The 144179-nt window shown below is 39.6% G+C and overlaps 2 protein-coding genes across 3 annotated transcripts; one reads left to right on the plus strand and one right to left on the minus strand.

The window, feature by feature from the left end:
- Positions 1–23919: 23919 nt before the first annotated feature.
- On the minus strand, positions 23920–100773 carry GALC (galactosylceramidase). Its single transcript, XM_049898011.1, has 17 exons — positions 100579–100773; positions 81003–81071; positions 80680–80743; positions 77045–77158; positions 73056–73195; positions 71201–71239; positions 70571–70701; positions 61479–61634; positions 57873–57997; positions 55448–55575; positions 50199–50288; positions 49290–49376; positions 47101–47251; positions 44789–44969; positions 35799–35962; positions 33750–33826; positions 23920–24707 (listed from the first exon to the last, which is right to left on the minus strand). The coding sequence occupies exons 1-17, from the start codon at positions 100771–100773 to the stop codon at positions 24561–24563; spliced, it is 2058 nt and encodes a 685-aa protein (XP_049753968.1). The 3' UTR covers positions 23920–24560.
- Positions 100774–118738: 17965 nt separating this feature from the next.
- Positions 118739–129012, plus strand: GPR65 (G protein-coupled receptor 65). Of its 2 annotated transcripts, none has more exons than XM_049898381.1 (2): positions 118739–118822; positions 127289–129012. In XM_049898381.1, the coding sequence occupies exon 2, from the start codon at positions 127755–127757 to the stop codon at positions 128775–128777; it is 1023 nt and encodes a 340-aa protein (XP_049754338.1). In that variant the 5' UTR covers positions 118739–118822; positions 127289–127754; the 3' UTR covers positions 128778–129012. The 2 variants fall into 2 exon arrangements, with proteins under 2 accessions (XP_049754338.1, XP_049754339.1); XM_049898382.1 differs by lacking the exon at positions 118739–118822 and adding an exon at positions 125994–126107.
- Positions 129013–144179: the final 15167 nt, after the last annotated feature.

Here is a 144179-nt window from a genome sequence, read left to right on the forward strand (position 1 = left end):
AAGTGGGTGGCTTTAAAGAACAGAAATTTATTTTCTTATGTTTTGGAGACTAGAAGTTCAAACCAGGATATCAGCTTTAGGGGAAGGTCTTTCCTTGTCTCTTTCAGCTTCTAGTGTTGTTGTTAGGTGCCATCGAGTCAGTTCTGACCCTTCTAGTAGGTGCTAGCAATCCTTGGTGTTCCTGAGCTTGTGGATGCCTCTGCCTCCATTTTCATACGGTGTCTCCCACTGTGTGTGTGTGTGTCTGAGTCTATTCTGCTCTTTTTATAAGTGATTTTTAAATCTCTTAGAAGTGATTAGGTTTAGGACCCACTTTACTCAAGCATAGCTTAATTAACAAAAGAAATCTCCTATTTCCAAACGTGGTCATATTTCCAGGTACAGGGGTTAGAACTTCAATACATATTTGGGGGGGGTGGGGAGACACAATTCAATCCATAATAGGCACCTTCAGTGGGCTTGGGATCTCCTTATTTTAGAGAGAAAACAAAAGGAATAGTCTCACCAACAGTGCATCATCCTCCCTCCCTCAAAAGTGACTACTTCTCTCCTTGCCCCTAGCCCTCTTGGATCAGGAGAGAGTTGGGATGAGGAAGGTCAGGTTAGTTCTTGAACAGGTATGTTTCAGAAATTCCTGCAGAGAGGGACTGAGCCCCAACTGATGACAGATCTCTAAACTTGGGGTGTGGGGTCCTTAGCACCTTTGGGTCTCAGCTACGGGGCTTTGCAGGCAATTCTGGAGACAGGTGATCCCACTCCATAACCAGCACCATCCTGGTACACTCTTTTTAACAGATCAAGACCAGGCTGAATGCAAGCATCAAGACCCAAGAATCTCATGCTGAAAGGCCATGTAAAGCCCACGAGAGGACCCCTCTATGGTCCTTGCTGCAGCTTTCAATGTTGTGACATCTCACTTGGTAAAAGAGGGTGACTCGTCTGCCAACAGCTGAGCCACACACTTACTAACAACTAGCAGACCAAAAGGAACCCATCTCAGGCTGCCCTAGCAGGGGTCCCAGATAAAGGGGGCTTGTCTCCTGTCCTCTGTAACAGCCACACTGTACATCCAATATTTATTGAGTCCCAGGCTAGGACAGGCACTTGGGAATCAGTGATAAAGAGCTCCCCCTCACTCCTACCCCTAGAGTGACTGTCACTCTAATGGGAGAGACAGATCTGAAAACAAGCCATCACATTACAGGGGGAAAGAAGCAGCAACAGAGAAAGGCAGCTCTCCAGAGAACTCTCTCAGTGGCATAACATTGGTCCTGATTTTTGAAGAATAACTACATCAAAAGGAAAATTCAGGGAGGGGGAGGAGAAACTACGTCAGCTTTCCAAACAAGACTATAAAGTGTGGTGTGTCTAATTCAAAACAAATCAAATCCATTGCCGCTGAGTCGATTCTGACTCATAGCAACCCTATGGTACAAAGTAGAACTGCTTCATAAAGTTTCCAAGGAGCATCTGGCGGATTCCAACTGCCAACTTCTTGGTTAGCAGCCATAGCACTTAACCACTATGCCACCGGGGTTTCCCTTTGTATCCCTAGTACCTAAGAACTCCTAAAGTACCCTACCATAGGCAATAAATGTCACTTCCCAAAATGGTCCATGCCAGTGACCTTTATCTATTTGAAGGCGTCTAAAGTGGGACAAGGGTTAAACTTTCTCAGGGTTGGTTCTGATCTAAAATTAGAATAAATTGGTAGAAGTTCTAGGAAGTTAGATTTTGTAATCAAAACAAATATTTCTAATGATTTTAATTCTCCTACAATGAAGATGTCTCTCTGGATGAGTAGTGGCACCAGTCACTGGAGAGGTCAGAGAGAAGCTAAACCATCTCTGGTTGGAGCAGCAGGAGTGGGAGTTCCCCAATATTTCTGACTCTGAAACACCTTCCAAATTACCCAGAAGTTTACTAATTCCATTTTGAAGATGGTAGCATTATTTTTGTTGTGATCCACAGAGTTCCCTCAATACAACCAAATGCTCCTTAGAAGTAAGAATGGAGAAACTTCAACTTTCTTACTTGGGACACATCATCATTCAAGACCAATTGCTAGAGAAAGACATCATGTTTGGTAAAGTAGAGGGGCAATGGAAATAAGGAACACCATCAATGAAAAGAACTGACACATTAGCCACAATGGACTCAAACGTACCAACAATAACGAGAATGGCACAGGACGGGACAACATTTTGTTCTGTTATACATAAGGTCGTCATGAGTCAGAGCACCAAACAGCAACAACAATAGCGGCATTCATTTGGATGCCTCATTTCTAACATGTTTATTAAAACTCTTCATAGAGCCCACAGGTCATTGGAACAGGGAAAATCTGCCTAAGAGGACTGTTTACAAAGAGTTTATATACCGAATCATTCATTAATTGTTTGGGATTATGGTCAAAGGATTGGAATTTGTGGGCTTCTCACTCGGGGACTTTGGTAGTAAAGGAGAGAGGTTTGTCATCAAAAAACAAAAATAAAAAGCTTCTGATTCTTATGCTCCTGATGATAAAGAAAGGCACTTTCTTCCCTCAAAACTACTTTTTGAACTTTCTATCATGGTTGCCATGGTGATCTAAGAAGGTGCTTAACTCCTGCCAGGAGACCCCAGGCTTCCTGCTGTGGTCTAGTGAGTCTCCAAGCAGGGCTGACACTCGAAGTTTCTCTTCAAGGAATTTGGGTCCTGTCTTTGCTGTCAGTGTGCTCTGTATTATTTTAGTCAAAATAATAAAATGAAGGAATTTAAGGTCTGGCCTTTTTTCTAACAGCTTTTTTTAAACAATACATGACACATTGTAAACACATATTCATATATACACGCAAACACAGCACAGTGAAAACAGTACCATCACCTGAAATTCCATTCAGAGTGGACCTCTGTTAATGTCTTGAACACACTCTGGAAAATTCTGTTGCTGTCTCATACTCATATGTATACTTTTTTTTATATAAAATGGGATCTTACTATACTTGACATTTTGAGACCTTAATCCATCACTCTAAATGTCACAGTCTGATCCTTTATTTTATCAGCAAATATAATGACATCTAATATTCATTGAGAGCTAAAAAGGAGGCATTGTATTAACTCAGTTATCAAAACACCCCAACCAAGTAGGCAGTTATTTTCTCCATTTCACAAACAGTAAAACTGAGGCATCAACAGATTAAGCTCCAAGATCCCATAGATAGTAAGTAGTAGAATCAGGATTCAGATCCAAGCAGTCTGAATTCAAAGACTGTGAACTTAACCACCACATGGTTCTGCCTCTGGGAGCAAGGTTATTGTTTTTAAAAGCTGGATGATATTTTGTAGAGTCCCTGGGTGGTACAAACAGTTAAGCACTCAGCTACTAACCAAAAAAAAATAACCAAGAGGTTGGTAATTCAAATCCACCCAGGGGTGTCTTAGGAAAAAGGCCTGGTGATCTACTTCTAAAGTATCACAATTAATCCAGGGGTTGTCAAACTTTCTCTGGTAAGGGCTAGATATCAAATCTTTTTGGCTTTGTGGACCATATAGTCTCTGTTGCAACTACTTAACTCTGCCATTGTAGTGTAAAAGCAGCCATTGATAATACGTAAATGGAGATGGAGTTGGCCATACTTGGCCTGCAAGCCATAGTTTGCTGACCTTGTTCTGGGCCAACCAGTTGCTTCTCTTTTCCTAAGCTATTACCATGTTCACTGAATTACTACAACTTTAAGTCTTTTCTCATTACACTCCTTTACATAATTTTTCCGGCTATTCTTGAGTATCTACTCTTCTAGAAGGCCTTTCAAATCATTTTTTCAAGTTAAGAAAATTTGGTTGGAATAATAATCGGGGTTTAAATTAATTCCTAAATAAATTCAGAGAGAATGTCATTTTTACAATACTGCCTTCTGTTCTCCATTTATTCAAGTTTTCCTTTTATCATTTTCTTCCTGGAGGTTCAGTATGGCACAGATTCAACTCACAAGCATGTGAAAGCTGGACAATGAATAGGGATGACCGAAAAAGAATTGACACCTTTGAACTACGGTGTTGGTGAAGGATATTGAATATAGCATGGACTGCCAGAAAAACAAGTCTGTCTTGGAAGAAGTACAGCCAGAGTGCTCTTTGGAAGGGAAGATGGTGAGACTTTGTCTCACATACTTTGAACATGTTATCAGGAAGGACCAGTCCCTGGAGAAGGACATCATGCTTGGTAAGGGTCAATGAAAAAGGGGAAGACCCTCAGCAAAATGGATTGACACAGTGGCTGCAACGATGGGCTCAAACATAGCAACAATTGCAAGGATGATGCAAGATCAGGCAGTGTTTCGTGTTGTTGTACACTATGGTCACTATGAGTCAGAACTGACTCCATGGCACCTAACAACAACATTGCCATGGGCATCCTTGTCTATTTCTAACTATAAACAAACAAACAAACAAACAAAAGCTCCTAATGTTTTATAACCTCAGGTATAATGGAAATAACTCAAGAAACTTTCCCTAATATGGTCTATTACTATTTTACCGATTTGTTTATCCGGAACATATATTGACTTTTATCAAATGCCTTGGCCACATCTATTGAAATCAACATACTTTTTCCTCTCCTGTACTCATCGATATAGAGAATTACATTAGCAGATTTCCATTATTGACCCATCTTTGATTTGCTAAAATGAATCTCAATTAGCCCTAATGTGTTTTAATGCATTGCTAGATTCTATTTGCTAATACTTTATTTGGAATTTTCCTATCAATATTCTTCATGAAGATTAAGTTTCTTAGCTGCTAATTGTTTAAGTGCTATTCTTAAACATTTTTGATACCAATGGCGTGTTTGCTTCATAACAATAACTGAGCTTTACTTCTCTTTCTCTTTTCCAGAGCACTTTTAAACAGCCTAAGAACCATCTGATCCTCAAAAATTTAAAATTATCCAATCAGAAACTGTTTTGACCTGATGTTTGATGGCAACTGGATCAATTTCTTCCACGATAATTGGTCCTTGTCATTTTTTTCAATTCCTTTCGAGTCGGTTTTATTAAAGTTTTTTTTTTTTTTTCTCAGAAAAGCATTCATTTAGCCTAAGTTTGTCACTTAACAGGAGATAACCTGCATTCAGATTTACTGATTACAGAAAAACTATAAAACTTTTCTAGTTTATTTATTTACTTTTAGTTTTTAGTCTCTTTCCTTAGGGTTAATCATTAATTTTAAATTAACAATAAAAATAGTTGCTATATATACTTAACTCTGTTTTTCATAGAAGTCTTCTCTTCCCTTCTCTCCTCCTCATTCTAATAAAGAACCTTTGACTGTCCTTAGAGATGCTACCAATAGAAGCAGAAGCCTTCATGGTGGATGAGAGCGGACACAGGATGGGGAAAAAGTAAAGACAAGCAAAGGTTGCTGGGACAGGAGCCTTGCTGGGCTATAAGAGTGGTTCTCAGCCCTGACTACAATCAGAGTTACCTGGAGAGCTTTTAAAATAAATACCAACACCTGAGACTTAGCCCCAACCCAATTAAATCAGAGTCTTCGACATAGAAACCGTGAGTCAGAATTGACTTGACAGCAATCGGTTTGGTTTTTTTTGGTCAGACAATTCTAATGTGAACACAGGGTAGGAAAATCAGTAGAAATATGTAGGGGGAATAAACAAAACTTTTAAATGAATATAGCTGTACAGTCAATACCCCACATTCACCACTCAAAAGACTTTTGAGCTCTATTCTTGTTGTTAGTTGTCATCAAGTCCATTTCGACTCATGGGGACCCCATGTGTGCAGAGTATAACTGCCCCAGAGGGTTTTCAAGGCTGTGACCTTTCAGAAGCAGATCACCAGGCCTATCTTCCAAGGAGCCTCTAGGTGGGTTTGAGCCACCAACCTTTCGTCTAATAGATCACTTAACTGTTCGTACCACCCAGGGACTACATTGAGCCCAAGACCAAAGCAAGACCACTAGTCTGCTTTAGAGGTTCTGTCCCAGACAGAACAGCTTAGGATCTGTCCTTACGGGTCTGAGAAACAGGATCACATCATCATCACCTAATACCTCAGGCTAAAGAGAAAAACAAAACAAAACAAAAAAGCCCATGTACACAAAAACACACAAATTCTTTCCAACACAAGTCAGATGAACAGTCCCTGAGGCACAGAAGACACGGAGGCAGTTCCTGCAGCTCACTGCTCTCTTCTGCTCCTGCACAAATTCACCATTTCCTTTGGAAAAGATGTAGAATCGTGGAATTAAATCCTGGGAGTAAGAACTCAATGTCTGTCACGTTGCTGTTGTTGTTAGGTGCCATCTAGTAGATTCTGACTCATAGTAACCCTAGGTACAACAAAACAAAACAGTGCCTGGTCCTGTACCATCTTCACAATCCTTGCTATACTTGAGCCCACTGTTGCAGCCACTGTGTCAATCCACTCACTGAGGGTCTTCCTCTTCTTCTCTGACCCTTTCTCTACCCTACCAGGCATGATATCCTTCTCCAGGGACTGATCCTTCCTGATAACATGTCCAAAGTCTTGCCATCTTTACCTCTAAGGAGCACCCTAGTTATACTTCTTCCAAGACAAATTTGTTCATTCTTTAGCAGTCCATGGTATATTCAATATTCTTTGCCAACACCACAATTCAAAGGTGCCAACTCTTCTTGGGTCTTCTTTATTCATCCTCCACCTTTCACACGCATATAAGGTGATTGAAAAGGCCATGGCTTGGGTCAGGCACATCTTAGACTTCAAGGTGACATCTTTGCTTTTGAACACTTCAAAGAGATCTTTTGCAAGAGATTTGCCCAGTGCAAGGCATCTTTTCATTTCTTGACTGATGCTTTCATGCGTGTTGATTGTGGATCCAAGTAAAATGAAATCCTTGACAACTTCAATCTTTTCTTCATTTATCATGGTGTTGCTTATTGGTCCAGTTGTGAGGATTTTTGTTTTCTTTATGTTGAGATGTAATTCATACTGAAGACTGTGATCTTTGATCTTCAGCAGTAAGTGCTTCAAGCCCTCTTCACTTTCAGCAAGCAATGTTGTGTCATCTGCATGACACAGGTTGTTAATGAGTCTTCCTCCAATCCTGATGCCCATTCTTCTTCATACAGTTCAGTTTCACAGATTATTTGCTCAGCATGTAGATTGAATAGGTATGGTGAAAGAATACAACCCTGATGCACACCTTTCCTGACTTTAAACCACTCAGTATCCCCCTGTTCTGTTCAAAGGACTGTTTCTTGATCTATGTACACATTCCTCAAGAGCACAATTAAGTGTTCGGGAATTCCCATTCTTCAAAATGTTATCCATAATTTGTCACAATCCACACAGTCGAATGCCTTCGCATAGTCAACAAAACACAGGTAAACATCTTTCTGATAGTCTCTGCTTTCAGCCAGGATCCATCTGACATCAGCAATGATATCCTTGGTTCCATGTCCTCTTCTGAATCCCACTTGATTTCGGGTAGTTCTCTGTCGATGTACTGTTGCAACCACTTTTGAATGATCTCCAGCAAAATCTTACTTGCATGTGATATTAATGATATTGTTCAATAATTTCTGCATTCAATTGGATCACCTTTCTTGGGAATAGGCATAAATATGGATCTCTTCCAGTCAGTTGGCCAGGCGGCTGTCTTCCAAATCTCTTGGCATAGACAAGTGAGCACCTCTAGTGCTGTATCTGTGTGTTGTAATGCTAAATTGGAATGCAAACGTTGGAAACAAAGTATCCACAGTTGGAAAATATGGCCTTGGTGATAGAAACAATGATGGAGATCTAATGATAGAATTCTGCAAGACCAATGACTTATTCATTGTAAATAACTTTTTACCAACATAAACGGTGACTATACACATGGACCTCACCAGATAGAATATACAGGAATCAAATTGACTAAATCTGTGGAAAGAGACGATGGAAAAGCTCAATATCATCACTCAGAAGAAGGCCAGGGGCCGACTGTGGAACAGACCATCAATTGCTCTATGCAAGTTCAAGTTGAAACTGAAGAAAATCAGACCAAGTCCATGAGAGCCAAACTATGATCTGAATTTAGAAACCATCTCAAGAATAGATTTGACACGCTGAACACTAATGACCAAAGACCAGATGAGTTGTGGAATGACATCAAGGACATCATACATGAAGAAAGTAAGAGCTCGCTGAAAAGACAGGAAAGAAAGAAAAGACCAAAATGGATGTCAGAGGAGACTCTGAAACTTGCTCTTGAATGTCAAGTAGCTAAAGCAAAAGGAAGAATTGATGAAGTAAAAGAACTGAATAGAAGATTTCAAAGGGTGGCTCAAGAAGTATTATAGTATTATAATGACACATGCAAATAGCTGGAGATGGAAAACCAAAAGGGAAGAACACACTCGGCATTTCTTAAGCTGAAAGAACTGAAGAAAAAATTCAAGCCTTGAGTTGCAATAGTGAAGGATTCTATGGGGAAAATACTAAATGACAAAAAAAATGACATAGCAGGCATCAAAAGAAGATGGAAGGAGTACAAAGAGTCAATATACCAAAAAGGATTAGTTGAAGTTCAACCATTTCAAGAGGTAGCATATTTTCAGGAACCGATGGTACTGAAGGAAGAAGTCCAAGCTGCTCTGAAGGCATTGGTGAAAAACAAGGCTCCAGGAATTGATGGAATATCAGTTGAGGTGTTTCAACAAATGGATGCAGCACTGGAGGTGCTCACTCGTCTATGCCAAGAAATACGGAAGACAGCTTCCTGGCCAACTGACTGGAAGAGATCCATATTTATGCCTATTCCCAAGAAAGGTGATCCAACTAAATGCGGAAATTATTGAACAATAGCATTAATATCACACACAAGCAAAATTTTGCTGAAGATCATTCAAAAGCAGTTGTAGCAGTATATTGACAGGGAACTGCCAGAAATGCAGGCCAGATTGAGAAGAGGACATAGAACCAGGGATATCATTGCTGATGTCAGATAGATCCTGGCTGAAAGCAGAGAATATCAAAAAGATATTTACCTGTGTTTTATTGACTATACAAAGACAGTCAACTGTGTGGATCGTAACAAATTATGGATAACACTGTGAAGCATGGGAATTCCACAACACTTACCTGTGCTCATGAGGAACCTGTACATAGATCAAGAGGCAGCTGTTCAGACAGAACAAGGGAATACTGAGTGGTTTAAAGTCAGGATAGGTGTGTGTCAGGGTTGTATCTTTTCACCATACCTATTCAATCTGTATGCTGAGCAAATAAGCCAAGGAACTGAACTATATGAAGAACGGGGCATCGGGATTGGAGGAAGACTCATTAACAACCTGCAATATGCAGATGACACGACATTGCTCGCTGAAAGTAAAGAGGACTTGAACTGCAGGAGACAGAGGAGTGGGCTTTCCAGCCTACGGAGCAATAAAGCTGAGTGCCTTTGGGCAGAGACTGAGGGCCAAGGAAATGTCCACGCCTGATCCACAAATTTGGGACTTGCCAGCCTCCAAAACCAGGTAAGACATTTCTTTTATGTGGTTGGTGAGTTCTGTTAGACGTTGCAAGGAATTAGGGAACCCATAGACAGGACGAAGAGTACTGAGGCAAGAGGGAGTAGTTGATGTTAGGGATGATGAAGTGGTACAGCAGCTTGGAAAAGTTAGACACTTGAGACATCTTTAACCTCCACCTCATAGCAACCAGCTTTGTGCTGATCCTTATGAAAAAAAATTATTCGTTTAATATTATAACACGTGTGTAAATAAAATGAAAGCTAGTGATAACCAAAGGATGAGAAGAGAGCAAATGGAAGTATACGAAGGTTTTTTCATTATACATAAAAAGGTATAGTAATATTTGAAGGCATACTGTGATGATTTAAACATGCATATTGTAAATCCTAAAGAACACAGAAAAGAAAGATGTGCAGCTGCTAAGCCAATAGAAGAAGAGATTAAATGGAATACTAATATAATTAATCCAAATGAAGATAGAAAAAGGAACAAAGAATCAATGGGATAAGCAGGAAACAAATAGCAAGATGGTAGATTTAATCCCAAACAAATCAATAAGAATATTAAATAAAGTGTAAATGAACTAAACATACAAAATAAAAGGTAGAGAATGTCAGTCTTAACTTTAAAACAGCAAAATCCAACCAAAACATATGCTGTCTATAAGAAACCTACTTTAAATATGAATTGAAAAAAAAAAAAAAAAAGCCAAACCCATTGCCATCAAGTGGATTCCGACTCAAAGCAACCCTACAGGACAGAGTAGAATGCCCCATAGCGTTTCCAAGGAACGTCTGGTGGATTTGAACTGCTGACCTTTTGGTTAGCAGCTGTAGCTCTTAACCACTATGCCAGCAGGGTTTCCAAAATATGAGTTAGGTTAAGTTAAAACAAAAGGTTAGAAAAAGTTACACAATGAAAACACTAGTCATAAAAGAGCTGAAGCACCTGGTTTAACATAAAAAATGCATACATCAGAGCAAGAAATAGTACCAGAAATAAAGGACTTTTTGTAATGACATAGGGAATAATTCATCAAGGAGACAAAACAGTCCTAAATGTTTACGTACTTTATAAAACAGCTTCAAAACACATGAAGCAAAAATTGTCAGAACCGAAAGGACAAACAGAAAACCAGGGCTTCAAACCAGTTCTTCCGGTTCAGTCACGGCTGAGGAAACAAAACAGGAACAAACCTAAATTTCTAAAATTTGGCTGAATCAAAACAATAACTGAAATGCAAAAAACTACAGGCTGAAGCCCTGCTAGAAACTTAATTTCCCTCTTAGAAAACAAGGGCAGTGTACCTGTTGCAGACAATCAAATCTCTTACCAAGTGGATTTTGTACAGTCGGAAACTGCAGTGCCCCATTCAAATAAAGGCGGCCTACCTTGACGCTTGGAATGTGTCGCTCTCCTGAGTTCTACCAATAATCCAATCTCACACATTAGGTTTACACAAGGGCTCACGACGCCTCTTCTGAGTCTTCTATTCCAGGGCTTTGACCCCTAATTTTTCCCATTCTGGCTATAGTTCCAGATCAACCAAATTTTAAAAATCTGGGTCTGTTCCAATTTCGCTTCGTTGGCCATGATCAAACAGGTTAGAACTGACTCGAAGTCCTGCAGAAAATACACGCTTTTATTTGGAGATCTCAACACACCTCTCTAAATAATTAATAGAACAAGTAGGCAAAAAATCAGCAAGGACAAAGAAGTCTAAAATAACACTATCAGCTAACGCGACCTAGTTGATATTTGTAAAACACTATAGCCAATCACAGCAGAACGCATATTATTTTCAAGGTTACACAAACCAAGATAAGCCATCTACTGGGTCATAAAACAAGTCAAAATACATTTAAAATAACTGAAATCAAACAATGTATATTCTCCAACCACAACAGAATGCTAGATTAGACTTCAATAAAAACATATATCTGGAAATCCTAAAATATTTGAAAATCAAATGACACATTTCTAATTAACATAAAGGTGAAAAAGTTACATAGGAAATTAGAGAACATTCTGAATGAATGAAATTAAAAACATCAGATAACAAAATATGAGGGATGCAGCTATAGCAGCGCTCAGAAGAAGATTTTATAGCATTAAAAAGCTTATATTTAAAAACAGAATGATCCAAAATCGAAGATCTAAGCTTACACCTTAAGACGCTAGAAAAAGCAGAGCAAGTTAAATCCAAACTGCCAACCTTTAGGTTAGTAGTTGAGTGCAAACCGTTTTCAGCAGCCAGGAAGCTCCAAAGTAAGTAGAAATAATGAAGAGAAGCTATCGATAAAATAGAAAACAAACAAGTAATACAAAAAAATAAAGAAACCAAAGCTGTTGTTGTTGTTGTTAGGTACCATCGAATTGGACTCTAGCTACGCTACGTACAACAGAACAAAACACTGCCCAGTCCTGCACCATTCTCACAATCATTGTTATGTCTGAGCCTGTTGCTGTAGCCACTGTGTCAGTCCATCTGGTTGAGGGTCTTTCTCTCCTTCACTGACCCCTCTACCAAGAATAATGTCATTCTGCAAGGAATGGTCCCTCCTGAGAACATGTCCAAAGTATGTGAGATGAAGTCTCACCATCCTCTCTTCTAAGGAGTACTCTGGCTGTACTTCTTCCTCCAAGACAGGTTTTCTCCTTCCTCTGGTAGTCTGTGGTGTATTCAATATTCTTCACCAACGTAATTCAAAGGCATCAATTCTTCAGCCTTCCTTAGTCATTGCCCATCTTTTACATGCATATGAGGTGATCGAAAACACCATGGCTCAAAGTGACATCTTTGCTTTTTAATACTTCAAAGAGACCTTTTGCAGCAGATTTGCCCAGTGCAATGTGTCATTTGATTTTTTGATTGCTGCTTTCATGGGCATTGATTGTAGATCCAAGTAAAATGAAATCCTTTACAATCTCAATATTTTCTCCATTTATCACATTGTTTATTGGTCCAATTGAGAGAATTTTTGTTTTCTTTATGTTGAGGTGTAATCCATACTGAAGCTAGATTTTTGAAAAGATGAATAAACTTGAATCCAACTAATGAAGACAAAATGAGAGAAAATGCAAATTGGTCATATCAGCAATGTACTAAATAAGGGAATATTGTAAACAGTTTTATGCTAATCAACACAATAACCTGAAAAAAAAAAAAAAAAAAACCTGAGGAAGTGGACAAATTCCTTTGAAAGACACAAATTGCCAAAATTGACCAAATTTGTAAAGCCCTATAGCTGTTAAAGCTTCTCATTCTCCATCCACTCTTCTTTACCCTGCTTATGCTGCCAGGCTGGGTGCTGTAGTTTCTTTTGCCAGATGACACTCTGTTAAGCTTTGTCAGTAGAGAGTAGGAGGTGCATGGCAGGAGGGAGGGGCTTCTAGTCCTTGTTTCAATCTGCTTTTTCTTCTTGCCCCTGTAGGTTGCAGCTATTGGCAGCACTTGGGACATCCAGTGATGCTCACCTTCCAGTGAGTTTTGCTAGCATTACCATAGGGGCTGGAGCACCCCATGGAACTTACACCTCCAGCGATTTCACTGACACCCCTAAAGGTGATTTCCCAGCACGCTTTGCCAGCACGACAAAAGGTAGCTTCCTAGTGAGTTTCAGCAGCACCCCAGGAGTCTTATCACATCCCCAGAAGCTGGTTTCCTGCTAACCAGCTGCAGCACACAACATCTCAGCAACTTTCTATGCCACCCACAAGTCCATAGCTGCAGTCTCTAATGAGATCTGAATCTCAGCCTTGTAAAGAAGCCCTCTTCCATTTTTTTTCCTTCCTTAGGTGCTCTACGCTAGTCAAGAAATGGCTAGTCCCTATATTTGCTGGAAACCCTGGTGACATAGTGGTTAAGTGCTATGGCTGCTAACCAAAAGGTCAGCAGTCCAAATCCACCAGCTGCTCATTGGAAACTCTATGGGGCAGTTCTACTCTGTCCTACAGGTCCCTATGAGTTGAAATCGACTCGTGGCAACAAATTTGGTTTTTCGTTTTGGTATATCTGCTATTCCTGCCTTCTTTAGAGTAGTTAATCCCTAGTTAATAATTCTTTATATTAAAATTTTCCTGTTCAGATTACCAGTGTAGTTTCTTTCTCTTGAATGGGTACTGATGGATTCAACTCATGATTCTATCTAAAACTTAAGAACTTCACAAACTCAGAAAATAAAGAAGTAGGGGGAGGCGGGGCCAAGACGGCAGAATGGACAGACTCTTCCAGCAAGCCATCTTACAACAAAGACCTGAAAAAGCAAGTGAAATGAGTATATTTATGACAAGCTAGGAGCCCTAAATATCAAAGGCAAGTTTAGAAAATGAACTGAAGGGTAGAGGGAGGAAGAGACAGTTCAGAAGCAGAGAGGAGTTACCAGACCTGAGTCATCGGGAGCCCTCAGGCACCATTCCCGGGAGCAGCTGCACTGGGCTGGTACTAGCATTCAGCCACAGTTTCCTCAGGGAGAAGCAGCCAGCCACACAGCCTATTCACACCTCCGGAACCAGAGAAGAACGGTGCTGTCACCAACAGCTAAGTTCTTGCATATATTTTACCATGTCCCCTGCCCCCAAGTCGGTTTCAGCAGCTGTTCATTTCCCTGGGCCTCAGACAGGCCCTGTTGAGCACCTAGAGCCATCCTCCCGACCTTGGAGAAGGAATAAATTTGCAATTGGGGGAAAAGATAATTTGCCAGCTCCACTAACCAGGGGAGCTCAGGACAGAACTGGCTCCTGTCCAGGCATAAACCGTCCATGAACCTTGAGCACCTTTCCCTTCTGCATGGACCTGTGTGGGCCTATTTCGGGAAAATAGGCCCTTGCTGGCAGGCTCCAACTGTTTCAGCTGTGCGGTGGAGAGGTGCATGTTTGATGTTTGACATTGCTTTGTCTATTAAACAGGGTCTTCACCTACCCACATCAGGGGCCTAAAGACTAGTGCATCCACTCAGGTCACCCAGCCACCCATGACAGGGGTCCAAGGATAACTGGTACCTCCTGCTCCTTACAACCAAAAGCGGGTGCCTATGGTCAGTCTGCAGAACCCACCCACCTGTACACTCTAGGGAACAGGGACACACTTTCCTCAGAAACACTTGGGGGACGATTCTCAGCCCCCTGCCTTGTTCAGAGCGTGACACCCTGCTGCAACCAGATACCAGTACCTACACCAATCACCTCTGCCCCTCTAAGACTGTAGGACACAGCCTGTATCACACACTTGATGATCAGCTACCTGGGCACCTGAGCTGAATTCATACAAGAAAAGTGAATCGACTCCTCTACTGGTAAACCTGATAACAGCTCTAGCCATCTGGGCACAGGACTTCAGAGCTCCAAAGGATAAAATAATCAAGTTAGCCCACTCAAGCAACCCATTTGGGCATAGCAAGAACCTACGACACAGTAAGCAAACATAAAATAAACTAATAACTTATAGATGGCTCAGAGACAACAGTCAATATCAAGTCACATAAACAGAGCATGATCATCTCAACAAGCTCTCAAAACAAAGAACTGAGGGATCTTCTAGATGAAAGCGCCTTCCTGGAATTACCAGAGGCAGAATACAAAATATTAAAATACAGAGCCCTTCAAGGCATCAGGAAGGAAGTCAGGTGATAATGCAGAACAAGCCAAGGAACACACAAATAAAGCAGTTGAAGAAATTAAAAAGATTATTCAGGAACATAATGAAAAATTTAATAAGCTGGAAAAATCCCTAGACAGACAGCAATCAGAAATTCAGAAGATTAACAATAAAATTACAGAAGTAGACAATTCAATAGAAAGTCAGAGACGCAGAACTGAGCAAGTGGAAGGCAGAATTTCTGAACTTAAAGATAAAGCACGTGGCACCCATATATTAGAAAAATCAGATAAAAGAATTTTTAAAAAAATGAAGAAAACTTAAGATCATGTGGGATTCTATCAAGAGAAATAACCTACAAGTGGTTGGAGTACCAGAACAAGGAGGGATAACAGAAAATACAGAAAGAAAGATGAGGAGATATCTATCCAAGATGCTCATTGAACTCCACATAAGGTAGATTTTAAAAGAAAGTCACCAAGACACATTATAATCAAACTTACCAAAACTAAAGAGAGAATTTTAAGAGCAGCTAGGATAAACGAAAAGTCACCTACAAAGGAGAGTCAATAAGAATAAGCTCGGACTACTCAGCAGGCAAGAAGGCAATGCGATGACTTATATAAAAAATGGAAGGAAAAAATTGCCAGCCAAGTATCATATACCCAGCAAAACCGTCTCTCAAATATGAAGGTGAAATCACGACATTTCCAGATAAACAGAAGTTTAGGGAATTTGTAAAAACCAAACCAAACTACAAGAAATACTAAAGGGAGTTCTTTGGTTAGAAAATCAATAGTACCAGGTATCAATGCGAGACTAGAACACTGAACAGAGCAATCAGAAGTCAACCCAGACAGGGAAATCATAAAAATAAATCAAGATAAAAAAAAGCTCAAAACAGGGAAATAGCAAGGTTATTATGTAAAAGAAGACAACATTAAAACAATAAACAGGGACTAAGAAATGTAATCATAGATCTTCCATATGGAGAGGAAGACAAGGCGATACAAAGAAGTAAAAGTTATGTTTAAATTTAGAAAAATAGGGGTAAATAATAAGATAACCACAAAGGAGACAAACTATCCTACTCAACAAAATAAAATACAAGACAAAAATAGACTCAGCAGAAACAAAATCAACAACGAATATGAGGAAAAGACAGCATACAAAGATAATCTACTGAGCACATAAAATTAACTGGGAAAGAGAAACTGTCAACAACACACAAAAAAAGACATCAAAATAATAGAACTAAATTCATACCTATCCATAATTATACTGAATGTAAGTGGACTGAATGCACCAATAAAGAGACAGAGAGTGGCAGAATGGATTAAAAAACAAGATCTGTCTATATGCTGCCTACAAGAGACACACCTTAGACTTAGAGACACAAACTAAAACTCAAAGGATGGAAAAAAATATATCAAGCAAACAACAATCAAAAAAGAGCAGAAGATGCCATATTAATTTCTGACAAAATAGACTTTAAAGTTAAATCCACCACAAAGGATAAGGAAGGATGCTATATAGTGATTAAGGGGGCAATATACCAGGAGGATATAACCATATTAAATATTTATGCACCCAATGACAGGGCTGCAAGATAAATAAAACAAACTCTATTGGCATTGAAAAGCGAGATAGGCAGCTCCACAATAATAGTAGGAGACCTCAACACACCACTTTCAGTGAAGGACAGGACATCCAGAAAGAAGCACAATAAAGACACGGAAGATCTAAATGCCACAATCAAACAACTTGACCTTATAGGCATATACAGAACACTCCACCCAACAGCAGCCAAGTATACTTTCTTTTCTAGTACACATGGGACATTTTCTAGAATAGACCACATATTAGGTCATGAAGCAAGCCTTAGCAGAATCCAAAACATTGAAATATTACAAAGCATCTTCTCTGACTATAAGGTCATAAAAGTAGGAATCAATAACAGAAAAAAGCAGGGAAAAGAAATCAAACTCTTGGAAACTAAACAATACCGTGCTCAAAAAAGACTGGGTTATAGAAGACATTAAGGATGGAATAAAGAAATTCACAGAATCCAATGAGAATGAAAACACTTCCTATCAGAACCTTTGGGATGCAGTGAAAGCAGTGCTCAGAGGTCAATTTATATCAATAAATGCACACATCCAAAAAGAAGAAAGGGCCAAAATCAAAGAATTATCCCTACAACTTGAACAAATAGAAAGAGAGCAACAAAAGAAACCCACAGGCACCAGGAGAAAACAAATAATAAAAATTAGAGCAGAACTAAATGAAATAGAAAACAGAAAAACATTTGAAAGAATTAACAAGACCAAAAGTTAGTTCTTTGAAAACATTAACAAAATCGATAAACCATTGGCCAAACTGACAAAACAAAACAGGAGAGGAAGCAAATAACCCAAATAAGAAATGAGATGGGTGATATTACAACAGACCCAACTGAAACTATAAGAATCATATCAGACTACTATGAAAAATTGTACTCTAACAAATTTGAAAACATAGAAGAAATGGATGAATTCCTAGAAACACACTACCTACCTAAACTAACACAAACAGAGATAGAACAACTAAATACACCCATAATGAAAGAAGAGATTGAAAAGGTAATCAAAAACTCCCAACAAAAAAAGTCCTGGCCCGGATGCCTTCACTGCAGAGTTCTACCAAACTTTCAGAGAAGAGTTAACACCCCTACTATTAAAGGTATTTCCGAGCATAGAAAAGAACGGAATACTCCCAAACTCATTCTATGAAGCCAGCATATCCCTGATAACAAAACCAGGTAAAGACACCACAAAAAAAAGATTACAGACCTATATCCCTCATGAATGCAGATGCAAAAATCCTAAACAAAATTCTAGACAATAGAATTCAACAACATATCAAAAAAAATAATTCACCATGACCAAGTGGGATTCATAGCAGGTATACAGGGATGGTTCAACATTAGAAAAACAATTAATGTAATCCACCATATAAATAAAAGACGAGAATTACATGATTTTATCAATTGATGCAAAAAAGCCATTTGACAAAGTTCAACACCCATTCATGATAAAAACTCTCAGCAAAATAGGAATAGAAGGAAACTTCCTCTATATAAAAAAGGGCATTTATACAAAGCCGACAGCCAACATCATCCTAAATGGAGACAGCCTGAAAGCATTCCCCCTGAGATCAGGAACCAGACAAGGATACCCTTTATCACCACTCTTATTCAACATTGTGCTGGAAGTCCTAGCCAGACCAATTAGGCTAGATAAAGAAATAAAGAGCATCCAGACTGGCAAGGAAGAGTATCTCTACTTGCAGATGACATGATCTTATACACAGAATACCCTAAAGAATCCTCAAGAAAACTATTGAAACTAAGGGAAGAGTTCAGCAGAGTATCAGGATAGAAGATAAACATACAAAAATCAGTTGGATTCCTCCACACCAACAAAAAGAACATCGGAGAGGAAATCACCAAATCAATACCATTTATAGTAGGCCCCCAAAAGATAAAATACTTAGGAATAAATCTTACCAAAGATGTAAAGGACTTATATAAAAACTTCCGCAAGAAACCAAAAGAGAGCTACATAAGTGGAAAAACATACCTTGCTCATGGATAGGAAGACTCAACATTGTAAAAATGTCTATTCTACCAAAAGCTATCTGTAGATTTAATGCAATTCTGATCCAAATTCCAATGACATTTTTTAATGAGGTGGAGAAACAAATCACCAACTTCATATGGAAGGGAAAGAGGCCTGGGTAAGTTAAGCATTACTGAAAAAGAACAAAGTGGGAGGCCTGATTTTAGAACCTATTACACCGCCACAGTAGTCAAAACAGCCTGGTACTGGTACAACAACAGATACACAGACCAATGGAACAGAATTGAGAATCCAGACATAAATCCATCCACATATGACCAGTTGATATTTGACAAAGGCCCCAAAGCAATTAAATGGGGAAAAGACAGTCTTTTTAACAAATGGTGCTGGCATAACTGGATACCCACCTGCAAAAAAAAATGAAACAAGACCCATACCTCACACCATGCACAAAAAAGAACTCAAAATGGATCAAAGACCTAATATAAAATCTAAAACTATAAAGATCATGGAAGAAAAAATAGGGACGTTAGGAGCCCTAATACATGGCATAAACAGTATACACTACTAATAATGCAGAAGAAAAACTAGATAACTGGGGGAAAAACACCTATGCTCATCCAAAGACTTCACCAAATGAGTAAAAAGACTACCTACAGACTGGGAAAAAGTTTTTAGCGATGACATTTCTGATCAGCTCCTGATCTCTAGAATCTACATGATACTGCAAAAACTCAACTACAAAAAGACAAATAACCCAATTAAAAAATGGGCAAAAGATATGAACAGACACTTCACTAAAGAAGGCATTCAGGTAGCTAACAGATACATGAGGAAATGCTCATGATTAGCCATGAGAGAAATGCAAATCAAAACTGCAATGAGATTCCATCTCACTCCAACAAGGCTGGCATAATCCAAAAAATACAAAATAATAAATGTTGGAGAGGTCGTGGAGAGACTGGAACACTTACACACTGCTGGCGGGAATGTAAAATGGTACAACCACTTCGGAAATCGATTTGGCGCTTCCTTAAAAAGCTAGAAATAGAACTACCATACAATCCAGCAATTCCACTCCTTGGAATATACCCTAGAGAAATAAGACCCTTTACACAAACAGATATATGCACACCCATGTTCACTGCAGTACTGTTTGCAATAGCAAAAAGATGGAAGCAACCAAGGTGCCCATCAATGGATGAATGGATAAATAACGGTATATTCACACACTGAAATTAGTCAGTTGCAAAAGGACAAATATTGTATAAGATCACTATTATAAGAACTCAAGAAATAGTTTAAACAGAGAAGAAAATATTCTTTGATGGTTATGAGAGGGGCAGGGAGGGAGAGTGGAAGAGGGGTATTTACTAATTAGATAGTAGATAAGAACTACTTTAGGTGAAGGGAAAAACAACACAATACAGGAGAGGTCAGCATAACTGGACTAAAACAAAAGCAAATAAGTTTCCTGAATAAACTGAATGCTTCAAAGGCCAGCATAGCAGGGGTGGGGGTTCAGGGACCATGGTTTCAGGGGCCAACTAAGTCAAATGGCAAAATAAAATCTATTAAGAAAACATGCTGCAACCCACTTTGGACAGTGGCATCCGAGGTCTTAAATGCTAGCAAGCAGCCACCTAAGATACATCGATTGGTCTCAATCCGCCTGGATCAAAGGAGAATGAAGAACGCAAGGCCACAAGGTAATCAGGAGCCCAAGAGACAGAAAGAGCCACATAAACCAGGCACTCCATTAGCCTGAGACCAGAAGAACTAGGTGGTGCCCGGCTAGAACCAATGACTTTCCTGACAGGGAACACAACAGAGAACCCATGAGGGAGCAGGAAAACAGTGGGATGCAGGCCCCAAATTCTCGTAAAAAGACCGGACTTTATGGTCTGACTGAGACTAGAAGGATCCCGGTGGTCATGGCCCCGAGACCTTCTCTCTGCCCAGGACAGGAACCATTCCCAAAGGTAACTCTTCAGACAGGTATTAGACTGGACAATGGGATGGAGAGAGATGCTGGTGAGGAATGAGCACTTGGATCAGGTGGACACTTGAGACTATGTTGGCATCTCTTGTCTGGAGGGGCAATGAGAGGGTAGAGGGGGTTAGAAGCTGGTGGAATGGACACAAAAAGAGAGAGTGGAGGAAGTGAGCAGGCCGTCTCGTTAAGGGGAGAGCAATTGGGAGTACGCAGCAAGGTGTATATAAGTTTTTGTGTGAGAGGCTGACTTGATTTGTAAACTTTCACTTAAAGCAGAATAAAAATTTTTTAAAGAGCAGTAGGAGTATGTCCTTTATCAAAGTTTTGTTAATCATTGTTTAATTTTCAAATATTAAACCAACTTTCCATCTTCGGAATACAGGATACATCATGACCAAGTGGGGTTTATTACCCTGCTCATATATTGGTGGATTTGATTTGTGAGTGTTTGGTTAAGGGTTTTTGTTTTTTTCTGTTCACACAGAATGTTGGACTGTAGTTTTCTTGTACTGTCTTCGGCTTTGGCAGCAGAGTGGTGAGTCATAAAATCAGTTAGGAAGTGTGATGAATCTCTGTCAATATACAGAAACAAACAGATATACATACACATACATACATACACATCAGGGTTCCACTAGAGCAACAGAACCGGCAGAATATGTATGTGTATATACACACATCCTGTGATGGTCCTATCCTGTGAACATCACTCTGATACCCGAAACAAAGACAGTACAAGAAAACTACAGTCCAACATTCTGTAGGAATAAAAAAATGAAAACCTTTAATCAAACATTGGCAAATCGAATCCACCAATATATAAGCTCAGTAATAAATTCCACTTGGTCATGATATATTTCAAGGATGGAAAGTTGGTTCAATATCTGAAAACAATGTGACTCGCCACATTAACAGAACAGAGAAAAATTTTATAATCGTCTCATTAAATATGTCTTAGTTATCTAGTGCTACCGTAACAGAAATGCCACAAATGAAAGGCTTTAACAAAGAGAAATTTATTTTCTAGTACACACCAATAAGAATGGTTAAAATTAGAAAGAATGATAATATGATGTATTAATAAGAATGTGGAACAACTGGAACTCTCAAACATTCCTAGTGGGAATGTAAATTAAATTTATAAAATCATTTGTAAAAGAGTTTGGCAGCTTCTTACATATAAAGGTACACTTACCATAAGACCCAGAAATTTTCCTCTTCCGTATTTACATTGAAGAAATAAAAATATATGCCCACACAAAGACTTGCATACAAATGTTCATAGCAGCATTATTTTTAATACGGAAGGCTGGGAAGGGAGAGGAGACAAACTGTGGTACAGTCATACAATGGAATACTCTTTAGCAATAAGGAGTCATCTACTGACAGACGCCACAACATGGACAAATCTCAGAAGCATTGTGCCAAATGACAGAAACTATTCACAAAAGAGTACATAATGTATGATACCACTTTTAATGATGTTTGAAACAAAGCAATCTAAACTATCGTGATAAAAATCTGATTGACAGCACCTAAGATAGGGAGTGTGGGAGGGAGGGAGGACTGACTGCACAGGTTTATGAGAGAAATTTCTGGGGTGATGGAACTGCCCCATATCTTGGCTGGAGGGTTGGTTACACGGGTACACCCATTTATCAAAACTCACTGAACTGCACATTTCAAGTGAAGCGCTTTATTGTATGTTAATTATACCACAGTAAAGTTAATATTTTAAAAAATATGCAGAGACCCAAGTTTTAACTTAGTTTGTTCTCCATAATTTGATTTATTCTTATAATTAGCTTCTGATCTTCAACAGCAATTCAAAATTTCGTGTCAGCTTCACCTACATTGTTGTTGTTAGGTGCTGTCGAGTCAGTTTCAACTCACAGTAACCCTCTGTTGTTGTTAGGTGCTGTTGAGTCGGTTCCGACTCATAGCAACCCTATGCACAACAGAACGAAACACTGCCCGGTCCTGCACCATCCTTACAATCGTTGTTATGCCTGACCCCATTGTTGCAGTCACTGTGTCAATCCACCTCATGGAGGATCTTCCTCTTTTCCACTGACCCTGTACTTTGCCAAGCATAATGTCCTTCTTCAGAGACTGATCCCTCCTGACAACATGCCCAAAGTATGTAAGATGCAGTCTCGCCATCCTTGCTTCCAAGGAGCATTCTGGTTGTACTTCTTCCAAGACAGATTTATTTGTTCTTCTGGCAGTCCACGGTATATTCAATATTCTTCGCCAACACCACAATTCAAAGGCATCAATTCTTCTTCGGTCTTCCTTATTCATTGTCCAGCTTTCACATGCAAGTGACCCTCTAGGACGGAGAACTGCCCCATAGAGTTTTCCGAGGAGTGGCTAGTGGCCTTTAACTGCCGACTTTTTAGTTAGCAGCCAAGGTCCAACCACTACACCACCAGGGTGGGTGGGTGGGTAGGGGTATGTGTGTGTGTGTGTGTGTGTGGTGTATAGCCTACATGCAAAATAGTAGAATTAGTTCACTGAAGTTTTTAAACATTCCGGAATTTCCTTTATCCACATGAATGAGTTGTTTATAAGAGGTGCACCAATGCTAATGTAAATTCTACTGCAATGAGAAACACACGGCATGAAAAACCTGTATTTAAGTATAAACAGATTTGTACTTAAGGGGAAAAAAAAAATTGCACTGGATTTGGTTTTTTTTTTTTTAACCACACAAAGGAAACCTTGGTGGCGTAGTGGTTAAGTGCTACGTCTGTAAACCAAAGGGTCAGCAGTTCGAATCCACCAGGAGCTCCTTGGAAACTCTATGGGGCGGTTCTACTCTGTCCTATAGGGTCGCTATGAGTCGGAATCGACTTGACAGCACTGGTTTGGTTTTGTTTTTAACCACACAAAACATTAGCAGTGACCCAAACTATGAGCTAGCAAAAGGCTAATGTTCTCCTCTTCCACACACAAAGAGATAAAAAGAACTGATTGGTGGTTTTAATCTGCCACCAGTGGCTCATGGGAAGACAGACCACAAAAGGCACAAAGAAATGAGACACACGAAAATTGCTACAACTTTGTCTACAGACTCAGATATAGCATTGGCTATACTGGGTTTTCTTTCTTTTTCTAGCCATCTGGGAAAACATTCACAGATTAGAAGAATTACAAGACTAAAAGTTAGATCCAAAAGAATTACAGAATACAGATGACCAAATTAATCTGCTAATATTTATTACTGCAGAAATAGCTCTAGAGGTATCTGATTAGTGAGGGATTTTTCAAACCATCCCGCTCATCACATCTTGCAATTCAGAAGCATCATCTTAAAACGGAAAAAAAAAATGCTTTTTAGAGTAAAAGGATAATATGTAGCAGTGGTTTTCAGGAAAAACCACATCCAGTGTTCTTCAGCTTCTTATGGTAGCATCAGGACAAGCACGTCAGCTCACTGAGACACGTGGTCAGCACTCGGCATTCATACAAACGTCCTGGTGATGATCAAGTTATCAACATCTGCATGATCACTTGCAAGTAAGATGAAGAGAGCTACCTCAACATTAAGACCAAGGCTTCAAGGTCTGAACCACCTAGACCACTCCACAGGATAGGCCCGACACATCGTCCGAATTTTAGAGGACACATCAGGCAGTGCTCAAGAGTTGCCTAGTCTCCCCTTGGAATTAGTTCTAGCAAAATCTTCCAGAGGTTTAAGAAAAAATACACTTTTCTCCCTATTTACTCTTCATTCTCTTTAGCTTCCAAAAGGCTCACATCTTGGTCCATCAAAACACGAACTGGCTCTGAAAAGCAGGAAAAAAAAGAAAATCCAGAGTGTTCTGTGATGCTGAGTAAGAATTAGTTTTGGGCTTCCACTTGAAAGTTGTCAAATTGTGCAAATTCAAAGGAGTAAGTGCCAATTGCAGCCCAGCCATTCTTTGGGAAATTCACACGGACATCTGTCCAGAGAGGTTTACCATTCAACGTGCCAGAGCAGAAATTACCCTGGAATGGAAAGAGACACATCCCTTGAAAACATATGAAAATGACCTTCTGAAATCTATTTCTTAATAACATATAGCATATCTACTTAATGAAGAAAATGTCTTCTTACTCAAGACAAAATGCAATTCCACAAGTTGTAGCAAAAGCTTGAAATACAGAAAACATTTTCTCAAATGAAATTCTTATGCACCTCTTTAAATAGTTTCCAACGTAAAAGGAGTATTTCAGTATTTCCTTTGCTCCACTAAAATGTCCTAAAATCAACGAATGCAAAACTTTTCATAACATTATTATAAAGTTTTAGACAAAAGCCTACTAAAATAAAAAGCATTTCTTACTGATAAGTAGTCCACTTCCACGTGTTGTAGTTACCTGCCACCAGCTCTTCAGACTCAATTGTGCTGGAGCTAAAAGGTCTGCCTAGACCCCATTGTTTATTTAAGGTCCTCACTAAGGAACGTTAGCTCAGCCAGATGAGAATTAATTAACCACAGTTTCACTGTCCTGTCCCTGTGTACAGATGAGCACTTCGAAGCCTTATTATATGTCAGAAGCACCTAACCTTGAGTTAGAAAAATAGTAACCATCAGTTAAACTGATGACTGGGATAGAAAGGAAGTGTCCACAAGAAAGGGCTTCTTTCACTGAGAGAGAAAGACAAAAATAATAGTTTCTTCAGAGCATTGCCATTCCTACTAAACATAGTGCCTGGCACACAGGGAACAAGAAGTAATAGCTCTTCGTATGATTATTATGGCAATTTATGAGTAGATAGCCACCGCATATCAATTATAGCCAACCATTTTAAACTAGCTAATACGGCTGCTAACCAAAAGGTCAGCAGGTCAAATCTGTCAGGCACTCCTTGGAAACTCTATGGGGGCAGTTCTACTCTGTTCTCTAGTGTCGCTATGAGTCGGAATTGACTCAACGGCACTGGGTTTAATCTAAGAGTAAAGAGCTGAAGATCCAAAGCACTAGGTCAAGAATCAAACTAAAATGTTTTTTCTTAGAATTCTATGCAAAGGCCTTAACTTAGTTGTTTTATTTTGTGGATGGAGACACTAAGGTATACCAATATTAAAACTCAAGTCACGGATTTAACAGCAGAGCTAGGACTTGAATTCAAGTCACCTGTCATGGACTGAATTATGTCCCCCCAAAATATCTCTCAATTTGGCTAGGCCATGATTCCCAGTATTATGAATGTCCACCATTTTGTCATCTGATGTGATTTTCCTACATGTTGTAAATCCTGCCTCTATAATGTTAATGAGGCAGGCCTAGAGGCAGTTATGTTAATGAGGCAGGGCTCAATCTACAAGATCAGGTTGTGTCTTAAATCAATCTCTTGAGATATAAAAGAGAAAAGCAAGCAGAGAAACAGGAAGGTCTCATATCACCAAGAAACAAGGGCCAGGAGAATAGCAAGTCCTTTGAACCCAGGGTTCCTGCACTGAGAAGCTCCTCAGCTGGGGAAGATTGATGAAAAGGGCCTTCCTCCAGAGCTGACAGAAAGAAAGCCTTCCCCTAGTGCCAGCACCCTGAATTCGGACTTCTAGTCTCCTAACTGTAAGAAAATAAATTCCTGTTTGTTACAGTCATCATTTGTGGTATTTCTGTTATAGCAGCTAAGACTGGGATTAAATCACATAATTAAAGATTTTAAAAAAGCTAATTAGTTTTTTTTAATGCAATTTAAAGTATGATATTAGCTCAACCACAAACAGAGCAATATAAAGAACAAAAAGAAGTCCAGAAAAAAAAGCCCTATGCAATGTGATGATTTGTTAGATCAAAAAAAGGGGCCTTTTAAATCATGGACAAAAGGACAGACTATGCAATAAATGGTGATGGCTATCCATTTGTTTAAAAAAAAAAATTATACTGAGTATCTCCTCTTATATTTCACAAATAAATTCCAGGCCAATTAAAGACTTACATATAAAAAAAGAATCCCAAATTTTGTCTAGTTTTAGGAAAAAAAAAGTTTCTAGCTTTGAGAAAGGGAAAGGACTTCTCAAAACACAAAAGCAATAAAAATAAAAGGGGAAAATATTTGACAGTACCAGTTTTAAATTTCTATTCATCAAAAGATACCACAACCAAAATTAAAATACACATGACAGACTGGGAGAAAATATTTGTGACATATATAACAAATAAGAGCCACCACCAGAATATAAATATAATAATTTTATATAAATCTATTGGAAAAGGCCAAACAATACAATGGAAAAATGAGCAAGTTATGTGAATATGCAACATCAGAAAAGAAAAAATACAAATAACCAATACATATAATAAGATGTACAACCTTCCTAATTATCAAGGAAATACAAAGACTATAAATTAGTATAAAAAATACCTTTAAAATTGATAATATCAAATACTCCTATAACAGCTGTAAAAATTGGTACAGTCTAGCTAGCAATAAGGCAGCATTTGTTAAAATTTACAACCCAATTTCACTTCTAAGTATCTGCCTAAACAAACAACAGCACATATTCACCCCATACATGTACAAGTAAAACCAGCCCTTACTGCCTCAGTTCACTATAAATGGGAAAAACTGGTTGGGGACAAAGTAATGTCCATCACACCCAAACCATGGAATGCTATAAAGCAGTTTCAAAGAATGAGGTGAAACCATTCCTACTGACATGGAAAGATCTTCAAGACACATTGTTAATCTCTGAAAAATCAGTTCAGGTAGTCCCCGCCTTACAAGGTATTCTAGTTACAATGAACCACACTTTCGACCAGGGTTTTTTTTTTTGGGGGGGGGGTACATCTTATCATCAGTGATATGTACTACATACAGTGTTGTAGCGCATAATTTGCTGATATTATCATTCTTAGAGGTAATGTTTCCAACCCTCAAAGACGAAGATCGGATTTACAAAGATACTGATAATAAAAAGCAATAATAATGAAAGCTAAAAAGAAAAAAAAAAAAAATGACATATTTGACTTGCAACAGAGTAGTCAGTCATCAGAAAGGAACCCCATCCTAAGTCGAGGACTACCTATATTGTCATTTTGGTGGTTGGCTGGCAGAAGAGAGACCTAAGTTCAAAAAGTTATCTGAATTCCATTTTTAATCTCTACCTCAACCTAAACAAAATCATGGTAGGGCTGTTTTAAGAGAATTATATTTTACAGGAGAATTTCCATATGCTGCATCTACCATAAGCACCATCTATAATGCATGATCAAGCAGCAACTCTAAAAAATATTTTTTAAATTCATGTTATATTACAATCAATTTGGTATCTTCTCTGACAAAAAATATTCCTGGGAACCAAACCCTAAAATTATTTTGCAGTAGTAAAAAAATTTTAAAAACTGCACTAATAGTTGAAAACCAAATTACTTTCAACCATCAAAATTAAATTTATACCAATGAAAAGAACCTAAAAAAGACATCAGGAAAGCAATACCATTTATAATAGCCCCTAAAAAAACAAAATACTTAGGAATAAATCTAAGCAGGGACGTAAAAGACCTATGCAAAGAAAAATACAAAATGCTATTGCAAGAAACCAAAGGAGGCCTACACAAATGGAAAAACATACCATGTTCATGGATAGGTAGACTCAACACTGTAAAAATGTCAATCCTACCCAAAAAAAAAAAAGCAATCTACAAATACAATACAATCCCTATCCAAATAAAAATGGCATCCTTTAACAAGATGGGAAAACTAGTCATTAACTTTATATAGAAAGGAAAGAGACCCTGGATAAATGAAGTATTATTGAAGAAGAAGAACAAAATATGAGGCTTCACACTGTCTAACCTCACTATTCAGCTACAGAAGTCAAAAGAGCCTGGTACTGGCACAAAGACAGACACATTAACCAACGCAACAGAATCGAGAACCCAGATGTAAATCCATCCACCTACAGTCACCTGATCTTTGGACAAAGGCCCAAATTCCATTAAATGGGGAAAACCCACCAAAACCCATTGCCTTCAAGTGGTTTCTGAGGATGCAAATCTCTATGGAAACAGATTGCCACATCCTTCTGCCAGGGAGCCACTAGTGGTTTCAAACCACTGGCCTTTTGGTTAGCAGTTGATTCCTTTAACCACTGTGACACCAGGGCTCCTAAATGGGGAAAAGACAGTCTTTTTAACAAATGGTGCTGGCAAAACTGATGTCCACTTGTAAAACAATGAAACAGGACCCATACCTCACACCATACACAAAAACTAATTCAAAACGGATCAAAGGCCTAAATATAAAACCAAAAGCTATAAAGGTCATGGCAGAAAAAATAGGGTCAATGCTAGGGACCCTGCTACATGGCATAAATAGGGTACAAACCATAACTAACAATACACAAACACCAGAAGATAAACTAGATAACTGAAATCTTCTAAAAACTGAACAATTATGCTCATCAAAAGACTTCACCAAAAAAGTAAAAAGATAACCTACAGATTGCGAAAAAAATTTTGGCTATGACATATCCAACAAAGGTCTAATCCCTAAAATCTATAAGAAAATCCAACACCTCTACAACAAAAAGACAAATAATCCAATTAAAAATGGGCAAAGGAAATGAACAGACATTTCACCAAAGACGACATTCAGGCAGCTAACAGACACACGAGGAAATGTTCATGATCATTAACCATTAGAGAAACAAAACTACAATGAGATACCATCTCACCCTGACATTACTGGCACTAATCAAAAAAACAGAAAATGACAAATGTTAGAGAAGCTGCAAGAGACTGGAACTCTTATGCACTGCTGGTGGGAATGCAGAATGGTACAACCATTTTGGAAAACAATACAGCTATTCCTTTAAAAACTAGAAACAGAACTACCATATGATCCAGCAATCCCACTCCTAGGAAAATATCCCAGAGAAATAAGAGGAGTCACATGAATAAACATATGCACACCCATATACATTGCAGCATTATTCACAATAGCAAAAAGATGGAAACAACCTATGTGCCTATCAACAGATAAACAAACTACAGTACATACACACAATGAAGTACTATGCAATGATAAAGAACAATGAAGAATCTGTGAAACACCTCACACACATGGATGAATCTGAGGGCATTTTGTTGAGAGAAATTAGTCAATCACAAAAGGACAAAGATTGTATGAGACCACTATTATAAAAACTGGAGAAAAGGTTTATACACAGAAAGAAACATGATTACAAGAGAGAGGAGGGGTGGGGAGGGAGGGGAAGGAAAGCACTAACTAAACAATAGATAAATGGTAACTCTGGTGAAGGGTGAGACAGTACACAATGCTGAGGAAGTCAGCACAACTTGACCAAGGCAAAGTCATAGAAGCTTCACAGATACATCCAAACTCCCTGTGGGACCAAGTTACTAGGCTGAGGGCTGGGGACCACAGTCTCATAGGACATCTAGCTCTCATAGGGCATAAAATAGTTTATAAAGAAAGTGTTCTACAGTTGACTGTGGGGAGTAGTACGGTCTTAAAAGCCTCTGAGGGCCATCTAAAATACTGGTCCCCCCGCCATCTGGAGCAAAAGAGGATGAAGAAAACCAAAGACACAAGGGAAAGATTAGTCCAAAGGACTAATGGACCACAACTACCACAGCTTCCACCACACTGAGCCCAGAACAACTAGATGGTGCCTGGCTACCACCACCAACTGCTCCCACAGGGATCACAATAGAGAGTCCTGGTCAGAGGGGAAAAAAAATGTAGACCAAATTCAAATTCACAAAAAAATGACCAGACTTAACTAGTCTGACAGAGACTGGAGAAACCCCTAGAGTATGGCCCCCAGACACCCTTTTAAATCAGTACTGAAGTTTCTCCTTAAGTTCACCCTTCAGCCAAAGATTAGACAGTACCATAAAACAAACAATAACAAATATGAGGAACATGTTTCATAGTTCGATTATGTATACAAGACTAAATAGACATACCAGCAAAAAAAAAAAAAGACAAGAAGGCAAGAAGGGGCAGGAAAACTGGATAAATGGAAATGGGAAACCCAGGGTGGAGAAGCGGAGAGTGTTGGCAACCAATGTCACAAAACAATCTGTGTATTAATTGTTTAAGGAGAAACTAATTTGCTCTGTAAACTTTCACCTAAAGCACAATAAAAATATGTAGCTCAACAATTGTGAGCTATTATTATTGTAAAAAAAAAAAAACATAAGCTAAACAAAAATCTCTGCAATAGTCAACAAAAGAATAGATAAATAAATTTGTTCGTCAAAGGACTTTATCAAAAAAATGTAAAGACTACAAATCGGTAAAAATTTCTGGGAACCAAAATTATCCAAAATATACAAAAAAAAAAAAACTTTCACAACTTAACAATAAAAAGACAAACAACTCAATTAAAAAATAGGCAAAGGATTTGGACATTTTACCAGAGAATATTCAAATGGCCAACAAGCACACGAAAAGATGCTCAAAGTCATTAGCCATTACCAAAAATCCAAACCAAACTTATTGCCTTCAAGTCGATTCCAACTCATAGCGACCCTACAGGACAAAGCAGAACTGCCCCATAGGGTTTCCAAGGAGCAGCTGGTGGACTCAAACTGCTGAGGCCTTGGTTAGCAGCAGAGCAGGAGACACCACCTCACGCTCATTAGAATGGCAATGATCAAAAAAAAATGAAAACAACAGATGTTGGCCAAGTTGTGAAGACACTGGAACCTTTGTCCAGTGCTCGTACGAATGTAAAATCGTACAGCTACCATGGAAAACAGTTTGGCAGTTCCTCAGAAAGTTGAACATACAACTACCACACCACTACCCACTGCCGTCGAGTTGATTCCGACTCATAGCGACCCTATAGGACAGAGTAGAACTGCCCCATAGAGTTTCCAAGGAGCACCTGGCGGACTTGAACTGCCGACCTCTTAGTTAGCAGCCGTAGCACTTCACCACTACGCCACCAGGGTTTCCAGAACTACCATATGATCCAGCAATTCCAATCCCAGGTATATAGCCAGAAGTGAAAGCAGGAACACAAACAGAAATCTGTACATCAATGTTCACTGCTGCACTTTCCACAAAGCCAAAAGGTAGAAAAAAACAAAATGCCCATCAACAAATAAATGGCTAAACAAAATATGGTATACACATACAGTGGAATAGTACTCAAGCCATAAAGAGAAACCAAGTCCTGATGCATGCCACAATATGGACGCACCTTGAAAACATTATGCTGAATGAAAACGGTCAGTCACAAAAAAACAAATACTATATGACCTCACTTACCTGAAATAAGAAAACATATAAAAACAAAAGATCATTAGTGCTTACCAGGGATGGGAGGGAGGGGAAAAGAGAAAGTTTTGCTGAGGGAGCACTGACTTTACGTTAATGGTGGTGGAATAATCTGGAAAAGGATAATGATAATAGTTGTACAACATGAAGAATATAATCAATGTCACTAAATTAAACACGTAGAAACTGCTGAATTGGTGAATGTTTTGTTGTGTGTATTTTCATCACAATAAAAAATAAACAACATTGTCTTCCACTGCAATCTCTGTCAAGATTTTAAATAAATAAATAATTTGTACAAAGCTATAGTCTTATACTTGACCCAGCAATCGTGCTCCTGAGTATTCACCCAAATGAGTTGAAAGACATATTATGTCCATGTAAAAACCTGCACACGAATGTTTATAGTAGTTTTACACATAATTGCCAAAAACTGAAAACAACCAAGATGTTCTTCAAGAAACAAACCATGGTACATGCATACAATGGAACATTATTCAGCAATAAATAAAATGAGCTATCAAGCCACAAAAAGATATGGAGAAACCTTAAATGCATATTGCTAAGTCAAAGAGGAAACCCTGGTGGCTTAGTGGTTAAGAGTTTGGCTACTAACCAAAAGGTCTGCAGTTCAAATCCACCAGGCGCTTCTTGGAAACCCTATGGGGCACTTCTACTCTGTCCTATAGGTTCACTATGAGTCAGAATCGACTTGATGGCAATGGGTTTGGTCTTTTTTTTTTTTTTCTTTTAAGTGAAAGAAGCTGGTTGGAAAAGCTACATACTATCTGATTCCAACAATACGACATTCTAGAAAAGGCAAAACTATAAAAAAATATAGTTGTTTCCAACAATATGACGTTCTAGAAAAGGCAAAACTACAGAGAAGTAATATCAGTGGTTGCCATGGCTGATCAGTGGTTTGGGGGAGGGTGGGAAGAATGAATAGGTAAAGTACAGGGTAATTTAAGGCCAGTGAAGATACTCTGCAGAACACTGTAATGGTGGATACATGGCATTACACATTTGTCAAAACTCACAGAACTGTACGTGACAAAGTGTAAACCCGAATGTAAACTATGCACTTCAAATTATTTTTTAAAATATCGTATCAATATTTGTTCAATTGTAACAAATGCACCAAACTAATGCATGATGTTGATAATAGTAGAAACTGTGTGTGGGAGTGGGGAGAGGGGATATATGGGAGTTCTCAGCACTTTCTGTTTAATTCTTCTGTAATCCTAAAACTGCCCTAATGAGCCTTGGTGGCACAATGGTTAAGCACTCAACTGCTAGCCAAAAGGTCAGCAGTTCAAATTCACCAGCTGTTCCTTGGAAATCCTATAGGATAGTTCTACTGGTAGCCATCCTATAGGGTTGCCATTAGTCGGAATCAATTCAACAGCAATGGTTTTTTGTTTTGTTTTGTTTATGACTTGCTTATACCTCTAAGTTCCAATTATAGTCTCAGTTCAAGCAAGCTTGAAAAAATGGTTCAATTACTGACTTTATCTACCAATTACTCCTCAGTTTAAAAAACTAGAATTTAAAAATAATAGTGCTCTGTCTGGTAAAGCCAACCACCGATGGTTCTCATGTGGGTAACCCTGACAACACTATCATCCTAGGGATGGGTGGCCTGCTGGTGCCATGGTAGGTTCCCTGCCTCTTTCCATTACTTGTTATACTCTCCTCCCTCCCTGCTGATAACAGAAAATGCTAATGAGGCACAAGAAAAGAGCATTTTACCTCCAGGCAAACTGACCAGTGAGACTTACCTGAATAGTTAAACTAAGTGTATACCATTTCTTTGCTGTAACATCAACATGTCCTAAGTGATAAATGATCCATCCAGCTGTAAAACAAAAAGATTATCCTCATTGAGATTTTTTAAAAAGCTAACCACAGAATCACATAACCTAGTGGGAAGCACTCAGGTGGCATCTGTGTGTAGTAAAGTCCATCCTAACAATGAACCATGTCTCTTTATTGCCAGGCATGTTGAACAAGCATGTATTGAGATCCTACTCTGAGCCACATACAATGGGTGAGCTCATAACAGAATGGGTGAGGTAAACTCACAAACCAACCACAGTATGATGCCTTAGAGCCTATAGTTCCGATGTATATTTATACCTGATGGGAACGAACGTAGAGGATAAGAAGGAGTAGGCAAAGTCTACTGTAAGACTTCCAGCGAGTGTAACTGGTTATGCAGAAATGGCACTAACTGAGAATTAGGGGAAGATGGTGACTTCGTTTTTGTATTTACTGCATTTGAATGCTTGTGAGAAAACCGGGATGAGATAAAATACAGTTTAAAATATGGAACAATGGGGACTGGAGATACAGATTTAAATTCCTAGTTCCAGTTTTGCCACTAATTAGTTTCAATAAAATTTTTTTTTTTTTTTTTTTACCTTAGATAAATCAATTAACCCTGGCTGTCTGTTCTGCTTTGGAAAGATCGGGAGGTACCTTTCAGATCAGTTATACTATCATTTTGCAACTCCTATTCTAAAGCCCTTACTACCTGTTCCCTTTTTAATACACTGGAACCGTTACTTACAGAGCCTCTTTACGCTCAGAAAGAGGCAATGAGCAGTAAACGGTAGAAGAGATAAAATTATTAATGCACGAGGAAATTCAAGAAAGTGAGAACCAAGAAAAGTCACCACCAATAAGGTTTATCTTCAAAGCAGCAGTGTGATGGTTAAGACAGTGTGTCAACTTGGCTGGGCCATGACTCTCAGTGTTTATATGTGATCGCCCCCATGATGGAATCCACTGTGTGTAGCCCATCAGTTGAAGGGGAGTTTCCTTGGGGGTGTGGCCTGCATCCAAATGTAAGCAGACATTCTGGCTTTTTGCTTGCTCTGGATCCTGCAGCTGCCTTTTGTTCATCTGACCTGTAGTTCTTGGGACTTGAGCTATCAGCTTATCTGCCTATCTTGGGATTCGTGGATCTTCACAGCCTGTGAGCAGAGCCCTGCTCTCAGACCTGCTGATCTTGGGTTAGCCAGCCCCTGCGTCTACATGAATCAGGAGAAGCCTCTATCCTAATCCATGGACTTTAGAAATCCTAGCCTCTACAATGACATGAACCATTTCTTTGATATAAATCTCTCTCTCTCTCTCTCTCTCTATATATATATATATATTTATACACTTTACTGGTTTTGCTTCTCTAGAGAACCCAGCCTAAGACAAGCAGTGTGGAACAAAATTCAACATGAATATGTATTCTAAGTACCTATTCTGGATAAAACACATCCTACCTGAGACACATGAATTAGAATCAATTGGGTGGCAACTGTTTTAACTAAGACAAGGGCTGTTAAGATGACTAAGACAACTCTATCAGTTTTCAAGTTATTAACTAAGTTAGAAAATAGGATTTCTCCATTTTAAGCAGGTCAGTCATTCTCTCTGTATTTCGATAAACACACTAGAAACATTCTTATAGTCTTACTTTTATTTAAGGTGTTTCCTTAGCATTTTCTCCCCACCACCACCTCCCCAAAGTGTATGCAAATTCCACCCTTATAACCCACCTAGCTCTACAATAACCTAAAAAGTTTTGCTCAGTTATTTTAGCTTTTACTAAGCTGCTCTACTCTGTACTAATTCAGTAACTCTGGAATCTTGAATTGTTTGGTATTTGCTTTGCATGTGTTGAATCCCTTCCTCATTAGATGTCCAAGTGCTCCAAGGTCAAATTCTTTTGTTGCTCCCACAAGCTACAAGCAGATGCTCAAAATAACAGATCAGACAGCAAGCCCCCGGTAAATGTTTTTGGGTCACGTGCTATAAAAGAAGTCACTTACCTATATCACCTGTAACTCTGTAGGTTCCATCTGCAAAAATCCAGAAGAAAACTCCTCTGGCACTTCTAATCAAAATTCCACCTTTATTTACTCTTCCCGCGATGAACACACCTCCCCTGTCAGGGGTCTCTATGTAAACATCACATGTTATAGTCAGATTGCTCCTGCAGAATGAAACTGGTGATTAGTACTCTTTAACTACAGCATTCCTAATCTAGCACGGACATGGCATTTCACAGCCACAAGCTCCCAAACTTCTATTTAGGGTAGAATCAGATTTGCTAAATCTGCGCTTGTAATGGGCATGGGCTTCAAGAATCTTCACGATAACAGTTTTGTAAAGAAAGTCTAACATGATTCAAATCAAGTCATTTCATTATCTCTTTTAAAGGGCTTCTGGAAAATAATATTTATGGTTTAAAGTTTCTTAAGAGGATGTTTCTTGTCTCTTTATAATAAAACAACTTTTCATCCTACGAACATAATACAAAAACAAGCCACTTTTACTATGGACATAAAAGGTAAAAAAACTTCCCACACAATTCTGAATAAAACTTAATCAAATTCCCATCAGCAAAGAGAAGCAATGAAGACAATGCTAGGAGTCTCTGGGAACAAACTGCTTTGGGCTAATTTTTATATTTAAACCTAATAAGACTCAAATTCTAGAAGAAAGATCTAAAAGTGTCTCTCTGCAAAGAAAGAGTCAACTCTATGTTGACTCTTCAGTAGTGTTTCTCAAAGTTGACCAGCATAGAAATCACCTGGAGGGCTCATTAAACTCCGATTGCTGGGCCCCACACCCACAGTTTTTGATCCAGCAGGTGTTTTAGGCTGAATAATGTCCCCTCAAAGAAATCCATATCCTAATTCCTAGAACCTGTGAATATTACCTCATACAGCAAAAAGGGGCTCGCAGATGTGATTAAGATTAGGATCTTGAGATGAGGAGATTATCCTGGATTATCTGAGTAGGCCTTAAATGTAATCATACATATCCTTTAGAGAGAGGCAGAGAGAGATTAGACACAGAAGAGAAGAGGGCAATGTGACCACGGAGGCAGAGACATGCTGCCACAAGCCAAGGAATGCTAGCAGCCACCAGAAGCTGGAAGAGGCAAGGCTCAGTAAAACTGATATTGAACTTCTAGACTCCAGAACTGTAACAACTAAATGTGTGTTGTTTTATGACACCAAGTTTGCGGTCACTTGTTACAGAAGCCACATAACACAGAGGGTCTGGGGTAGACTCTTGAATTTGCATATCTCACAAGTTCTCAAAAAAAAAAAAACTCACAGGGATCAAGTCAATTCCGACTCATAGTGACCCTATAGGACAGAGTAGAACTGCCCCACAGGGTTTCCAAGGAGCGGCTGGTGGACTCAGTCATACCACAGTGGTTAAAAGCTTCGCTGCTAACCAAAAGGTCAGCAGTTGGAATTCACCAGCCACTCCTTGGAAACCCTATGGAGCAGTTCTACTCTGTCCTATAGGGTCACTATGAGTCGGAATCGAATTGATGGCAACAAGTTCCCAGGCGATGCTGATACTGCTAGTCCAGGGATCCCACTTGGAGAAACAACAGCCTGCAGTACATCCTGATTTATACAGAGACAGTAAAACCCCGGTTCTAGGGTCACCAATCTTGAGGAGTACACCAAAGAAGAGAAAAGATTTGGATGCCAGAAACACCTACAGGTTTTACAATAAACTCTCCTCCAAGCTGCCTTTTAAAAATGCTACTAAATACAGCACTTCCCTTTGGTGATTACTCCAACTAACCACAACACGACGTGTCTGTCAGTTTGTCATACCGTGGTGGTTTGCATGTAGCTGTGACACTGGAAGCTTCGCCACTGGTATTTCAAATACCAGCAGGGTCTAGGAAGAAGGACCTGGTCATCTACCTCTGAAAAAACTGGCCACTGAAAACCTTAAAAATAGAAGTGGAACAGTGTCTGATATAGTGCCAGAAGATGAGCCTCTCAGGTTGGAAGGCGCTCAAAAGAGAAGTGAGCAAGAGCTGCCTCCTCAAAGTACAGCTGGCCTTAAAGCTTTCAGAACCTTCATTTGTTGATACAACACGATTCAAAATGAGAAGAAACAGTTGTAAATATCCATTAATAATTGGAAATGGAATGTACAAAATACGAATCTAGAAAACTGGAAATCGTCAAAAATGAAATGAATACATAAACATCAATATCCTAGGCACAAGTGAGCTGAGATGGACATACAGCCATTTTAAATTGAACAATCATATGCTCTACTATGCAAGGAATGACAAAATGACGAGGAATGGTGTCACATTCACTACCGAAAAGAACATTTCAAGATCTATCCTGAAATACAATGCTTTCAGTGATAGGAAAACATTCATATGCCTACAAGGAAGAATGGTTAATAAGACTATTAGTCAAATTTGCCCTCCAACCACTAAAGCCAAAGATGAAGAAACTGAAGATTTTTACAAGCTTATGCAGTCTGAAATTGATCAAACATGGAATCAAGAGGCATTGAAAATTACTTGTGACTGGAATTCGAAAGCTGGAAACAAAGAAGGATCAGTAGTTGGAAAACATGGCCTTGGTGACAGAAACACTGCCAGAGGTCACATGGTAGAATTTTGCAAGACGAACGACGTCTTTATTGCAAATACCTTTTTTCAACAACATAAACAGCAACTATACATGCAGACCTTGCCAGAGGGGATACACAGGAATCAAATTAACTACATCTGTGGAAAAAGATGATGGAGAAGCTCAATATCATCAGTCAGAACGAGGCCAGGGGCCAACTACAGAACAGACCATCAGTTACTCATATGCAAATTCAAGCAGAAGCTAAAGAAAATTAGAGCAAAGCACAACACTGAGTATATCCCACCTGAATTTAGAGACCATCTCAAGAATAGATTTGATGCATTGAACACTAATGACCAAAGACCGGGTGAGTTATGGAATGACATTAAGAACATCATAAATGAAGAAAGCAAGAGGTCATTAAAAAGACAGGAAAGAAAGAAAGAAAAGACCAGAATGAATGCCAGAAGAGACTCTGAAACTTGCTCTTGAAGGTAGATTGCTAAAGCGAAAGGAAGGTGTGTTAGCGATCTAGTGCTGCTATAACAGAAATATCACAAGTGGATGGCTTTAACAAAGATAAGTTTATTCTCTCACAGTCTAGGAGGCTAGAACTCCAAATTAGAGTGCCATCTCCAGGGGGAGGCTTCCTCTCTCTGTTGGTTCTGTGGGAAGGTTCTTGTTACTAATCTTCCCCTGGTCTAGGAGCTTCTCAGCAGGAACCTCAGGTCCAAAGGACACGCTCTGGCCCCAGCATTGCTTTCTTGGTGGTGTGAGGTCCCCATGTCTCTCTGTTCACTTCCCTCTTTAATATTTCAAAAGAGATTCGCTTAAGATACAATCTAATCTTGTAGACTGAGTCCTGCATCATTAACATAACTGCCTCTAATCCCACCTTATTAACATCATAGAGATAGGATTTACAACCCACAGGAAAATCACATCAAATAACAAAATGGTGGACAATCACAGTACTGGGAATCATGGCCTAGCCAAGTTGACACATATTTTGGGGAGACACAATTCAATCCAGGACAGAAGGAATAAGGAAGTAAAAGAGCTGAACAGAAGGTTTCAAAGTGCAGCTCAAGAAGACAAAGCATTATAATGAAATGTGTAAAGACCTGGAGTTAGAAAACCAAAAGTGTAGAACACTCTTGGCATTTCTCAAGCTGGAAGAACTGAAGAAAAAAATTCATGCCTCAAGTTGCAACACTGAGGGATCCTACAGGGAAAATATCCAACGACGCAGTCAGCAACAAAAGAAGAATACACAGAGTCACTGTACCAAAAACAATTGGTCAATGTTCAACTATTTCAGGAGGTAGCATATTATCAAGTACCAATGGTATTGAAGAAAGACGTCCAAGCTGCACTGAAGGCATTGGTAAAAACAAGGCTCCAGCAATTGATGGAATACCAATTAAGATGTTTCTCACTCGTCTGTGCCAAGAAATTTGGAGGACAGCTACCTGGCCAACTTACTGGAAGAGATTCATATATATGCCCATTCCAAAGACAGGTGATCCAAAAGGATACAGAAATTATCGAACAATATCATTATTATCACATGTAAGCAAAATTTTGCTGAAGATCATTCAACACTTATAGCAGTACTTTGACAGAGAACTACCAGAAATCAACCAAGATTCGGAGGAGGACGTGGAACCAGGGATATCACTGCTGATGTCAGATGGATCTTGGCTGAAAGCAGAGAATACCAGAAAGATGTTTACCTGGGTTCTATTGACTATGAAAGGCATTCGACTGTGTGGATCATAACAAATTATGGATAACAGTTCAAAGAACGGGAATTCCGGAACACTTAATTGTGCTCATGACAAACCTGTACATAGACCAAGGGGTAGTCATTTGAACAGAACAAGGGGATACTGCATGGTTTAAAGTTAGGAAAGGCATGTATCAGGGTTGTGCCCTCTCACCATACTTATTCAATCTGTATGCTGAGCAAATTATTTCAAGAAGCTGGACTATACGAAGAAGAATGCTGCATCGGGATTGGAGGAAGACTGATCAACAACCTGTCCTATGCAGATGACACAACCTTCCTTAATGAAAGTGAAGGGGACTTGAAGCACTTACTGATGAAAATCAAACACTACAGCCTTCAGTATGGATTACACCTCAACATAAAGAAAACAAAAATCCTAACAACTGGACCAATAAACAACATCATGATAGAGAAAATACTGAAGCTGTAAATAACTTCATTTTACTTGGATCCACAATCAATACCCATGGAAGCAGCAGTTAAGAAATCAAAAAACGCACTGCACTGGACAACTGTGCTGCAAAAGACCTCTTTAAAGTGCTAAAAAAAAAAAAAAAAGCAAAGATATCACCTTGAGGACTAAGGTGCACCTGACTCAAACCATGGTATTTTCAATCGTCTCATATGCATGTGAGAGTTGGAAAATGAATAAGGAAGACTGAAAAAGAATTGACGACTTTGAAGTATGGTGGTGGCGAAGAACACTGACTATACCATGGACTGCCAGAAGAACAAACAAATCCGTCTTGGAAGCAGTACAGCCAGAATGCTCCTTGGAAGCAAGGATGGCAAGGCTTCGTCTAACATTCTTTGGACATGTTATCAGGAGGGACCGGTCCTTGGAGAAGGACATCATGATCAGCAAAACACAGGGTCAGCAAAAAGAGGAAGACCCTCAACAAGACAGACTGACACACTGGCTGCGACGATGGCTTCGAGCATAACAAGACTGTGAGGATGGCACAGGACTGGGCAGTGTTTCGTTCTGTTGTACAGAGGGTGCCTGTGAGTCAGAACCAACTCAGCGGCATCTAACAACAACAATAACAACCTTAACCAATGTTATCTCTGAAAATAATTCACTTCCTACTCACTGACTACTTGCAACTGAGAAGAAAAAAGAAAGCTTGTATGCAACCAAGTAATAAAGCAAGCAACCTGTCTGAATTGGAAAACTAAAACCGCCAAGAAATATATCTGGAAATGGAGAGGAAATCTGCTCTAGAATTATGTGACTTTTCCATTTCTCAGAGTTTATTCTCCTCAGTGAATTTTTCACATCGGAATTATATTATTTAAAGAGAAATATAAAAAGAAACATCTAAAACAAGTACACAATCGGGAAAATCCACATTTAATCATATAACCTGAGCTGGGCTACCTGCCTTCACAGGAAGATCAAAAGCTAAGCGGCTGAAGTTGAGTCTCTCTGCCGCGTCCCAGTGTTAGAGGGATTCTTTTCCCTTTGCAGAATACCACCAGCATGAAACCAGCTCTGATCCACACTGTTCTCACACTCCTACCTCCTTCCTCGTGTGCACCGAAAGTTAACAGTGTGATAGATGCTGTCAGCACCATCCCACTACTTGATTTAGAGTTGGAGCAAGAGAAAATCAAACTTTATACTTCTTTATACATCACATTTCAGAATAAATGATCCTTGCAAGAGAACTTGTTAGGTAATTTTGTAGATAATGAATGAAATAGAATAAAAGTGCAGTTTATTTGTCCATAACCACAGTCTCTCAGTAGTGCTGAGAGAACAAAAACCAGCCAATGTATTAAGCAAATTTGATAAAAAGGAAGCAGAGTTGAGATATATGCAGTGAAAGCCAATTTTGTGGTTGCCTTACAATCCCAGCCAAAGCTTACTAACAAGATGGAAAGTTTTACATAGCTTGGGTAAGTCTATCCCTTATAGTCAAATTACCGGGCTGGTACTTTACTAAATCTGAGAAAACAGTCCCTGGGTACAAATGGTTAAGTGCTGGACTACTGTCTTAGTCATCTAGTGCTGCTCTAACAGAAATACCACAAGCGGATGGCTTTAACAAAGAGAAATTTATTTTCTCACAATCTAGTAGGCTAGAAGTCCACATTCACAGTGCCAGCTCCCGGGGAAAGCTTTCTCTCTCTAATGGCTATAGAGGAAGGTCCTTGCCATCAATCTTCCTCTGGACTAAGAGCTTCTCAATGCAGGGACCCTGGGTCCAAAGGACGCACTATTCTCCTGGCTCTTGTTTCTTTGTGGTATGAGGTTCCCATCTCTCTCTGCCCACTTCTCTCTTTTATATCTTAAAAGAGATTGACTTAAAACACAATCTAACCTTGTAGATTGAGTCTTGCCTCATTAACATAACTGCCACTAATCGCACCTCATTAACATCATAGAGGTAGGATTTACAACACATAGGAAAACTGTATCAGATGACAAAATGGTGGACAATCACACAATACTGGGAACCATGGCCTTGCCAAATTGATACAGATTCTTGGAGGACACAATTCAATCCACAACAACTACTAACTGAAAGGATGGAGGTTCCAGGCACCCTGGAAGTAAGGCATGGCGATCTGCTTCCAAAAGGTCATAGTCTTGAAAACCCCATGAAGCAGTTCTACCATGCACACAGGGGGACACCGTGAGTCGGGATCAACTTGATAGCAACTAACAACAAGGAAGTTCTACTGCAAAGCACAATTCTAGTACACAATTCTAGTGTACTATCTATAGTAGCACTATGAACCTACTGCTGTTGAGTGGATTCTGACTCACATCAACACTACAGGACAGAGTAGAACTGCCCCAGAGGGAGTCCAAGGCTGTAATCTTTATGGAAGAGACTGCCACCTTTCTCCTGCAGAGCGGCTGGTGGATTCCAACTGCCAACCTTTCAGTTAGCAGTCCTTCCCTCACATGCCTAATGGCTAGTCCCTGGTTCCTTTTCTTTCCAAATGTGTCCTCTTTCTCTTTCTCTCCCCTCACTCTTCCCCATCCCCCTCTTCCCTACCTCCTGACCCACTGCAATAGATCCTGGTTAGGTCTGAATATTTTCATTTAACTACTGCAAATCTTAAAATTTGTGAGGAGTACTGGTTAACCTTAGGAAGGTACTCTATCTATCTCAACTCTACTACAATTAAGAAGGCTCTCAATTTTGCTGGCGTTCCAACCAAAAATAAGAGAGTATAAGTTTAGAGTCCTCTGTAGTATCCAGGGGCATGGGGTCATGGGGGCATGCGGGCATGGGGGCATGGGGGCATGGGGACATGGGGACATGGGGGCATGGGGGCATGGGGGCATGGGGGCATGGGGGCATGGGGGCATGGGGGCATGGGGGCATGGGGGCATGGGGGCATGGAGGCATGGAGGCATGGGGGCATGGGACTGTGACAGAAAAGTTAAAGATGTCCTATAGTGGCTGGCTTTCAAACTTGTGATCAAGATTATGGGGCCCATCCCTTGGATACTTAAACCCAGCCACTTGTCTTACAATAAGACCATTAGTCACAAATGAGAAAGTCACAGACCCCACTGCCACAATCAGAAAATACTGCAAAGTGCTCATTTCAGAGATGATGGCAATAAGCAGCATTTTTATTGTGTAAAAAGACAGCCGACCTAATTATCCTAAATTAGTCAAAAATTCTTCACTTCTGCCCAGTAACTCTCCATGGCACTGTAAGGGTTTAGAGAGCTCTAGATAACTGAAAGCTTCTCAAGATTTCTATCAGAACCTGGGCCTGGAGTCAGGATTCACAAGAAGAGTAAGACAATAAAGAAGAGACAACTATGTCCTTCAGCATTCCACAGATGAGCAAGTCAAGGCTCTTCTCAGAATTATCCTCCCTTCCCTGTCCGACTTCTAAGCTAGAGACATGGCTGTTTGGAGGCTTAGCATTACTAGTTACTATCAGTAAACCTGGAAGGCTTGTGGGTTTTTTCACAGTGGAATTATACTTTTTAAAGGGAAAACTAGAAAAGAAACATCTAAAGCAGGTACAGAAAGTCAGCACACAGGAATTCTATAATAGGCTTAAAAGGGAAGGGGAGATTGTTTTGGTTGTTCAGTTTTAAGTGAAGAAGAAATACAACTTATCGCTATACCAGGTGCCTAAAGAAAAGACAGGAGCTGAATTCACTAGCCAACTCGAAGCTGATTTGCTTTTTACAATTGCCATCTAGACAGCACTGGGTTGGGTCACCTGGTAAAGGGGTTTTCTACGGAGGCTAAGACAGTGTAATTCTAGTACTTCCCAGAAGGTGGCAACATCAGATCAGCAAATGAAGTCTCCAGTAAAACAAAAACAATACAGAAATCACAAGGTCGATTTAGAAATATTAAGTTATAATTGAGTTCCAAAGTCCTAAATTTTCATATTAAAAAAAAAAACCTACTTCTGCAATAATTAACGACTATTAAACTGGGAATATCTGAGGGAAGGATGCTGAGGCAGCAAAAAAAGCAATTTGCTATTTCGCAGTCACCATGATATTCAACAATTATTACACACTATTAGGTCCGTGGACAGGAAGAACTGTGGAAAATGTGTCACTTCAGAATTCCCTGGACACCGTGACAAGGTTATTTCTGCCAGACATCAATTCACATACCACTCATAATCTCCTATAATACTGATGGTGTTGGATGCATCAGCAGCCCAAGTGATGGGTCGTTGATTTAGAACTTGACGGAGTGTGAAGCGATGCTCTCCAGGGTCATCCCTATTTATAAAGTATTCAAATACACCCGTCTGATCAGCAAAATTCGGAGCTTCACTAAAAGGTGGGTAATCTGTTCAGAAGACAATAAATTTTCCACTTAATACCAAGTCTTTAGAGAATCTCTCCTCTCTGATGCTTCATGGCACATTTTGAAACACCTTTGAAAAGTTTTAAAAAGTAACACTTACAACCAGTCAAAATTTAGGATTTACAGCTAATAAAGAGATACATAGTGACTTTTATATCATCATCATTAAATACCCGCATGACGAGTCTGATATATAGGCTTTGCATAATACTTAATCCATGCATTTGTGGTTAAGAAGAAAGAGGATGAGTTTTGAGTAGGGCACACCTGGGTTCAAATTCTAATTCGGTCTTAGAATACTGACTGACTTACTGCCCTAAGTCTCAAGTTTCCTCATTTCTAACTGGGCAAAGGGACAGGAGGATTAAATAGAACAACATATATAAAGTATGTATATACAGTAGCATCTAAACCAAAACCCAAACCCGCTGCCGTCGAGTCAATTCCAACTCAGAATGACCCTATAGGACACAGCAGAGCTGCCCCATAGGGCTTCCAAGGAGCAGCTGCTGGATTCAAACTGCCGACCTTTGGTTAACAGCCGAGCTCTTAACCACTGCGCCACCAGGGCTCCACATCAGCATCTAGCAAGAGCTAAATAAAGGACAGTTTTATTATTTCTATTATCTGTCAAACCACTTTCTAAATCACTGGGCAGAGCCAGCACCCAAGCATTAGAAAAGGCTTACTATATCAAGTGCGAAATTTACATATTTTCTACCTCTAAAATGAAGCAAAAACAAGTTTTGGGCCTAAGCTACCTGTCAATCCCTTTTTAGTTTTATTAAATTTTAGTCTTACAACGATGAAGGTTACAGAATTTTAATCATAATATCTTACGGCTATTTCACACTCCTTGCTTTCCCAAGTGTTCTCACGCTCATTACCTCATTTGAGATATTAAGAATTCAATATTGAGTAACTCAAAGTCTGGCTTTACTTTTGAACTTTCATGGCTAATTCAGCATTACTTTTTAGATTTGAAGATTTAGAATTGCCTTTCAGTCTTCAGTCACAGAACAAACAGTTTTGACGTTGGCAAAAGCTCTTTAACCTCATTAACTAGCCCATACTCTACACGAATTCCCCACCTACTTAAGGTAAAAAACAAAAAAGTTACTTTTGTCAACAGAGAACTGAGCAACAGATGTGCTAAGACATTCACGGCTGGCAAAACTGAAGGACTCGTCTAACAGACGCCTTCAGGGAGTTGCTGGAAAACAAACTACCAAGCTCCCATGAGGGTCGGTCTTGTTTCTATTGTCCAAATAACTGAAGGGACTCAAGGACACAATCCAAAGGGCCTTGTATTCCAACCAACCAAGGAGATCATTTCCTGAGAAAGGGAGCTGAGACCCTGCAGAAGTGACCAGGAGTGGGTGGAAGGAGTCTCCATCATTGGTGGAACAAGCAACTCTACAGCAACCAGAGGTTCAAGTCACTCTTGAGCAACACCGTCTAGTCTTGCTCCCTAATACGCTCCTACAGCTTCAGATTTTAGGAGCAGGTCACAGAGCCACCCGACCCCGTCTGTGAGGCCCATAATCCTATATAACACCATCTACTAGTCAACGGGTTTTGTGGCTTTCTGTTCTCTTGGAATATGACAACAATGGCCACATCTTCTAACTTTTCAAATGGTTCTCCTAAAGTACCTATAATCAAAGCCTTTTCAAATAGTTTTAGGACGCATACTTACAGAACACCAGAAGAGCACAAATGTAAAACTCCTAGGTACAGCTAGAGGGTAGATAATGAGCTGGATTACTCAAGCACAGTGTAACTCATCGTAAGAACTCTGTTCACTAGCACCATGGGAAAACACAGAAAATAAATAACAGGCATTAACTGCCACACAAAAGTAAAGTGTCAATAATGGCTTTCACGAGTCTCAAATCTTAAGTTTCAACCAAAATCAAGTTAGAATTATAGCTTTTATTCTGAAAATAACCCTAAACAAATAAAGGATCCTGAAGTTGAGGTTTACCTTGATGTAACAAGAAAATTAGGTTTCCTTTTACCATAGAGAGAGAGCATGCACACAGTTTGACAGGGAGAAATCTAGCTATCTGGAGATGGAGACCGAGTTAAGTTTTAGTGAAACAACACTCACGGATGTTGAAATCATCCTTATAGACAGGTGGGAAGGGCTGGGACTCTGGAGGCAGTGGGTAGCTGCCCTTCTGGCCCGTAGTGAGGGTGGTGAGTGTGAAGAGCTCATCCGCCTCCAGCTCCAGCGTGAAGCGGCCGTCAAGGTCAAGGATCTGAAAGAGAAGACAACCTTCTATTCAAGGCCAAGTCCTGTGGCTCATCTCACTTGGGCAAAACAATACTGAAAAACAGAAGCTTAAAGAAAAACCGAACTCATTCCTGCTAGAACTACCGAACCACCTATGAAAGACACACCCGTATCAAGGCCCTGGGAATCTTTTTTAAGGATTTTAAGACTATAAATCTATACTTTTTAGACAGGATTTAAAAAGAATTTCACTTCATGGAGGGAAGGATTAGATCATCTCAAAATCTATTTCTATTAGCTCATTCTTTTCCACTAGATTGTAAACTCCTTCAAAGCTTGTGCATATTCATTACATGTAACTCAAAGACCTCCCTGTTTATTTTTTAAAACTTTCTTAAGGTAGAAAAATCCATAAAATCTCACTGTTGACCCAAGAAACCTTTTAAGAAAGGAAAATCTTGCTTATTATAGGTTCAATACATATTTCAATTAGCATGTTAGGTTTATGTCATATTTATGATCTTATGACTTAAAAACTACAACCTCCACATCTACAAAAGGAAGAAAAAAATAGCTCAGAGAGCTGCTGTGAGGATTAAACAAGATAATGTTTACAAAGTGAAATACTCCCTATACCATAGCTGTTATATTGTTTTGAAGGCATCAGAATCTCTGGTGTAATAAACGTAGGCATTAAATGTATACTCTTTGTATGAAACTTTCAGCAGCTTTGTTTTTCTAATTGTAGTTTATATCATTTATCTTTGTTTTAATAGGAAATTTTGGTCAGTTCTTTGAAACATCTGATGCCATACTCTGGCTCAGGAATAATTCCAAACGATACTGTTTTTCCTGTGGGGAAGATCAATTTTATTATGCTATTTGTAACAATGCGTTGTACAAAAAGTAGAGACTATCCCTTCTCAGAACTTAATACATAAGTGGACACTGAATCACTGATAGTGACTAGCTGATCAAAGAACAATAATAATTTCTAAAAGAAGTAGCAGATTTGTGTCAATTAGGTGAAGCAATGCACTTGTGTGGCCCAATTCATTCTCTGAAACATTTCCTGAGAAACCACTAGTGCCAAGCACCAGAGAAGGTACCTAAGATATAAAGCTAACTGAATAAAGCAAGGCCCCAATTCTCAAGGTGTCTAGTCCAGTGGGAAAGTGTTCAACTAGATAAGCACACAGTCCTAGGCAGCCATGGAGCTAAGGCTTGGGGAGGGGAACAAGGGCTCATCGGACAGCTCCAAAGGAAGTGACACTTGGGCCGAGTCTTGAAGGATGACAAAGAAGTAAGAAAACGGCATTCTGAGACAAGGAAAAAGCATGTGTAAATTCAGAGGCAAGTATGGCACCTTGCAATGCTCTGAAAAATATAAGTTTAGTCTGTCAAGAGAGGCCAGCTTAGCAGGGCATGCAGCTAGTGAAGAGGGCAGTCTTTTACCTCAAGAGGAGATAGTGACAGTCACGTACTACGCAAAGGGGTATAAACTTTAAAGAAAAAATCACTGAGGTGCTACGAGCAAGGGACTGACAAAAATCACATTTGCATTTTTCCAGATCATTCTGGCAGCAGTGTGGTGAGTGGACTGGAGAGAGACTAGAGTTAGGAGGTAGATTCAGAAATCCACAAGAGAGATGTTGAGGAACTGAAATAAGCAGTAGCAGTGGGAATGGTTAGAAGAAATGCGTGGATGATAGAATCCTCTATACTGGATCACTGATAAGATGTAGAGGGTGAGAGAGAATTACACAGAGACCAAATGAGATTCAAATTTCTTATGGGCGTTTCACCTGAGCAGACAGGTGTTAATGGCACCATTCACCAAGGCAAACTAAGTACCTAAGGGCAAACACACCTATAAACACATAAACTTCTTTACTGCTTTGAAGATTTCTATAATATAAAAAATTGGAGACAACTTTATCTCTACTATGCTTTGGCTAAAAAAAAAAAAAAAAAAAGATTAAAAATTCTTAATTCAATAATCCAATTTCTGTTCCCTTTTATTGTTGCAAAGCCCAAAATATAGGAATTTATTTTAAAACTACCCATATAGGATCCAGTTGTTTAAAAAGAAATTTCTTAGATGGTTTTCCAAGTTTGGTATACCACACTTGTAGTTCTGGTATTTGGCTCTGGGGAGGAAACACAAAAAAAGCATGGTTGAGTGATTTATCATATCCTCTAAGATTTCCAAAATCAGTAGCAGCAAGAATGGTCCAATGATTCCTTTTCTATTCACAAAAACCCATCTCAAATTTAAACAGTAACATTTCTGAAAGTAAGAAAACATTACTCAAGCAGGTACTTTATTTTCTATGAATACCAAAGAATTTTGGCAAATTTTAAAAACAATTTTAGTGCCTTTTTAGCCCTTGCTTCAAAAATACTCATTATTGTACCTGTATAAAAAGGTTTATAAGAATTCTCTGGTATTAAAACACAATCCTTATACCACTAGTAGTCAGAAAGGGCCTTACATTTTCTATATAGAAGACACCATGACATTTGTACATTCCTATGGAGCCCTGGTGATGCAGTGGTTAAGAGCTCAGCTGCTAACCAAAGGTCGGCAGTTTGAATATACCTGCCACTGCTTGGAAACCGTATGAGGCTGTTCTACTCTGTCCTATAGGGTCGCTATGATTTGGAATCGACTCAGTGGCAATGGGTTTGGGTTTGAGTTTCCTACAAACTGTTAAAGAGCTTATGAGACTTCACTTAAAAACTGCTACACTGTGATAACCAAAAACCAAATCTATCACCATCAAGTTGATTCCAACTCAAAGCAACCCTACAGGACAGAGCAGAACTGTTCCATAGGGTTTCTAAGGAACGGCTGGTGGATTCAAACCACTGACCTTTTGGTTAGCTGTCAAGTTCTTAACCACTTCACCACCAGGGTTCCATAAATTCTCAAATTAAAACGAAAATAAAAATCCTACATATTTACTTACAAAAGATCCCTTAAGGGTGAAGGTAGCAACTTGTCGTGACACGTTGAAATAAGGAAGAAAGGGTCGTACACACATTGAATATTTATGGCTCTAAGGAGGGAAAAAAAAAATCACATAAGTTAAGGTGTCTTAGAAAAAAAAGTCAGTAGTTAATGCCACAATATTAACAGAAATGGTAATAAATATGAGTTTATTTCAAAAAATAAGTTAATTAATTAATTATACAAAGGCTTTCTTCTAACATAACATTTATTAAAATGTTTATCCTGTGTACTTAAAATACCAGCTGCTGTCAAGTCAATTCGGACTCTTTTGGCAACCCCACGTGTGTTAGAGTAGAACTGTGCTCCACAGGGTTTTCAATAGCTGATTTTTCTGAAGTTGACTGCCAGGCCTTCTTGCTTCCAAGGCATATCTGGGTAGACTAGAACCTCTAAGCTTTCAGTTAGCAACCGAGCATGTTAATAACCATTTGCACCACCCAAGGATTCCTCTGAATACCTAGTCAAAGTAAAATCCAATGGTATTTTGACTGAATCAAACTTTAAATTCAAAGCTAATTTTCAGAGATATTTTATGGCACATGGATTAATTTTTAAATTACAACTCTGTTTCAAAGAAAAATACATGAAATTAAAAGCAAAAGTTTGGAATTTTTTTCACTAAAAAAGCACATCATCTAGCTATCACCTTCAAATACAAACTGTGATCACCTAAATACATATTACAAATAGTTTTCACCTTGTCAACATCTTTTTTTTTTTACTAAAAAACCACTAATATAGGTAGGATAAAAAGGTATGAGACATAATCTTTACCTTAGGAGATTCAACAATCACAGAGCACTCAGTACAATGTTCTGTGACACACTTTGTTGGGGAAAGAAAACTGCAATTACAATTAGAGATTTCAATACCCCACTCTCAGTAATTGCTAGTACAACTAGACAGAAAAGCAGCAAAAAGATATAAATCAATCTCTGGAAAATTCCCAATTTCTAAATAATTCATGGTTCACAGAAAAAATCAAAATTAAAAGGGAAATTAGAATTTTGAATTTATGAAAATGAAAACACAACACATCAAAATTTGTGTGATGCCACTAATGCAGTACTGAGGGAGAAATTCACACCACTAAATGCCCAGATCAGAAAAGAAGAAAGGACATGAGACTTTAGCATCCACCTTAAGTTATCAGAAAAAAAAATCAAATTAAAACCTAAGTAAGCAAAGGAAACAATAAAGGTCAAAGCAGAACCCAGTTAAATAGAAACCAAGAAAACAAGAGACAAAGATTAAAAAACTAAAGCTTTGGGAAGATCAAAAAAAATGATAACTTTCTAGCCAGAATGATCAGGGAAAAAAGAGAGAAAACACAAAACACCGTTATCAAGAATAAGAAAGGTGGCATCACTACAGATCCTACAGATATTGAGGGGATAATAAGAGTGTGATTAACTTTATATCTATAAATTCAACAACTTAGATGAAATTGACAAATTTCCTGAAAGATACAAAAACTAAAAGATCACTGAAGAAGAAATGGGTAACCTGAAGAGCACAATCTCTACAAAGAAAATTAAAATTACAGTTAAAAATTTTTTTCCCATAAGGAAAACTGTAGGCCCAGATGGCTTTACCAGGAAATCCTACCAGAAATTTTTAAATAATACCAGTTCTACAAAAACTCTTCAAAAAAATAGAAGAAGGAATACTTCCCAATTTATTCTAAGGCCAACGTTACCTTGATGCTAAAACCAGGCAGGCATTATATCATAAACCAATATCCTTGATGAATATAAATGCTAAAATTCTAAACAAAATTTCAGCAAACTGAATCCAACAATACAGTAAAAGATTAATACATCATTGACAAGTGGTGTATGATAGGAATGCAGGGTTGGTTTAATATTCAAAAATTAATCAGTGGGACACATCAGAAAGAAGGCAAAGTAAGAACCTCTTAATATCTTCTCCATAAAAGCAACAAGAATACTGGCAAAGACTGTCAAAATCAACTTTTTCAGAATACTGGAAATTAACTAAAGGCTTGCAACAATTTGAGGTTATTTATTTTAAAAAAATGGCTAAATATCACTAAGAACAGTGAGCTTTATGATGTTTAAACTTGCACTACTGGCATCTCCCCCTCTCTAGCTCCTCAGTTGTCGTGAAAACCAGGACCCCCACAATCCTGGTGAAAACCAGCAGCCTAGCAACCACTAGAGAGGGCAGAACAGGGGTGGAGCTGCTCCAAAGCCCAATTCCCAGAGAACTACCATTATCTGACCTGTCTGGTAGTTTGGAAGACCCCACTCAGGGGTTTATCTTTATTTGACTTGATGAAGAACTTGCCCCACAAGAACAGCCTTTTCCCTGGAGGCATTTATTAGAAAGAATTAGTGGCAATTTCTTAACATTGCAGCTGCCTGAGGTGGCAATAGCATTTGGAACAAACAACAAGCTGACCAAAAAATTAAAGGGAAAGCTGGGGAATAAGATTCGTAAGGGGCTTTAAAAAGCTCTGACATATTCCTCAGAATCTAGAAGGCCATGCCCATGTATAGGGTTTTGCACATGCCCAGAAAAGACCTGGGAAGGCCCCAAGCTCTTACCTCAAACTCACTTTGACATGTGCACAAGCAGGAAGCAAAGGCTATACCAGAGTTGTAAACTGACTGAGTGTTGAAGGTATGTCCCAACATGCACATAGAGTTCATTGTCAAAGGCTGGGAGACATGCTCGTTTCAAACATTTAAGGAAATCTCTGTACAGTCATGAGCTGCCCACAAAACTAATCAAGGAGAGACATCAGGGGCCACACATAACAAAGCTTACAGACTTTACAGAATTAATTCAGGAAAGACACAACATCAAATAGCAGCAGCAGCAACAACAACAGCAAACACCAACAACAAATGCTGGAGAAATGGGAAAATCTTATTTCCAGAGTTGACATATTACTTAAAATGTCCACTTTTCAACAAAAAATTATGAAACATACAAAGGAATACATTACTTAAAATGTTCACTTTTCAACAAAAAATTATGAACCATACAATGAAACAGGAAAAAATGGCCCATACACAGGGAAAATAAAAAGTCAACAGAAACTCTCTCTGAGGAAAACCAAACATTAGACTTACTAGACAAAAAATGTTCAAAGAACTAACGAAAGCCATGCCTAAGAATTGAGGGAGAGTTCCATCTCCAGGATAGCAACATGATGTGCTCCATGGACCCATATCCAAGAAAAACTGGTGAAAATTTTAAAATATTAAGTCTCTGGAAACAAACATAAGAACATACAGCAAATGAGAACATTCATTCAAGAAAATCTACTAAAATTCAGTAAGAACAGCAAGAGTCTATAGCATATGAACCATGACCCACACTCTCTGTCTCTCAGTCTCTCAGCCCTCCCTCCCAGCACAGTTTGACAGAAACTCTACTCCAAGTCGAGAGAGACAGGGGCACCTGGTAGGGGCAAGATGTCAGCATTTCTTATCCCACCCTACTCCAGGTACCTAACGCAAAGGTTAAGTGCCAGCAAGGGCAGCTGTGAACAGGATTCCCTTTATTGCACAGCACCCACTTGTGAACAGAGGCTCCACCTTGAGCATGGTATACTGAAAATACTGGCACCCTACCCAATCACCCTCACCCTGGCTCGTTTATAGGGCAGCAGTTCCAGACAGGGAGAGGGGAAATGAAAAGACCCGAGGCTACTGCCCCCCACCCACCCAGTCCCTGCTCATCGAGGTGTCACTGAGAGAGAAGTGTGCCCCTGTCCCCATTTCAAGATCCAGAGACTTGGCTCAGAAAGTTAGTCCAGGAGGAGAGGCAGGCCATAAAACCTGTTCATTGCCATCAAGTTGGTTCTGACTCACAGAGACCCTATAGAACAGAGAAGAACTGCCCTATAAGGGCTCCTAGGCTATAATCTTTAAAGAAGCAGACTGCCACATCTTTCTCCCAAGGAACGGCTGATGGGTTCAAACCGCCAGCCTTTAGATTAGCAGTTGAGCTTTTTAACTACTGCACCACCAGAGCAGTAAAACAGAGGGCTCCAAAACTCTCCCCCAAAGGAACTGATTGAACTGCTCATATTCAAAACAGTGTGAAGCTCAAACCAAAAGATGTTCTCAAAAATAATAAAGGTTTTAAGAAAACCAATTAAGAAGAGACTGGTGCCCAGAAGACATGGCCCCCAGACTCTCTGTTAGCCCCAAACTAAAACCATTCCTGAAGCCAACTCTTCAGACAAAGATTAGACTGGTCTATAAGACATAAAATGATACTCGTGAAGAGTAGCTTCTTAGCTCAAGTAGATACATGAGACTAAATGGGCAGCTCCTGTCCAGAGGTGAGATGAAAAGGCAGAAAGGGACAAGAACTAGTTGAATAAAAAGTTGAATGGACACGGGAAATCCAAGGTGGACGGGAGGAGTGTGCTGTCACATTATAAGGAGAGCAACTAGGGTCACATAACAACGTGTGTATAAAGTTTTGCATGAGAAACTAACTTGAACTGTAAAGTTTCACAACAAAAAAAAAGGCACAAAAAAAAAAAAGAAGCACAATAAAAAAAGAAGAAGAAACTAGTGGCTTCATTGAGATATAAACTAAACCTTAGCCTGGCTAGTTTACCAGAGAAAATCAGAGACAGCTAAGACAATTCTTCCTGGGGTCAGAACAAATCTCAGTGACCTCAAAAACATTCCTACAAGTCAGTCAGAATTCACTTTGGAGACTGCGGAGCAATTTGAGCCCCAGGACATTGTTAAAAACTATATAGCAATCAACCAGCAACAAGTAGGTGTGATACAGGAAGAAAGGGAACAGTCCAAGAGAGCCCAGGGAAAACCACTGTTCTCTTTACGGATTGTGCACAATGCCAAGGCTACACCCTCTGAAAAGAAACATCAGAGGCTTCCTAAAGCAATGATCAGTGGTTGCTTGGGAAGCCACAGGTGTGTCGGGAAGAGATGGAACAAGGGATTATAAAGGGATATAAGCATTCTTTGGGGGAGCAAGAAGTAAATTCACTATCTTAATTGTGGTAATGGTCTCTCGAGTGTATACACATATTAAAACTTATGAAATTGTGCACTTCATATCATTTAAAATGTACCATTACACATCAATTATACCTCAGTAAAGCTGGTTAAAAAAAATGTATTCAGTTTTGTGTTATGCCGTATTTCCAATCCTAAAGAAGTAGTTAATCCAATAGCAACAAAACTTTACCATAGTTTCAATGATGATGGTGAGGTTGCCTAAACCATCAGTCAGAGCTACGTAGCTTCCTCCTTTCTCTAAATGTCCAACTGTCTTCAGGTAGTACCAACCTGGTTGCGTAAATTGAGTGGTATGAGCTACAGAAAAGCAGAGAAAGACCCAAATAAGATAAAAAGGGCAATGATAAGGATTCTTTAGGGAAAAAAAGGGGAGGGGGGTGTGAGGGGTGGGGACTGTCTACTGATTCATAACATGGTTTGAGTCTGACAAGCTAAGCACTTTCTGTTTTGGAAGAAAATATCTACTGACCTCATTTTCAACTTTTAAATAATTAATCCACTTAAATGGTAGCATTTCAGGAAGAATCTTAGAAAGACTGGTAAAAATAAATGAACCACACTCTGTGAATCAAGAATCCACCAAGAATTCAAGAATGTTAGTCTTTTTTTCTCCCAACAGTAAAAGTTTTCCATGCCAACCTTTGTTCATTTCTGCTGTACCCACCATAATACAACTACAAGACCTGAAGTTAAAATGTTCATGCATTTCAAAACCGTAAGTCTTATGGTTTCAGACAAGTTTATTTCCATAATATACATTTACTTAGCACCTCCAAAGATGGCCCTGAAAATATACACTGCAATTATCCCATGTCTCCACTCTCCCAAAATGAGACAGTCACAAAATGAGCAGAGTGTATTAGTTCACCTAGATAATATGGGGCCAGCAACTTCAGCATTTAAAGGGTTAACAAACAAGGACGTACAAGTTCATCTTAACTTTCCATATTTTAGAAGAACAATCTACGGAGTTTATTCTAGTAATCAAATTCACTGACATGATTATAAATCTCTTTGAGGAAAATACATCAGCTAAAAAGCACCACAATAGGGGTTGAAGGTTAAAACAAATTCACCTCAAATTCCTAATCGTCCTATGAAAGCATCTTACCTCTGAGGGAACTGATTTTTAAAAAGGAACTGTGGTTATGATGGTAAAACAAAAAGGTCATGTTTAGTCTTTTTTAGAAAAAAACTGTAGAAAATAACTTCAAGGTAATTCAACAAGGAATTTCTGTTTAAATTATATTCATTATCAATATGGCTACCTTTATCCTTTTGGGAAAAAAAAAATTATACCATGCCACCCACTGTCTGCATCACAACTGTTGTGTTTCAGGGGAAAAGCATGCATCATCTATAACCCCATTTAGTATCTCTGAGCTATTCTGCAGCTCTCCATATGTTGTAGGTAACCGACAGATAAGTAAATTACGTACTGTCAGGTAAGGTTTTAATTGACTTCCTCTGCTGTGGGAAAACCAGTATTGTTTCTATTTGCCATTCATCTCAAATTCCTTTATTCCATATAAATTTGTGCTTTTCCTTTGAGCTAGTTATAACACCTGGTTGGTTCTGCCACATCTTTTGAGTAATAGATATTGTTTAACGTGTTCATTTTTACATCTGTATAAGTCATAACTTTTCCTTTTTCTGAAAATGATCTTTTAACAACACACATCTGTAGGTTTAAGGCGCAACCTGAAACCATGATATATCATATAACTTTTACATGTACTTATCCATTTAATAATTCAATAAATACAGTATTTGTTAATCACCTAATGAGTGCTATAGACTCACCTTTGATTTTGTTAGCACGCTAGTCTTATCGATAAAGCTACACTAGTGTGAAAGAGTAAAGTGCCCCCATGATTAATTTTAAATCGCCTTTAGATACTCTCAATTGTAATGAGTTTTTTCAAATACATCATTTTATTAACACTTATCATAATCTGTAAGTACATATTTAGATTATTTGCTTCTCCCTCAGAGAGTTCAGTGAGGAGACCATGTCTGTTTCCACTCACCACTGGAAGTCCAGGACCTAGCACAGTGTCAGTATGCAGTGGACACCCAAAAACACTTACACAAAAACTAAACGTTATTGAAACATTAACTGCTGATGGACATTAGCCAGGTAATAAAATATACGTTCCTCCTTTGCTATTTTTTTCTAAGAGCCAGGTCTTAGCCTAAAAATCAATAATGGAATACAAAAGGTAGTCTGACTACCCAAAAAGAACTGAAACCCATTGCCAATGATTCCGACTCATAGCGACCATACAGGGCAGAGCATAACTGCCCCACAGGGTTTCCAAGGAGCGCCTGGTGGATTCGAACTGCCAACCTTTTGGTTAGCAGCCAAGATCTTAACTACTATGCCACCAGGGCTCCAATTACCCAAACGATTCTTATAAAACACTATGACTCAACTTACTTAAAACAGAGAAATACACACACATATGCACACGTAAGCACACATATATGCGTGCACACACACATACACTAAGTTTGGGTGACTCCCCTCTTAGTGTTTCTTGCTGTCTCTTAGAAAGGAATTTAGGGAACTAGAGGAGGAATCTGAACGATACCTGATATCCAGATAGGAGGTTCTACTTCATAGTGCCCACTCCACGGCTCCTGAGCAGTCATCAATCCACATCCCCCATAAGGTAACTGTTCATAGTAACTAGCCACCAAATTCCAAGCAATTGTGCTAAAAGATTTGTTTGATAAAAGAGAAACACCAACTTGTGATAAAAAAGTAAGTCTAAAAGCCTGTAGTAAAAAGACCTTATGATAGCTATGTAAACGACCACAAAATGACCACTCAACACAAGAAAATATAAGTTGCCCAAGTTCACTCACATTTTGAAAATTCCAGTGTTAGATGCATCTAGATACTTTTAATGGTGAATCACATAATAAAACAATGCATACGTATGAGTTATGCAAATTTTTTATTGAAACAATGGTGTAGCCAGAAGATGACACATGCCCTACCAGTCATGAACATGTCACAAATTTGAGTCAAATACAAATAAAGGCTTTATCCATACCTGCTTTCCTTTCGACAGTCAGCCTTCTTAATGCCCCAGTTTCATGACATAATTTTATGAACTTGACTCTGAACTGTTCCAAACTTTTACAATTGAGAACTCAGGTCTTAGAGTCAGACTGCCTGGGTTCAAATCATGGCTCCACCACTTAACCTCTCTGGACCTCAGTTTCCTCATCTGTAAAATGAGGATAGTAATTGTACCTAGCTCATGTGATTGTTGTGAGGACTAAATGTATTAAAACAGAGAAGAGTATAGAATAAGTACTGCACTGTAGTAACTATTATTCTGCTTCATTTTCGGGTATTAATTGGTTCCAGCATGCTCGTCTGGCTCCTTTGGCTGTTCTTTCAGATGGCCAGGCCCTAAGAGTCCACAGCAGTTGCCTGAACCCTAAGATTATACTTTGTGGTTCTCACGAAAATCCCAAAGGCGGCCATGAGTTCATCTGGGCAAAAGGGGAGTTCTGGGACCTGCTACCGCTAGCCTCCTCACAGCTAAAAAAGCTCGAGCTTACCCACAGAAATTTTTCTTATCGAGTTCTTATCCATCAAAAAATGACCGAATCACATTGTGAGAAAACCCAAGCCTTTTAATTCTGTCAACACAGAGTAGAAAAATAGTCCCAATTTTCAGAAAACCTTATTATCAGTGAGAATTTTAAAAAACCTTTCTCAGGATTTTACCCAGTTTGCTAACTGCCTGGAAACAGGTGTCCTCTCTCGCTAGTGATAAGAGTATAAATTGATACAAGCTTTCTGGAGGGTATTTTGTTAATACGTATTAAAAGCTTTCAAAAATATATATACTTCTGACCTGGCCATTCAATTTATAAGAGTATGCTTTTTAAGGCAATAGTAACAGATGTGTACAAAGATATCTGTATACAATTGTTTCATTTCAGTTTGTCCAAGCTGTTACTAAAAAATAAAAACAACTTCCATTTCTAGGAAGAGGGTCCAGTCAATGAGGCAGATGATAGTTTCCGTATCAGTGTTTCCAAACTCACGTGGTATCAGAATCACCTAGCACGCTGACTGGACAGACAGGAGTCCTAGGGGCCTCCCTTGTATGTCTGAGTCAGCAGGTCTAGGCTGCTGCCAAGGAGTCAGTACAAGGGCCTCATGTACTCATTAAGAGTTTGGGCAATAAGGCAAGTTTGGGAATGACTGTTCTATGTCACAGAATATACGTAAAGCATTAAAACGATGATGTAGAGATATACTTAAACATGAAAAAATGTTCATCCTGCCTTGTTAAGTGAAAAACAGCAAACTAAACAGACTGTGTGTGACAATATCAATTTTGTATTAAAAATTATACATGTAAATATAAATTTCAAAGACACACATCAAAATCCTTAAGGGTGCTATTTCTGGATGACAAAATTATGGGTAATTCTGTTTCCTTCTTTGTACTTACCTGCCATTTCTAACTTCTCTGCCATAAATATGAATTACTCATGCAACTAATTTAACTCATTAAACCAAATTCTCCATGACAAGCATCTTCTCTTTCAAAAAGAGAGGAAGAACAATTAAAGGCTGGCAGAAGAATGTATCAACTGGATCAATATTGCTAAAGTATGTTGCCTTGCTTTGGTTCTGTTTATCATCGTTGTAGACTGGTAATTTGATGCTCATTACAATTCAAGTGTTTTCAAACCATTAAAGAAATGTTTCCCTTAGGAGTAAACAGAACCGTATTCAACCTTATGAACCTGTTTAGACAGTTACACAAGTGATGCCTTAAGGAATCAATCAGGCAGATTGGGACTTGAGGCCTGGTCCTTTAGGAGAAAAATCGGTCATAAAAAATGGGGAAGGAAAAGAACTAGTCTAGATTTTAAAAGGCTCAAAAGACATAATAGCTATATGCAGTGTGTACTGCTTGCCTGGATCTTGGTTAAAAAGGAAAAAAAAAAGCTACAGATGATATTTTTGGGGACAACTGGGAAAATATGAATATAGACCAGGTCTCCCAAATATTAAAAAATAGTGTTATGTAAGAAAATGATACTGTGATCACGTAGGAGACTGTCTTTATTTTTGGAGATGCACGATAAAATACGTAGGGGTGAAGTGTCATGACATCTGTAATTTATAACTATTCATTAGAAATATATATTGTTATTGTTAGTTGCCACTGAGTCGATTCCAACTCGTGGAAATACTACAGCTTGTCAAAAATTATACAACTGACTGCCCTGACAGGGAGCACAGCAGAGGACCCCTGAGGGAGTAGGAGATCAGTGGGATACAGACCCCAAATTCTCATAAAAAGACCAAACTTAATGGTCTGACTGAGACTAGAGGAATCCCGGCGGCCATGGTCCCCAGACCTTCTGTTGGCACAGGACAGGAACCATCCCTGAAGACAACTCATCAGACATGAAAGGGACTGGACAGTGGGTGGGAGAGAGACGCTGATGAAGAGTGAGCTAATTATATCAGGTGGACACTTGAGATGGTGTTGGCAACTCTTGTCTGGAGGGGGGATGGGAGGATAGAGAGAGAGGGAAGCTGGCAAAATGGTCACGAAAGGAGAGACTGGAAGGGCTGACTCATTAGGGGGAGAGCAAGTGGGAGTAGGGAGTGAGATGTATGTAAACTTATATGTGACAGACTGATTGGATTTGTAAACGTTCACTTGAAGCTTAATAAAAGTTATTGAAAAAAAAAATTATACAACTGCGTGACTTTTATTATCTATACATTATACTTCAGTAAACCTGGCTATATATACAGAAAGATAGATATAGATCATACATAGGTGTAGGAGTCCTTGGGTGGTGCAAACAGTTAACGCACTCAGCTGTTAACCTAAAGGTTGGAAATTCAAGTCCACCCAGAAGCACTTTGGAAGAAAGGCCTGGCAATCTACTCCAAAAAATCAGCCACTGAAAACCTATAAAACTAAGTTCTACTCTGGTACACATGGGGCTCTCATGAGTCAGAACAGATGTGACAGCAACTAGCATAGGTATAGTCATAGGTACAAGTGAAGCAAATAAGTAAAATGCTTAAAATTTCTGAACCTACGTTGTGCGAATATAGACGACCATTGTACTTGTTCCTACTTATTTGTGCTTTTGAAAATTTTTATAATAAAGAGCTTAAAAAGATTTTAATAACCTACGAAGTCATGTAGCCGTTAATATAATTCTGATTCAGTATACGAGCCCAGCAGCCTGCACCCACGTCGTCATTCAAAGTGCTAAAATCTTCAGAAGACCAAAGTTTCTTCTCAGTCAGCTTTGCGTCCTTTACTGAATAGGTCCCAGGATAATGAGCTCTGGAAAAGAAAGGGTGAAAAGAAATGGAGAAAGGTCAGAATGTGGCACTTGTGTATACTTGTTCCATGAATAGAAATACATGTCCTCTCCAAGGTTTTCTATTTTAAAGCACTGGGCAGAGTCCAGATAGATGACATACTGAATACAGGTGATCTGCCTCTCATCCTTCTTCCCAAGATCCCGTTAAAACGACAGCAAAGAAAACAAAAGGGGATAAACCTACAACAGCACATAGAACAGGAAAGATTATCAGTGGATGAGGGATTTCAATCTGTTTCTGGAAGCCATAAGATGTATGGAAGCCTGGGGATGAATGGAGCTAGCGGCTCCAGAACACTCCAGGAGGAGACCCAGTAGACACTTGAGTCAGACTTTACAGAGGAAGCCAAAGAACTTGGAAGAGTAGGAAGGAAGGGTAAGATTAAGAAGGAGGCTACCAATAAGACTAATGAAAGTCTGTCTACCATGTAAAGCAGTACTCTTTCCCCTACTCCTGCCACTAAGAGAAAGACAGCTTGGCATTTACTGCCAACCAAAAAATAAAAATCAGAGGGTTCTTTCCTGAAGAAAAACAGTAATCTACCTGGGAGAATTAGAAGTTATTACTCCAGAGCAGTGGTTGCCAACCTGGGAGATTGTGCCCCCCAGGGGACATTTGGCAATGTCTGTAGACATTTTCAATTGTCACACCTGAGGCTGGAAGGGGTGCTACTAGCATCTAGTGGGTAGAGGCCAGGAATGCTGCTGAACACCCTACAATGCACAGAAGAGCCCCAACGACAATGAATTATCCAGTCTAAAATGTCACTGGTGTGGAGGCTGAAAAACCCTGAGTAGTAACGGACCATTCCAGCACTTGCAGGGAGTTAGTCGGTTGACATAAAAATGCATATCTATTATAAAAAAAAAAAAAATTTTTTTTCTTTTTTTTTTGTAGTGCGAGTAAAATACCGCCATAAAGATGACTGTGGACGCTAGTGATTTTATAAATAAGAACAATTAAGAAATTTCAAGTGTAAAACAGAAAACAGGTTGGTAGTTAATACAGTAAGAGAGTCCCAGTGCCATCGAGTCGATTCTGACTCCAGTAAGAGAGTATATCAGCTAAATAACTTTAGGAAAAAGAGTACACACTTTTTAGGCCAAAAAGTATTTGCAAACATTTTAATAATATTACAAGCAGAATAATGAAGGCTGACTAGCATAACAATATTCATAGTATCAAAAGAATTATTGTGAAGATCTGTCTTTGTTTTTAGTTATTTAATTCCATTTGGGTCTTGACTCTTAAGAAAAAAGTCCTATTTGGGAATTCTTTATGCCTCGTGAAGATGAATTAGGACACATCACTTTGGTTTCTCAGAATTTCATTAGGAGGAAAAGGTTAAAAATCAGGTAAAACGGGCATGGTATATCATCTTCAACCCAGACATAATAAAGTCTATAAAGAACATGAAGGAAGTATTAGAAAAACTTAGGTTTCACCAAGATTTTGTTTAGTCACTGAACTCAGTTAAAAGCAAGCATCTATTCAGTATTGTAAATATGCACTAGAGAGACCCTGGGAGTAATCTAGCAAAAGGGGTTAAGAAATCAGTGTTCCAGCATTAGAATGCCCAACTTGGAAAATCTAACTATAATTTTTTTAATAGTACAATTTCAACAAATTTTTAAATTTTAGATTTATTCTTATATCCCAGAACTTCATTGTAGAATGGTGATATTCAGCTTCGGCCTCAGACAAATATTACATTTAATACTGATCTGGTTGTAATTTAGCCAAATACATGTTTGCTATATCTCCAGTTAAATATATTTAAATAAGAAAAAAAAACACTCTTGTAAGTAGTATACTATCATGTCACTAATGATCTTCAAATATTATTATAAGTAAATTGAATTCCATCTTTATAGTTTTCTACATTTCCCAAATTCTTTATATCGAGTATCTATTATTTTCCATAATCTGAAAAAATATCTCCATTGAAGTTATGGAAGTAGGTAGTATACCCTCATTCAGAAAATGGCAAAACTGTTTTACATTACATTCAAAACCCAAGTGATTTGCTAAAATGATCCGAGCAAAGAAGAGCAGAACTAATGCTAAAATTGGGCTCTCCCAGTATCCAAATCCACTGCTAGTTCAACAGAACGTAAAGGCTTTTTAAGGACATAATTTTTTTAATGTACATAACCATGCTAAACTTCTCTATCACTTCACAGCAAGATTTTCCAAAACTGCAAATGACAAAATTAAAATTAGTATCACTGAAAACAAAGCAACTTTAGAGTTTATCTTAACAAAACAACATATTTGTATCAAAGAAAAACCAGACCTTCTGGAGAAGGTGGATCATAGCAGCAGCCCAGTTTCTGAAACACCTACTGAAACCAAACAGATCAGCCAGTTGAGGGAAAGGAAATACTCATAGATAACATCCTCATTGAAACTAGGGGTCAGGGAATCCCCAGGAGCTGCAGAGAGTCAGAACTGGCCTGAGAGCAGTAGACAGAACAACTGAGAAATGAAAGGGGACTAATGACTGGCTGTGCAAACTGCAGAACCCAACCTTCACCAGCATAAAACAATAATTATAAACCCATGTTAAGGGTACACAACATATAAAGATGTAATCTGTGATAAAAACAATACAGTAAGGGTACACGGAGCTGTGTATGTATAGAAGCAGAGTTTTCGTATGCTACTGAAGCTAAATTACAACAAATAGATTGCTATCAACTTGGGATGTTAATTGCAATGTCCTGGGTAACTGCTACGAAAATAACTTGTTAAAATGGTATCCCACCCAAAGCAATTTCTATCAAAATTCCTGTTTTGGAGGAGTGGAAAAGCTAATCCTAAAATTTATGTAGAATTGCCAGGGACCCTGAATAACCAAAATAATCTTGGAAAAAAACAAAGTTAGAAGACACCCTTCCCGATTTCATAACTTACTTCAAAGCTACAGTAATCAAAACAGTGTAGTACTGGCACAAGGACAGGTATGTAGATCAATGGAAGTAAATTGAGAGTCCAGAAAAAAAGAAAAAAAAAAAAAATACATCTGTAGTCAATTGATTTCTGAAAAGGATGCCAAGAACATCCAGTGGGGGAAATAACAGTCTCTTCAATTATTCTCGGTAGGTGCTGGAACAAGTGGAAATCCACAGGCAGAAGAATAAAGCTGGACTCTTATCTCACACCATATACAGAAAGTAACTCAAAATGGATCAAAGATCTAAATATAAGAGTTAAGACATAAAGCTCTTAGAAGAAAACACAGGGGTAAATATTCATAATATTGGATTAGGCAATGGTTTCTTAGATACAACACCAAAAGCACAAGCAACAAAAGAAAAAACAGATAAACTGGACTTCATCAAAATTAAAAACATTTGTACATCAAAGTACACTATCAACGAAGTGAAAAGACAACCCACAGAATGGGAGAAAATTTTTGCAAATAATACATCTGGTAAGAATCTGGTATCAGAATACATAAAGAACTCTCACAACTTAACAACAAAGAGAAAAACATTTAGAAAATGGGCAGAGGATTTGAATGGACAGTTCTCCATAGAAGATATACAAATGGCCAACAAGCACATGAAAAGACGCTCAACATCATTATTCAAATGCTGCTGATGTTGTATGCCACTGAGTCACTTCCAACTCACAGCAACCTTACAGGACAGAGTAGAACTACCCCATACAGGCCGAGGCTGTAATCTTTACAGGAGCAGATAGCCAGGTGTTTTCTCCCACACAGTAGCTGGTGAATTCAACCTGCTGATCTTTCAGTTAGCAGCCACCAGGGCTCCTTCATTAGTCAATAAGGAAATGCAAATCAAAACCACAATGAGGTACTACTTCACATCCACTGGGCAAGCTACAATCAAAGAGGCAGACAATAACAAGTACTGGTGAAGATACAGAGATACTGAAAGCTTCATACATTGCTGGAAGGGCTATAAAATGGTACAGCAACTTTGGAAAACGTTTTAGCAGTTCCTCAATAAACTAAGCATAAAAAAAAACAAAAAACAAACCCAGTGCCATCAGAATGACCATAAAAAGAAAAACCCACTGCCGTCGAGTCGATTCCGACTCATAGCAACCCTATAGGACAGAGTAGAACTGCCCCACAGAGTTTCCGAGGAGCGGCTGGTGGATTCAAACTGTCGACCTCTTGGTTAGCAGCTGTAGTAATTAACCACTATGCCACCAGGGTTTCCAGAATGACCATATGAGCCAGATATTCCATTAGTGGGTATATACCCAAAATAATTAAAAACAGATATTCAAAGAAAAACTTGTACACAGATTTCATAGCAGTGCTATTCACAATAGCCAAAAGAAGGAAACAACCAAAATGTCCATCAACAAATGCATTGATAAACAAATGTAATAAGAACAACATAGAGATGGGGTGGATGGTGCTGTGTAGGAGCAGAGGAGCAGAGTTTTTGTGTGCTACTGAAGCTAAATAAAAACAAAATTTTTTAATCAAAGAGTTTTATTAAGAAATGTCATAATAAAATATGTAATCTTTATGTAAGTAGGTCCTTTTAAAAATAAAACATGAAAATGAGAATAAGCCATAATAGAGGTAAACAAAATGCATTGTGTTACTATTGTTCTTTATTTCTCAGAAGAATTTATTAAGAACAGAGGCCAGTTATCTTTTCAGGATGGCAGCTCTTAAAGGTAGTATACTGTTCAAATCTCTCTTGTTTTTTAATCTGTGCCATGACATCCTTGATCGTATCAAACTTCAACTTTACATGCACAGCTCTGGCTATATTTTATCCATCAAAAGGTTCTTCTATACAATTAAATAATACAGTTGTATTTGTTTCTCCATTCAATACCACCACGCCTCAGAATGGCTCTGGCTTCGCGAACTGAAATCATCCGACTGTCCTGGTCAAATTCTGTTGTGTAATGTTTAAGAAAGCCCACAATGAAATATTAATCAGCCATAAAAAAGAATGAAATACTGACACATGCTACAACATGGATGAACCTTGAGAATATTACACTGAGTGAAAGACACCAGACACAAAAGGCCACATACTGTATGATTCCATTTATATGAAATATCCAAAGTTGGGAAATCCATAGAGACAAAAAAAGCAGTTTAGAGGTCGCCAGGGGCTGAGAGAAAGATGGAATGGGGAGTGCCGTATAGTGAGTACATGGTTTCTTTTTGGCACGGTAAAAATGTTTTGGAACTAGACAGTGGATGGTTACAAAACATTATAAACAATGGATCAAAACACTGCCTGGTCCTGTATCATCTCCACGATCAGTTGTGGATCAGACCATTGTGATCCATAGGGTTTTCACTAGCTAATTGTCAGAAGCAGATCACCAGACCTTTCTTCCTAGTCTGTCTTAGTCTAAAAGGTCTGCTGAAGCCCGTTCAGCAACATAGCAACACACAGTCCATTGCTGACAGGTAGGTGGTGACTGGACATGAGATACACTGGCCAGGAATTGAACCTACGTCTCCGTTTTTTTTTTTTTTCTCCCACACATAAGGCGGGAATCCTACCATTGTACCTGCCATGCCTCATACATAATATTAATCTCTAAATACAAAAGACGATATGATAGAATAGAGAACAAATACATCAGTTAAACCAATAATTACAAATGAGCTTAACTCACTCATTAAAATATGAAGATCTTTAAACTGGCTAAAAAAAGAAAATCCAACTCAATGCCGTGAGTAAGCAACAGACCTAAAACAAGCGCCCTTGAAAGGGCAAGAAGAAAAGGATAGGCACAGATATACCAAGCATATGCAAATAAAAGGGAAGCAAGAGTCACACACAAAACTAAATTTAGTCCAAGAAGAATTAAATGGGAGAAAGAATGGCATTTTTTAATGACAACAGTTAGAAATCACAATGAAGAGAAAACAATCATTACTATCTATGCACAAAACTTTTGTAAAGCAGAAACTGCATGAGATTGAAAAGAGAAATGGAAACACACTTCCACTGCCACTGAGTCATTTTCGACTCACAAGGTAGACTAGAACTACTCCCACAGGGTTTCCTAGGCGCAGTGGTTAAGCACTCGGCTGCTAAGCAAAAGGTCAGTGGTTTGAACCCACCAGCTGCTCCAAAGGAGAAAGATGTGGCAGTCTGCTTCTGTAAAGATTACAGCCTTGGAACCCTATGGGGCAGTTCTACTCTGTCCAACAGGGTTACTGTGAGTTGAAATCGACTCAACAGCAATGAGCTTGGTTTTGGTTTTTTAATCTTTACAGAAGCAGACTGCCACATCTTTCTCCTGTGGAATGGCTGGCAGGTTCAATTGCCGACCTTTTGGTTAGCAGCTGAGCACTTAACCACTGAGCCACCAGGGCCCCTTAGAGACACACTATAAGAGGAAACTAACACTCTTGGTAGGCCTAGACAGTTCAAGTGACAAAATAATCAGGATACAGAAATCTAAACAAAACAATTAATAAGGTAAATAGGATACACTCGATTCTGTATCCTACAGAGAAAACATCTTGCTATAATAATTCAGAATAAAATAACAAAAAAAATTACATGATACATTTAGCATTAAATAACCACAACGCAATAAAAATAAATATTAATTAAACAATCAAAAATCAAAAAGGTCTTGCCACCTGGAAATTGAAAAAACTCTACTGGATCAAAAGGGAACTACAAAACAACTCAAGTAAATTACTAGAAATGTATGATAACAAAAACACAACATATAGTCTGAGATAAAACTAAAGCAGCGTTCAGACAAAAGAAAACTCATTGCACTAAATACCTGGATCAATAAAAATAAATTGAATTAAGTAGCCAAATTTTTCATGAAGATACAGTAAATTTTTCCTAAATAATATTCAACTTTCCTAACTAAATATATTCAACTTTGTGTTCCCTGAAGGTTTATTTATGAAAATTTTAACAGTGTAGGCAAAAATTTAATCGTAATTTTCATTTATGAAATATTTAAATATAAATGCACAAATATCTTACAATTTTTGCCCCAAAACAAAAAAAATCAAACCTAAATTTAGTTTTAGAAAGAGAAAATGAGGAGTGAATTTCCAACAAGAAACAGGATAAATGAACATGTTAAACTAAACTGCAAGGATGAAATTAGTAAAATTCAGATTGTGGGAAACCCTATCAGGCAAACAAACCAGTTTTTTCAACAAATTGTGATGACTTAAAAAAAAAAAGAAGGAACAGATACCTAAAGATTAGAAGAGATTTTAGGGAACTATTAACAAATCAATGACAATGTATGGATCTTAATAAGACCTAGATTCAATTAAAAAAAAAACTATAACACAATAATAAGAGATATTTTATATCAATAAACTATTACTTGTTTTCTAGCTGTGACAGTGGTATTGTTTACAGTTAAAAGAAAAAGACTCCATTTTAGAGATAAACGATAAGATTTTTATAAATGAAATAATCTAACATCTGGGATTTTTTTCCAAATAATATGAGAAGGACAGGGAGAAGAGCGAATATGCACAATGGGTGGGAACTAGCCGTGGACAGATAGTTACATAGGCTGAGTGTTAGGAACATGGGTATTCATTATATTACCCTGCCTACTTTTGTGTATGTTTAAAATTATTCATAATAAAAAAATTTTTTAAACATATATGTAGGTCAAGCAGAGTCCTCAAATTGAATAAAGAACAAGTTCCACACATATATGCATCCCAGCTTTCAAATGGTTATACATGCTGTTATGATGACTAAATTTCAAATTCATTTAAAAATATATACATTGCTGGTGCCCAATGAAGTCAAGTTCCAGAGGGCTAAAAGGCAGAACTGGAATAAGGAGTAGGATTAAAGCTGTACTGCTAAGGAGACGTGATAAAAGTCATAGTGATCATACCCACACAGTAAAAGATTAACTTTGCCCAAAACAGAAGTCCAGCCATAGCCCCCAGCTTCTGGAAGGTAATCTCTATGCCTTTGGAATGTCCAGACTGATAGAAATGTCTTTGTTTACCTCTAGGTCTGGGGGTCTTGGTCCACGCCAGATAGTCTATGCTAACAATGTTATTTATGGTGAGGGCTTTGGGCCATATAGTATCAGCTCAACCTCTGGATGGGCTGAAGACTAAGATCAGCCATGCAGGTAGTCAAACCTATTTAAGTGACTGATATCCAATAATAACTCTGGACACCAAGGCTCAGGTATTGCCACAGTTGGCAATACCCCATGTATATCGTCACACATTGTTGCTGGGAGAAATAGGTGCTGTCTGCACAACTCCACTAAAAGAGGATAACCAAAAGCTTCATGCCTGGAACTCTCCTGGACCCTTTCCACATACCTCTTGCCTTGGCTGATTTTAATCTCTATCCTTTTGCTGAAGTAAACTGTAACCATGAGTATAACAATTTTCAGGGAATTGAACGAGTTATTCTAGCAAATTAAAGAACCTGATGGTGATCTTGGGGACCCCCAAACTTACAGTTGATGTCAGAAGTAAGGGTAGTCTTAAGGACTCCTGAGCTTTGCAATACACCATTCGTGTAAGTGTTCATGCTGAGAACTGCCAGCCACAGGAAGCCTGAGAGTTAGGAACTAATTTCAAGACACTGCCTTTATAGTATCTAAAAGCAAATATTATTCCACCCCTTAATCTAAATAAAGCCCTTTTTTAGTACACTCCAAACATTTATGTAAGATTTTAAAACTTACAAATGCATTTCATTGTCATAGGAAGACTCCAAAATTCATACATTTCAAAGAGAAAGTAATGAACACTCAGCTATACATACTTTGGGTAAGTAAATACCAGAAAGCTGCCTTCTCAAAGTATAATGAAATGTGGAGGGGAAGGCAAAAACAAAGGCACAGCTGATACACAGAGCAAGTACACAGAAACTGCTAGTTTTCAAACTAAAACATCCTTACCCTATAACATCAATCACTTTCAAGAGTTCAGAGTCAAGCAGCATAGAAGCAGAAATGGGCTCCCAGAGATTATCACTTGCTATGATTTTCACCCGCTCGAGACCTTGATGGTTCAGCATTTTTCTTAACATCTTTCAGAGAGGTAAAGAGAATACATAGGAAAGGTTACAAATACATTTTTAGCTGTTGAATTATGACAAAGATAGCTAAAGTATCTTCAAAAACCAGCATCCTGGAAGATAGTTTTAATACTATTTCTCATTACAAATGTACCTCCTGTGGAAAACAAATGCATTATCTTTAAGGTAATCTACTTCGTGGGCATGTAAAAAAAAACAAAAAACCACAAGGAGTAAAAATGGTTTGGATGGAAGCCCTAAACAGGACAAATGAAAGAGAAGCTGTCCTGGTTGAACTGAGTGAGGGTCCCAGGACTCATACATGCATTTCCATCCACTGCCCTCAGAACCTAACTGGGATTCTACAGACACAATTTAAAAACTGGGAGAATATACTGAAAACCAGAGTAAGCCATAAATACAACGTAAATAGCAAGACTAAATTTAAATTCTATAAAAGAATTATTCACTAATAATTTGAAGATAAAAAAGATTTTAAAGTTGTACAGACCTTGATGTAACTGATGTCAAATGTTCTCTCATTCCAAATCTACAAAAGAAGAAGTCAAAGAAGTCTGAGATGAAAGTTTTAAGTGTCAAAAAGTAGACACTACCATTAAGATAACCACTTCTCCCATCATCTTTCATATCATCTGATACGCCATTTTTCTTACTTTATGAAATGACCTATCAGGGAATTTATAGCTATTTATAAAATAACATGCAAATTTTTTTTAATTAAAATATTTGGTGGGTATTTTTCAAAAAGTAATTTATTCCAGAGATTTCTATGACAGTGGAATATTCATTCACTCACTCAACAAATATCGACGGTGTAGTGTGTGCGAGACACTATGCTAAGCACTTGAGGACTAACAGACACGGAGGCTGTTGTAATAATTAGGAGAGGACTCCAAAGTCACAGCTGGAAGAGCAGCATTCATAAATACACTGTACAGGAATAATTTTTTAAGTGCACACAATCAAAGATGTGTTAGATCACAAAAGCAAACTCTTAATGAGGAAAGATAAAAGGAACAAATCTCTTAGATTTAGAATCACGAAGACTTTCATTTTGCAGCTAAGAAAACTGTTAGTAACAGAGATGGATCTAAGACCCAGGTGCTGTAACTCCAAAAGATCTTCCTATTCTACTTACACAGGAAAGAGTCTCTGATCTAAGAAGCTCCTCACCATACCATGTGATTATCAAGAGTCTAAAAGAGATTTCAATCACCCCTTACTTGCCAGAAACATTTCCTAAATGTGACATTACCATAATAGAAAGCTACTAGACCCAAACCTGCATTTAGCTTCACTGTGGGTTAAAAATACCCTGCCATTTAAGAAAGCCCTCAAATGCAAATTAATTTTCAGTTATAATTTGGAAAACGGTAACAGAAACAAGCATATTCTTATCTCCAGCTTCCTGCAGCTCTTGGTTGACAACCATGTAGTATATCAACCTGTGATACTGCAATTTATCTATTCCAGTGTCGAACCCTTTCCCTGAAGCCCTCCAGAGCTTATGAATCTTGCTAATTCTAGAACATAGTTACAGTGCCTTCAACACAGCAGGAGCTCAGTAAGTGCTTGCTTATTGCATGAAAACTTTCGACAAATAGCATATTAATAAGCAAATTTTTATTAAGTATGTTAGCATGACTCTATGGGGTGGAATGTCATGTGAAGCATGCCTCCAGCCTGCCAACAGACCAGCTGGGGAGACAGAATATTGTGCTTTACGCTTTTTAATCATTAAAAAGTGTTAAATAGCATTTTAGGATAGGGGTAAGGGAGATGACGGCCAAATCTAGCCCACCGTATTTCCACAGCCTGACAGCTAAAAATGGTTCTTAGTGTTTCAAATGGTTACATTTTAAATGGTTATGTAAGTACCTACCTGATATCCTCGATTTTGTTTCTTTACCCACAAAACCTAAAATATTTACTCTCTGACCTTTTAAGGAAATGGTTGTCCAACCCCTGGATTAGGATAATAATAGGTGGCTCATAGAGAAAAACAAAATTTATCATTAAACTCCAGTAGACACAGTATTATTGTAACGACTAGAGACACTAGGAAAAGCTTTACACAAGGGTTTCAGCTGAGGTGGCACAAACACACACACACACACACAAAAACCATACACTTAGTACGGTTGTCAAAAGTGGGAAGAATCTGAATGGGCAAAGAGGAGGAATAAAAGGTCACATGTTGTTAATCTGTGTTATTTTTAGACACCAATAGGGCAAATTAGCCTGACACAAAATGGTTAGTCAACAAAGTGTCACAGAATCAAATTACTTTAAAAAATTACAAATGCATGTCCAAAAATTAATTACATTTTAAGCATGTTACCAACCCCAATATAATCAATGTCCAAATTATGATAATGCTTGGCGCCCACAATCCAGGCCACGACATAATAGGCAGTCAGCTGAATATTTACATAAGGCCAGTTGAAACCTTTCCCCAGCCATCCAGGGAATGACCATGGCAACCCTGTAGAGAGAAGGGAAGAGGCAAAGATGGAATGGGATAACAGTGCTAGCTCATTCAAAACAAAACAAAAAGGACACTCAGCTAAGCAAAATTCCAATACATACCTGACTAAAGGAAAGATTGTACATCACACACAATTTCTCAAAACCCCTTCCAGACTACCCACCCACTAAAAGCCACTGCCGTCAAGTAGATTCTGACTCATAGCGACCCTATACAGACACCATAATTCCTTAGTGACCCCTAGAGTCAGGTTCCATAATCCCAAATGCTCTTCCAAGAAAAAATAAGAATAACAAAAACATCTCTCTCAAAGACACATATCACAGAAAGAAACGTATCATACAATTTAACACCCCTTCCCCACCGTAGGGAATGTTCAACACTACAATTTCTGTTCTTGGAGGTCAAATCAAAGAGTTCAGGAAAGCTTATCCTTAACTAGGCCTGTGTTGTTGTTGTTGTTAGGTGCCATCGAGTCAGTTCCGACTCATAGCGACCCTATGCACAAAAGAATGAAACACTGCCTGGTCCTGCGCCATCCTCACAATGGTTATGCTTGAGCTCACTGTTGCAGCCACTGTGTCAATCCGTCTTGTTGAGGGTCTTCCTCTTTTCCACTGACCCTGTACTTTGCCAAGCATGATGTCCCTCTCCAGGGACTGATCCTTCCTGACAACATGTCCAAAGTATGTAAGATGGCAATCTCGCCACCCTTGCTTCTAAGCAGCATCTTGGTTGTACTTCTTCCAAGACAGGTTTGTTCGTTCTTTCAGCAGTCCGTGGTATATTCAGTATTCTTCGCCAACACCACAATTCAAAGCCATCAATTCTTCTTCGGTCTTCCTTGTTCATTGTCCAGCTTTCACATGCATATGATGTGATTGGAAATACCATGGCTTGGGTCAGGGGCACCTTAGTCTTCAAGGTGACATCTTTACTTTTCAATACTTTAAAGAGGTCCTTTGCAGCAGATCTGCCCAATGCAATGCATCGTTTGATTTCTTGACTGCTGCTTCCACAGGTGTTGATTGTGGATTCACTTAAAATGAAATCCTTGACAACTTCAATCTCATCTCCGTTTATCGAGACATTGCTCATTGGTCCAGTTGTGAGGATTTTTGTTTTCTTTATGTTGAGGTGTAATCCATACTGAAGGCTGTGTCTTTGATCTTCGTTAGTAAGTGCTTCAAGTCCTTTTCACTTTCAGCAATCAAGGTTGTGTCATCTGCATAACGCAGGTTGTTATTAAGTCTTCCTCCAATCCTCATGCCCCATTCTTCTTCATGGAGTCCAGCTTCTCTGATTATTTGCTCAGCACACAGATTGAATGGGTATAGTGAAAGGATACAACCCTGACGCACACCTTTCCTGACTTTAAATCACTCAGTATACCCTTGTTCTGTCCAAACAACTGCCTCTTCATCTATGTAAAGGTTCCTCATGAGCACAATTAAGCATTCTAGAATTCCCATTCTTCGCAATGTTATCCATAATTTGTTATGATCCACACAATCGAATGCCTTTGCATAGTCAATAAAACACAGGTAAGCATCCTTCTGGTATTCTCTGCTTTCAGCCAGGATCCATCTGACATCAGCAATGACATCCCTGGTTCCATGCCTTCTTCTGAAACGGGCCTGAATTTCTGGCAGTTCCCTGTCGCTATAATGCTGCAGCCATTTTTGAATGACCTTCAGCAAAATTTTGCTTGCGTGTGATATTAGTGATATTGTAAGGTAGGTATGATACAAATCCTTCATCCACTAGCATAGCTTCTTACAGTTCAAGGCTACCAAAAATATTAGTCAGGTATATTTTGCTGGGTACATTTTCAACAGCAACAAAAAATAAATTATTTAAAAAGTACTAATTAGGTAATCAAATTTAACAAAACTAGTCTGTCTTTATATCAATATAAATGCCAATGGCTAAAAAGGAAAATATACTTTTGTTAAATGATAAAAGAACAAATAAGTGCACATTCTTCCAATAACCCTGATTATTATTCTCAAGTTTAAAAAAGACTGAGAAGCACTAATTACAATTCTTAAATCCTAATTCTCTTACTAGCATATTAACATAAGCTCAACGGTTAATTTCCATAGCTCTTCAATATATGATCAATCTAGTTCACCACTGAAAAACATCAAATTCGAAATGACAAAATGCTTCTTTATTTTTCTAAACTCAGGAAGAAAGCAGAAATGTAACAACATAAGAAATATGATGTTAAAATAAGGCAACATTTTTAAACACTGTAATGCCAAATACATTCTCTATGCCCACCATGTGTAAGTCTTTGTTAGGAAGTGGTTCTGTGTGCCAGACTGTCTACATTTAAATGAGGGCTGACCTTGGAAGCAGCCCAGTGGGAGGGTATGGGCTGAATTCTATACTTTTCTGCTCAAAACATTTCCGAAATTTGTTCTAAGTGCATTTAGAAAGAACACACTCATTCCTCTTTTTTTTTAATTTAGAATTATTATCCTTCGATTGTTTAAAACGATTTTAAAAATAACCTGAAATCAAATCTTTCAAATGGATTAATTTCACTTAGTCTGAACGTAAGTCTGTTTCAAAAAATGAAATTCATCTCAGGTGATGAAAGTATTCCACCACTGCGAATGTCTGAAATACTGCACAAGCTCTGTACACGTTGCTACGGAGAACCGTGAAATGCGTATGGTCCCCTTTGGGCAATCAGCCAATGATCCTGTCCCTAGACCCCAAGAACCCCAAGGGCTGGTATTTGGGACCAATTTGTCGGTATCCCTAGTGCCTGGAACAGTGACTGGCGTATCATCAAGGCTCAAAAAACAGACGAGTTTTGTATGCACTTCTTCTAGAAATGGGGTCTGCGACTGCGCGTAACGGTAGAACTCTTGCCTCTCATACAAGAGACTTGGATTCGGTTCCTAGCAATGTACCCCATGTGCAGCTACCACCCACATGTCAGAGGAGGCTTGTGTGCTGCTAGGAGGCTGAGCAAGTTTCAGTGGCACTTTCACACTAGGACAGACCAGGAAGAAAGGCCCAGAGCTCAACTTCCAAAAATCAGCCAGGGAAAACCCTATGAACCACAATGGCCCAATCTGCAACCAATCAGAGGGATAGCACAGGATCAGGCAGCATTTCAATCTGCTGGGCGTGGGGTCCCCATGAGTGGGGGGCCAACTTGATGGTAGCTAACAACAATAACTGCATGTACCACAATTTTGTAAGTAGTAGGGGTGTGCTACTGTACATAATATACAATTTTATGAATAGTACTACTCTTTTACAAGTTTTGATGATTTTGTTAAGGAAAGTAGTTTAGAGTTACGTAACAAAAGCAGAACAAAATTAGTTCTAAATCTGATTTTGCCGTTTACTGATGGTCTGTAGCCTCAGGTCAGTGGCTTAAGCCCCCTCAGCCCTCACTGTTCCTTCCGTAGAGGGGAAAGTAATACCTTACTCCAGAGTTATTTTAAGATTAGACATTAGATGGATAGATAGATGATAGATGATTGATAGATACATAGCTGATAGATGACTGATAGATGATAGATATCCAGAAGAAAAAAGGAAAAAAAAATAGGTAGATAATAATTTTTACCAGTTGCCACGGAGTTGATTCTGACTCATAGCAACCCCATGTGTTTCAGAGTAGAATTGCACTCCACAGGGTTTTCAATGGCTGTGATCTTTCAGAAGTAAATTGCCCAGCAAAAGAAAGGATCATGCCTGGTTCATGCTTTACTGCTGGTAGCACTAACATTATTATTAGTACTTCAGTAACGAAAGGACTCAGAATTTAAAAGTAAAGGTAAAACAGACTGCAGAAGCATTGCAAACTTCATTTCTTACCCACGAGTGTAATATTAGGGTTCCTCTTCTTAGCTTCCTTCATTAACCACCACTCATATCCTCGGAAATAATTCTCATCTAGCGCATAGTGCATGTGGGAGGGCTCAGTGCCATCTGGATGGGGGAGAGCAAAAGAGGAAAGAAATAATCTGTTAATGGGATTCCTATGGCCACCCCCCTTCGCCCCCTCCCCCTCCCCACACACACACACTTCACAGAACAGTATTCCATTTCCAATCCTGAAGTTGGGCAAATAAGAATAATCTTATATAATTAGAGGTTGGATGATCCAAGCATATTATTTTATCATTTTTCACTACCCTAAGCATCATAAGGAAACCCTGGTGGCATAGTGGTTAAGTGCTACGGCTGCTAACCAAATGGTTGGCAGTTCGAATCTGCCAGGCACTCCTTGGAAACTCTACGGGGCAGTTCTACTCTGTCCTGTAGGGTCGCTATGAGTCGGAATCGACTCGACGGCACTGGGTTTGGTTTTTTTGGAAGGATCATAAAGGAAACCCTGGTGGTGTAGTGGTTAAGTGCTACGGCTGCTAACCAAAGGGTCGGCAGTTTGAATCCGCCAGGTGGTCCTTGGAAACTCTATGGGGCAGTTCTATTCTGTTCTATAGGGTCACTATGAGTCGGAATCGACTCGATGGCACTGGGTTTGGTTTGGTTTAGAAGCATTATAAAGGTCCTAAATAATCTAACTAACTGCAACTTTCTATCATATATTTAAAAAAAGAACCCACTGCCATTGAGTCGATTCCCACCCATAGTGACCCTATTATAAGCAGTGTTAAAAGAAGTTTTATCACTTCTACACAAAGCAAGGGGCACAATGGGCACACCCCACCTTCACTGCTAATTGCATGGTAAGGATCAGCATGAATCCAGTTCCCACCAGGAAATGGCAACCGTCCTCACCTTCCCACTTCTCCACCCTTGTTACCAGCCACTCACAGGGCATACTCTCTCTCTCTCTCTCAGCCCCAGTCATCCAGAGCTGAGTCAGAGCTCACAAGTTAGATGGACACTGTCTTTCACTCCAGCTGCCCATACAGCATTTCTCAAACCCTAGCCACTCGTTGGAAGGACACCTACCTTCAGACTGCCAAACAGGCAGATGCCAGTCCCTGCTGGCTCTCACTGCCCCTGTGGGTTTGTTAATACCCTAGGAGGACTCACAGGATTCACAAAGCATACCACACTTGAGGAGCCCTGGCGGCACAACAGTTAAGAACTCAGCTGCTAATCACAAAGTTGGTGGTTCAAACGCATCAGCTGCTCCACTGGAGAAAAGACCTGGCAATCTGCTCCTGCAAAAATTACAGCCTAGAAAACCCTACAGGGCAATATGACCCTGTCACATGGGGTTGCTGTGTGTCAAAAACAACTTAATGACACCTAACAACAACATACCATACTTACTAAGATTTATTACAGCCAGAGAGGATACAAAGAAACCCATAAGGGGAAGTTTGGAAGGAGTCACAGCGCAAAGCTTTCATGTCCCAAGGAGGGACATGTTACTCTCTCCCATGGGTGATCACCAACCAGGAAGCTCCATCTGATCTTCAGAGGTTTCATTGGCCTCACCACGGCCATTATAGTTACACCACCCTCATGAGGCTTAGTCAGCATCAGGCCCCCAGATGGTCACTCTTGGTCTGCTCAGCCTCATTCATCAGCCTCAGGTGTTGATACATCTCAAAAGAACCAAGAACGAAAAGCCAAATTGCTTTTTGCAAGGTGATTCTATATCTTGCAACCTTACATAATTGAAAATTCCAAGGACTACATTCTCCTGGGCTTTTGGTCTCTCAGGAGTTCTGAAATCACCATGTTCAATTTTAAGTTCACATCACCTCAACTTCCAGCTTTCTGATCCTGGCAGTGAATCCCTGGGCTCCTGAGCCCCAATTCTCATGTTCTATACCTGGAACCTATAATGTACCGCACTATTGCCAGAAAATACTTTTGAGGACAAAGGATTGAGCACACATTCTCACTATAACAAAACTCTATACTAACTTCTTAGTGTCTCAAGGTAGGTAACTGACATCAAAGTCTTGATTAAAAAAAAAAAAAAAAAAATTACACAGGCACAAATGCCTGCCCTTGTTAAGTAGGACCTCAGAAGAAGAGGCGCTGCTACATAAACCAGAGACTCGATCAGCCTGAGACCAGAAGAACTAAATGACCAGCTGACATCAATGACCTCCCTGACAGAGAACACAACAGAGAGTCCCTGACGGACCAGGAAAAGAGTGGGATGCAGAACTCAAATTCTAGTAAAAAGACCAGACTTAATGGTCTGACTGAGATTGGAAGGACCCTAGAAGACATGGCTCCAGGTCTCTCTGTTAGCCCAGAACTGAAACTATTCCCGAAGCCAACTCTTCAGACATAGACTGGACTATAAGATATAAAATGATACTCGTGAAGAGAGTGCTTCTTAGCTCAAGTAGATACATGAGACTAAATGGGCAGCTCCTGTCCAGAGGTGACATGAGAAGGCAAAAAGGGACAGGACCTGGTTGAAAAGACAAAGAAATTCGGGGTGGAAAGGAGCAGTATGCTGTCACATTATAGGTAGACCAACTAGGGTCACATAACAATGCATATATAAATTTTTGTATGAGAAACTAACTTGAACTGTGAACTTTCACTTAAAACACAACTTAAAAAAAAAAAAGGAGGGGGCCACTGCCCATTTCTTCTTATGGGTAAACATCAGAATTCACAAAAACTACCTGCTTCTACATCTCTGCCTCTTATTTAGCTTCAGCAAATGAAGCTGGCCAGTAATCATCAATTCTGCCTAAAATGTGGTGACAATAAAACACATGTCCTCTTACAATAGCTTGGGGAAAGTTTTTGTGTAGAGATTTTGGGTTGTTTTTGCTTTTTTTTTGGCATTTTTTCTTTTGACACAAATTAAACACTAATACAACTACGCAATTGTCTCTATTTAACAAGAATTATCTTCAAAGCACTAAAAGGAACACAAGTATATAGACAATACTCTAGAGTTCACTATCACAGAATCTGACCTGTAAATAATAAGCTTTACATAATCATTGACAGAATTAAATTATCTCTTCTTACTCAGACCCAGAGGCCATTAAACTAATAATTGATAACACATTCTACACAAAGCCAATCTAAACAGTGACAATGAAAATTGATGATTTGGTAGTTAAAAGTAATTTTGTTTTTAAAAGAAAAAAACTGAAATACTGATCACTTGTACTGTTACCACAATTTTATTTGATGTTGACAACACTTTATACATAATAAAATTTTTTTAACTTCCCTATAAAATTCCAAGCTGTCTTTATGCTCTGCCTAGTACAGTCTTTAGAAGCTACAGGTTTATTTATCCTGATTACTTCAACTAAACAAGCAATCTAAAGTCAGAATGCCATTTTTGATGGATAATTCATATTTTGATATAAATTTTTTATATAGAGTTACATTTAAAAAAGGAATAGTAAGGAACAATCTACTAACCAACAATCAGTATCAAAAGTCACCACTTTTAGTATTTATATTTTGAAATCACAGTCTATGGGGTTAAGTAAAGATTAAAATGTTGGGGAGGAACCATCCCATACCCCAAAAACTCCTACCTGTTGACTGCCCATCACCACCTATTTCGACTTTTAAAATATGCAAAGAGGCACCGAAGTTTGGCTGGGGAAAGAAGTAACAGTATTAACACCGTGCTTCATTATTTGAAGAACATAGCACTTGAAGACAATTAAGAATCCCTTCCTTTGGTTTTGCAGATGAGAAAACCAAAGCAAAACTTCAGATAGCAACTTCTTCCAACAGTAACTTGCCTTTTTTTTTTTTTAATTAGAATTGTGAAGCTGACAGATTTTACTGATGAAATTCTCCATATAATTTCTAAGATATCACAATTACCATTCAATGATTATTTTTTTATTACCTTAAAGAGAAAATCCAATATTTGAGAACGATAGGGCTCTTGGTAATTTACTAGAAGTCGGGAGGTTGCCTGAAGAAAAAAAAAAATGTTTTCAGGAGTATGAATAAAACAAGTCCAGTCATGAATACTTTTTCATAATGATCAACCATCCCACCCCATATGCACATTGAGCCAACCCCTGGGAAAGGCTGAGCTGTGGAAAGTTACTCCCTCGGTTGCTTGCTTGTCTGCTTTTCTTCTGCCATCACTGGAAAAGTACAGCTATTGTTTGTCCAATAGCTAAAGGGCAGGTTCTGAGCAACAAGCAAGTTTCACTTCTGCTGGAGTGAGGGTTGGCAGGGAGGTAAGTTTGATACCATTGACAAATACATGAATGCAAACTTACCTTTTTTTTTTTAAGCGTTTTAATTTTTTCTTATTGTACTTTAGATGAGGGTTTACAGAACAAACTAGCTTCTCATTAAACAGTTCATAGACATATTGTTTTATGACATTAGTTAACACCCCCAAGACCTGTCGACACTCCCCCTTCTCAACCTTGGGTTCCCTATTACCAGCTTTCCTGTCTCCTCCTGCCTTCTAGCCCTTGTCCCTGGGCTGCTGTGCCCCTTTAGTCTCATTTTGTTTTATGGGCCTGTCTAATCTTTGGCTGAACGGTGAACCTCAGGAGTGACTTCATTACTGAGCTAAAAGGGTGTCTGGGGGCCATACTATCGGGTTTTTTCCAGTCTCTGTCAGGCCAGTAAGTCTTGTCTTTTTTTCATGAGTTAGAATTTGTTCTACATTTCTCTTCAGCTCTGTCTGAGACCCTCTATGGTGATCCCTGCAGAGCAGTCAATGGTGGCAGACAGGCATCATCTAGTTGTACTAGACTCAGGCTGGTAGAGGCCATGGTATATGTGGTTCATTAGTCCTTTGGACTAATCTTTCCTTTGTGTCTTTAGCTTTCTTCATTCTCTCTTGCCCCTGAAGGGGTGACACCAGTGCAGTATCTTAGATGGCTACCCACAGGCTTTTAAGACCCCAGATGCTACTCACCAAAGTAGAATGTAGAACATTTTCTTTATGAACTATGTTATACCAATTGAGCTGGATGTTCCCTGAGACCATGGTTCCCACAGCCCTCAGCCCAGCAATTCGGTCCCTCAGGGAGTTTGGATGTGTCTATGCAGCTTCCATGACCTTGCCCTGCACAAGTTGTGCTGGATTCCCCAGTATCGTATAATGTCTTACCCTTCTCACCAAAGTTACCACTTGTCTATTGTGTATTTAGTGTTTTTCCATCCCCATTCCTCTCCTCCCTTGTGCCCATCATAGATGGCTCCTTTTGTGTGTAAACCTTTTCATGAGTTTTTATAGTAGTGGTCTCATACAATATTTGTCCTTCTGTGATTGACTTATTTCAGCATAATGCCCTCCAGAGTCATCCATGTTGTGAGATGCTTTGCAGACTCATCATTGTTCTTTATCACTGTGTAGTATTCCATTGTGTGTATGTACCATAGTATATTTATTCACTCATCTGTTGGTGGACATCTAGGTTGTTTCCATCTTTTTGCTATTGGGAACAATGCTGCAATGAACATGGGTGTACGTTTGTCTATTTGTGTGATGGCCCTTATTCCTCTAGGATATAGTTCTAGGAGTTGGGATTGCTGGATCATATGGTATTTCTATTTCTAGCTTTCTAAGGAAGCCACATATTGTTCTCCACCAGTAGTGCATAAGAGTTCCCATCTCCCCACAGCCTCTACAATATTTGTTATTTTCTGTTTTTTTGATTCGTGCCAGTAATGCCGGGATGAAATGGTATCTCATTGTAGTTTTGATTTGCATTTCTCTGATGGCTAATGATAGTGAGCATTTCCTCATGTGTCCATTAGCTGCTTGCATGTCTTCTTTAGTGAAGTGTTTGCTCCTTTGCCCACTTTTTAGTTGGATTATTTGCCTTCTTGTTGTAGAGTTGTTAGATTTTCCTGTAGATTTGAGAGGTTAGAGCTTTCCTGGATTTGTAATAGTCAAAAATTTTTTGCCAGTTTGAAGGTTCTCTTTTCACTCTTTTGGTGAAGTCTTTTGATGAGCAAAAGTGTTTCATTTTTAAAAGACTGCAGTTATCTAGCTTATCTTCTGGAGTTTGTGTGTTGTTAGTTACGGTTTGTATCCTGTTTATGCCATGCATTAGGGCCTCTAGTGTTGATCTTATTTTTTCTTCTAAGATCTTCATAGTTTTTGGTTTTATATTTAGGTCTTTGATCCATTTTGAATTACTTTTTGTGTATGATGTGAGGCAGGGGTTCTGTTTCAATTTTTTGCAGATGTATCCAGTTTTGCCAGCATCATTTGTTAAAAAGACTCTTCTCCCCATTTGATGGACTTTGGGCCCTCGTCAAAGATCAGGCAACTTTAGGTGGATTTACATCTGGGTTCTCAAATCTGTTGCACTGGTCAATGTATCTGTCATTGTACCAGTACCAGGCTGTTTTGACTACCGTAGCTGTATAGTAGGTTTTGAAGTCAGGTAGCGTGAGCTGTCCTTTTTCTTCTTCTTCTTCAGTAGTACTTTACTTATCCGGGGCCTCTTCCTTTTCCATATAAAGTTAATGATTAGTTTTTCCATGTCTTTAAAGAATGTTCTTGGTATTTGGATCGGCATTGCACTGTATTTGTAGATTGCTTTGGATAGAATTGTCATTTTCACAATGTTGAGTCTACCTATCCATGAGCATGGTATGTTTTTCCATTTATGTAGATCTCTTCTGGTTTTTTGCAGTAGTGTTTATTGTTTTCTTTGTATAGGTCTTTTATATCACTGGTTAGATTTATTCCTAAATTTTTTATTTATTTTTTTTTTTTTTTGTGGACTGTTACAAATGGTATTGTTTTCCTGACTTCCTTCTTGTCATTCTCTTTATTGCTGTATAGGAATCCAACTGACTTTTGTATGTTTATCTAGTATTCTGCTAATTTGCTGAATGTTTCTATTAGTTCCAGTAATGTTCTCCTGGAGTCTTCTGGCTTTTCTATGTATAGTATCATATCATCTGCAACAAGGGAGAGTTTAACTTCTTCATCACCAATTTGGATGCCCTTTACTTCTTCTTCTTGCCTTATTGCTCTAGCTGAGATTTCCAGCACAATGTTAAACAGGAGTGGTGATAAAGGGCATCCTTGTCTTGTTCCTGTTCTCTAGGGGAATGCTTTCGGCCTCTCTCCATTAAAAATGATGCTGACCGTTGGTTTTTATAGATGTCCTTTATCATGTTGAGGAATTTCCCTTCTATACCTATTTTATTGAGAATTTTTATCAGGAATGGGTATTGGACTTTGTTGAATGCCTTTTCTGCATTGATTGAGATGATCATATGATTCTTTTATTTATGTGGTGGATTATGTTGATTGATTTTCTAATGCCAAACCATCCCTGCATATCTGGTATGAATCCTACTTGGTCGTGGTGTATTACTTCTTTGATACGATACTGAATTCTATTGGCTAGAATTCTGTTGAGAATTTTTGCATCTGTATTTCTGAGAGATATTGGTCTGTAATTTTCTTTTTTTTTTTTTGCAGCGTCTTTGCTTGGTTTTTGTATCAGGGTTATGCTGGCTTCACAGAATGAATCTGAAAGTATCCTTTCTTTTTCTATGTTCTGAAATACTTTGAGTAGTACTACTGTAAGCTATTCTCTGAATGTTTAGTAGAATTCTCCAGTAAAGCCATCTGGGCCAAGGCTTTTTTTTGTTATTGTGAGTTTTTTTTTTTTATTACCTTTTAAATCTCTTTTGTTTTTATGGGTCTGTTCAGATTTTCGACATCATTTTTAGTTTGGGTAGGTAGTGTGTTTCTAGAAACTCATCCATTTTCTCTACGTTTTCAAATTTCTTGGAGCATAGTTTTTCATAATACTCTGTTATGATCCTTTTTATTTCAGTTGGTCTGTTGTAATGTCCCCCATTTCATTTCTTATTTGGGTTATCTGCATTCTCTCCTGTTTTTCTTTTGTCAATCTGGCCAGTGGTTTGTCAATTTAGTTGATCTTTTCAAATGACCAACTTTTGGTTTTGTTAATTCTTTCTATTGTTTTTCTATTCTCTATTTCATTTATTTCTGCTCTAGTCTTTATTATTTCCTCTCTTCTGGTGGCTGTGGGCTTCTTTTGCTGTTCTCTTTCTATTTTTTTTGAGTTGTGTAGCTCATGTTTTGATTTTATCTCTCCTTGCTCTCTGTTCTCTGTCAGTTTCTTTTCCATTTGGTGCTTGGTTTAGTTCTTTATCTCTTCATTGATGCTTAGGGTTCTAGTATTGGCATTTGTCTCTGTTTTACTTAGTTTTTTGGGTCTTTGCCGTGCAGGGACAGTGTGGTGCTTCTGTCTATAGCGCCATGTTGGCTCCGCCTCCACAAACTTCTTAGGATCTTAAGTAATAGAATAGTTATTAGAAGAAATGAAATTTTGGTTTTCTATCTTAAGACCATTTGTCAACAATAGTATCTGGATGCTGGGAAGCGATGGACAAATCTCAGCTAATTTTTCCCCTCTATATATTTTTTTTATATATATTACAAGCAGGAATGCTGACAGAAAGCACTAGTTTCCTCAGCCTTTTTAGGAATTTATAAGTTTTATGAACAGATTAAGAATTACGAATGACTACACGAAAATGTCAGAATCAACTCGACGGCAGTAGGTTTTTTTTACACAATAATCACCAGGCCAGGCTGTACTAAGAAAACCTCACCCAAGATTGGCATCAGAATGCATGAAAAGACATAACTGATAATCATACCTGGACTATGACTGATGATTGCTTGATAAAAGAAATTACAAAACAATAATCGGCCAATAATCTATCCTTCAGGGAAAATATAAACAAGGGGAATAAAAGAGGTATGTTTTCAGAATGGAATAGCAGAATGTCCCTAGGCCTGGAACCCAGATAGCCCTAGGTTCAAACCACTGACATCTTGCCAGGTGTGTGACAGGGCAAGATATTTGACTTTTATGAGGCTCAACTCTTTTTTCTACACCCTGATATACGCCACCACTGACATTCTGGTGGTTCACATATCTATTTCCCTCATACTGAGGGCCACGCCAGGCTCTACTGCTGAGCTGCATGCCCACAGAGCTGCTTTCTAGCCACCTCAAACTCAATGCATCCCAAACCAAACAGCACTTTTTCCTAAATCTGGGCCTTCCTTTGTCTTTGCTATCTTAGAAAAGAATGATATTCTCCTAAACATTAAACTTGGGGCCACCATTTCATCAAATTTCCATCTATCTACAGTCACCAAGACCTCTTTAATAGCATTCAAATCCACCCCCTTCTCTTAAACCTCACTGCCTTAACCTAGGCCCTCATTTATCAGAATAGTCAAATGATATTAGGGTCTCCCATATGCCTTCCTATAATTCTACCCTCCTATGAGTTGGAATCGACTCGACGGCACTGGGTTTTGTTTTTTTTTTATTCTATCCTCCACACTAATTAACAGATTAATCTTCTCAAAGCACAAATCTAAATATAAAATGACTTTTTAAACTTGCTAAGTCTCCTCTTCCCCAACAATTTTTAGAATAAAGTTCAAATTGTCCAGCTTGGTACCTGAAAAAAAAAAGCCCTTACTTATTTTACCCTAACTCTGATATTTCACTTCATATCACTCTCACAGCTTCTACGTAAATATACCAAACTACTTTTTCTCTTCCTTCTGCCTGGAATACGCCCACATCCTCATTTAGCCAACTCTAATTCGCCCTTTGGCTTTTGGGTCAAACACCATCTCTTTCAAGAAGGATGCCTTCTACTCCTCCCTATTGGTCTGATGTAAGTACCTCTCCTTTGGGCTTTCTTGGCACCAGGTCCATATCTCTACCATAACACTTCTAACCCTGGGCCCTAATCACTAGTTTACTTAACTGTTTCACCTCTAAGCTCCTTGAGGACAGGGACAGGTCTTATTCAAACTCATATTCCCATGCATTCTTTTATTCAATAAACATTTATTTAATACGTTTGGTGTTATCTTTGGTAGCACAGGTACAGGCAACACAATGTAGGAGGTTTTGAGTCACATGGAGTTTGCATCCTGATTCCATCACTTATAAGCTGTGTGACCTTGGGCAAATTATTGTAAAGTAGGATATCTTATTCACTCAGCTATACCAAAACCACTCAGCTATAGCAAAATTAAAATAAGATGATGTTCGTAAAAGACTTAGCACAGTACCTGGCATGTAATAAAATGGCAAGCATTATATAGAACAAATTAAAAAAAAAAAAGTATTATTCTCAAAGAGCTTATGAGACAGGCAAGAGATCAGACTGGCTATAATTAAATAACCTCTGATTTAATATCCTTGGAATCTAAACCTAAGTACAGACCACCATATAACTTTTACTGCTGGCACTCGAGGACTACTTGTGACTAACAAACTAGGTGCTTAGACAAGGGCCCATATTTCCTAACCCTACACGCTTGACCAGCTATAAATTACTGATAACCATCCTGAGTTGTTTTTCAAGTCCCCCACCAGGTGCAGAGCATGCACAGTAAAAATCAAGGTAACCTATGAATGACCTTCTACATGAGATAATCATGACCAAAGATCCCTTGCCAGGACTTGAACCAGGATCCAGAGACATCGGGCATACGCAACATCCCAGAATAAGTCCTGTTTGACATCCCAGCAGCCTCTGTGACAGACTCCATCTTAGTTCCAACAACCTCTGCAAGGAAATCCATCTTGAATTCCAAATGTGGGCGCACTTGACTTTCATAATCCCTCCTCTTCTCCTGCAAATTTCCACCCATCTTTTTTTTTTTTTTTTAATGAATAAAGATAATGCCTTTTTATAAGCCCTAAGAAATCCTTAGTTCAGGAGAGACTGGAGACTAGTGTAGGCAGAAACCCCTCTCCATCTCTCCCTCGTGAGCCTTTTTACTTTCTTTCTATCACTAATAAACCTTTGTTTGTGTGGAATCTCTGAGCCTCTCCTGGTCATCCTTGATCAGAAGAATTTAAGAACCTAGGCAGGGCTTAGTCCCAAGCTGGGAAGCCTTGCCCTGTAACACTTACATTTTAGCAAAGTCTCACAGTATTAATGTAGACACTCTTTAAGTGAATGAATACGGTATATGTACACAAACAAATCCCTGACCCCAGGTTAACAAAGCTTCCTGCCCTGCATGACGCCATTAAAACTGTATTTTGCTACTTCTGGGTTATTTTTCCCTGCATACGCTCCTAACCTTAACACACAGCGTGCCAGCTTTAGGCAAGTACATACCATTATGCTATTGCAAGCCTGCAATCATACTCAATGCAAGTGTTAGTCAATGGCAATAGTCAGTATAAGTCTAATGTTGAAATGTACCATCAAACAATAACCAATTACCAGATTACTAACCATATGTCCTGGATTGAATTATGTCCCCCCAAAAATGTGTGTATCAATTTGGCTGGGCCATGGTTCCAGGTGTTGCGTGATTTTCCCGTGCATTGTAAATCCTGCCTCTATGATGTTAATGAGGGAGGATGGGTGGCAGTTATGTTAGTGAAAGTGAGGCAGGACTCAATCTACAAGACTGGATTGTGTCTTGAGGCAATCTCTTGAGCTATAAAACACAGAAGTGCACAGAGAGACAGGGGGACCTTGTCACCTGATTAGGGTCCATGCCCTAGAGCAGTCGAGCTAATGAAACGTACTCGAAGTCAGAAAGAGTGAGAAGGTTAATTTAGGAAATGACACTACCGGGGATCCAATAGTAACCCTGACTGTCTCTATGGAGTCCCAAAAAGCAATTTTTCATTACAGCTTATGTAGAATTTTTACAAGGGTTACAAGTGTCTTCGTAGCCCAAAGATAGCATGGCCAGGGGAGTTATTCATTATAATATAGTGACAAGAGACTCTTTATCAGACTAAAGAGATACATGCCAGACATCTCTTTTTCAGGCTAAAGATATACATGTCAGACTCTAGGCTCTAATTTCCCTGTGAGGGATTATAAATCACAGGTGGTCAGACAGAACTAAACGAAGTTATTTGCATCAGATCAAAACAAAGAACAAAGTCATTCGCATTAGATAAAAATAAAGTCTTTAACAAAGGTATGGGACGGAGGAGGCAGGCAGAGGAAGGAGAAAAACTTATAGGTTCATCAGGGTGTTAGTTACATCAAGCTCTCAGTCGCCTACTTTGAAAAGCAGAAAACATGCCAGGGAGTTATTAGGGTCACAACCTTATACCACCAAGAAAGCAGTGCCAGGAGCAGAGCGCATCGTTTGGATTCAGGGTCCCTGCCAGGAGAAGCTCCTAGTCTGGGAGAAGATTGATAAGAAGGCCAACAGAGAGAGAAAGCCTGAATTTGGACATCCTGAATTTGGACTTTTAGCCTCCTTTACCATGAGGAAATAAACTTCTCTTTGTTAAGCCATCCCCTTGTGCTATTTCTGTTACAGCAGTGCTAGCTAGATAACTAAAGACACCACACAGCCTGAATAAGGTCTGGAGCTGTTTACAACAAACCCAGGGAGAAGCCTTGGGAACAACATTTCTTCATCCAAAGGCCTTAGGATAACCTCCTCCTCCCTAATCCCTGAAACAGGGTATTAACCAACGTTAGTTATCTGCCAGACAATATTCCATGCATTTACACCTAATTCTCACGATACTCCTAAACTAAAAACCAAACCATTGTCATCAAATCAATTTCAACTCACAGCCACCCTATAGGACAGGTCAGAACTGCCCGACAGGGTTTCCAAGGCTGTAAATCTTTACAGAAGCAGACTGCCACATCTTTCTCCTGCGGAGCAGATGGTGGGTTCAAACCTCTGATCTTTCGGTTAGCAGCTGAGCACTTAACCACTGAGCCACCAGGGCTCCTTATAATGCTCCTACCAGGCAGGTATCATTTTATCTCAGGAAAGAAACTGAGGTACAGAGATTAAATAACCTACCCAAGGCCATACAGCGAGCGCCAAGGCCTAGGCTAGGCCCCTGTCAATCTCCTCTTAAATTCTGCACCATACTGCCTTCCCTATCTGATACATTTATATAATAGACGTATAATAATCAGGAAGGATCAGTTGGGTTAGAGAAATGATCTTTGCCCCTCCCACCCCCAGCAGAAGTTCATATGAGGCTGAAAGTGAATAGGCTATAGGCTGGGTCACCCACAAGCAAGCAAGCATTCAAGTTAGTTCTGAGGGAGGTTTGTAAAGCCACTCAACATACAACCCATTCAAGAGTCCAGCTTTGACATTTTCAAATAAAATTAGCTCTAGATGTGATCTGGGGTACAACAAAAACCTTCTCCCAAAGGTCTGTCACCATAAACCCCACAGACCCACAGATCAAATACAGAGGGGGACAAAACAAAGACAAGACAAAGACCACAAAAATCAAGGGGCAGGAGGCTCATGACAAATTATGGACAACATTGCAAAGAATGGGAATTCCAGAACACTTAATTGTGCTCATGAGGAACCTGTACATAGATCATGAGGCAGTTGTTCAGACAGAACAAGGGGATACTGAGAGGTTTAAAATCAGGAAAGGTGTGCATCAGTGTTGTACCCTTTCACTATACCTATTCAATCTGTAAGCTGAGCAAATAATCTGAGAAGCTGGACTATATGAAGAAGAATGGGGCATCAAGATTGGAGGAAGACTCATTAACAACCTGTGATATGCAGATGACACAACCTCGCTTGCTGAAAGTTGCAGAGGACTTGAAGCATGCACTGACAAATATCAAAGACCACAGCCTTCAGTACGGATTACACCTCAACATAAAACAAAAACCCTCACAACTGGACCAATAAGCAACACCATGATAAACGAAGAAAAGATTGAAGTTGTCAAGGATTTCATTTTACTTGGATCCACAATCAACACCCATGGGAGCAACAGTCAAGAAATCAAAAGACGGGAGGCGGGGCCAAGATGACGGACTAGGTGGACGCTACCGCGGATCCCTCTTGCAACAAAGACTTGGAAAAACAAGTGAATCGATCACATACATAACAATCTACAAACTCTGAACAACAAACACAGACTTAGAGACGGAGAACGAACAAATACGGGCAGACAGCGATCGTTTTCAGAACTAGGAGCCAGCGTACCAGGCAGGTGACCTTCGGAGCCCGATCTGGGGCAGAGCCCAGGGGGGCAGACGGCACAGACAAGGGGCCCAGCCCTACCCCCCCCGAACCCATCCCGGTAGGGAGTCTAGCTGGTTGGCGCCGGCAGCGTAGCGGCGCAGCCGGAGGGAGAAGCACCCGGGAGGCAGTGACTGATCTTGGAGCGGGGAGAGCAGCATCCCAGCCGGGGAGCCGGCCCACCGGGAGCTTGGGGGGAAGCGGGCGTGGCGCGAGCGTGGGGATCAGCTATATTTCCCTGAAGCGACCCCGGGGGGGGCCCAGACATTCGTGCGGGGGACGCCCACCCAGTTCACGCATGCAGCGCAGCGCTCCGGAGGGAGAAGTCTCCGGGAGGAAGTGGCTGGTCTTGGAGCGGGGAGAGCAGCGTCCCAGCCGGGGAGCCGTCCCGCTGGGATTTTGGCCAAAGCGGGCGGAGCGTGAGCGTGGGGTCCAGTTATATTCCCCTGAATAGACCCCGGGGGCGGGCGCACCCGTTCGTGCGGGCGACACCCACCCAGTTCACGCGAGCGGAGTGGCGCGCCAGAGGGAGAAGTCCCCGAGAGGAAGTGACTGGTCTTGGAGAGGGGAGAGTAGCGTCCCAGCCGGGGACCCGTCCCGCCGGGTTTTTGGCGGACGCGGGCGGAGCGTGAACGTGGGGATCAGCTCTATATTCTGTGGTGCTACACTCCTAGCTCTCTGATCCCCCCCCCCACCCTCCCCAGGCAGCTCCATTAACATCCGAAAACCCTGAGCCAGAAGGAGAATTCAGATAGGGATCTGACTGCATTTTTTTTTAGCTGATTACCTGGAAAAACTAGTTTCCCAGTGATGGCTCGGAGACAGCAGTCCCTATCAAACCACATAAAGAAACAGACCATGACAGCTTCTCCAACCCCCCAAACAAAAGAATCAAAATCTTTCCCAAATGAAGATACAATCTTGGAATTATCAGATACAGAATATAAAAAACTAATTTACAGAATGCTTAAAGATATCACAAATGAAATTAGGATAACTGCAGAAAAAGCCAAGGAACACACTGATAAAACTGTTGAAGAACTCAAAAAGATTATTCAAGAACATAGTGGAAAAATTAATCAGTTGCAAGAATCCATAGAGAGACAGCATGTAGAAATCCAAAAGATAAACAATAAAATTACAGAATTAGACAACGCAATAGGAAGTGGGAGGAGCAGACTCGAGCAATTAGAATATAGACTGGGACTTCTGGAGGACCAGGGAATCAACACCAACATAGCTGAAAAAAAATCAGATAAAAGAATTTAAAAAAATGAAGAAACCCTAAGAATCATGTGGGACTCTATCAAGAAGGATAAGTTGCGAGTGATTGGAGTCCCAGAACAGGGAGGGGGGACAGAAAACACAGAGAAAATAGTTGAAGAACTCCTGACACAAAACTTCCCTGAAATCATGAAAGACGAAAGGATATCTATCCAAGATGCTCATCGAACCCCATTTAAGATTGATCCAAAAAGAAAAACACCAAGACATATTATCATCAAACTTGCCAAAACCAAAGACAAACAGAAAATTTTAAAAGCAGCCAGGGAGAAAAGAAAGGTTTCCTTCAAGGAAGAATCAATAAGAATAAGTTCAGACTACTCAGCAGAAACCATGCAGGCAAGAAGGGAATGGGACGACGTATACAGAGCACTGAAGGAGAAAAACTGCCAACCAAGGATCATATATCCAGCAAAACTCTCTCTGAAATATGAAGGAGAAATTCAGATATTTACAGGTAAACACAAGTTTAGAGAATTTGCAAAAACTAAACCAAGACTGCAAGAAATGCTAAAGGAGACTGTTTGGCCTGACGACCAATAATATCAGGTTCCAGCACAATACAAGGTCACAAAACAGAACGTCCTGATATCAACGCAACTCAAATAGGGAAAGCACAAAAACAAACAAATTAAGATTAATTCTAAAAAATAAATAAATAAACAAAATAATACACATAACAGGGAATCATGGAAATCAATAGATAAACGATCACAATAATCAAAAAGAGGGACTAAATATAGGAGGCATTGAACTGCCAGATGGAGAGTGATACAAGGCGATATAGAACGATACAAGTTAGGTTTTTACTCAGAAAAAAATAATAAGGTAACCACAAAAAGGAATATCAATTCCATAACTCAAGAAAAAAGCCAAGAAAAACATAACGACTCAACTAACATAAAGTTAAACATTAGGAAAATAAGGATCTCACAATCTACTAAGAAAAACGTCTCAGCACAAAAAAGTATGTGGAAAAATGAAATGGCCAACAACCCACATGAAAAGGCATCAAAATGACAGCACTAATAACTTATTTATCTATAATTACGCTGAATGTAAATGGACTAAATGCACCAATAAACAGACAGAGAGTCACGGACTGGATAAAGAAACACGATCCATCTATATGCTGCCTACAAGAGACACACCTTAGACTTAGAGACACAAAAAAACTAAAACTCAAAGGATGGAAAAAAATATATCAAGCAAATAATAAGCAAAAAAGAAGAGGAGTAGCAATATTAATTTCTGACAAAATAGACTTTAGACTTAAATCTGCCACAAAGGATAAAGAAGGACACTATATAATGATAAAAGGGACAATTGATCAGGAAGACATAACCATATTAAATATTTACGCACCCAATGACAGGGCTGCAAGATACATAAATCAAATTTTAACAGAATTGAAAAGTGAGATAGACACCTCCACATTTATAGTAGGAGACTTCAACACACCACTTTCAGAGAAGGACAGGACATCCAGTAAGAAGCTCAATAGGGACACGGAAGACCTACTTAAAACAATCAATCAACTTGACCTCATTGACTTATACAGAACTCTCCACCCAACTGCTGCAAAATATACTTTTTTTTCTAGCGCACATGGAACATTCTCTAGAATAGACCACATATTAGGTCATAAAACAAATCTTTGCAAAATCCAAAACATCGAAATATTACAAAGCATCTTCTCAGACCACAAGGCAATGAAGCTAGAAATCAATAACAGAAAAATTAGGGAAAAGAAATCAAATACTTGGAAAATGAACAATACCCTCCTGAAAAAAGACTAGGTTATAGAAGACATCAAGGAGGGAATAAGGAAATTCTTAGAAAGCAACGAGAATGAAAATACTTCCTATCAAAACCTCTAGGACACAGCAAAAGCAGTGCTCAGAGGCCAATTTATATCGATAAATGCACACATACAAAAAGAAGAAAGAGCCAAAATCAGAAAACTGTCCCGACAACTTGAACAAATAGAAAGTAAGCAACAAAAGAACCCATCAGGCACCAGAAGAAAACAAATAATAAAAAACTAAATGAATTAGAGAACAGAAAAACAATTGAAAGAATTAACAAAGGCAAAAGCTGGTTCTTTGAAAAAATTAACAAAATTGATAAACCATTGGCTAGACTGACTAAAGAAAAACAGGAAAGCAAACAAATAACCTGAATAAGAAACGAGAAGGACCACATCACAACAGAGCCAAATGAAATTAAAAGAATCATTTCAGATTACTACGTAAAATTGTACTCTAACGAATTTGAAAACCTAGAAGAAATGGATAAATTCTTGGAAAAATACTACCTACCTAAACTAACACATTCAGAAGTAGAACAACTAAATAGACCCATAACAAAAAAAGAGATTGAAACGGTAATCAAAAAACTTCCAACAAAAAAAAGTCCTGGCCCAGACGGCTTCACTGCAGAGTTCTACCAAACCTTCAGGGAAGACTTAACACCACTACTACTGAAGGTATTTCAAAGCATAGAAAGAGATGGAATACTACCCAACTCATTTTAGGAAGCTACCATCTCCCTGATACCAAAACCAGGTAAAGACATTACAAAAAAAGAAAATTATAGACCTGTACCACTCATGAACATAGATGCAAAAATCCTCAACAAAATTCTAGCCAATAGAATCCAACAACATATCAAAAAAATAATTCACCACGATCAAGTGGGATTTATACCAGGTATGCAAGGCTGGTTTAATATCAGAAAAACCATGAAAGTAATCCATCACATAAATAAAACAAAAGATAAAAACCACATGATCTTATCAATAGATGCAGAAAAGACATTTGACAAAGTTCAACACCCATTTATGATAAAAACTCTTACCAAAATAGGAATTGAAGGAAAATTCCTCAACATAATAAAGGGCATCTATGCAAAGCCAACAGCCAATATCACTCTAAATGGAAAGAACCTGAAAGCATTTCCCTTGAGAACGGGAACCACACAAGGATGCCCTTTATCACCGCTCTTATTCAACATCGTATTTGAAGTCCTAGCCAGGGCAATTAGACTAGACAAAGAAATAAAGGGTATCCAGATTGGCAAGGAGGAAGTAAAGTTATCACTATTTGCAGATAACATGATCGTATACATGGAAAACTCTAAGGAATCCTCCAGAAAACTACTGAAACTAATAGAAGAGTTTGGAAGAGTCTCAGGTTATAAAATAAACATACAAAAATCACTTGGATTCCTCTACATCAACAAAAAGAACACCGAAGAGGAAATAACCAAACCAACACCATTCACAGTAGCCCCCAAGAAGATAAAATACTTAGGAATAAATCTTACCAAGGATGTAAAAGACCTATACAAAGAAAACTATAAAACTCTGCTACAAGAAATTCAAAAGGACATACTTAAGTGGAAAAACATACCCTGCTCATGGATAGGAAGACTTAACATAGTAAAAATGTCTATTCTACCAAAAGCCATCTATACATTTAACGCACTTCCAATCCAAATACCAATGTCATATTTTAAGGGGATAGAGAAACAAATCACTAATTTCATATGGAAGGGAAAGAACCCCCGGATAAGCAAAGCATTACTGAAAAAGAAGAAGAAAGTGGGAGGCCTCACTCTACCTGATTTCAGAACCTATTATACAGCCACAGTAGTCAAAACAGCCTGGTGCTGGTACAACAGGCATATAGACCAATGGAACAGAATTGAGAACCCAGATATAAATCCATCCACATATGAGCAGCTGATATTTGACAAAGGACCAGTGTCAGTCAATTGGGGAAATGATAGTCTTTTTAACAAATGGTGCTGGCATAACTGGATATCCATTTGCAAAAGAATGAAACAGGACCCATACCTCACACCATGCACAAAAATTAACTCCAAGTGGATCAAAGACCTAAACATAAAGACTAAAACGATAAAGATCATGGAAGAAAAAATAGGGACAACCCTAGGAGCCCTAATACAGGGCATAAACAGAATACAAAACATTACTAAAAATGATGAAGAGAAACCAGATAACTGGGAGCTCCTAAAAATCAAACACCTATGCTCATCTAAAGACTTCACCAAAAGAGTAAAAAGACCACCTACAGACTGGGAAAGAATTTTCAGCTATGACATCTCAGACCAGCGCTTGATCTCTAAAATCTACATGATTCTGTCAAAACTCAACCACAAAAAGACAAACAACCCAATCAAGAAGTGGGCAAAGGATATGAACACATATTTCACTAAAGAAGATATTCAGGCAGCCAACAGATACATGAGAAAATGCTCCCGATCATTAGCCATCAGAGAAATGCAAATTAAAACTACGATGAGATTCCATCTCACACCAACTAGACTGGCATTAATCCAAAAAACACAAAATAATAAATGTTGGAGAGGCTGCGGAGAGATCGGAACTCTCATACACTGCTGGTGGGATTGTAAAATGGTACAACCACTTTGGAAATCCATCTGGCGTTATCTTAAACAGTTAGAAATAGAACTACCATACAACCCATAAATCCCACTCCTCGGAATATACCCTAGAGATACAAGAGCCTTCACACAAACAGATATATGCACACCCATGTTTACTGCAGCTCTGTTTACAATAGCAAAAAGCTGGAAGCAACCAAGATGTCCGTCAACGGATGAATGGGTAAATAAATTGTGGTATATTCACACAATGGAATACTACGCATCAATAAAGAACAGTGACGAATCTCTGAAACATTTCATAACATGGAGGAATCTGGAAGGCATTATGCTGAGCGAAATGAGTCAGAGGCAAAAGGACAAATATTGTATAAGACCACTATTATAAGATCTTGAGATATAGAAAAAACGGAGAAGAACACATACTTTTGTGGTTACAAAGGGGGGAGGGAGGGAGGGAGGGAGAGGGTTTTTTATTGATCAATCAGTAAATAAGAACTGCTTTGGGCAAAGGGAAAGACAACACTCAATACAAGGAAGGTCAGCCTAATCGGACTGGACTAAAAGCAAAGAGGTTTCTGGGATAAAATGAAAGCTTCAAAGGTCAGAGGAGCAGGGGCTGGGGTCTGGGGAACATGGTTTGAGGGGACTTCTAACTCAATGGGCAAAATAATTCTATTATGAAAACATTCTGCATCCCACTTTGAATTGTGGCGTCTGGGGCCCTAAATGCCAACAAGCGGCCATCTAAGATACATCATTTGGTCTCAACCCACCTGGAGCAAAGGCAAAGGAGGAACACCAAGGTCACACGACAACTAAGAACCCAAGAGACAGAAAGGGCCACATGAACCAGAGACCTACATTATCCTGAGACCAGAAGAACTAGTTGGTGCCCAGCCACAATCGATGTCTGCCCTGTCAGGGAGCACAACAGACAACTCCTGAGGGAGCAGGAGACCAATGGGATACAGACCCCAAATTCTCATAAAAAGACCATACCTAACGGTATGACTGCGACTAGAGGAATCCCAGAGACAATGCTCCCTAGAACTTCTGATGGCACAGGACAGGAACCATCCCCGAAGACAACTCATCAGGCATGAAAATGACTGGTCAGCGGGGGGGAGAGAGATGCTGATAAAGAGTGAGCTAATTAAATCAGGTGGACACTGGAGAGTGTGTTGGCAACTCTTGACTGGAGGGGGGATGGGAAGATAGAGAGAGAGGGAAGATGGCAAAATTGGCACGAAACGAGAGACTGAAAGGGCTGACTCAATAGGGGGAGAGCAAGTGGGAGAAGGGAGTAAGATGTATGTAAACTTACATGTGACAGACTGATTGGAATGGTAAATGTTCACTTGAAGCTTAATAAAAATTAATTAAAAAAAAAGAAATCAAAAGACACATTTCATCAGGTAAATCTGCTGCAAAGGACCTCTTTAAAGTATTGAAAAGCAAAGGTGTCACCTTGAAGACTAAGGTGCCCCTGACCAAGCCATGACATTTTCAATCATATCATATGCATGTGAAAGATAGACAATGAATAAGGAAGACCAAAGAATAATTGTTGCCTTTGAATCGTGGTGTTGGTGAAGAATACTGAACATACCACGGACTGCCAAAAGAACAAAAAATCTCTCTTGGAAGAAGTACAACCAGGATGCTCCTTAGGAGCAAGGATGGTAAGACTGCATCTTACATACTTTGGACACGTTGTCAGGAGGGATCAGTCCCTGGAGAAGGACATCATGCTTGGTAAAGTACAGGGTCAGCAGAAAAGAGGAAGACCCTCAATGAGGTGGACTGACACAGTGGCTGCAACAATGGGCTCAAGCGTAGCAATGATTGTCAGGATGGCAAAGGACCAGGCAGTGTTTCATTCTGTTCTGCATAGGGTTGCTAAGAGTCAGAACTGACTGGACAGCACCTAACAACAACAACAACAGGGAGCAAGTAAATTTCCTTAGGAGTTAAGAACAATTATGCTAGTGAAGAAAGCTCTTGGGTTATCAAGGAGCTAAGGAAATGAAGAGCTGTGCCCACTGACAATTTTGCACAAAGCTGGAACTGTCCTCATGTATGGAATACCCAAGGAGCCCTGGTGCCCCAGTGGTAAAAATGCTGACAGCTAACCGAAAGGTTGGTGGTTCGAAACCACCAGCAGCTCCTCAGAAGAAAGATGTGGCAGTGTGCTTCCATAGAGATTTACAGCCTTGGAAGCCCTATGGGTCTGTATGAGTCAGAACTGACTTGACTGCCGTGGGTTTTGGGATGGAATGCCCACAGAAAAAGAACTCATCCCAATTGCCACAGTCAAGAAAGGCCAGAGAAGACATGATAATTAAATGTAATGTGGTATCCCGGATGAGCTCCTGGAACAGAAATGTGGCATCAGATAAAAATTAAGGAAATCTGAATTACATGATTTTACTTAATAATACATCAACTTTGGTTGTGACCAAGGTGTCATACGAATGTGGGATGTTTATAATAGGGGAAACTGGGTGTAGGTTATGTGAGAACTCACAGTACTATCTTTACAACGTTTCTGTAAATCCGAAATTATTCTACAATAAAAAATTAAAGGGATTTAAAAAAAAAAAAAAAGTCCTCATTGCCTACTCCCATGAGCCTAGAACCGGGACACAAGGTCTCTCAAAACCTAGTATCAGAATCAACTGGTGTTATTTGTTAAAATGAAGATGCTCAAGCCCCACCCCATAATTACAAGGGGCGGGGGGCAGAACGTACATTTTATCAAGTATACCAGGCGGTTCCTCATGCATCCTTAAAAAGGAGACCCAGAGGGACACAGCCTGCATTTTAACGGCATACCAGATGGTGGCGTTGGTTTCTTACGCATCCTAAAGATGGAGAGCCACTGTCTGAGCTGTTAGCCCAATGTTTTCCACCTTTAGGAGTCGGAATCAACTCCAAGGCAACGAGTTTTTGCACAGAGAAACAGCCACCAACAAGGCACGAGCCCTCTCAGAGGGAAATGGCCCTCCTAGGCCTTGACCTGCCGCGGGACAACACATTCCCCGCCCCCCCCAACAGTAAACAATCCTAGGCTATCGGGTGATAGGAATACTTACCACAAGAAAAAAAAAAAAAAAAGGGTCCTAGTTTCAGGCCTCTTACCTTTCTAAAGAGACCTCCAGGCACCTATCGTGCCTCCAAACAGAGACCCTGCCCAGCACTCGCTCCTCTGAAAGAGCCCTAGCGGCCACGGATTTCCAAACCCCCGACACACCCACGCCCGAAAAAGTGAGAGGCCCAGCGGCAGCATCCCAGTGGGATGTCCTCTTCTGCACACCGACGGCCCCGGCTCTCTGGCCGTTTCTGGAAGCGATCCTCCCTAAGTGTCGTCTCCACAACGAGGAAAGCCAGGCCCTGGTACCCGGGGTGAGGGTTCGCGCCTCGGCCGTGTCAGTATCGAGACCTGTCACTTAGTCGCTGGATCTCTGTGTCCTCTACTTTCACACCTGCCCCTTAAGTTCGTTTCAAAGGAGCAAGAACCGGTCTGCAGACCCCTAGCGGGCGCGCCCCGACCACCAGCAGCGGGACGCCGGTGGGGAGAAGAGACGCGGCCAGGGTGCTTCGAAACGCGTTGCCGTGCCGCGGGGACTTGTGGGGCGCGACCGAGGCGACCCCCAGAGCCCCCCGCGCATCCCTGATGCTCGCTGCTCACCCCGCCGCCGCTGACCGCGCCGATGCCGTCGAACTCCCGGCCCAGGCCGTCGAAGTCGTCGAGCACGTACGCGCCGCCGGGCGCTAGCAGCGCGCATAGCAGCAAGGGCACCGCGGCTCGGCCCGCCGAACCCGCGGCGGCTGTCATCGCTTTCGCTCGGCGTTGCCTGGAAGCCTCTAGTAGGCTCTCAGCCATTGTGTGGGTCACATGACTCTGGCGCCCAGGGAGGCGGGTCCGGCCGCCGCCACGATGGAGAAGGGCAGGAGGCCGCTGACGCTGCCGCCGCCATCTTGAGTGCGGGCTACGGGCAGCCAGCGGAGCCGGAGTTGTGTTGAGGCGGCAGAGCGAGCCTTTTCTTGTCTGACCCCAGCGTCTCAGGACGCGTCTACCACGTGGCAGTGGGTGGCAAAGCGAGAAGGAGGACCCGACTTCGAGGCTCTAGCCAAGCCTCAGTTCAGCTATCACCTTGGTGGAGTCACTTGACTCTGTTCCTAAATTTACTCTTATGAAAAACTAGACAAGAAGGGCAGCCAAGTGGGGGACATACTATTAAAAGAAGGATAACAGGTACTTAATACATGTAATTAAATGTGTTATATATTTGGCAGGTGTCAACTGAGAAGATCCTCCATTCTGGTGACCACACTGTAAACCAGGGCTCTTAGCACCAGAAACTACCTTCTGCACGTTGAAATGATTCCAGGAGATAACCCTAGATTGGTAGAAGGTAGTGAATCGTCCTGAGGTTTCTGCCATGACCAGCATTGTCCTGAGGTTCCTCATTCCTTTGGTATTGGAGTAACTTGAGGAGACTCTTAAGAGGCTTGTGAAGAAAGCTTTTCTGATTACAAAGCTGTTGTTGGCAGAGCCATGGGGTTGGTTATCAGTGTCCGCAAAAGCAGCAGGGAAACCAAAATGTCAAGGAAACATGAGATAGCAAGAAGACCCCAAAGCTATAAGACATGAGGGGCTTTGCCTGCAAGGTCCTATGTGGAATCTGATTATTTTGCGCCTTAACCTCAGACCTAAATTTAGGTTTCAGGACCACAAGTATAATGATGATACTACCAGGTCATATTTCTTTCTCGGCAGTGAGCAAGCACCTTCATCAAGCCCTTCTGATATCCCCAGGATCTTAATGGACAGTAGTTACGCTTCCTGGTCCTCTTTGTTTTAAATTATGCCGGGTTTATTCTGGTTTCTCAAGGACAGTCCTAGTTTATGTCTACTGTTCCAACATAATTGTTAATAGCAGCCAGCTTTCACCTCAAAAGTGTTCTTCCAGTTTGGGTGGTAAGTTATATAGTCCTCCATATTGGAGCCATTTGTTTTCTTCTGTTTCTTCTTATCCCATTGCAGCACTTATTTGAACTCTCTGCCTCCAACTATCACCATCATTCTATGGTACAAGACAGCATCTCTCCAAGTTCTGTGGATTTACCTTCTCAGAACTCATGCTGATCCATCAGCTCTAACACAATGTTCTAAGCTTGAGCTGCAGCTGTGTGCAACCCATTGATGATAAATCAAGTGACTGTTAACCTTTCCACCAACCCTGAGATTTTACACCTGTGATAGACATATACGCATAAGAACCACATAATAATGTGACTACAAGGTTCCAACAGAGGAAAATACGTGTAAAATTTGGAAGCCGAAACCAGTACTCAGTACACATCATCATGTGGTTTATCATTACATCTTGTACTTGGAAGGCACACTACTAATATTTGTGCAATGTGTGAAAAATTTAACAGAAAAGGTAGCCTACTTCCTATTAGTTCGTATACCAATGTAATTACTTACCAGAGAATATATTTCAGCGTTACTAGTTTCTAGTCCCTACTCAGGAGACCATTAGACAAGAAAGTTTCTAACAAGACATGCAAGCTGAGAAAGAGAGATCACTGGACTGCTGGATGTGGCACTCAAAGTTGTTCAAGATGTGAGATAAAGGAAATAGCAGTTATCAGACATGTGATGTGTTTGGCTTCTCTTGCATCTGTGGTCTCAGGGACAGTGAAACAAACAAGGCATTAGGGGAGAAAGTGCCAATTCTCACAGACCAGAAAGTAAGGACAATTTTCATCTCATCAATGTTTCTGAGTATCACAGTGATACTGATATTTCGACCATGGCAAAGCTCTCCTTGTGCAAAAGTGAAAACATGATCAAAATGAGCTGATCTCTTGAAAAAGATGAGATTCTTTCTATTAATGGAAGTTGACTAAAAGTTCGGTAGCAGTCTGTTGTCTCCGCTTAGAAAATGGCTTTACTTTTAGAAATCTGAATTAGGCTGTGAGAAATTCAAGGGCAAACATTAAGTCTTTTTCTTCTTTGTACTTTCTGAACACAGTGTCCAACCCATAGTAGATACTCAATAAACGGTAGTTGTGCTGAACTAAAAAAAAATTAAATCACTGGATGATCACATAAGGAGGACAAAAAGGGATTGTTTACAAAAGGAGTTGGAAACAGTAATCTTAAAGTAGTAGCCCCATGGGCATAAAAGGATATGAAGTATGTTCTGTTCTTGAGTTATCTTGTGAAAAGGTTCTCTGTACTCAGGACTTTATATGAAGACAATGAAAATAAGAGGACAGGATCCACACAATGGAATCGATTATTGCTTACTAAACACTTTCTTAAGTATGTTGATGTTGTTGTTAGTTGCTGTCAGGTAGGCTCCAACTCGTTGCAACCTTATCTATAACAGAAAGAAACATTGCCAGTCGTTTGCCATCTCCCTGATCTTTGATATGTTTGAGCTCATTGCCAAGGCTATTGTGTCAATCCATAGTGCCGTCCCACCTGAAGGGCTCATCTTCTAGCACTATATCAATGTTCTGTTCTTATCCATAAGGTTTTCACTGGCTAATTTTTGTAAGTAGATTGCCAGGCTTTTCTTCCTAGTTTGTCTTGGTCTGGAACCTGTTCACCATAGGTGACCCTGCTGGCATTTGAAATGCCAGTGGCATAGCTTCCAGCATCACAGCAACATGTAAACCACCATAGTACGACAAACTGACAATTAGTGGTTTCTTAAGCAGAATTGCAGTTAACAAGTGCTAAATATAGCAAGGAGCAATGTGGTATAGTGCTTAAAAGATCAGCCCTGAAGCCCCAGAGTGCTTGGCTTCAAATCATCAAACACCTACCAACTACTAGCCATGTGATTTTGAGCAAGTTACTTAGCTTCTTTGGCTTTAGTTCACCCATTCATAAAATGGAGGTGATGATGATAATGAGTTGATATTTTACTAAGTTAACACTCATACAGCACTTACAAGACCAATCAGCACATACGACTTGATAAATGTATTTATTATACAAATAAAAACTTAAATGACATAGATATTTAACTATAAGGTAACTTTTGAGTTTATCACTCCACCCGAAAGCTAGGACAACCTTGGGGAAAAAAAGGATTATTCCTGTTTTTGTACTGGTCTGAATTTTTTTTTCCTGTCTGTAAGAATCAAAGGAGCTTTGGTACACAGTGGTTAAGAGTTTGGCTGCTGAACAAAAAGTCAGCGATTTGAATCCACCAGCTGCTCCTTGGAAACCCTATGGGGCAGTTCTCTGTCCTATAGAGTTGTTATGAGTGGGAATCAACTCAACAGCAACGGGTTATGAGCATCCACACCATGTCCAGTTAGGCTAATTCTCCATGGGGTAAGCCTTGTTAAGACAGAACACTGCCTCCTTCAGGTGCGAAGGAGCCAGACCCTCCCTCTTCTTGTCTGCAGGCTCTGGTAGTGACCAGGGTCCCTTAACCAGTTCACTGAACCTTCAACTACCATGTTGGAGGAGTTACTAGATGGGCCAACGTTGGAAAATCACACAGGAGCCATGTCAGAGCCCAGAAGGCAGTGATATAAAAGCTCCATCAGAAATTACCCTAAGTCCCTAGAATAGTGGGGTCAGCAGTGCCGTCCTAACCTGACTTCTCAGACAGGGTGACCTGAGCTGTCCTTCTGGTCCCTTGGCTCTAGCCCATTCTGCAAGCCTAGTACTTTAGCCTGAGCATCTATATGTGAGGTATCTTCATTTCTTTTTAGTTCATTTTTACTCAGGCTAGCCACCAATGGTTTCTGTTGCCTGCAGTGGCTGTGGTTACCATCACAAAGAATTCTCAGCTCCTATGTCTCTAAAAAAAAAAAAAAAAAATTTTTTTTTTTTTTATGTCTCTGTAGAGTGATTCAACAGAATTTAGGGGCTCAGTGTCCTCAGCTTCATGATTATCTGCCTATATATCCCCATCCCCATCTCAAGTTTCTGGATCCCATTTCTTCCCAATCAATGCACTCACTTTAATTTTAGACACCATTCAAGGTTGGGAATTCAATAGGCATTGTAATTCAGCCACTGTTGCAATAAGACTCTGGGTTTGGTTTTCAGCAAAGCTGTTCTGCTGCTACAAGACATAAGGCTTTCTTTCAGAGCACAGATGGAAACTTTGAGGTCTTAATGAAGCACCTGGTCTGTGGCTCTGACGCCTGAGCTTATCTGTTTCTTTCACTACTTTGTCTACTGAAAGTAAGACCAATCAACCATCTTCCCTATACTTCTCATTCTGACAAAATTGTCGAAAAGTACTAGACATGCTGTCTTAGTCATCTAGTGCTGCCGTAACAAATACCACAAGTGGATGGTTTTAACAAAGAGAAATTTATTTTCTCACAGTCTAGTAGTTTACAAGTCCAAATTCAGGGTGTCGGCTCCAAGGGAAGGCTTTCTCTCTCTGTTGCCTCTGGAAGAAGGTCCTTGTCCTCAATCTCCCCCTGGTCAAGGAGCTTCTCAGGCACAGGGTCCCTGGGCCCAAAGGACACACTCTGCTCCTGGTGCTGTTTTCTTGGGGGTATGAGGTCCCAACTCCCTGCTTGCTTCCCTTTCCTTTTATCTCTTGAGAGATAAAAGGTGATGCAGGCCACACCCCAGAGAAACTGCCTTTACACTGGATCAGGGAGGTAACCCGAGTAAGGGTGGCATTACAATCCCACTCTAATCATCTTAACATAAAGTTACAATCACAAAATGGAGGACAACCACACAATACTGGGAATCATGGCCTAACCAAGTTGATACATATTTTTGGGGGGACACAATTCAATCCATGACACATGCACTCACCCAGAGACTCGCCTCTCACCAATACTTGATCTATTGGTGGTGATGTTTTGTGTATTAATATCGCCTCCTCATTCTATGGATTAGCAGCACCCTGTTTGCTACTGGAGGTAGAGCCATCAGTGCTTTCAAGACTAGTCAAACTTGAGAACCAATTGAGAAAACTCATGCTTATAATTTCATTTCTCTAGAACAACTCTCAGTACCAAATAGGCTGATTTCTCTACAGAAACAAAACTAGTGACACATATATATGTATATATACCCACTGCCGTCGAGTCAATTTGGACTCATAGTAACCCCATACGGTTTCCAAGGCTGTAAATCTCTATGGAAGCAGACTGCCACATCTTCCTCCTGCAGGTGGTTTCAAACCGCCAAGCTTTCAGTTAGCAGTCAATTGCTTTAACCACTGCACTACCAGGGTTTATATATAGAGAGAGAGAGAGAAAATAAGAGAGGGAGAGAGATTTATCTCAAGGAAATTGCTCACATCGTTGTGGAGGCTGGCAAATCCCAAAGTCCATGGGTCAGGCATCAGTTGGAGGCTTCTCCTGTGTGATGGTTAAGATTATGTGTCAACTTGGCTGGGCCATGATTCTCGGTGTATAATTATATGTGATGACCCCCATGATGGGATCTGATCTGAGTAGCCAGTCAGTTGAAAGGGAGTTTGCTTGGGCGTGTGACCTGCATCTGAATGTAAGTTGATGTTCTGGCTTTTGCCTGCTCTGGATCCTGCTGCTGCCTCCTGTTTGACCTCCAGTTTCTCAGGACTTCTGCTAGCAGTTTCCCTGCTGATCTTAGGATTCGTCAGTCTTCACAGCCAGTAAGCAAGAGCCCTGCTCTCCAACCTGCCAATCTTGGATTCTTAGCCCCTGCAGCTATGTTAATCAAGAGAAGCCTTGCAGTCTTGCCTGCAGATCTTCAGATTCATCGATCTTCACAGCCTGTAAACAAGAGCCCTGGCCTCCAACCTACCGATCTTGAGTTTGTCACCCCCTCGGCTATGTGAATTAGGAGACACCTCTATCCTGATCCATGGACTTAGGACAGTCCAGCCTGTACAATTATGTGAGCCACTTCCTTGACGTAAATCTCTCTATGTATATATTTATATGCTTTACTGGTTTTGCTTTTCTTGAAAACCCAGTCTAAGACATCCTGTCTCACATGGTTGCAGGGGCTGACAAACCTAGAACTGGCAGATCAGGCAACAGACTGCTGGCTCACTTGTCTGTCAGTTTGTTGTACTGTGGTGGCTTGTGTATTCCTGTCATGCTGGAAGCTATGCCACTGATATTTCAAATACCAGCAGGGTCACCCATGGTGGACGGGTTTAAGTGGAGCCTCCAGACTAAAAGATTAGGAAGAAGGACCTGGTGATCTACTTCTAAGAGATGGGCCAGTGAAAACCTTTTGAATAGCAGCAGGACATCGTCTGATATAGTGCAGGAAAATGAGCCCCTCAGGTTGGAAGGCACTCAAAATACCACTGGGGAAGAGCGGCCTCCTCAGAGTAGGGTTAACCTTGATGACGTGGGTGGAGTAAAGCTCCTGGGACCTTCATCTGCTGATGTGGCACAACTCAAAATGAGAAGAAACGGCTTCAAACTTCCGTTAATAATTGGAACGTGGAATGTACGAAGTCTGAATCTAAGAAAATGGGAAATTGTTAAAAATGAAATGGAACACATAAACATTGATGCCTTAGGCATTGGTGAGCTGAAATGGACTGGTATAGGACATTTTCAATGAGACAATCATATGGTCTACTATGCCGGGAATGACAAAGTGAGGAGGAGTGATGTCACATCCATTGTCAAAAGGAACATTTAAAAACCTACCCTGGAGTACAACACTGTCAGTGATAGAATAATATCTATATGCCTACAAGGAAGACCAGTTAATATATTATTCAAATTTACACACCAACCACTAAAGCCAAAGACAAAGAAACTGAAAATTCTTACCAACTTCTGCAGTCTAAAAGTAATCAAACATGCAATCAAGATGCATTAATAATTACTGGTGATTGGAATGCAAATGTTGGAAACAAAGAAGGATCAGTAGTTGGAAAATATGGCCTTGGTGATAGAAATGATGCCAGAGATCTCATGATAGAATTTTGAGAGACCAATGACTTCTTCATTGCAAATATTTTTCAACAACATAAATGATGACTGCACATGTGGACCTCACCAGATGGAATACGCAGGAATCAAATTGACTACATCTGTGGAAAAAATGGTAGCCGGGGGCCAACTACAGAACAGGCCATCAGTTGCTCATATGTAAGTTCAAGCTGAAGCAGAAGAAAATTAAAACAAAGTATGACCTTGAGTATATCCCACCTGAATTTAGAAACCATCTCAAGAATAGATTTTACATATTTAGCACTGATGACCGAAGAGCAGATGAGCTATGGGATGACATCAAGGACATCATACATGAAGAAAGCAAGACGTCATTAAAAAGACAGGAAAGAAAGAAAAGACCAAAATGGATGTCAGAAAAGACTCTGAAACTTGTTCTTGAACATAGAGTAGCTAAAGTGAAAGGAAAAAAATAATGAAGTAAATAAGCTGAATGGAAGATTTCAAAGGGTGGCACAAGAAGACAAAGTAAAGTATTCTAATGAAATATGCAAAAACCTGAAAAACAAAATGCTCAGAATTTCTCAAGCTGTAAGAATAGAAGAAAAAATTCAATTGAAGGAATCTATGGGCAAAATATTGAACAACCCAGGAAGCATCAAAAGAAGATGGAAGGAATACAAAGAGTCACTGTACGAAAAAGAATTGGTCCAAGTTTGATCGTTTCAGAAGGTAGCATATGATCAAGAACCAAAGGTATTGTAGGAAGAAGTTCAAGCTGCACTGCAGGCTTTGGAAAAAACAAGGCTCCAGGAATTGACGGAATACCAATTGAGATGTTTCAACAAACAGGTGCAATGCTGGAAGCACTCATTCCTCTATATCAAGAAATCTGGGAGACTGCTGCCTGGCCAACTGACTGGAAGAGATCCATATTTGTGCCCATTCCAAAGAAAGCGATCCAACAAAAAGCAGAAATTATTGAACAATATCACACTCAAGTAGAATTTTGCTGAAGATAATTCAAAAACGTTGCAGCAGTACATCAACAGGGAACTGCCAGAAATTCAAGCCAGATTCAGAAGAGGGCTATCGCTGCTGATGTCAGATGGATCTTGGCTGAAAGCAGAGAATACCAGAAAAATGTTTACCTGTGTTTTATTGGCTATGCAAAGGCATTCAACTGTGTGGATCATAACAAATAATGGATAACATTATGAAGAATAGGAATTCTAGAACATTTAATTGTGCCCATGAGGAACGTGTACATAGAACAAGAGCCAGTCATTTGAACAGAACAAGGAGATACTGTGTGGTTTAAATCAGGAAAGGTGTGTGTCAGGGTTGTATCCTTTCACCACACTTATTCAAACTGTATGCTGAGCAAATAATCTGAGAAGCTGGGCTATATGAAGAAGAAGAACATGGTATCAGGGTTGGAGGAAGAATCCTTGACAACCTGCCATACACAGGTGACACAACCTAACCTTGCTTGCTGGAAGTGAAGAGGACTTGAAGTACTTACTGATAAAGATCAAAGACTACAACCTTCAGTATGGATTATACCTCAACATAAAGAAAACAAAAATCCTCACAAATGGACCAATAAGCAACATCATGAAAAATGGAGAAAAGATTGAAGTTGTCAAAGATTTCATTTTTCTTGGATCCACAATCAACACCCATGCAAGCAGCAGTCAAGGAATCAAAGTATGTATTGCACTGGGCAAATCTGCAGCAAAAGACCTATTTAAAGTGTTAAAAAGCAAAGATGTCACTTTGAGGACTAAGGTGTGCCTGACCCAAGCCATGGTATTTTTACTCACCTCATACACATGTGAAAGCTGGAAAATAAATAAGGAAGGCAAAGGAGAATTGAGGCCTTTGAATTATCGTGTTGGCAAGAATATTGAATATACCATGGACTGCAAGGACAACAAACAAATCTGTCTTGGAAGAAGTACAACCAGAATGCTCCTTAGAAGCAAGAATCAAGGGGCTTTGTTTCACTTACTTTGGACATGTTATCAAAAGGGACCTGTCCCTGCAGAAGGAGATTATCCTTGGTAAAGTGGAAGGTCAGTTAAAAAGAGGAAGACCCTCAAGAAGACAGATCAACACAGTGGCTGCAATGATGGGCCCAAGCATAGTGATAATTGTGTGGATGGCGCAGGACCGGGCAGTGTTTCATTTTGTTTCACACGGGGTGGCCGTGAGTCAGAACCAACTCGAAGGCACCTAACAACGACAACGTGTCTCCATTTCCCCGCTTTAAAATCTACCATCATCATTGGTAGTTTTTTTGTTGGTAACTGTTACTGCATGGATTTCTCCACTCCCCACCACCCCCTCCAAAAAAAACCATAAATACAGGAACTCCAGGAAGTTAGGCTGTCCTCTTACGGTACATCTGTGATATGCCTATTCTTCTTGGATTGCCAATATCCATTTTTCTGCACTCCTGCCAAGGGAAAGCTTTTAACAGTCGATCTAGCTCCAGTTCATAGATGTGAGGAAAAGGACAGTGCAAGAAGTTCCTACCAGTCCAATGATTTTTGGAGCATCTCATACAGTGCTGTCCAACAGAAATATAATACAAACCACATATGCACTTGGAAATTCTCTAGTAGTCACGTTAAAGTAAAAAACAAGTGAAATTAATTTTAATGACATATTTTTTGTAACCCAAAATACCAAAAGTATTTTCATTGCAACATGATCAATATAAAGATATATTAATAAAATATTTTATGTTCTCTTTGTTTCCTGTATCTCATGTACTAAATTTTCAAAACACTTACAGCACATCTCAGTTCTGATTTAGCCACATTTCAAGTGCACAATAGCCGCATGTGGCCAGTGGCACCTGTATTGGTTCCTGCCAATCTAGTATATGCCAGGCTCTGAGGTAGGCACACTCATCGGATATCCACCCCTGGCTTCTGAGGATTAGGATGAAGAATATCCACTCAATATCTAACTACAGTTAAGTATCATTTATCCCATTTCTCTAGGATAGCACACTCTTGATATATGGTTGATCCTCAATAGGTAAACTTGCATTCAGAGTCATCAGAAACATTTAGGTTTTTGTTTTTTTCAAAAAGTTTAAATCCACACTTGTGTTCAAGGGATAGTCTTTAGCATAAACACAATTCTGCTGTATGTTTTGATGGTTCAAAATGGTGCATGCATAGTCAGAACTGGAGGTAGAAAAAAATAGTTCTGCATTTCTTTTTATGGACTCTATGTTGAATGACTTGGAATTGATGCGACAGCAACAGGTTATGTTGAATGTAACCACTTGTTCTTCCCTGGGCACACCTAATAAGTACTCTCCTCCACAGTTTAGTCCATGCCGTTCTCATAGTCAGGGAACGTCATACACCCCATCTCTAAATGTTTAAAGTAGTTCCATTCTTTAAGATACACCTCAAAGCTACCTCCTTCTTAAATTTCCCTTTATTCATCTGGTAAATAAACTTACCTCTCTCTAACCTTTCATGTATTGTCTTTAATAGAATCTGAAGCTGAATTAAGGTTAAGTCACCATGATGTCCATCACAATGGCACAGGGCTATGCTATGGCTCAGTGTTTGTTCATAATAGATACCTAATGAGTATTTATTGAATAAATATTTATGGAATGAATGACATAGTACATACATAATAAAGATGTGTTGAATGAATGTTTAATTCTGAGGTTCAAAATAATACCTATTTTAACCTAGCAAAAATTCTACCTTATGGAATTCAGCCCATCTCCTTAAAATGGCATTAAAATGCATTTTATACCTTAGTATGAGTTATCCCCAGAAACTTGTAAGAGATCAAGTTTGGGTTGGGGAAGGAAGGAATAGAGCAAGAAGGTCCAGGGCATCTGAGCAAGGCAGGGATGAAGTAGAAAAACCAAACAGACCTGGCAGGTTTAATCTATTTCCTCATTGCACTCAGAGTCGACCCTGTTCAGAACAAAGATCATGTGGAAATGAGCTGTTGAAAATGACTCTGGTCTAATTCCTGCTGACTTAGCCTGGTCCTGAGCCTTTATCTCTGTTTGTCATTCCAGAGGCCAAGGCTGTCCTTACAGTTTAGCTAAACTTCAGCACATTTGCTTAAGGCCCAGACATACTTCCTGGTTCCTGCCCACTCCCCAGAGGCCAGGCCAGATTCTCCTTTCTCCAGCTGCCACCTGGAGTCCTGCTTTCAATGGCCTGAATGCCTGGAACCCCCAACTGTCCACCCCATTTCTGTCCTTTTTAATGTGGCCAGTCATCCAATGTACCAGCCTACAGCTAACAAATAAACCTCTTGTGTGCACTGGTGCCTATTTGCCAAGAACCTCTTGCCAGCCTTTGCTCCATGTTTGCTGCTCTCTGATCTTGACCCCTAGACTTCAGATCACTAATTCGTACTCAGGCTTTCAACATTGGTTTTTGGCCCTTCACCTGGGTTAAGAGGCTGCCTTAGCAGCTCCAGCTCCCCACTTTGTTCAATTGATTTTGACACCAGCAGCTTTGGATAGGAGATTCCTTCCTCTTTTCTGGCCTCATGGAACCTTGAAGGGCTGATACGCTGTCTTCCCCATTCACTCTCCGTTCCCCCACACCAAGAGAGAAGAATTTGGACAACAAACCGTTTACTCACTGTCTTAGTCATCTAGTGCTTCTATAACAGAAATAGCACAAGTGGATGGCTTTAACAAAGAGAAGTTTATTCTCTCACAGTCCAGTAGGCTAGAAGTCTGAATTCAGCTCCAGGGGAAGGCTTTCTCTCTGTGTCAGCTCTGGAGCAAGGTCCTTGTCATCAGTCTTCCCTTGGTCTGGGAGCATCTCAGTGTAGGAACCTCAAGTCCAAAGGACAAGCTCTGCTCCTGGCACCACTTTCTTGGTGGTATGAGGTTCCCACTAAGAAAGCCATGCCAGAAGCAGAGCTTGTCCTTTGGGCTTGAGGTTCCTACACTGCTGGCTCTGGCTTCTCTCATTTATATCAGCAGAGATTGGCTTAAGACAGTACCTAATCTTGTAGACCTCACAAATGTACCCATGATCATGAAGTTGGTGCAGGACGGATCAATGTTTCATTTTGTTATACATAAGGTCACCATACATCAAGAGGGAACTGCCAGAAATTCAAGACTGATGCGGAAGCGAATGTGGAATGAGGGACATCATTGCTGACGTCAGATGCAACTTGGCTGAAAGCAGAGAATACCAGAAGCATGTTAACCTGTGTTTTATTGACTATGTAAAAGCATTAGACTGTTTGAATCATAACACATTACGGATAATATTGCAAAGAATGGGAATTACAGAACATTTAATTGTTCTCATGAGAACCTGTACATAGACCATGAGGCAGTTGTTTGAACAGAACAAGGGGATATTTCATGGTTTAAAGTCAGGAATGGTGTGTGTCCTGGTTATAACCTTTCACCATATTTATTCAATCTGTATGCTGAGCAAACAATCCAAGCTGGACAATATGAAGAAGAACATGGCATCCAGGTTGGAGGACTCATTAACAGCATGAGATACCAGATTCATTAACAACCTTGCTTATGGGCGGCAAAGAGGACTGAAAGCACTTACTGATGAAGATCAAAGACTACAGCCTTGGGTGTGGATTACAAAGAAGACAAAAATCTGTCTTGAAAGAAGTATAGCCAGAATGCTCCTTAGAAGCGAGGATAGTGAGACTTCATCTTATGTACTTCAGACATGTTATCAGGAGAGACCAATCCCCGGAGAATGACATCATGGTTGGTAAAGTAGATGGTCAGTGGAAAAGATGAGACTGTCAATGGGATGGCATAATACAGTGGCTACAACAATGGGTTCAAACAGCAACGATTGTGAAGATGGCACACAACAGGGCAGTGTTTCCTTCTGTTGTACATAAGGCAGGGACAGATTACCCAATAAAAGATGTGATGAAAGGCCTGCGAAATTGTGCACTACAGATTAGTAAGTAAACACAATTAAACCCATGCGTACCTTGCTTACTGTGAATTGATGCGTACTGTGTTCACTGGTTAATCTGCCCCTGACATAGGGTTCCTATTAGTGGGAACAGACTCGTGGGCACCTAACAAGGTCACCATAAGTCGAACCAACTCAACGGCTACTAACAGCAGCAACACCCAACCCAGGCAAGAACTTGAACAGAAAATGTGTTTTCACCCTCTTCCCTTTTCAGAACTCCCTTTCTCCCTCCTTTCTACTCCCTTACTCTGACACCCATCCTGGGAAACAGGAGTTCTCAAACTTTGGAGTAGAGAACCACGTGGAGGGTTTGTTAAAACATAGATGGCTGGACCCCATCCCCAAAGTTTTTGACTCATCGGTCCTGGAGTGGGGCCTAAGAATTTGCTAACCGAAAGTTTGTCAGTTCGGACCCACCCAACAGCTCTGAAGAAAAAAGACCTGGCAATAATCTTCTGTAAGTCTACTTCGAAAACAACAAGTTCCCAGGGGCACTGATGCTGCTAGTCCAAGAATACACTTTGAGAACCACTGATGTAAACCAGTCCCAAGGAACTTTGCATATGGGAGCAGCCAACTAAGGTTTGTTGAATTACACACCTTGGATCAAACATGTGGTCTTGGCTGTGGATTCCAATCTGAGGTCAAAGTCACTGATGCAAGAAATACAACTTTCTTTATCTTCTGGTAACTCAGCTAAAATTCTGTTTCATTCTCCCCTTTTGCCAAGGTGGTGGAAATATAATCTCAGTCATGGGTCCCACTTCTCCTTCCTCAGGTTTCCGTCTCAATTCCTGGGAGTTTACATTTTGCCAATGGGGGCAACTCGACCAGTGATTCTCAGTGCTGCCCTCTGTCAATGTTGGCAACTCCTGAGATGGCCTCATTCACTCTAGTCTTCAGTAGTTACCCTGTGCAGGACTCACCTGAGTTGACTCCCACTGGTTGCTGCCAAGCTGTTTCTGTGCCACTGGGCCACTGGAAGCACCGTGACACAGGGTGAGGCTTCCATCACTTTGTGCCATTCGTGGCTTCCCAGAAACTATTTTACTCCTCCTGTGCTATCTATGGAAACCCTGGTGGCATAGTGGTTAAGAGCTACGTCTGCTAACCAAAAGGTTGCCAGTCCGAATCTACCAGGTGCCCCTTGGAAACTCCATGGGGCCATTCTACTCTGACCTATAGGGTTGCTATGAGTCAGAATCGACTTGATAGCAATAGGTTTGGTTTTTGGTTTGGTGCTATCTACGCTGGGCGCAGGGGAACCAGGTGAGGCTGGCTCAGACCTTTTATATACATACTCTCAGGTCTTGCCACCTCTCTAGACTTCACACTGGAAATGAGTCACTGCTCTACTCTCCTCCCCAGATCATACAACTCATTGGGTATTTGTCACCCCACTCCCACCTCAGGGCAGATGCAAGGCCCTTTTCATGGGTACTCACCACATCTAAGCTCTCACTACTTCCTCTCTCACTATGCCCCTTGGGGGCCCCATATCCACCAGACAGGAAAACTTTTTTCTGGTTCTGGGGGCAGGAAGTTTAGCTTTACCTCAACAGATATTTCCACCAGCAGATTGTATCTGCCTCAGTCTTTTCCATCATTTCCCTAAAAAAAAAAAGTTGCCATAGAGTAGACCCCAACTCATGGTGACCCCATGTGTATTTTAAATGGCTGTGATCTTTTGGAATTAGATCACCAGGCCTTTCTCCTGAGGCACCTCTGAACGGACTTTAACCTCCAACCTTTCAGTTAGCAGACAAGTTCATTACCTGTTTTGACCCCCTCAGGGACTCCTCTATTCCCTTATGTTGCCTAAATCTTTTGAGACTAAAAACCTAAGATTGTCTCCTTCTCCTTCTCTCTTTCCTCTTCCTTCTCCTTCTTTTTTCCTACTTTCTGCCAAGAATCCTTTCACTGAGGCAATAAATGCAAAATGGATAGTTGAGTGCATGGATAAGTCTGGGTGGAAAAGAAAATACGGCTGAGAAAATATATCAGTGTTTCAAAACCTTATCCTGCCATATTTAGTTACTGTTATAACTAGTGAAACTCCACCAAACAGACCATGTGGCTTCGCAAAGGATCCTTCAGTAGCCAAACGGGTTCTTACAAGGTCTGGCCCATAAAGAAGCTAGAATGGGCAAATCTACCCATCTCTTCCTCTTTCTGCTGTGGGCTGCCCAAGTGCCCAACTACTGGCCAGTCTGTGGCCTCCAGAGTTCAGACAACTGACTACTCATCAGAACACCAACCATCTAAGATCAATGTTCTAGATTGCTGCTTTTCATATTTTTATCTTGTTAAAAATACCACAATGACTCGATCCTTTCCAGTTCTTCATTAGATAGCCCTATGATTGTACACACAGTAGTGCCATACAGTTGGGCCCAAATAAGAGGCAAATTTATTAAAAATTGTTAAATCTCTTATTTTGTAGAGTTGGCAAGGTTTTAGCTCAGGTCATCCACAGTTACCTCTTCTCCTGTTTCATCAAGAGAAGTGAAAGTTTGATTGCTTTCGTTTTTGAAGAGCAAAATACACATGCTGTTTAATATGGACTAGAAAATTTCCTTCTTCTAAAAGCAGAAGTATAATCTGTTTAGGTAAAATAAGACATTGTGAAAGTCATGAAATATCCATGTATTGAAACCACAGATAAGCGGATGTGCAAAACCAAGCAAAAATGAGAATTTTGGATTAGAGTCACAAGTCTGCTGGAACCATGACTTTCATCTTGGTGTTATTTTAAAGGTTTAAGGGTTTTATTACTCATTTTTAACATTGTACTTGAATTTTTTTTTTCAGTAAAAAAAAAATCAAGTATTCTGAACTTCTAATTTACCGTATGCTACACTGTTTTGCAAACTGTCATTTCATAAATACCATATATTACTTTTATTAGTCTCAATGAAATTTCTCCAGAGGAAGTCTAGACAACTTTTACATCCTGACACATCATTATTAACCCCACTATTTAAAGATTAAAAGTCTTGGTTATGTTGCAAAATTATCTTTTCTATCTCTGAATAGGAAAAAAAATCATGAACAGCAACCCTTAATATCCTTTTGCAAAAACAGGCACAGGTTTCCCTGGATGCAGTTTCTAAAATTGAATTAAAGTTTTCATCCAAAATCAATTCCTTCCTTATAAAATAATATTATTACCTTCATTTCTGATGAAAGTTCAAGAGGGCAAGATTCAAAAGCAGTGTTGCTGACTTTTTTTTATATCTCAAGAGTAGAAAGTTCTAGGAGCTAATTTCACTTCATACTAAACCACTGATATATTTGGCAGTAACTTGCATAAAGTACTATGTGAGTTTTCCTAACAGTCTACATATTTTTCAAACAAATTTTCACATTTCACAAAATTATTTACTTGGTTGGCCAGTTAGTTGAACTGGTTTTAGCAATCTCTGTCTTCTATTCCAAGCTGAGAATCTAAAAGAAAATGGTTCTCCAGCCAAATCCTATACATGTAATCTCATTGTTGTTATTGTCGTTAGGTGCCATGGAGTCAGTTCCAACTCATAGCGACCCTGTGTACAACAGAGCAAAACACTGCTCTGTCCTGCGCCGTCCTCCTAATCGTTATTATGCTCGAGCTCATTGTTGCAGCCACTGTGTCAACCCCTTCTCACTGAGGGTCTTCCTCTTTTTCACTGGCCCTCTACTTTACCAAGATGTCCTTCTCCAGAGACTGGCCCCTCCTGATAACATGTCCAAAGTATCTGAGATGAAGTCTCACCTTCCTTGCTTCTAATGAGCATTCTGGCTGTACTTCTTCCAAGACAGATTTGTTTGTTCTTCTGGCAGGCCATGGTATAGTCAATATTCTTCACCAACACCATAATTCAAAGGCATCAATTCTTCTTCAGTCCTCCTTATTCGCTGTCCAGCTTTTGCATGCATATGAGGCGACTGAAAACATCATGGCTTGGGTCAGGGGCATCTCAGTCCTTAAAGTGACATCTTTGCTTTTTAACACTTTAAAGAGTGTTAAACACTTTAAACAGCGTTGTACCACACTATGACAAACTGAAAAAAAAAAAAAATTTTTTTTTGCATGTGGTATATTCCATTAAAAACTCTTAAAAACTAAATAAATAAATAAAAGACTTTACAGAGTCCCAAAGTTTACTCACTTAGCTCCATCCATCATTGCCACGAAATTACGCAACACCCACCAACCCTCCTAAAAACGCTTCTGCACATTCTCTGTCTACTGTTTTGCTCCCAGAGATGTAGTCTCCCTGAGTGTGTCTACAGTATTCTCTCCTATTTCAAACATTCGAACAACTGATTCGACCTCCTTTGTCCCTCTCTCAGAGTGTGTATCCATTTTTGCCACTGTACCGTGATTATTTTTGAACATGTCTTTCTTCTTCACTAGGTGATAAACTCCTTAAGGGCAACACACAGGCCCCTAGGGGGCACAACCCGTTTGTTCTTAGCTGCTAACTGAAAGCTTGGTGGTTCAGATCCATCCAGTGATGCTCCAAAAGGAAGCCCTGGTGATCTGCTTCCACAGATGACAGCCAAGAAAACCCTACGGGGCACAGCTCTATTCTGAACCACGTGGAGTTGCCACAAGTCAGAGCCAACACTGTGGCAAGGAATTTGGTTTTTGGTTTATTCACCTCCCAACGCAGAGCTTTAAGAATATAGCACATGTATGTGTTGACAGAATGAATGAGTTAATGAATGAATAAAATTCTAGTAGATATTCTATCAAGTAAAGCATATATAATCTCATTATATAATTGTGATTAAGACGCAAAGAGAAAAGCAAGTTATAAAAACAATTCTACAATAAATAATAAATGAAATCATCTTTTAAAGTATGCCACTTCTTTTGTTCAAACTGGGACAACCTACCTCTGTCTCGTTAAGAGGCTGCTTCCTCATTGGTTTATGATGAAATACGAGTGCAATTTCCCGTCGCCTCAACAGTGTTGGTTTCTCTTCTTGAGACAGAGAGATTTGTCAGCTCCTCGGTCAACAAAACCATCCTCCCAAGAAACACAGGTAAGCAAAATATTAAAATATCAATTAAGACTTTAAGTAGATAACATACTGTTGCATGATTGTTGGTAATATTTGTGATTTTTTTTTTTTCTGGCTTAGGCTGTATAAATGTGGTAATGTGGAACATTACAAGAGGGAGAAATGAGGAAGACATATGGTTTCCCCTACTAGGGAGAGTGGTTAAGAGATGTCAAAATTTAAACTTAGAACTAGTCAGGTAAAACCCTCAATCCACACACAAACAAGAAAGGCTTACACTCCGTTTCCTCTTCAGAAAACAGTGTATTGGCAAACTGAATTCACTGTTTAGGAAGACATCTACCAGCTACTGGCCAGAGAGCTGTCTGGCACCATTTCCTATAAAATGGTCCAGTGATACTTTTTACAGCCCTCAGAAATAATGTGAAGTCTGGACATAGTGTATCCAATATTAATAAATATGTCATGTTAGGAAGTAACTAGCACAGAGTCTGACACGTGGTCTTAAATAATAAATAAATAGCTATTAAGCTGACTAATGGAGGCAAGCGTATACTATAATACGTAAGAAAACATTTCATTTTTTGGTCATGTCATCAACGATTTGTACTTTAGGAGTGTTTTAGGAGTTGATTGGCATTTGGCAAAAATAAAAAATGTATCCAAATTTCTTGGCACTCGTTCTAAAAAGGATTTTCCCAAAATTTGATCAAGAAGCCAAAAAAAAAAAACCAAAACCCATTGCCATGGAGTCGATTTTGACTCATAGCGACCCTATAGGTCAGGGTAGAACTGCCCCATAGGTTTCCAAGGAGCGTCTGGTGGATTTGAACTGCTGAACTTTTGGTTAGCAGTTATAGATCTTAACCACTACACCACCAGGGTTTCCAAGTAGCCAAAAGATACCTGGAAAAAAAGAAAAAGTATGAATAATAAGAATGATGTATTCCACTAAAATCTCATATTCACACAAGTGAAATTAGCAACTGTTACCTGCAGACCTTAGTCAGGTGTAGTGAGGGGGTTTAGATGGGGCCATTTGCCCCTGGGCTCCAAGTCCAAGGAGGAGCCAGACGAGGCTGGCCAGCTAATCACAGCCCCCCTCTCACTCCTCACCATTGCCGAGGCTGACAAGGGGCGGGGAGTACAAACTTAGAGATTGCCCCTGGGCACTCATTACTCTGGATCATAGAGGAAAACTGATGGCACAGCGGTTAAAGCCCTTGGCTGCTAACCTAAAATTTGGTGGTTCGAACCCACCAGCCCCACTGAGGGAGAAAGATGTGGCAGTCTACTTCCATAAAGATTACAGCCTTGGAAACCCTATTGGGGCAGTTCTACTCTGTCTTGTAAGGCTGCTATAGGGTCACTATGAATTGGAATCAACTCAATGGCCACAGGGATCTGCACACCTCGTGTCATATGTGAAACGTTATTGTACAAATTACAAACTAAGTGCCTTTATTTGGCTTCTCTCCTATGCTCTTCCTAGATGGCCCAAAGATGCTTTCCTAAAGGAAATATAGAGAACAGCACCAAGGATACCTGCAGACTACCAGTGCGTGTCTTTAAAATAGTATTAGCTCAGGTAGACTGTGGAGCTCTGGTGGCAGTGATTAAGAGATCGGCTGCTAATCAAAAGGTCGGCAGTTCAAATCCACAAACCGCTTCTTGGAAACCATATGGGGCAGTTCTACTCTATCCTATAGGGTCAGTATGACTCAGAATCGACTCCACAGCAAGGGGTTAAGGTAGACTGAAATGTGACTAACTGCTAGGCTGTCTGCTTTATGTGTGATCTCATTTAATCCTTACAACAACCCAATGAAGAGAGGAGTAATTTACACATGTGAAAACTCAAACTTAGGGGAAGACACACAGTGTCACAGATCCCCTGAGGGCTTTTGGAAGACTGCCAAGCTGTCTCCAGAACCCTCAGTCATGACCACAGGCTGTACTGCCTCCATTGCCCAACAAAGAAGAGATCTAGAATCTGCTTCATCATAACCATCCCATCTTGTGGTTGTTTTAGTCAAGACAGGAAGTGCTTTTAGACAGAGAAATTCAGAACTTTGTAAATCCTCCCAAAATCATTTTTCCATCTTATCTATTGTTTGTAAGAAGAAAGATGTGCACTTACTGAGCATCAGGCACATAGGAGGAAGTGGCACCCGCTGCCCATGCCCTTGCGCTCTTTGTCCAGGTCCCCAGGCAGGAGATGTGCATGGTTCAGGTGTTGTCCCTCAGACTTATGAGCCTAGCGATGAGTGGGATGCTATGTATCCCTCACAGCCCCATTTTCAGTAGCTTATTCAATCCTTCATACATCTCAGACCTTTGTTCTAATGGCATTTCCCTTCACCAACTATAGCCTCTATTGTTGGTGTTGTTGTTAGGTGCCATCCAGTTGGTTCCGACTCACAGAGACCTTGTGTACAGTAGCATGAAACACTGCCAGTCTGCGTCATCCTTGCAATCGCTGCTATGCTTGAACTCATCATTGCAGTCACTGTGTCAATCCATGTTGATGAAAGTCTTCCCCTCTTTAACTGACCCTCTATTTACCAAGCATGATGTCTGTTTCCAGGGACTGGTCCCTCCTGATAACATGTTCAAGGTACATGAGAAGAAGTCTTGCCTTCCTTGACTCTAAGGAGTACTCTGGCTGTACTTCCAAGACAGATTTGTTAGTTCTTCTGGCAGTTCAGTTATATTCAATATTCTTCACCAAGACCGTGATTCAAAGGCATCAGTTCTTCCCTGGTCTTCCGTATTCATTGTCCAGCTTTTGCATGCGTACAAGGCAACTGGAAACACCATGGCTTGGGTTAGGTGCACCTTAGTCCTCAAGGTGACATCTTGGCATTTTAAACTTTAAAGAGGTTTTTTGTTGCAGATTTGTCCAATGCAATATGCCATTTGATTTCTTGACTGCTGCTTCCATGAATGTTGATTGTGGATCCAAGTAAAGTGAAATCCGTGGCAGATTCAATATTTTCTCTGTTTATCATGATGTTGGTTATTGGTCCAGTTGTGAGGATTTTTGTCTTCTTTATGTTGAGGTGTAATCCATACTGAAGGCTGTGGTCTTTGATTGTCATCAGTAAGTACTTCAAGTCCTCTTCCCTTTCAGCAGGTGAGGTTGTGTCATTTGCATATAGCAGGTTGTTAAGGATTCTTCCTCCAATCCTGATGCCATATTCTTCTACATATTGTCCAGCTTCTCAGATTATTTGCTCAGCATATAGATGGAATAAGTACAGGGAAAGGATACAACCGTCACGCACACCTTTTCTGATTTAAACCACACAGTATCCCCTTGTTCTGTTCAAACAACTGCCTTTTAGTCTACGTACAGGTTCCTGATAAGCCCAATTAAGTGTTCTGGAATTCCCATTCTTTGCAATGGTATTCATAACTTGTTATGATCCATACAGTCAAATGCCTTCGCATAGTGAAATAAAACACAGGTAAACATCTTTCTGGTATTCTCTGCTTTCAGCCAAGATCTGTCTCACATCAGCAGTCATCTACCTCTTTCCACATCCTCTTCTACATCTGGCTAGAATTTCCGGCAGTTCCCTATTGATGTATTGCTGTAACTGTTTTTGAATTATCTTCAGAAAAATTTTACTCGTGTGTGCTATTAATGATACTGTTCAATAATTTCTACATTCTGGTGAATCCCCTTTCTTTGGATTAGGCACAAATACAGATCTTTCTTGTCAGCTGGCCAGGTAGCTGTCTTCCAAATTTCTTGGCATAGATGAGTGAGCACCTTCAGTGCTGTATTCATTTGTTGAAACATCTAAACTGGTATTCTGTCAATTTCTGAGATTTTGTTTTTTGCCAATGGCTTCAGTTTAGCTTGGACTTCTTCTTCAATACCATTGGTTCCTGATCATATGCTACCTCCTGAAACGATCGAGCTTGGACCAATTCTTTTTGGTACCGTGATTCTGGATACTCATTCCAATTTCTTTTGATGCTTCCTGTGTCATTCAGTATTTTGCCCAGAATCTCTTGCCGTCAAATTGATTCTGACGCATATTGACCCCACAGGACAGAGCAGAACTGCCCCCATAGAGTTTCCAAGGAGCACCTGGCGGATTTGAACTGCCAACCTTTTGGTTAGCAGTCATAGCACTTAACCTCTATGCCACAGGGTTCCCATTTTGCCCGTAGAATTCTTTAATATTGCAATTTGAGTTCTGAATTTTCTCTTCGGTTCTTTCAGTTTGAGAAATACTGAGTGTATTCTTCCCTTTTGGTTTTCTAACTCCAGGTCTTTGTACATTTCATTAGAATACTTTGTCTTCTTGAACTACCCTTTGAAATCTTCTGTTCAGGTCTTTTACGTCAGCATTTACTCCATTCGCTTTAGCTACCCTATAGCTACTTGACATTCAAGAGCAAGTTTCGGAGTCTCTTCTGACATCCATTTTGGTCTTTTCTTTCTTTCCTGTATTTTTAACGACCTTTTGCTTTCTTCATATATGATGTCCTTAATGTCATCGCACAACTTGTCTGTTCTTCAGTCATTAATGTTCAGTCATCAAATCTGTTTTTTTGATGGTCTCTAAATTCAGGTGGGATACACTCAAGGTCGTATATCCTCTAGAAAACTCTTTAATGAAGGTCTTGGGGGCAAATTATGTCTGTATTAATTTATCTGAAAATGTCTTTGTATTTACCCTTGTTCTCGAAGTTTGATTTTCTTGGGTGTATAATTACAGAATGACAGATACTTTCTCTTAGCATTTTGGGAATATTAATTCAACCTTGGTAAGTAATCCACCTTAGTTTGTTTGTTTTTCATGGTCTTTGGTGAGCTGCAGTTTGATTGCAATGTGTCTAAGTATAGATTTCCTTTTTTTTTTTTTATCCTACCAGGGATTCACTGGACTTTATAAATCTGAGAATTCCATGTCCTTCGTCAGTTCTAGAAAGTTCTCACCTGTTATCTTTTTGAATATTGCCCTTTTCCCCATTAATTATCTTCTATTCTTAGGGAACTCCAATTACGCATATGCTAACCAAATCACTTCATTCGCCATGTCTCTTAGCCTCCCTTTGATAATTTCTCATCTTTTTAACACTCTGCTGGTTTTGTGTTATTTCTTTAGAACGATCTTGCAGTCCACTAATTCTCTCTTCAGCTGTTTTCAATCAGCTGATTAGTCCTTGAATTGACTTTTTAAATTTAAATTATATTTTTCATTTCTAGAAACTCTTTCTTTGTAAAAATATGCTCATCATTTTTATAGTTTCTTGGTCATTACTGTGTATTCAGATTCTTTCCGTTAATCCTATAAACATATTAAACACACCTATTTCATATTCTGTAAGAGTTAACCCTAATCTCTAAATTTTCTGTGGGTTTGGTTTTGTCACTTCTTATTTCTGCAGAATCTCATATAGTGACTTGTTCTCATGTGTGCGTGCGTTTTAACGAGTTTATATTTGTTAAAATTCTAACCGCAATTTTTTAAGCGCTGGGTTGAGGGTGCTTTTCTCAAAGAAGAATTTGTGTTTGCTTCTTCTAGATGCCTGAGATTAATTAATTTAATATAGCAAACTTTTATTTTTGTTGAATTGATTTTCATATTCTTTTAAATGGTCTTGCTTGTTTCTTTGAGTTACTTTTTATGCAGCAAGAGCAGTAAAATCATATAATTTCAAATATTGAATTTGCAAATTACTGTTGATTCCATTTCACACAACCTTTTGAGTCTGCTCTTTAATTTTTTAAATGCAGTATAACATACACACAGAAATATCCACATATCCCAAGAGTACAGACTGATAATTTTTTACAAACTGAACACATTCATGTAGTCAGCACCCATCACAAGAAACACAACAATGGCAAAATCTCAGAAGTCCCCTTAATGCCCTCTTCCAGTCATTTCCTGGCCCATCTCCAAAGATAAGCCTTACCCTGACTTTCAACGGGAAACCCTGGTGGCGTAGTGGCTAAGCACTATAGCTGCTAACGGTGCTCCTTGGAAACTGTATGGGGCAGTTCTACTCTGTCCTATAAGGTCGCTATGAGTCAGAATTGACTTGACGGCAATGGGTTTTTTTTTTTTTTGGTTTGACTTTCAATAGCACAGAGCAACTTTGCCTGTTTTGTTTGTTTCTTCGTCTTTTTGATCAGATAGTATGATGTACTCTTTTGTACCTGTCTTTTTTTTTAATCACTCAACATTATGTTTATGAACATCAACTATGTCATTCATGTAGCAATCACTTGTTCATTTTCATTGATATAGTGATCGCTGTTGTACTATTCTACCACTGATTGGGCATTCTAATTGGGGGCCATCACAAATAGTGCTAGCATGAACGTTCCAGCACGTGCCTTTTGATAAACATATATACACATTTCTGTCAACTATATACCTATAAGTAGAACCACTACATCATTATTGTTGTTCTTGTTAGGTGCCATCGAGTCAGTTCCGACTCATAGTGACTCTATGTGCAACAGAACGAAACACTGCCCAGACCTGTATACTCCTCACAATCGTTGTTATGCTCGAGCCCATTGTTGCAGCCACCGTGTCAATTCATCTCATTGAGAGTCTTCCTCTTTTTAGCTGACCTTCTTCTTTACCAAGAATGATGTCCTCCTCTGGGGACTGGTCCCTCCTGATAACATGTCCAAGGCATATGAAACAAGATCTCACTATCCTGACTTCTAACAAGCATTCTGGCTGTACTTCTTCCAAGATAGATTTGTTTGGTCTTCTGGCAGTCCATGGTATATACAATATTCTTCACCAACACTGTAATTCAAAGGCATCAATTCTTCTTCAGTCTTCCTTATTCATTGTCCAACTTTCACATGCATATGATGTGATTGAAAATACCATGGCTTGGGTCAGGCATACCTTAGTCTTCAAGTTGACATGTTTGCCTTTTTTTTTTTTTTTTAACACTTTAAAGAGTTCTTTTGCGAAAGATTTACCCAGTGAAATGTGTTGTTTGATTTCTTGACTGCTGCTTTCTTAATTACATCGTCGGGAGTATGCTTGTCCACCTATAGTAGATAGTGCTGAACTGTTTTCCATATAATAATAAACAAGAGTCCTAGGAGCTCTGTGTGCTCACTATCACTTGGTATTTTTTGTCTTTTTTATTTTATTTATTCTTGTAGGTGTGTAGTGTTATCTCACTATGGTTTTGGTTTGTATTTCTCTGATGACTGAAGAAGTCGAGCACCTAGGTCCAGTTTTAACTCATCGTTGGCTTGAGATTTGTGGGACCAAACTAATAATGTAGATTCTGTCCCTATACGCAGGTGAGTACCAGCCAAAGCTCAAGAATACTCAGGAAAGAATTTTTATTATAGTTTCTTCCAGGGATAAAGCTGAAGCAGAGAACTTGTCAATTTTCTCTCCTATCTGCTACCATAGGTGGGTTTTGTCATTTTGTTTTATTTGTGAAGGTGTCATCAGGTAAATTATCCAAACCACTAATAGGCCTCACCAACAAGGGAATATAGAAGTATTTCTCTACTCCAGTGTATGGAGAAAGATGGAATCTCTAATCCATGTGAATCTATGACGTTTTAAAAAATAAGCCGAACTAATAAACAATCAGGTATAAAGGTGAAATTGATGGTCACAATATTATACCAAGAATTGAGAACATTCTGCTCTCTTGTTTATAAGAGTATAAAAAAAGATAAAAAGGGTTGGCCACAAAGAAAGCAGAAAGGAAAACAGAAGAGGTAGACTTGTCTGATTATTTTAAAATGTTCAGAAAGCCACTACATTTTAGAATTCTACAGTTTAATAATATTTATTGCAACAATATTTCCTTAGCTAATAAACTAATTATGAACAGACCTTATACCTAGCTTACATGTGGAATTTTAAATTTTAAATTGTGTAACCATGAAGTTTATCACACACAAAGATGTTTCCTGATTGTAAACAAATCATCGAATTTGCTGTCATTTTATCAGCTGCTAAAATGACTTTTTGGAAACCCTGGTGGTGTAGTGGTTAAGAGCTACAGCTGCTAACCAAAGGGCTGGCAGTTTGAATCCACCAGGCACTCCTTGGAAACTCTGTGGGGCAGTTCTACTCTGTCCTGTAGGGTGGCTATGAGTTGAATTGACTCGACAGCAACAGGTTTATTTATTTTTTTCCATTTAAAATGACTTTTGAACGATAGTTTTGTGTTCTTAGGTCATGCCCAGTGAGAAACATAATTCCTTCAAATCTAACCACTTGTGAATAACCTTTATTTGAAATAGCTAAGCTATCTCTGCTTGGTTTTGTTTACCAAAATCGATTAGATAATATTATGTTAATACCCTCTTGTAATTCAATGTACTTCCAATATCTTCCTTCTTTTTATTTACCTTGGATAAACAAGATTAAAAAAAAAAAGAGGAGATTGTTTCAAAACAACGGTAATGAGGTCATGTATCTTTTAAACATCTCAACTATCCTAGTTCCTCTTTCATTACAGAAACAAAGGCCTTTTACAAAGAGAGGTCAGTCTCTGTGGAACTAAGACCTTGTATGTTCATGTTTGTACCAATCTCCTCTGAAATTAATGAAGAAGAACAAACTGGCGACAACACTCTATGAAGCCTAAGAGACAACCCTGTGGATCCTCGAGGGCTCTTGGGCAGCATTCTGTGGTGATGAGAACATGGCCTTCTGCCCATTAAACTCAGCTGACCACTTTAGCTACCTGCTAGGAGCCTGGATCCTGACTTCCACCCATTGGGACCTGTGTGCAAATTAGTCTACATCCAGCCCTTACAGGCACTGGTGAATTAATCAGAACTTTTGAAAATAAAGAAAAATTGAAAAAAAAATCTTAGCAAAAGAGCATTTTATGTTGAAAACCAGCTACAATGAGGCAAGACTTACTTTTCCACTTAGTTGCAAAGAACTGACATAGCTGCCACTTCAAAAGAAAAGAAAAAATGAACAGCACATGCATCGAAGGACAGCACACCCTAGACCACTATCTGTTCCCCGTTGTTTACATCTTTGTGGTTGTCATCAGCATCCCAGCCAACGTTGGATCTCTGTGTGTGTCTTTTCTGCAAGCAAAGAAGGATAATGAACTAGGAATTTACCTTTTCAGTTTATCCCTCTCCGATTTGCTCTATTCATTAACTCTCCCTCTGTGGATTAACTATACTTGGAACAGAGACAACTGGACTTTCTCACCTGCTTTGTGCAAAGGGACAGCTTTCTTGATGTACATGAACTTCTACAGCAGTACGGCTTTCCTCACCTGCATCGCTCTCGATCGATACTTAGCAGTTGTCTACCCCCTGAAGTTTTTTTATCTAAGGACAAGAAAGTTTGCATTCCTGGCCAGCCTCTCCGTTTGGGTATCGGAAACCATCTTCAATGCAGTCATGTTGTGGGAAGATGAAATCTCTATTGAGTATTGTGATGCCGAAAAGTCTAATTTTACTTTGTGCTATGACAAGTACCCTTTGGAAAAATGGCAAATTCGTCTCAACTTGTTTAGGACGTGTACGGGCTATGCGATCCCTTTGGTTATCATAATGCTTTGCAACCGGCAAGTCTACAAAGCTGTGCAGCACAATCGAGCCACAGAAGACAGAGAAAAGAAGAGAATCATAAAGCTCCTGGCTAGCATCACGCTGACTTTTATCTTGTGCTTCACACCCTTCCACGTGATGCTGGTGATTCGCAGCGTTTTAGAGCATGATGTGAGCTTGGATGAGGGGCCCTTTGTCCACAAGTCTTGGAAGCAGACTTATAAAATATATAGAATCACGGTCGCATTAACAAGTTTAAATTGCATTGCCGATCCAATTCTGTACTGTTTTGTAACCGAAACAGGGAGGTCTGACATGTGGAATGTATTAAAATTCTGGACAGGGAAGTTTAATAAATCACAAAGACAAAGGAAAAGTTTACTTTCCATGTCTACAAAAGATACTGTGGAATTAGAGGTCTTGGAATAGACCAAGAAGATTTATTTTTGCTTTGATTTTAAGGCACACAGTATTATACCACCAAGACTCAACCCACCACTGCCTACATGTTGCAAAAGAACTTTAGAAGGGGATGGGATCTAAGGGGTCCGGTTGAGTGAATATTTATCCCTCTCCAATGGAAATATTTCCAAAGTGTGTGGGTACAGCTCCCTGACTTTTGTTAAATGAGGTGTATTAAATAAATTTCATATTTTCCTAATGACTCACAGTCATTTTTACTAATGGCAATTGTCTGCATCTGTGCTTTGCACCTCAGAGGTTAGTAAAGTGTGTAGAATTGTGTATCTTTAAATCAGTGACCTTTGTGTCCGATTTGCATTCTTTTTCTCAGGCTTTCTATGGATTTCAGGCGATCAGTTGTCACTTCTCCCCACTGTACATACCCATCTCCAATAACTCCAATGATTAAACACTGCTTTCAGGGTTCTCTCATTCATTAACAAATGTTTATTGAGCCGTCTCCATGTACTAGGTTGTGTGATAAGTATTGACGTTAAAAAAAGATGGCCTTAGGCCTCCTGAAGCTTATGTCGGTTAGGAAACCTAGTTATCAAGCTTTAAGACTTCTATATAAGGGAAAAATTAATAGGCTCTGAGCAAGTATCTGGAGGCCTCTTCCATGATAGAAAGTACATGAGCTCTGTGAACACTTTTTGTTATTCAGGATGTTATTATTTAATTTAAGGAACTCAAGTTAGAAGTGTTGGATAGGATAGTAAAGGGATGGACTATAGTTTTTAAAGTCCCCCACCTCCCCTCCCTAGTCTGAGCAGTCCTCATGGATGAAGGAAAATTCAAGAGACATCAAATACAACCACCTTTATGGAGTCCCTGGAAACCCTGGTGGGGTAGTGGTTAAGTGCTACAGGTGCTAACCCAAGGGTCGGCAGTTCATATCCACCAGGCGCTCCTTGGAAACTCTATGGGGCACTTCTACTCTGTCCTATAGGGTTGCTATGAGTCAGAATCGACTCGACGGCACTGGGTTGGGTTTGGTTTTGGGGATGGAGTCCCTAGGAGCCCTGATGGTGCAGTGGTTAAATGCTTCACTGCTAACTGAAAGGTCAGCAGTTCGAACCCACTAGTCCCTCCTCATGGAAAGATGTGGCAGTCTGCGTCTGTAAAGATGACAACCCTGGAAACGTTGTTGGGCAAGTTCTACTCTGTCCTATAGGGTCATTGTGAGTTGGAATCGACTCAATGGCAATGGGTTTTGGATTTTTTGCTATGGAGTTGGGGGTGGTGCAAATGGTTAAGTGCTTTGCTACTAACTATAAAGTTTAGCGGTTCAAATCTACTCAGAGGTACCTTGGAAGAAAGGCCTAGTGATCAACTTCCAGAAGACCATAGCCCATTGAAAACCCTATTGAGCGTCAGTGGCACACTGACTCCGAGGCAACTGGTTCGATATTTAGACCATGTTGTTGTTGTTCAAATTATAAAGCATCGTCTCCGCAGCCACCCCTTAAGCAAATCTGCTTACCCAAACTGATACTTTATTTCAAGCTAACAGGTCTCCCAACAGTTTAGGTTTCTATTCTTCAATTTTATGATCAAATTAAAAAAAAAAAAAATTATCAATTGTCTCTGTTGACTTTGTTAATTTATTTCTTTTTAATTAGATGATACTGATTTTAAAATACATTCTGTGATGCATCACATATAGGCATTTGCTTTTGCCAACAATTTACATTGCTCTGTGCTTTTTCCCCAGTGATTTCTGTCACCATTTTGTCATCCATGTATGAGGCTCCTGTTCTTTTCTGGCTAGCCCATCTACAGGTTGCTATAGAAACATGACAGTTACTATAATACCCTGACCCAGGAAGGCCTTTGTGATAACAGATTTCTTTGTCTAGGTCCATCAGGTGACCTTGTCATGGAACCAGAAGCCTGTTCCTCCAACAGACACACACAGACACACATAACACACATTCCCAGATACACATAACACACATTCGCAGACACACACACACATCACGTTTACAGTTACACATAACACATATTCCCAGACATATGTAACACACATTCACACACACAACACATACAGCACATACACTCAGACACACATAACACATATACCCAGATACGCACACAGACACACTGAACACATATTCAGAGACACACGTAATACATGTTTGTAGATGCACACAAACGACCTGCCCCCATCTCACAAAAACTAACAAAAATCCCTTGCCCCTTTTAGCATGTTCTCCTATTGTTTTGTGAAGTGTGCAACACCAACTTAGTAGAAAACCCAGTAACTCCTTAACTTCTGACATAACTCCCCATCTGGATGTTTTCTTTTTCTTGTTTACTACATCTGCAGCCAGGAGTTCGTTATTAAGGTTCGCCCTCCCTGTCCCTTCTTCCTTCTTCCTCTTCCACCCAAAACTGGCTGCCGAGTTCTGACATCTGCATTTTTTCATTACTGTACTGTGTGGTTGTTGTTCGGTGCCATCGAGTCGGTTCCGACTCCTTGAGACCCTGTACAACAGCAGGCAACACTGCCCGGTCCTGCACCATCCTCACTATCGTTGCTATTACTGTACTCTTCCGGGAAAAATCCAGTTCAGACGGAGATGTTTTCTTTCATTTACCTCCCCTGGGTAAATACCTTTGAGGAAAATAGCAGAAAGTTAAATTAAAAGAAAACAGGAATGTACCGTTTTAGAATTATTCCGTGTCCATAGTACAAACACCTAATCTATTTAAGCAAAAAAAAAAAAAAAAAATGCCCACTATAGCTTTTGTCTTTTATTGTTTGGCGTTTCAAACAGCTTAAAGATAGAGCACAGCGGGACTCGCTTTGTAATATTAATTACATCAGCTGAATACCCCTTGTTTGCATGAAAACATGAAAATGACAAAAGAGGGCAGGCAAGGGAGAAGTGATGGGGGCGTTAAGATTCCTGAAGACATTTTCCTGCTGCTCCACTTGTTGCTGGCCAAGAAAAACAACACGGGGGGGGGAGTCCTGCGTGTGGCCACTAGGTGGCGATAGTGCTCTATCGGGGACCTGTGTTGTTTGGGCCAGCTGCCACTCCCAAAAGAGCAGGGTTTCCGAAAGTAGACTAGGATAGTGTTTTATTTTGCAAGAAACAAAAATACCTTCTACGAACTGGAAATGAATAGGAAAAAAATGTTAAAATTCTCTTTGAAGCTTTTATTTCTCTGTTACCTGAATAGCTCAATAATCATCAGACAGTTCACTTGATTTAAATCGATATGTTATTCCAATCCTTTTTTTTTTTTTTTCAGCTGGTTAAAATTGGTCAGGCCACATGTAAGAGAATACAGGCTAAGTTGAGGGATTTCTGCAAGATTGTGGCTATAACATTGATAAATTGTCCTTGTCCAATTGTCTTATATAAGAAAATACAGACTACCATTTATGTAAGTAAAGCCAGAGTGCCCTTTGGAAGCAGGATAATGAGACTTTGTCTCACAGTACGTACTTTGGACATGTTATCAGGAAGGACCAGTCTCTGAAGAAGGACATCATGCTTGGTAGAGGGTCAGCAAAAAGAGGAAGACCCTCAATGAGACGGATTGGCACAGTGGCTGCAACAACACGCTCAAACGTAACAATGATCGTGAGAATGGCGCAGGACCCAGCAGTGTTTTGTTCTGTTGTATATAGGGTCGCTATGAGTTGGAACCAACTCAAAGGCACCTAACAACATTCACATTAACAGAAATACAGAGCATTTAAGTTATAAGCCGTTTGCATTTATTATCTACTATAATTTTTATCTATGGAAGTCAAGATGTAATTTAATATATGTCTGATTTTTCATTTCTACATCGGTATTATTAGATCTCAGCACTAAAACATTACATCTGTTCTTTTCAACTGTTTAAATCTGTTCTCCCCAAATAACAGTCATGTTTTAATTTAATAGCATTTGCATAGCATTAAACAGATAATGGACTGTAATCAATTTTTCTCCTGACTATAATTTTCTCCAGCCATTTAAGAACCACCTGTGGATTTCTATACATTAAAAAAAAATGGGTTGTGATTGCTCAAACAATGTTGCAATAAAAAAAAAATGGGTTGTGATTGCTCAAACAAAGTTGCAATGAGACGTTCAAAAAGCAAGTAATCTACATAAGTAGAGGAATGAGCTAGGGAAGTCTCAGGATTATTGTTCAGTGTGAGCTCTAGAATAAAAACATAAATTCTGTTATCTAGCCAATGTGTGATCAATTAATTTCAAACCAAAAACAACTGAGAACCTTACTGTACAATGACCTGACTTGTCAATACCATGAAAAGCATTAACTTCAAGTCTTACTATTTCAACAATAGTTCTTAGATTTTTTGATTGAGCTTGTAAACATCCTTCTAAAAGAATCTTTTTCAGAATTACTGTAACATTTCTGGTATTGGTCCCAAGACTATTGGTACTATTGATTTAACTTGGAAAAATGACTTAATTTCTCAAATCCTGGCTTCCTCTGACAATTAAATGAACCATATCAAAGACTGAAATTGCCTTTGTAGAAATGTCACAGAGAGATCTACTGTGAAACTTTTGAGCAGGCACACAATGGGTGCTGAGTCTAATAGTCTTTATTAGTGTTTGTTTGTTTGTTTAATATACATATAATGAAAAAAATCCTCTTCCCCACCACCTACCCACCCATGGAACTTGCACTTGCTGATATTAAGGGGAGATGCTGAGGGAGGCACTGCTTTCAGTGCTCCTCTGGAAATTCACCCAAGGAGGGGAAGTGTGACCCCCTGTTTTCAAAAGGACTATAGAACTGGATGACCTAATGCATTTGAGCACTTTTCCAGTCCTTCTCGCTTGAAAGGATTGTCAAGGCAGAGTAGGGTTAGGAACAAGCAGAGATTCTCTTTCTCACTCTGCAAGTCTTGTTTTGACCACCAAGAAGACTATCATTAAGGATCTCCTCACTGGTATCCAGAATTGTCTATTGAGTGAGTACATAATGTTAATTAGTGGAATGAACTAAGAATGGTGCATGTCTTTGGGGTAGGCTGTCAGCACGTTGCCCTCCTCAGAGTGTGACCCCCTGCCACTACCAGAAACCAGTGCATACAACCATCACCACTACTACTCTAAGGTAGTAGGTGAGAGCCTACACCACACACTAGGTGACCAACTATCAGGCCACCTGAGTTGATCCTATTCAAGAATAGTGAATGGACTCATAGGCTCATATATGTGGTAACAGCTCTAACCATCTGGTAACAGGACATTAGTGCTTCAAAGGCTCCAATAATCAAGTTAGCACACTCTAGTAGCCCATCTGGGTATATTGAAACAAAAAACAAGAAGATAGGACACAGTGAGCAAACATAAAATAAATTATTATAATAACTAATAGATGGCTCGGAAACAGCAGTCAATATCAAATCACATAAAGAAGCAGACCATGATTGTTTCTACAAACCCCTCAAACAGAAAATCAAGCTCTTTCCCGGATGAAGATGTATTCCTGGAATTGCCAGATGTAGAATACAAAAGGTTAATATACAGAATGCTTCAAGGCATCAGGGATGACATCAGAAATGAAATCAGGCAATGTACAGAAAAGCCAAGGAACACATAGATAAAGCAGTTCAAGAAATTAAAAAGATTATTCAAGAACATAATGAAAAATTTAATAAGCTTCAAGAATCCATAGAGAGACAGCATTCAGAATTCAGAAGATTAACAATAAAATTACAGAAATAGACAACTGAATAGGAGGTCAGAGGAGCGGAATTGAGGAACTGGAATGCAGAATTGGGGAGATGGAGGATAAGGCAATTGGCACCAATATATTTGAAGAAAAATCAGATAAAAGAATTTTAAAAAATGAAGAAACCCTAAGAATCATGCAGGACTCCATCTAGAATAACTTGCACGTGATTGGAATTCCAGAACAGGGAAGGATAACAGAAAATACAGAAAGAATTGTCGAAGATTTGTTGGCAGAAAACTTGCCTGACATTGTGAAAGATGAAAGGATATCTATCCAATATGCTCATCGAGCCCCATACAAGGAAGATTCCAAGAGAAAATCACCAACACATATTATCATCAAATTTGCCAAAACCAAAGACAAATTTTTTTAAATAATTTTTATTGTGCTTTAAATGAAAGTTTACAAATTAAGTCAGTCTCTCACATAAAAACTTGTATACACCTTGCTACATACTCCCAATTACTCTCCCCCTAATGATACAGCCCACTCCCTCCCTCCACTCTCTTTTCATATCCATTTTGCCAGCTTCTAACCCCCTCTACCTTCTCATCTCCACTCCAGCAGGAGATACCAACATAGTCTCAAGTGTCCGCCTGACTCAAGAAGCTCACTCTTCACCAGCATCTCTCTCCAACCCATTGTCCAGTCCAATCCATGTCTGAAGAGTTGGCTTTGGGAATGGTTCCTGTCCTGGGCCAACAGAAGACCTGTGGGCCGTGACCACCAAGGTCCTTCCAGTCTCAGTCAGACCATTAAGTCTGGTCTTTTTATGAGAATTTGGGGTCTGCATCCCACTGCTCTCCTGCTCCCTCAAGGGTTCTCTGTTGTGTTCCCTGTCAGAGCAGTCATTGGTTGTAGCCAGGCACCATCTAGTTCTTCTGGTCTCACGATGGTGTAGTCTCTGGTTCATGTGGCCCTTTCTGTCTCTTGGGCTTGTAATCGCCTTGTGTCTTTGGTGTTCTTCATTTTCCTTTGATCCAGGTGGGTTGAGACTCATTGATGCCTCTTAGATGGCCGCTTGCTATCTTTTAAGACCCCAGACACCACTCTTCAAAGTGGGATGCAGAATGTTTTCTTAATAGATTTTATTATGCCAGTTGACTTAGATGTCCCCTGAAACCATGGTCCCCAAATCCCTGCCCCTGCTACGGGGGCCTTCAAAGCATTCAGTTTATTCAGGAAACTTCTTTGCTTTTGGTTTAGTCCAATTGTGCTGACCTCCCCTGTATTGTGTGCTGTCTTTCCTTTCACCTAAAGTAGTTCTTACCTACTATCTAATTAGTGAATATCCCTCTTCCACCCTCCCTCCCCCCTCTCGTAACCACCAAAGAGTGTTTTCTTCTCAGTTTAAACTATTTCTCAAGTTCTTATAATAGTGGTCCTATACAATATCTGTCCTTTTGCAACTGACTAATTTCACTCAGCATAATGCCTTCCGGGTTCCTCCATGTTATGAAATGTTTCACTGATTCATCACTGTTCTTTATCAATGCGTAGTATTCCATTGTGTGAATATACCATAATTTATTTATCCATTCATCTGTTGATGGGCACCTTTGTTGCTTCCATCTTTTTGCTATTGTAAACTGTGCTGCAATAAACATGGGTGTGCATATATCTGTTTGTGTAAATGCTGTTATTTCTCTAGGATATAGTCCAAGGGGTGGGATTGCTGGGTCTTATCGTAGTTCTCTTTCTAGCTTTTTAAGGAAGAGCCAAATTGATTTCCAAAGTGGTTGTTCCATTTTACATCCCCACCAGCAGTGTATAAGTGTTCCAATCTCTCAAAGACAAAATTTTAAAAGCAGCCACAGATAAATGAAAAGTCACCTACAAAGGAGAATCAATAAGAATAAGTTCAGACTACTTGGCAGAAACCATGCAGGCAAGAAGGCAATGGGATGACATATATAGAGCATTGAAGGAGAAAAATTGCCAGGCAAGAATCATATATCCAGCAAAACCCTCTCTCAAATATGAAGGTGAAATTGAGTCATTTACAGATAAACACAAGCTTAGAGATTTTGCACAAACCAAACTAAAGCTACAAGAATTACTAAAGGAAATTCTTTGGTTAGAAAATCAATAATATCGGATATCAACACAACACAAGGACAGAGAACAGAGCATCCTGATATCAACTCAGATAGAGAAATCAAAAAAATAAAATCAGATAAATTTTTTAAAAATGCTCAAAACAGGGAATCACTCATGTCATTATGTAAAAGATAAAAATAATCAATAAAGAGGGACTAAATACAAGAGCCATAGATCTTCCATATGGAGAGGAAATCAAGGCAATATAGGGAGATGCAAGTTAGGTTTATACTTAGGAAAATAGGAGTAAATATTAAGGTACCCACAAAGAAAACTAACAATCCCATGCTTCAATATAAAAACCAATATAAACTCAGTAAAAACAAACTCAACTGCAACGAAAAAGAGGAACACACAATTTACAAAGAAAAACTCAGCACAAAAAAGTAAGTGGAAAAATGAAATTGTCAACAACACACAAAAAAAGGCATCAAAATGACAGCACTAAGCTCATACCTGTCTATAATCACTCTGAATGTAAATGGACTAAATGCACCAGTAAAGAGACAGAGTTGCAGATTGGATTTAAAAAAAAAAAAAAAAACATAATCCAGCTATATGCTGCCTACAAGAGACACACCTTAGACTTAGAGACACAAACAAACTCAAACTCAAAGGATGGAAAAAATATTTCAAGCAAATAACAATCAAAAATGAGCAGGAGTGGCAATATTAATATCTGACAAAATAGACTTTAAGTTAAATCTACCACAAAGGATGAAGAAGGACACTATATAATGATTAAAGAGACAATTTACCAGGAAGATATAACCATATTAAATATTTAGGTACCCAATGACAGGGCTGCAAGTTACATAAAACAAACTCTAACAGCATTGAAAAGTGAGATAGACAGCTCCACAATTATAGTAGGAGACTTCAACATACCACTTTCAGTGAAGGACGGGACATCCAGTAAGAAGCTCAATAAAGACACGGAAGATCTAAATACCACAATCAAACAACTTGACCTCATAGATATATACAGAACACTCCACCCGATAGCAGCCACGTATACTTTCTTTTCTAGTGCACATGGAACATTCTCTAGAATAGACCACATATTAGGTCATAAAGCAAGCCTTTCCAGAATCTAAAACATGGAAATATTAAAAAGCATCTTCTCAGACTATAAGACCATAAAAGTAGAAATCAATAACAGAAAAAGCAGGGAAAAGAAATCAAATACTTGGAAACTGAACAATACCCTGCTCAAAAAAGACTGGGTTATAGAGGACATTAAGGATGGAATAAAGAAATTCATAGAATCCAATGAGAACGAAAATACTTCCTATCAGAACCTTTGGGACACAGCAAAAGCATTGCTCAGAGGTCGATTTATATCAATAAATGCACAAATACAAAAAGAAGAAAGTGCCAAAATCAAAGAACTGTCCTACAACTTGAACAAACAGAAAGAGAGCAACAAAAGAAACCCTCAGGCAGCGAAGAAAACAAATAATAAAAATTAGAGCAGAATTAAATGAATTAGAGAACAGAAAAACAATTGAAAGAGTTAACAAGACCAAAAGCTGGTTCTTTGAAAACATTAACAAAATTGATAAACCATTGGCCAGAACGACAAAAGAAAAACAACCCAAATAAGAAAGAGATGGGCGATATCACAACAGACCCAACTGAAATTAAAAGAATCATATCAGATTACTACGAATAATCGTACTCTAACAAATGTGAAAAACTAGAAGAAATGGATGAATTCCTATAAACACACTACTTACCTAAACTAACACAGACGTAGAACAACTACATAGACCCATAACAAAAAAAGAGATTGAAAAGGTAATCAAAAAACTCCCAACAACAACAACAAAAAAGCCTTGGCCCTGATGGCTTCACTGCAGAGTTCTACCAGACTTTCAGAAAAGACGTAACACAACTACTACTAAAGGTATTCCAGAGCGTAGAAAAGGTAGAATACTCTCAAGCTCATTTTATGAAGCCAGCATATCCCTGATACCAAAACCAGGTAAAGACATCACAAAAAAAGAAAATTACAGACCTATATCCCTCATGAACATAGATGCAAAAATCCTCAACAAAATTCTAGCCAATAGAATTCAACAACATATCAAAAAAATAATCCACCACGACCAAGTGGGATTTATACCAGGTATGCAAGGTTGGTTCAATATCAGAAAAACCATTAATGTAATCCACCATACAAATAAAACAAAAGACAAAAACCACATGATCTTATCAATTGATGCAGAAAAGGCATTTGACAAAGTCCAACACCCATTTATGATAAAAACTATCAGCAAAATTTATAAATTTTTTTTTTTTTTATACAAAGCCAACAGCCAACATCATTCTAAACGGAGAGAGCCTGAAAGCATTTCCCTTGAGAATGAGAACCAGACAAGGATGCCCTTTATCACACCTCTTATTCAACATTGTGCTAGAGGTCCTAGCCAGACCAATTAGGCTAGACAAAGAAATAAAGGACATCTGGATTGGCAAGAAAGAAGTAAAATTATCTCTATTTGCAGATGACATGATCTTATACACAGAAAACCCTAAGGGATCCTCCAGAAAACTACTGAAACTAATAGAAGAGTTCGGCAGAGTTTCAGGTTACAAGACAAACATACAAAAATCACTTAGATTCCTCTACATCAACAAAAAGAACGTTGAAGAGGAAATCACCAAACCAATACCATTCACAGTAGCCCCCAAGAAGATAAAATACTTAGGAATAAATCTTACCAGAGACTTAAAAGACCTATACAAAGAAAACTACAAGATACTACTGCAAGAAACCAAAAAAGAACTATATAAGTGGAAAAATATACCTTGCTCATGGACAGGAAGACTTAACATTGTAAAAATGTCTATTCTACCAAAAGCCATCTATAGATACAATACAATTCGATCCAAATTCCAACGACATTTTTTAATGAGATGGAAAAACAAATCACCAACTTCATATGGAAGGGCAAGAGAATCCGGATAAGTAAAGCATTACTGAAATAGAACAAAGTGGGAGGCCTCACTCTACGTGATTTTAGAACCTACTATGCAGCCACAGTAGTCAAAACAGCCTGGTACTGGTACAACAACAGATACGTAGACCAGTGGAACAGAATTGAGAATCCAGACATAAATCTATCCACATATGAGCAGCTGATATTTGACAAAGCCCCAAAGTCAGTTAATTGGGGAACAGACAGTCTTTTTAACAAATGGTGCTGGCATAACTGGATATCCATCTGCAAAAAAGAGAAACAAGACCCATACCTCACACCATGCACAAAAACTAACCCAAAATGGATCAAAGACCTAAACATAAAGCGTGAAAGGATAAAGATAATGGAAGAAAAAACAGGGACAATGTTAGAAGCCCTAGTACATGGCATAAAGAATATACAAACATTACCAAAAATGCAGAAGAGAAACCGGATAACTGGGAGCTCCTAAAAATCAAACACCTATGCCCATCCAAAGACTTCGCTGAAAGAGCAACTACCTATAGACTGTGAAAAAGTTTTTAGCTATGACGTTTCTGATCAGCGCCTCATCTCTAAAATCTACATGATTCTGCTAAAACTCAACCACGAAAAGACAAATAACCCAACTAAAAAATTACTGAAGGATATGAACAGGTGCTTCACTAATGAAGACACTCAGGCGGCTAACAGATACATGAACCCATGTGTCTCACAGTTTGTTGTACTGTGGGGGCTTGTGTGTTGCCGTGATGCTGGAAGCTATGCCACTGGTATTTAGATACCAACACGGTCACCCATGGAGGACAGGTTTCAGCTGAGCTTCCAGACTAAGACGGACTAGGAAGAAGGACCTGGCAGTCTACTTCTGAAAAGCATTAGCCAGTGAAAACCTTATGAATAGCAGAGGAACATTGTCTGATATAGTTCTGGAAGATGAGCCCCCCAGGTTGGAAGGCACTCAAAAGATGACTGGGGAAGAGCTGCCTCCTCAAAGTAAAAAAATAAAGTCAACCTTAATGACATGGGTGGAGTAAAGCTTTCGGGACCTTCATTTGCTGATGTGGCATGACTCAAAATGAGAAGAAGCAGCTGCAAACATCCATTAATAATCGGAACCTGGAATGTACAAACTATGAATCGAGGAAGATTGGAAATTGTCAAAAATAAAATGGAATATATCCTAGTATGAATCTAGGAAGATTGGAAATTGTCAAAAATAAAATGGAATATATCCTAGAGAAATAAGAGCCTTTACATGAACAGATATACGCACGTCCATGTTCATTGCAGCGTTGTTTGCAATAGCAAAAAGATGGATGCAACCAGGGTGCCCATCAACGGATGAATGGATAAATAAATTATGGTATATTCACACAATGGAATACTATGCATTGATAAAGGACAGCGATGAATCCATGAAACATTTCATAACATGGAGAAATCTGGAAGGCATTATGCTGAGCGAAATTAGTCAGTTGCAAAAGGACAAAATACTGTATAAGACCACTATTACAAGAACTGGAGAAATAGTTCAAACAGTGAAAAAATATTTTTTGATGGTTACAAGAGGGGAGATGGAGGGAGGGAGAGGCGGGGGGGGGTATTCACTAATTAGATAGTAGAGAAATTTTACTTTAGGTGAAGGGAAAGACAACACACCATACAGGAAGGGTCAACACAACTGGACCAAACCAAAAGTAAAGAAGTTTCCTGAATGAACCGAATGGTTCAAAAGCCAGAGTAGCAGGGCCCAGGGTTTGTGGACCATGGTTTCAGGGACATCTAGGTCAATTGGCATAATAAAATCTATTAAGAAAACATCCTGCATCCCACTTTGGAGAGTGGCATCTGGGGTCTTAAACACTAGCAAGCACCATCTAAGATGCATCAATTGGTCTCAACCCACCTGGAGCAAGGAAGAATGAAGAACACCAAAGACACAAGGTAGTTACGAGCCTAAGAGATAGATAGGACCACAAAAACCAGAGACTACATCAGCCTGAGACCAGAAGAACTAGATGGTACCCGGCCACAACCGACAACTACCCTGACAGGCAACTCAACAGAGAACCCCTGAAAGAGAAGGAGAGCAGTGGGATGCAGACCTCAAATTCTTGTAAAAAGATCAGACTTAATGGTCAGACAGGGACTAGAGGGACCCCGGAGGCCATCGACCCCAGACCTTCTGTTATCCCAAGCCAGGAACCGTTCGCAAAACCAACTCTTCAGATAGGGTTTGGACTGGAATATGGGATGGAAAATGGTAATGGTGAAGAATGAGCTTCTTGGATCAAGTAGACACATGAGACTATTTGGGCATCTCCTGTCTGGAGGGGAGAAGAGAGGGCAGGGGGGGCCAGAAGCTACCTGAATGGACATGAGGAGAGTGGAGGGAAGAACTGTGCTATCTCATTAGAGGGGCAGCAATTAGAGGTGTATGGCAAGGTGTATGTAAATTTTTGTATGAGAGACTGACCTGATTTGTAAACTTTCACTTAAAGCATAATGAAAATTAATTTAAAAAATAAGAATGGTATATGTCTCGGTCAGGGTTTTCCAGAGAAACAGAACCAATAAGACATTTTTTATATTCAGTAGGCCCCCCTTATCACAGGGGGATATGTTCCAAGACCCTCAACTGATGCTTGAAACCATGGTTAGTACCTAACCCTATATATGCTATGTTTTGCTCTATGTGTATATACCTGTGATAAAGCTTAATTCATAAATTAGGCACAGTAAGAGACTAACAACAAAAAAACAACAACAACAATAACTTAAAATAAAATAGAACAACTATAACTATATAGTGTAATTAAAGTTATGTGAAAGTGATCTCTCTCTCTCATCACGCTACTTATTTAACATTTGGTACCTCAGTTGACTGTGGATAACTGAAACCATTGAAAGCGAAACTACAGATAAGAAAGGGCTAAAGTTCGTGGTTGTATATATACAACAGATCAGAAAAATAGACATAGTAGAATGCTGTCTGCTTAAAAGGAAAGTGATCTGAAATAGCAGCCCTGGATAAGTCAGCTCCCATGGGGCAAGGAAGGTATCCAGACATTCTCACAAGCTGCCAGGGGTGAAAGGAGAAACAGAGGAGGCCAGTGGACCTACCGTGGATGACTATGGGAGGGAAACAGGAGTCTGTGGTAGAGGTGCAGGGTGTACAACCTACGCCAATGGAGGGATGGAGAAGGTAGCTGAGATGCAGAGGATCACAGCACTAGTGAGAACCAAGGTAAGAGAACACAACCAAAGGGTGAAACGCTGGACCCCAGCCAGGCCACCAGACCACAAGTCACACTGCCTGTGGACAACCGCAGCGTCTAACAGCAGAATGCACAGTGGACAGGCAGGACATCTTCTCAAAGGATGCAGAGGACCCAGAGGACAGCACCAAGACCACCAGGTAGACTTCACCTCTTTCCTCACTGTGAAGAAGACAGGTAAACTTTCCCCTCCACCAGGTGCCATCCTGTGGAGGGAGGAGGGGCGGTGGTGAATATCTAAGAAGAGAAACTGTACTAAGAGGGAATACGAAACTTGAGTTTGACTATCCAGAAGACACTGAACTAGTCTTTTAAAGGACTTTTTAGACCAGCAGAGACTGAAATACTTTCCACATGCAAGATTAGGGTTGTTTTTCCCACATCAGTGTTTTCAGAGCAAGATGACAGTAGTTTCTTTCCCACATCTAAATGTAGTGTGTAACTACGTGATCTCTCAACTCAACAAATGTCTGGAAAATTGTGCAGGATTATGGTGTTTCACTCATTTCTCATTAAAAAAGTTGCTATCAAGTCAATTCTGACTCATGGCGACACCATGTGTGTCAGAATAGAACTGTGCTCTATAGGATTTTCAATTGGCTGTGCTCTTTTAGAAGCAGATTGTTAGGCCTTTCTTCTGAGGTATCTCTGGGTAGATTGAAACTGCCAACCTTTCGGTTAGTAGCCAAGTGCTTAACCGTTTGCAATACCCAGGGACTTCCTATTTTACATACCCCAAAACCAAACCCACTGCCGTCAAGTTGATCCCGACTCATAGTGACCCTATAGGACAGAGTAGAACTGCCCCACAGAGTTTCCAAGGAGTGCCTGGTGGATTTGAACTGCTGACCTCTTGGTTAGCAGCCTTAGCACTTAACCTCTGCGCCACCAGGGTTTTCCATTTTACATACGCCTAGTTCATTTAAGCTAAATTTTCATTTACTGGAAAACGATGGCAGAAAACGTTGCCTTTGCAAACACCCCATAAACAATGTCCTGGTTACTGGGGGCTAGGAGAATGGGAAGATGGATAATGAAGAGGATTAAGTACTCTTCAAAGTTTTGGTTCACCTTCACTTCAAAACTCATTTGTTTCTGTCGTTCTATGGATGAAAAGGAATTTCATTTCTTCCAATGCATATGGACAGAATGCTAATAATCACAATACCTAGCAATGCATCTTACATAGGACATGCATTGAATATTCATTTACTCGTTTGATGTACTGATTTGATTTGAAGAGAGATATGAAAATTACATGGTGTAATTGGATTGATTGAATTGAAGTGAGGAAGACGAGC

This window comes from Elephas maximus, chromosome 10 (genome assembly GCF_024166365.1).
Source record: "Elephas maximus indicus isolate mEleMax1 chromosome 10, mEleMax1 primary haplotype, whole genome shotgun sequence".
Lineage (NCBI taxonomy): Eukaryota > Metazoa > Chordata > Mammalia > Proboscidea > Elephantidae > Elephas > Elephas maximus.

Coding starts and splice junctions, on each gene's coding strand:
- GALC (XM_049898011.1), bottom strand. CDS start 100,773: ATGGCTGAGAGCCTACTAGAGGCTTCCAGGCAACGCCGAGCGAAAGCG. Junction 71,240..73,055: donor TGGACATTGATTATATTGGG/GTTGGTAACATG, acceptor CTTCTTTTGTAG/ATTTGGAATGAGAGAACATT. Junction 61,635..70,570: donor AAAGTGATTGATGTTATAGG/GTAAGGATGTTT, acceptor TTTCTTTTCCAG/AGCTCATTATCCTGGGACCT.
- GPR65 (XM_049898381.1), top strand. CDS start 127,755: ATGAACAGCACATGCATCGAAGGACAGCACACCCTAGACCACTATCTG.